This window comes from Anopheles gambiae, chromosome 2 (genome assembly GCF_943734735.2).
Source record: "Anopheles gambiae chromosome 2, idAnoGambNW_F1_1, whole genome shotgun sequence".
In the NCBI taxonomy this organism is placed as follows: domain Eukaryota; kingdom Metazoa; phylum Arthropoda; class Insecta; order Diptera; family Culicidae; genus Anopheles; species Anopheles gambiae.
This window is the reverse complement of record NC_064601.1, coordinates 64246183-64390361: the sequence shown is the minus strand read 5'-3', so window position 1 is coordinate 64390361 and position 144179 is coordinate 64246183. Positions and strand designations below refer to the sequence as shown.

Below are 144179 nucleotides of genomic sequence, written 5' to 3'. Positions count from 1 at the left end.
CAACGTTACCCCGTGTGAGTGGCCGCTAGCTAGGATCGTTGAAGTCCATCCGGGGTTGGATGGGGTAGTTCGTGTGGTTACACTTCGTACCTCACAAGGATTGTTTAGAAGACCAGTGTCGCGTATATGTTTGTTGCCATTTGAAAGATAGGAGAGGTGTAAAGAAATGTAAATTTTTTGGAAAATTTAGGTGGCCGTGATGTTTGGCGTCATATATTTTGAATTTTTGTTCACTGGATGACTGCAGGCAACTGACAGCTGTCAACGTAGCATGTGGCTTTTGACAGCTCCCGTTTCCGGCACCTCTCTCTGCTGGATCGTAAAACGAAGTGGTTTAGAAACACAACGTAGGGAAGAATTTTATGTGAAATACCGTTCGAATAAAGATGAGCCTTGAATTAAAACAGTATACATCTTCCTGGGCAACAGGGATTACATGGTACGCACGAGTGATGTCTAATTTCGAAAAATATGTACAGCCATTTAAATTTATTTATTTATTTATTTATTTATTTAATTAAATTGTCCGCCAAAGGCTTAACAATATGTTGCTTAAAAACTAAGGAGAGGAAGGAATGTACGGGTTAGCGAATTATGGAGTGGGAAGGGTGATAGTGTTGCGAAGGAGGGAGCGGAAACGGGAGGGTGGGATATGGTAGTCGAAGAGATTGGAGTGGTCATTGAAGGTGGCTAACGCTCGTAGGAGTGGGTCATTTTGGCCGTAACGGGTTCGGCAAAATTCAATGTAGAGGGGAGCTCTCGGGCGTAAGGGTCGAGACGGAACATAAAGGGGTATACGCGACAGGAGAGATGGGGAAACAAGGTCAGAGGAGAGAACAAAAATGGACTGGAAGATAGAATATCTGGCTTGGATAGGTTCCAGACTAAGCAGGCGACAACGGACATGATATGGAGGAATAGAAGACTGATTGGGAAGGAAGCGACGAATGGCAATACGGGTAAATTTGCGTTGGACTTTCTCTAGCCTAGCCATGGCAGTGATACCGGGTGGAGACCAAACGACTGCAGCGTATTCAAGAGTGGGACGGACCCAACAGCAGTATAAGGACTTAAGGCACATTGGATCTCTTATCTCGCATGCTAAACGAAGGATTAATCCAAGAGCTTTGTTGGCTTTTTTTAGGACGAATTCGACATGTACATTAAACAGTAATTTTTCGTCCAACCATACACCGAGATCTTTCAATGATGAGACGCGAACAAGTTGAGAGCCATAAATGTAGTAGTTCCAGAGAACTTTGTGGGATGAACGACCAAACGATATGACAGAGCATTTTTGAGGACATAAACGGAGACCATTGAGGCAACACCAATCAGAAAATTTGTCCAGCACATGCTGGAGGACATTACAGTCATGAGGTGAGGCAACAGGTAAAAAGATTTTTACATCATCGGCGTAGAGAAGACAGCTATTTTGAGGGAGCACAGATACACAGTCGTTGACAAACAGTATGAAAAGCAAAGGACTGAGCACACTTCCTTGAGGTACGCCAGAGAGACCTGCGAATGTTTCAGAGAAAGTATCGCAGACACGTACTTTGTAGGAACGGCCAGAAAGGTAAGATCTGAGCCAATCTAAAAGGTAACCTCCGAAGCCGAGTTTCTCAAGCTTAGCTAACAGGAGATTGATTGGTATGCTATCAAAAGCTGCTTTCATATCGGTATATATAGCGTCAATTTGGCTTGCGGATGAAAGAGCCGGATATATAACAGATAATAGACACATAAGGTTTGTAACGGTGGATCTTTTGGGCATAAAGCCATGCTGGAGAGGAGATATATAGCTGGAGACAATAGGAGACAGGTACGAATGAACAATCGAATCCATAATTTTGGACATTGAGCATAGTATAGCAATACCGCGGTAATTAGAACATAAAGAGCGATCGTTCTTTTTGTGAATGGGAATAAGAAATGCAGATTTCCATATTGTGGGAACGGAACCCTCTTGGATTGATCTGGAGTAAATACGGGACAGAAGGGGAGCAAGAGACGTTGCACATTGTTTTAATATGGAAGATGGAATACCGTCAGGACCAGGAGAGAACGAAGGCTTCAGTTTACTCATGGCGGCAAGGACACTTTGCGTGGTAATAGGCACATTGTTGCATGAGAAAACATCGGGAGGCGTTGTAGAAAGTCCTTCGGATACAGGGAAAATCTTGAATTCCCAATTCGATGAATTGGGATTCATCGTGGAATCTTGAACGTGTGGCACTGGGTATTTATCGGGCACAGTAATTGCATTCAAACGTCGATAGTCACCGCATGGCCTCCAATCTTGGTCCGATTTTGGAACCATGTGAAGTGGCGATGAAGCGGAAGAGGAAGACACACGGCAAATTCCTAATTCCAGCATGTGCTGGAATTCTACCTGTGCTATTTTCTGCTTCTGAGGATCTAAACGCCGTGGTTTTGAAAACGGCAAAGTGCCTTTTGTTTCTATATGATGAACAACTGTATGATGAACAGGGTTATTGTAATTTGGAGGTTCTGTCAATGAAGGATATTGTTTTATAATGTTACCAAATATGTTAGATTCTATTACAAATTGCTTTGGAGTGGGAGTATCTACGAAAGCCGAAGTCCAAGGCTTACTTGAAGTAGCTTTGTACCATATGTTGTGATGGCACTACCATTTGCTGCTTCTAGCACTTGTTGTTAGGGTTTTGCAACTCGCCCCACTAAATTGTTTGGAATGACGGACACGTCAGCTCCGGTATCTATCAATAATGTGTATTTACTTAAATCGTCATGAATAAAAAGATGAGGAGAGGAGCCTGATAATACTCTAGGGTAGTCCGTCAATACCGTCGAGTTTATTAGTTTTTTTATGTTGATGGATTCTGGGATGCCAATTGGTTATCTTTGAATTTACACGGTGGGATGCAATTGTTTGCCGCTGCTCCGTATCGGAAATGATACCAACAATTTTCATATTTTCTCGCGTTCGACGGTGTTCGCGATCGCACTCCTTCAAACTGCATCCACGCCTCACATTCGGAATCCTGATCCTCGACCGGCTACTGGTAGAAAGCGGAGGCGCGTAATCGAGGATTCGGCATCTCCTGGTGTAAACAGAATTGTAAACAGTCGCGGTAACATTCTTTGTGCCGCGTCTTCGCCAAACGCATACACCAATACCACGATTGACGTCCAGCCGGCACCTACACAACCGCATGAACTGGTGGGAACCGATCCGTTATCATCACCGCTTCAAGCTGTACCTCGTGAGCCATTCACAGATAGGATCTGGATCCGCCTATCCCGCTTATCAACGGTCGTCACTGTGGAACAAGTGGTCGCTTCTGTAAAGCGTCGCTTAGCCACCGATGAAGTTACAGCGTATTGCCTGCTGAGAAGAGGGGTTAGTGTGGACAGCATGAATTGGCTTTCATTCAAAGTGAGGGTCCCGGCTATCCTTCGAGATGCGGCACTCACACCATCCACCTGGCCCGTCGGTATCGGTGTACGTGAGTTTTTTCCATCCCGTCAACACGACCACCAAACCTCATCTCCTATAGCCACCCGAAACCGCTTTACAACATGCACACCAGCTACTAGTACTGAACACCGCTACACCACACGCACACCAACAACTCACCGTTTAGCAGCACGCACGTCGACTCCACCTGGTCCTGAAACAACATCATCACAACAGTGTCACCCCCCGGTGAATGATACCTTGGAAGCACCCAACTCAACACTTGTTTCTGGACCGCCCCAAAACCACCGCGCTTCATCTCCGCACCTGCACCAGTCTACAATCGATCGTTTTTTTCTCAACTAGACGAAGTACCACTCATTGCACGCAACAAACACGCCAAGCCTCATGCTCTGACAACGCAGCTCAATTGACTTACCGTATACCCGCTTTATCCAACCGCCACAATGACAACGCTACCGCTAAGTATTTAAGCTGCTATTATCAAAACGTTAGAGGTTTGCGTACTAAAACAAAAGAATTTCACCTAGCTGTATCGGAGGCTGACTCCGACCTCATCACCCTCACGGAATATTGGCTTGTTGACAACATTCCATCTGCTCTTCTCTTTGTTGGGTTCTCTATATTTCCAAATCACTCCACCGTAGTTACTTTCCGGCATTCGAGTGGCGTCCCTTAAATTTTCCGTCCTTGGCGTTGTCAATCTAGTTACTTTTTTGACAACCACCGACCAAGGTTTATCTTATTGTCACGGTGGGCGTCCAATACGCTCGAAGACGCGTCACACCAACCAAACTCTACCGGTGTGAAACCTAGCGAACTCTACATCCTTCTTCTTCTCCACAAAAAAATAGAGAAAGGAAGAAAGAAGAAAAAAAAAACTAGACATGGCAAAGGATATGCCATTAATTCATTAAAATTTTATTTGAGTTCTTTGCAAAAAAAAATGACGATTTTCTCTTCCGTTGTATTCTAATTATTACTGCTAAGGCCGTGTTTGAAATTGACACACACATACAATTATTCCTGCCGATATCTGAGAGGTAACTTCTTATTTCTTACTAGTCGCTTTACTGGATGCTTCAAAACATGATTAAATTTTTGTTCTCGCTTTGGTGCTAGGGGTTTTGGTTTGTCGGATGTCAATGGCTTTTCTGGGTTATTTTGTTGAGGTCTGGGAATTTTTGATGGCGGAATATCGTTTTCAAATTGGGATGGGAATTTCCGTAGATGTGTTATTGAACGTCGATACCGTGCACCTTCTTCATTAGCAACGATGGTATCGTTTCCCTTCTTTTCTAGCACAGTAAATTTTTGGAGTTTGAACTTAGGTTCAAGTTTCCCAGTTTCAAAATTACGTAACATAACGGAATCTCCTACGTTAATATTTGATGGTTTAGCGTGTCTGCGAACGTCTGCGTAGTGTTTCCCTTGCATCTTTTTGATTGCATCTTTATCTCTCACTTCTTCATCGCGGTGCCAATGTGGATCTGTTCTCAGAGATGGTAGGAGATCTTTGACCGGACGCCCGGTTAATAATTCCAACGGTGCTTTCTCAGTGACGGAATGCGGTGTAGTATTGTACATATACACATAATCCTCCACAGCTTTCCGCCAATCAGTTTCAGTGGCCTTTGCAATCCGCAAAACTCTTAAAATCCCCTGGTTTTGCCTCTCAACCAAACCATTCATTTGGGGCCAATAGGGGATAGTGCGTATGTGTTTCATGTTTTTGCTCTTACAGTAGTCGGCAAACTCCTCGCTCGCAAATGGTGGGCCATTGTCAGAGCGAATAGATTCGGGATAAGTCTGTTCGCGGAAAACCATTTCCAGAGCTTCGATTGTTTTGGTTGCGTTCGTATTTTTCATTTCTATTACTTTTATAAACCGACTGTAATAGTCAACTATGACAAGAAATGTGGCACATTCTTTGGCAGAGAAAAAGTCAATGCCAATTTCTTGCCATGCACGATCAGGCATCTCTTTACGTATCATCGGCTCCGGAGGATGTTCCTTTCTAACGGCCGTGCAGCCAACACACTCTTGGACTGCTTCTGTCACATCTCGGTCCATACATGGCCACCAAATCTTTTCTCTTAAGTTCCTTCGCATCGCAACAATTCCAGGATGTCCCCGATGCGCAATGGTTAATGCTCTCTTTCGCAACTTCAATGGTAGTACTATGCGATCTTCTCTCACTACAACGCCATCAATTACCGAAAGCTCCTTTTCAAATGCCTGGTATCTAAATAACTCCGGGGACCATTGTTTTGACTTTAATGCTTCAATTACAGCCGTAAGTGTTTCGTCATTGACAGTCTCCTTTTTTATTTCGTCCATTGTGATGGCCAAGTCTCCTGGATTTATTGCAAAGAGAAAATGTTCCGCATTTTCCTCAAATGGTTTACCTGGCTCAGATACTAGACGAGACAATGTGTCTGATATATTTGTTGACCCAGGAATGTATTTAATCTCAAAATCATATGGTTGCAAGCGGAGAGCCCAACCCTCTGCCCTTGAACAGGCTCGTCGTCCATCACGATGCTTACCCCCGTATATAAACTCTAGGGTTTTGTGATCCGTGAAGATTTTGAATTTAATTCCGAAGAGATATAAGTACCATTTTTCTACAGCCCACACAACTGCGAGTGCTTCGCGCTGTGTTTGCGGGTATACACGTTCAACTGGAGATAGGCCTTTGGAAGCGAAGCTTATAATTCTTGCCTTATTCGTATGCCGATCATTTTGGGTTAAAACCGCTCCAAGGCCAACAGGCGATGCATCCACGTATAAGGCTGTAGGGTCTTTAGGGTCAAAGAACCCCAGTTCTCTTACATTATTACACAGCTCGAGTCGTAAATCATTAAAAGCTCTCATCTGTTCTTCACCGAATACTGTTACTTCATCACGAATAAACTTTCTTAGCGGTTCTGTTCTAGATGATAAGTTTGGAACGAAGTGACCCACAAAGTTAAGAAGTCCTAGAAAACTACGTACTTCTCCTTTTGATGAGGGGGTACGAAAATTTTTAATCGCCTCCACTTTCTTTTCAGACGGACTGATACCTTGGGCGCTTACTTCGAATCCAAGTATTTCCAGTTTTTCCACTCCAAACACGCATTTACTCTTGTTTAACATGGCATTATTGTTTTCCAGTACTATGAGAACTTGCTGCAATCTCTTGTCATGTTCTTCTTTTGTGCGACCCGAAACAACGATATCGTCGATATAAACTATGACCCCTTCAATGGCATCAAGCATGTTTGCCATTATTCGCTGAAAAATTTCGGGGGCACAATTAATGCCAAACATAAGCCGCTTAAAGCGCATTAACCCCATGCTTGTCATAAATGTTGTGACACTCCTAGAGTCCGGATGAAGTTCGACATGATGGTATGCTGAAGTTATATCTATCCGTGAAAAGAATTTACATCCTCTGAGCTTATTCAAAAATGTATCAATGACAGGCAAAGGAAAATGTTCTCGTTGAATTGCCTCATTTGGGTGTTTCATGTTGATACATATTCTAATGTCATCCTTGCCTTTTGGGACTACCACCATAGGCGATATCCAATCAGCCGGCCCTTCAACTTTTTCTATCACATCACTCTGGAGCATTTCCTGTATCTTTTGGTCTACCTTTTGTTCCATTGCGGCTGGGATTCTTAAATACGCCAATTTCTTTGGTGGAATTGTCCGATCGATCGACAGTTTAACTTGTACTCCAGGAAATTTGGGAAATGGACAAGCTTCTTGTTCCAACCCATTTACATGAAGAACATCAAGTCCGATTTTTAACAGTTTTAGTTTCTCGGAAGTACGTTTACTGAGAAGGCACCTATGAGCATCGTTAATCACAAAAAATTCCTCATAACTCGTGGGTTTGGATGAATTTACTGATATCCATGCTTCAAAAATTGCTTTCACAGTCAACGGAATTCGGTTGGCATATGCGTAGAATTTACGATCGCACTAAAGTTTTTTTTTTAAATAAGTGTGCTTTCCCAGTAATCAATTTGTGCCAAACAGCTTCTGTCACAGTGTTAATAGAAGATCCTGAATCTATAACGAAATCAACTGGTATCTCATCGATACGACAAATTACTGAATTACTGTCTGAACCAACTGCTGCAACCTAATGTAAAAAAACGGGATTATATTTTTAAGTTTTATCAATATACAGTTCACAAAATATAATTAGAATTCAAGAGATAAACAAAATACCATGTACGATTACACCACCTTAGAGTTTTCATTCTTAGCTGGGCGATGCAGATCCTCTTCCTCCCATGATTGAGGTGCCCTTACTGAGTTTGCTTCACGCCCAAACCTACGACTAAAATCTCGGTTAAATTCACGTCTGGGTTCGCGTCCCGAAAATCGATTTGTCTGCTGAGCTTTTTTACTTGCGCACTTCCTAGCATAATGACCGCGTTCACCACAATTATTACATCGAGCATTTCTAGCAAAACATTCTTTTGAGTGCTCCGAATGACGAGATGAACCACAACGCTTACAGTTGCCATAGGACCTTTGACCTGATGAATATTCCCGACGAGGTGATTGACGCCTTTCATACGGATGATTTCGTTCATTTGGCCGGCTTGTATCTCGGCGGTTTGAATTAACCCTGTTAACGCTTGAATCATCCAGAAATGGTTTATGCTTCTCCCGTTGCTGCTGAAGAATCTCTCGGTTCATGGCGTATACCATGACCTCATCCAGACTCATCACATTTTCCAGTCCTTTGTCTCGTACCTTCTCGTCTCGAGCACCAATCGTGATTTGCTGGAGAAGTTCAGTCTCCTCACGCGTGGAAAATTCGCATCTAGCAGCTTGATCCCGGAGTCTAAGCATGAAGTTGTTAAAAGACTCATCAGGCATCTGTTTCAAGGAGCGAAATACTTCTAGGTCTACTCGCTCGTTCCTTTTTCCCATAAAGAAAGCTCTTAGTCGTTTGACAGCGTTGTCGTATTCCGGTACGTCTTGCGGTATCAATGGTACTTTAACAGGTGCCGGATTGACTTCTCCAGCAATTGGCCGTAAATTGTAAAAAATGCGTTGTAGTCCTCTGCCCCCCAAGGTTAGCATTGATATGAGTTTGTGGGATTGAGACTCAACATTTTCCATTTGCATCAACAGCTCGAAGGCGCGATGCCACTCTTCCCATTCACGACGTAAATCATTGGCATCCGCTTTATCGTTAAACGCACCCAAGGATACGTGGAATCGTTTATTGTCGTTCATCTAAAAGGGAGCAAAACAAACAAACATAAAAAAAAAGTTTTTTTTTTATTTTGTTTTGTTTTTTTTTACGTTATTTTTTTTTAAATCAGTAATCAAATATTTAACTAATCAATCAATTCCTAAATATTATTCCTTTTTTACTTTCCTCCGTTCCTTGGTCGTATTTTCCTTAACAGTATCTTTTTTTTTTTTCTAGGATTTATCTAGGTTTGCTTTCAGCACAGCGTTACAGCCAGATCTGTTCTCGCTTGCACAAGCAGCTCTGCGAAATTTTCGGTCTAGCTTTAAATACAGCGCTACAGCCGGGGACTGGACTCGCTTGTTAATGAACAGCTCTTCGGATTTATCCGGACTTGCTTTTGATACAGCGCTACAGACAGGTCTGGCCTCGCTTAGACAGACAGCTCTTCGGTATTTCCGGGCTAGCTTTGAAATACAGCGCTACAGTCGGGGACTGTGCTCACTTGCTCAAGAACAGCTCTTCGGATTTATCCGGACTTGCTTTTGATACAGCGCTACAGACAGGTCTGGCCTCGCTTAGACAGACAGCTCTTCGGTATTTCCGGGCTAGCTTTGAAATACAGCGCTACAGTCGGGGACTGTGCTCGCTTGCTCAAGAACAGCTCTTCGGATTTCTCCGGACTTGCTTTTGATACAGCGCTACAGACAGGTCTGGCCTCGCTTAGACAGACAGCTCTTCGGAATTTCCGGACTAGCTTTGCCAATAGTTAATACAAATCCTTCGGGTTAATAACAATATCACACCCATCACGATTATTATTCAGGACCGAAACAAATCCTCCGACCTCACTATCGCCAAGCAAACCAAGCAAACAAAAAAACGTGGTTATCCTAACCTCACATTTGTTTTCCATTGTTCTGTTACGTTCTTGAACTAAATCACAGGGAAAATTTACCCACACTTTCAGTATGTCTATTTATATGTTTTTAACCAAATGAATATGGCCATTGAAAATATAACCTATTAATAATTAATGTGTTCTTTTTTTTAAAAAAATGCACAGTAGTTTCTTACTTTACAGTGAGGTAATTCAACTATGCGTCACCATCACGTTGCACACCTCAATTTATCTCTTTTGATATTTTATCAATTTTCTTACTGGTTCTGTAACTGTTCATGGCTTCTCTATTTCTTCAATTACTATATAGTAAACTCACCATAAAGATCCTACCGGCTGCGCCAAAATTGTTGGGTTCTCTATATTTCCAAATCACTCCACCGTAGTTACTTTCCGGCATTCGAGTGGCGTCCCTTAAATTTTCCGTCCTTGGCGTTGTCAATCTAGTTACTTTTTTGACAACCACCGACCAAGGTTTATCTTATTGTCACGGTGGGCGTCCAATACGCTCGAAGACGCGTCACACCAACCAAACTCTACCGGTGTGAAACCTAGCGAACTCTACACTCTTCAACAACAACTTCTCTGTTTACCGCTGTGATCGCTCTCTCAGCGGCTCTAGCTCTCGCGGTGGTGGTGTTTTGCTAGCCGTTTCTAACGCATACGAGTCGATAGAATTACCTTCCCGTGATCGTTCTCTCGAGTATATTTGTGTGCGCGTCGCCTGCAATAACGCACATCTCTACGTCATGGTAGTATACATTCCACCGCAGCTTAGCTCCGAGATATCGACTCTTCGCTCTCTACATGATTGTATCAGCGGCTTCACTCTCACACTGAAGCCTTCGGATCTGCTGTTTGTTATTGGCGATTTCAATCAGCCCAGCATAAGCTGGTCCACAGCTGATCCTTCGTCCTCGCCAGCATACTCATCAATCACGCACTATGAACCAACTGCGCGCTCACTGGCCAACAACACCTTTGTGGAGGGATTTAAATTTAACGGATTAGTGCAACTTAATCACATCAATAATTCGCACGGACGCATGCTTGACCTGCTCTACGCTAACAATGCTGCAGCTAAATTGTGTTCGCCTGTCTTTCCAAGTGTTATTCCGCTTGTACACTGGTGGACATAAAAATAGGAACTTTTTTCTGTGACCGAAAAACATAGTTATTGTCGGAAATATTTGGTAGCCCTGAAAAGGACTGTTTAAGTGGTTGTTAAGAGGTGGTGTTGCGGTGTTTCACAGAGCGGAAACATATTCTAACGGTCAATGTGTTGACCGTTATTCGCTATCACTTCCTCACATCGTAGGGCCATATCGCCGATGAGGTTACGGCATTCGCTTCTGTCTATGCGTTTCCACATAGCCTTGCAGCGTCTCCATAGCGAATCGGCAGAACGTGCATGCTTGTTCTTAAGCTAACGCTTGATAGTTGACCACAGATTCTCAATCGGGTTGAGGTCTGGAGTCAACGCAGGCCACGGTAGAACTTGCACATCCTCGTTTGCCAAAAAACATTTAACTAATCGCGATGTGTGCTTTGAGTCGTTATCGTGCTGAAAGATGTAATGCTCTTCGTCTCCGAATTTTTGTCGAGCGTGTGGCAACCTCTTACGACGTAGTATGTTTCTATACCCTTCCGAGTTCAGTGTCCCTTTGATACGGAACAAAGGACCCGAGCCGTGCCAGGAGAAGCAACCCCACACCATTACGTGGCCGCCTCCGTGCTTTAGGGTTTTTATAGTATTTTTTGGATGATACGCCTGTGTAGGAAGGCGCCAGACGTATTTAGTGCCGTCCGAACCATCCAGATTGATTCTGGACTCATCCGGAAAAAATATTTTGCTCCACCAAAAGATGGATGCAGCTAAATGCTCTTCGGCAAACCGAATGCGCGCTTCTACGTGGTGCGGCATTAGCTTACGAACCTTTCGTGGTTTCCGGGCACAGAACCCAGCGGCGTGTAAACGGCGCGACACCGTTTTCGCCGAAACTTGCTATCTAAGCTCCTGCTTAATACGAGCGCAAGTTTTGAAAGGGTCCGCCCTGATTATCTCAACCATCTGCGCGTCAACGTCAGCCGTTGTTTTTCGCGGACGACCTGGGAATTTACCCGTAGCCTCGCTACGAATGGCGTTGTCCACAAACGTCCGCGAACGGCCGAACGTCTTGCAGATGGTTTTGATAGGCACGTTCTTACGATACAAACCCTGAATATGTTTCCGCTCCTCTGGAGTGCAGTGCTTTCCGCGACCCATGATGAACTGGTGGAATTTTCAAATCGCAAACTTTCACCTTTACCACTGAATGAAGAATGAAACGCAACACGGTTTGGATCTCTTTTTATACTACCGAAAAACGCTGCCGTTACTCAAAACTCAGATAAGTAGCGCACCACAAATGCGAGTATAAAAGGCAAACAAACAGCGATTGCAAATTCAGTACGCCTCGAACGTTAGGCGAAAGAACTCCGCAGGAGCCAAAGCCTCTCTAAACCATACTAACAACAACATACGCCTCGATCTGTTGGCGATAAGAGGCCAACGAACTCCGCAGGAGCCAAAGCCTCTCTTAACCATACTAACAACAACAACAACTGTTGGCGATGACACACCTATTGCACGCAAAAAAACACACAACAAATTTTTTTCTTATCTTTTTGTCCACCAGTGTACTGTAGGAGTCAGTATCGGACAGAATGATAGGACCCTAGTGTTTTCAACGCAGCATGCACCCGTTGGGACAGGTTTATGTGTGGTTTGTGTGTTTGTGTGTTTGTGTGTGTGTGTGTGTGCATGTGTGTGTGTGTGTGTGTGTGTGTGTGTGTGTGTATGTGTGAATGTGTATTGGTGTGTGTGTTTGTTTCACAAGTAGGTCGTTTCGGATAGTTTTGTTAGTAGTTTTTTGTGTTTTGGGTTAGGTTTTTGATGTAATAAGCAGGACCACTGCCCTCGCGATCAGTGTTTTTTCGATATAATAACAATTTTACGGTCTTCTTTCGCCGTGGTCTTCTGAAGACGTCCGGTTGACTTGCGCGTTTCGGTTGTCCAAGCTCGTTTGCCACAAAAGTGCGCGATCGTTCCATTACGAACTCGATCCTTTTGCGCCTCTTATGCCAGCAGCCGCCATTCGCCATCATATGGCGCTGATAATTGGTACAATGTTTACCTCGACCCATTGTTACTAACATTGCTTGTTTGGACCGTCAAGAACGGGCTGGTTAAAAACTTGGACACGGCTGATCCCGCGCTCTGCCTGCGTTCTACTTCTATACGCGATGAATTACATCGTTGTCGAGCAGCGAAAACATCGCATGGATAAAAACTATCAACGAGTACGCGAGTAAGCGTCTTCCCTTCAAAATCGAGAACAGAATACTGCCGCGCTCATGAAACAAAACGCCTATTGAAAAGAACAACTGCGCACCAGCTCAATGCACGCACCAAGTTTTCCATGCGCACACAACGTTCAACGCAGAGATGCACGAAGGCCTTTCAATGGCGTGCACTGGAGAAACACCTGTGAGGGAATGCCGAGTTCATTGCTATTGTGCGCGTGTCCATTTCGCACCGGTGTCGCATTCACATTCATGAAACAGCACACCTGCGTTTTCGTCCGAGGAACAAGTGCTGCTGTCGATGCAAACTTTAGCTTTTATCCAAGTGTGAACGCACGCTGTTTCACATGATAACACACATTATCAGAATAATTTCAACGCAGTATGACATCATGGCAAGCTACGTTTTTTAGACACAAACCCGCGCACTTGCAAATACACATTAAAAAGCACACTCTCTTTCTACTACTACACACACACACACATGCACACACACACACACACACACACACACACACACACACACACACATACACACACACACACACACACACACACACACACACATACCCACACACGAACACAAGTAACGTGGCAAAACAAGTGCACGGTGCGTTGAAAACATCAGGGTTCTATCTTAATGTCCGATACTGTACCATCCGGGGTTTGACTTCAATATACGTATTAACTCGTCGACCCGACGCAATTCGACGATTCGACAAAACTCGACGACAACCGCATTTTATCGTTATAACTTTGCTAAAGCTGACTATGTGAAACTGAACGACATGATATCAATGTTTAACAATAGCTTTCATTGTTCCAATTTTATTTCACTTGACGAAGCAGTATGTTCATTCTCGTCCTTCATGCTGCAAGCCTTTGTTGTATGCGTCCCAGTTCAGCGTCCTAAACCTAACCCCCCCTGGGCGGACCGCACACTCAAACGACTCAAACGTGTAAAAAGAGCTGCTTATCGTCACTACCAAACGCGCCGCTGCCAGATCTCGCTCGATCTACTTTGACACGCACTCTTTATACTGCAGCTATAACAGGTTTCGATATCGCAGATATTTGAGTAAAATTCAACGTAACCTCTGCAGGTGGCCTGACTCGTTTTGGCGCTTCTACAACAGCAAAACAAAATCCACGCATACACCGAAATCCATTACGTACAAAGGAGCAACAAGTGCCAACACTAATGAAATGTGCAATCTCTTCGCGGATCGCTTCGCAGATTGCTTTTCACCGGCCATGAATGACACCGATACCATTGATGCTACTCTCGTCAACACTCCGGCTGGCGCAATTAACATGAGCACTCCTTTCATCGACAGTGAGATCGTTTTATCTGCCCTAGCGCAACTAAAGCCTTCCTTCGCTCCTGGACCCGACGGAATTCCTTCTACCGTGCTGAAACGCTGTCAAACAGTAGCACCTATCCTTGCAAAATTGTTCAATGCATCGCTAGCCAATGGCTACTTTCCCAAAACATGGAGGAAATCTTGGATGGTTCCTATTTACAAAAAGGGCGACAGGACAGATGCCATCAACTACCTGGGTATTACATCTTTGTGTGCCATTGCCAAGGTGTTCGAACTAGTGATATACAAAAATCTGCTACATGCATGCCGCAGCTACCTAAGCCCGTATCAACATGGATTCGTGCCAAAAAAGTCGACTACCACGAACCTGGTTGAATTTGTAACCTATTGCACTAGTCAAATTGATGCTGGAGCTCAAGTCGATGCAATTTATACAGATCTGAAAGTAGCATTCGACTCTCTTCCGCACGCAATTCTTCTCGCTAAACTCGATAAGCTAGGAGTTCCCAGCCCGCTCGTACAGTGGCTTAAGTCTTACCTAATTAATCGCACATACATAGTGAAAATTGATAAGCACATGTCCAAAGAAATAGTCAGCAGCTCGGGTGTGCCACAAGGAAGCAATATTGGCCCGCTTCTCTTCATATTGTTTATCAACGATGTTACCCTCGCTTTACCTCCCGACAGTATCAGTCTGTTTGCCGACGACGCAAAAATTTTTGCGCCTATTCACAACACAGGTGATTGTACATTCCTGCATCGAAATTTTCTGTTCGTGGTGCAAGCGTAATGGACTGACTATCTGCATCGAGAAATGCTACTGTGTGTCTTTTAGTCGATGCAGGAGCTCAGTGACTGGGACCTACTTCATGGACGGCACTGCACTTAATCGACAGAATCATGCCAAAGACCTGGGCGTTCTGCTTGACTATAGTTTGAACTTTAAACAGCATATCGATGACGTTGTAGCCAGAGGAAATCAATTACTTGGCGTGGTTATCCGGACAACTAATGAATTCCGCAACCCCATGTGCATCAAAGCTGTGTACAACTGTATCGTTCGTTCGGTTCTGGAATATTCGTGCGTAGTCTGGAGCCCAACTACCGCTTTTTCAATTGCTCGACTTGAGGCGATTCAACGTAAGCTCACGAGATATGCCCTACGCCTACTTCCCTGGCAGGATCGCAATAATCTTCCTCCGTATGCTGCGCGGTGCCGTCTTCTAGGCCTTGAACCTCTTTCGGTTAGAAGACGCAATGCACAGTGCTCTTTCATCGCTGGATTGCTAAATGGCTCTATCGACTCATCGCCTTTGTTGCATCGAGTCGATATCTATGCACCATCCCGAACACTTAGGTCTAGAGAAACTCTACGGCTCGCTCAACCCCGTTCCAGTGCTGGTCGGTCAGACCCTATGTTCCGCATGTCGGCTGTCTTCAACACTGTCTCGGATTGCTTCGACTTCGACATCTCAACTCAGTGCTTCAAGGAACGTCTCCGGCTTTTGCCGTGGCCGCAGTGAATTGCGATGCAAATCTTGTTTTTGCTATGTATTTTTTTTATTGAATTGTTACATCTTAATTAGGCCATACGGCCCGTTGAAGATTAATAAATAATAATAATAATATTCCAAATCTGCTACGCACTCTACCACGCACAGCTTTGCGCATCGATTCTGAAAAATCACGAACGATTGCGGCGCGTTATATTCTGCACCGTTGCGTTTGTGCACTCACGGGTAGACATTACGCGCACGGTGGCTGTTTGGATAACCGTTGTTGCGAGAGCCTTTCTTCTAATGGTTTGAAAGCTGTTAGTGTGGATCTTTGAATGGACACTGGCACAAGCAATAGACACTGCACAAAAGTAGCTTGCCGAAGTCACGTGATAGTCAAACCATTCTAGTTTGCTATCTTTCGGCGTTTCGCACTAGTGCACTTGAATGTCACTGGAGTCAAACAAAAACGTAATGTATGTGCTCCGTTATACTCGACCGTTTTATCACTTGCGCACTGAAATTTCGCCGAACTCAGAACGTTTGTGTCGAGCTCCAGGCGATCACGTCGGGGTCACCAATGTACGATTCTGCGTATTTTATTTCTTTCAGTGGTGGAACAAGTGATGTGATGGGTCCGAGCGTTCTGCTTTGATCAAGTGTATTTTCCAGAGTCCTCTTACAAACTAAAATTCGTTTATATTTATACTGTTCGCGCTGAGGTGTCGAACTCGATTGAGTGTTTCATCGCGCAAATCAGGGATGTCAAACCCAAGATCACCACAGACCAACGTCAAAACAATAACAACTGGAGATTTCTACCCCAGCAAAACAATAACAGTTGGAGATCCCAACCACAGCAAAATAATAACAATTGGAGGTTACCACAAACACAAAACGGTAGACAGGGAGCCGGGTTCAACACCCGAAACAGGCAACCCGCCAGCCCAAATTTTTTAGGGCAACGCGAACCGCAAAGGGCAATCCTTTACACGCAAATGGAGACCCAGAACCCACAGGTGAACCAGCCCTCCACAAGCCATTACGGGCAACATACACAATAAATGTGCAAAAATCAAATTTTATTAGGACAAGATTAGGTCTAGCAGATTCAATATGCCACCTATTTGTAGATTCAGGTTCCGACATTTCTATCATCAAAGGCAACAAAGTAAGACATACACAAACTTATTAACCAAAAGATATAGTGGATATCATAAGCGTAGGAGAACTAACAATAACCACTCATGGGTCCACAATTACGGATGTAATCGTGGAGGGAAAGAAAATCCAACAATTATTTCACATCGTACCAGATAACTTCAAGATACCGGCAGATGGTATACTTGGTAGAGATTTTTTTATGAACCATCGATGTATAATAAATTATGATACTTGGATTTTCTCTGTAAAACACAATGGAGAATACTATCAATGGCAAAACACTCATACCTTCCAAATGTGAAGTAATTAGAAAACTTGGTAAGTTAAAAGAATTAGATACAGATGCGGTAGTATGCGCAGAGCAACTGCAAGAAGACGTTCTGGTAGGAAACTACATTGCAAATAAAAACTACCCATTTATTAAAATAATCAATACTTCCAATAAAGCTAAATTAGTTATCATTAGCCATATCAAAACAATACCTTTAAATGAATTTGAAATAGTAAAAACTAGCAATCATAAGGATGAAAATAGGTTAGCAATCAAAAAGAATTTAATCCGAAAGGAAAGCATTTCCGAAGATACAGATAAATTTTTTGAACAATTACTTTTAAGCTACAATGACATTTGTCATCTACCTAATGATCATTTAACTACAAATAATTTTTATGAACAAGATATAAAATTAGAAGATAAAAGACCCGTGTGCATACCAAATTACAAACAAAACCATTCCCAAGGACCAGAAATCAAAAAGCAAATTGAAAAAATGCTTCAAGATGATGTAATAGAACACTCGGTGTCATATTACAATTCACCCATCTTACTGGTTCCAAAAAAGTCCTCAGATGAGAAAAAATGGAGATTAGTAGCCAATTTTAGACAGCTTAACAAAAAGCTGCTCCCCGATAAATTTCCACTACCTAGAATAGACTCCATATTAGATCAGCTAGGGCGAGCAAATTTTTTTATCACATTAGATCTCATGTCAGGATTCCATCAAATACCACTGAAAGAATCGTCTAAAAAGTATACAGATTTTTCAAGCACGGATGGTCACTATCAATTTAAACGATTGCCTTTTGGATTGAACATTTCTCCAAATAGTTTTCAGCGAATGATGAATGCGCTTTTATATATGTCGATGATATTGTAGTAGTAGGAGCTTCAGAAAATCACCATCTAAAGAATTTAGAAAGGGTTTTTGAAAGACTAAGACACTACAATCTGAAACTAAACCCAGAAAAAAGAAGTTACTTATCTTGGACATAAGATAACCGACAAAGATGATTCGAAATACGACAGCATAAAAAATTACTCGATACCACAAAACGCAGTCGATGTGAGAAGATACGTAGCATTCTGCAATTATTACAGAAAGTTCATCCTAAACTTTGCTTTGAAAGCAAAACCGCTTAACAGCTTTTTAAAAAAAATACAAAATTTGAATGGACACAAGAGTGTCAAGAAGCATTCGAATATTTAAAAAAACACACTGATTAGTCCACAGATATTACAATATCCTGACTTCAGCAAGCAATTTATACTAACCACAGATGCTTCAACTATAGCATGCGGAGCAGTTTTAGCACAGCAACATGATGGTATAGATACGCCGATATGCTTCGCAAGTAGAACCTTCACGAAAGGGGAAGCGAATAAAGCGATCATCGAAAAGGAACTAGCCGCAATACATTGGGCTATAATGCATTTCAAGCATTACCTATACGGTACAAAGTTTACCGTCAAAACGGACCATAGACCACTGGTCTATCTGTTCGGAATGAAAAATCCTTCATCAAAGTTGACGATTTTACAGTTGAATTTGTAAAAGCGAAACAGAACGTTGTAGCAGACGCTTTATCGCGCATCAAGATCACCTCAGATGAAATTAAATCCATCAATGTGATTACGAGAAGCATGAGCAAACCTGTTATTTCCGATAATGTTTTAGGAAACACGTCAGAGTCTGATCAACTAAAAATGTTCCATGCCTTAGCATACGACGAAGTAAAAGACTTACCAAAACTAGAAGCATCAGTAAAGAGAAATGAAAACACTATCGAGTTGATAGGAAAAATCCTAAACAAAAGAAAGTCCAAGGAGCTCTTATCAGTAAGAGACATCCATCTGAATACAGATATAGGACTACAGGAGCAGTTATTAGTGAAGGATTTCCAGAAAAGGAAGGAAAAATCTGCCATAGTGCAATTTATGAAAAATATAGAAAAGAAGCTCGTAATGAAAAGCATTACCCAGCTAGTAGTCTCTGAAACAGACGAAATAATCAAGGAGGTAAATCCGAATGAATTCAAGCAAATCGCTAACAATCACCTGAAAAATATTAAGATCCTAATATATACTAAACCACAAACGATAAATGACGAAAAGACGATAAATGACATACTCGACAAAGTGCACAACACACCGATAGGAGGACACATTGGACAGTATAGAATGTATAAGAAAATCAGAAAGGAATATGTATGGAACAAAATGAAGAAATCAATCAAAGATTTTCTAGACAAATGTATAACCTGTAAACTAAATAAACATCTTATCAAGACTGTAGAACCTTTTGTTAAAACAGATACACCCAACATTCCATTCGAAGTAGTATCAATCGATACAGTAGGACCATTTCAAAAAACAAACAACAATAATAGATATGCGGTAACACTTCAATGTAATTTAACGAAACACGTTACAGTTATAGCAATTCCTAACAAAGAAGCAAATACGGTAGCTAGAGCAGTAATAGAAAAAAATTATGTTAATATATGGCACAAATATTAAAGAATTCAGAACCGATATGGGTATAGAGTACAAAAATGAAATATTTAAAAATATATCAGAAATTCTCCGAATAGAACACAAATTTTTAACGCCATATCATCCACAAACGATAGGAGCTTTAGAACGTAATCACAGATGTCCAAACGAATACCTTAGAATTTTTACAAACGAACACAATAGTGATGGGAAAAATGAAGTTTTTGTCGGAATCGATTCCGGCTAGCTCCGCAGTTTTCTGGAATCGATTCCGGCTAGTAGGTCCGGAATCAGTTTCCGGAATCGATTCCGGAATCGGCTCCGGAATCGGAATCGACTCCGGAATCGGCTCCAAAGATGATTCCGGAATCGGCTCCGGAATAGGAATCGGTTCCGGAATCGACTCCCGAATCGGCTCCGGAATCGGAATCGGTTCCGGAATCGAAGTCGGCTATCGAATCGGAAATGGCTCATAAATTAGAATCGGCTACCAAACGGAGTCAGTTTCGGCATCGCCATAAAAAAGGGGTTTGGGTCCAATCATACTACGTATTGATAACCGCAAAAATCCAAATTTACTTGTAAAAGATCCATTCGCATGGAGGTTCCCGGACTGATTTCGCTCCGGAGTCAACACCGGAATCGGCTCCGGAGCCAACTCCGGAATCGGCTCCGAAATCGGCTCCGGAATCGGTTCCGGAATCGGCTCCGGAATCGGCTCCGGAATTGGCTCCGGAATTGGCTCTGGAATCGGCTCCGGAATCGGCTCCGGAATCGACTCCGGAATCGGCTCCGGAATCGACTCCGGAATCGGCTCCGGAATCGGCTCCGGAATCGGAATCGATTCCAGCATCGGAATCGGCTCCGGAATTGATTCCCAACACGGAATCGGAATCGGGTAGGTCCGATTCCGAGCTCCCACCACTAGAACACAAAGATGACTGGGACGATTGGATAAATTATTATTCATTTGCATATAATACAACGCCTAATTTAGACCACGGTTACACACCATTTGAACTGGTTTTCGGAAGAAACGAGAAAATTTCGACAAATATAACGGAAAAATCTACACTATTGTATAATTACGATGATTACTCAAAATAATTTAAATACAGATTAAAACTAGCTCACGATAGGACTCGAAAACATATACACAAGAAAAACAACTGAAACTACAAGAAAAAATGAAACTACTGAAAGAGCAACAAAACATCAACCAAGTTAATTTTCAAATAGGAGATCAAATAGCATTGACAAATGAGAACAGAACAAAACTAGATCCTACCAATACACACAAAAACAACACCTGTCAATCCCCGTCAAACATTGCGAGGGTTGCGAAACATTTCATGTGCTCGAAATCTTATGGTATTTTATAAAATCGTTGATTTTTATTAAAGAGTTATATTTTGTGCGGTAGTATTTGGCGAAAAGATCACTATTAAATTTTTTGTGGATTTTTGAAAACTAAAATGAAAAATTCAGGTGTTTAGTATGCTACAAATCGCACTGTTATACCTGCTCTCGGGGTGCTATAATTATAACTGCTAAAACTAGCCCCCCGGCAAACAATGCGAGGGTTGGTGAGGTACCTCTCGCTCTAATTTCTCTAGTCTAGTCTAGTTGCCTCGCTTCCTCCTATAGCGATTCTGTCGAGCTGAGCTTTCACGTCCCTCCCCGTCAAACATTGCCAGGGTTGCGAAAGATTTCATGTGCTCGAAATCTTATGGTATTTTATAAAATCGTTGATTTTTATTCAAGAATTTTTATTTGTGCGGTAGTATTTGGCGAAAAGATCACTATTTAAATTTTTGTGGATTTTTTAAAATAAAATGTTAAAATTCAGGTGTTTAGTATGCTACAAATCGCACTGTTATAGCTGCTCTCGGGGTGCTATAATTATAACTGCTAAAACTAGGGGTGAAAAAACTACCAAGGCTCGCAAGCTCTTTAATGCGAGGGCTCTGGGGCGGTGAACTTGTATGGCGTGCGAGCCCTTGCGCGCCCTCGCAAATCGCTGTCAATTGCATGGCGGGCCGTCAAACATTGCGAGGGTTGCTAAACATTTCATGTGCTCGAATTCTTATGGTATTTTATAAAATCGTTGATTTTTATTCAAGAATTATATTTTGTGCGGTAGTATTTGGCGAAAAGATCACTATTAAAATTTTTGTGGATTTTTGAAAACTAAAATGTCAAAATTCAGGTGTTTAGTATGCTACAAATCGCACTGTCCCGCAGTGCAAGTGACAGCGATTTGCGAGGGCGCGCGAGGGCTCGCACGCCATACAAGTTCACTGCTCCAGAGCCCTCGCATTAAAGAGCTTGCGAGCCTTGGAAGTGTCATATGAGCGAGACAGCTGTATGTCAAGTGTATGGCTATCTCTTTCGGGCAAGAAAAAAGCTCCGAAATGCAACGGTGTTGGTGGACAAAATTTAAATGGCCAAAAATGTTGACCACACACACTCTCTCTCCCGGTGTCTTCCCCTGTCCTCTCTTCCTTCAGGCCCCTTCCTCTTATTTGTGCGCGCCGCTCGCTTGTGTGCGATAGCTCATCAGCTGATACTGGTATATGGTAGGGTTGTAGTTGTATCTCTGAATTGGCGATTGGTTCATATATATGTAGTGTATTTGGTTTTACCTGTGACCTTGACGATGCGAAAGCCGGTCAATTCTGGTGTTGAAGCAATATTTGTGCTATGCTGGTGGTTGCCGTTCCGTGCCGTTTCTGATGTGGCCATTTGATCGCCATGAGGATCAACGGTTATGAAGACAATTTCAAACGAGCGAAAGTGAAGGAATAATTCCGTACAGGAAATTTGATTTTTTTATCAAGTGTGATACTCCAATGTTGATCTCAACCCGATGTAAGCTGGTTTTAACGGCCATATGAGATAATGTACTCATGTGTTAAAAAAATGTCGCATTTTTTTCTTTGATGATTTTCCCGAAAATTGACCCATAATTCAATACGATTTGACTATTTTCATTGATTCCTCATACAACGCATGGAAAGAGGTAAACTGGCTTCGCCAATTCATTCATCTCCGCTCCCAACCATTTGTTATGGGATCTGCATGCTAAGGTTAGCGTAGTGTAACGCATGCTTTAGTTTATAGCAAACCCGAAGTTAGGGAGTGCCCGCGAGAGGCACTCAGTTAGGCTTTATAAGTAGTGGCAATGTGGTAACGAAGCTCTCTCTTTTGCTCGACACCGAAGCGATCGGTTCGACACACACACACACATCCTGTTATCTTAAGTGGTGATAATAAAAAGTACTTGTAACCCCTGTAAACGCACAAAACATGGCGATCCTGCCAGGAGCTGTTCGCTTGGATGGTTAATAAAGTACTGTGTGCCGGTAGCCGTTTACGTATAACACAATAATCAGTGCAACGTGGTGAAGTGAAAGTGTAAGTGCCGCAAAGTATTGGACAGTGTTAACAAAAGAGGATCGACGCAACAGCCAACAAAAACGAGGACGAAGAGAGACGAATAACCCTCAGAGCGACGCTCATCCCGATCGAAGTCCATGCGCACGCATACAACCACGTGCACACGCCACCTAACTGCAGAACGCGCTACACAAACGTACCGTCCATCGCACACGTCGTGAGCCGACTCGTGCACCGTTCTACCACACGCATCGTGAGACGACGTGTGACCGTTCTATCGCATGCATCGTGAGACGACGTGTGACCGTTCTATCGCACGCATCGTGAGACGACAGGCCGAAAAAACTGACCGAGAGGAAAGCTGCAGTTACAAAAAAAAAAAAAAAAACGCCGCAAAAAGACACCGTAAGCCGTCACGTGAAGACAATCCAAGCCGCCATCGCAGTGTCTATCTGAAGACATCTATATCCCGCCATCGCGCTGAGCAAAACCACGAGGTCTGAAGACACCTATATCCCGCCATCGCGCTGAGCAAAACCACGAGGTCCGAAGACACCTATATCCCGCCATCGCGCTGAGCAAAACCACGAGATCTGAAGACATCTATATCCCACCATCGCGCTGAGCAAAACTATGCGATCTGAAGACATCATACTAAGCTGCACACACTTAACCCTTCGAGAGCAAGGTACGTAACCACAATATTGCCACATATTTTTTTTTAAAGAGAGCTAGCAAGATAATTTAATTTTTTTTTTTTTGTTCAATTGTGTCAAATTGCGTTTATATTTATTATATTTATTTTAAACTGCGTAAACTCAAACCGCTAACAAATCGAGTAAAAAGTGTTAAACCAGTGCTAAGTGAGAAAAAAAAAAGCTAAAACTATGATCCCTATATTTTCTCATAATTAGTTATCGCGTTGTTGATTTTAAATAGTTATTCAATACATTCAAATCCGTCCTATATCTTAACCTGAAAGTGCGTTTATTACTAAATCTATTCTACGTAAATTATGCTGTCAAAGTGTTTGATTGTGTTGAAAGTTCGACGAATGCTATAAAGTCCTACAAGCTTGTGGGGTGATCGTCATTGGTTTCAGTCCGGTTTCTTGCTTTTGATCGTTTTCCTTTTTAACAATATTGGCATATTCCTGAATTTAAAACAATTTGAATAAACCTTAACCATTTAACAAAAGGATCTCGTCCTAAACCTTCATGAAAAGAACAACTCGCGCTACTCGTACACCTCGGCGCATCATTACTGCAGTTGGTAATATTGTAAGGCACAAAATGGCTCCCAAACTTGATATTCAATTGGCTCTGAAGTTGATTAAATCGTTTGATGGTACACCCACATTACTAAATGCATACATTGAAAGTATCGAATTGTTGCAAGATTACGCACAAGAAGTAGATGAAAAGGAAATCCTCAAGTTTGTGAGAACTACTTTAGTTGGTATTGCCCATGGAGTTATCGATACAGCAGAGACGCTAAAACAAGCTTTCGTTCTTCTACGAACACGTTTTAGTGTGCAACTAACACCATTAGCCGTGGAAAAAGAAATCCTGTCTCTAAGACAAGGTGCTAAATCGATTTCTGAATTTGGACTAGAATTGGAGAAAATGGCTGCTAAACTTGCTGCTGCTCACGTGTCTACTGGAACGTTTGAAACCGAATTTGCCGCGCATAATATAGTAAACCCTATAGTGATTCGTGCATTCATACAAGGTTTAAACAAAGCCAATACAAAATTCTTCCTTCAAGCTCGCAACCCCTCTACTCTAAATAAAGCCATATCTGATGCTTTGGAGTGCGAACCAGTTAAATCAGCTGGAGAGGATAGAGAAATGACACTTTGGTGTTCATATCCGCAGAACATGCGTCGATATAGCAGACGCCCTCATCACTCGTATTATCCTAGATCATTTTATAATCAACCTTACCGTGGATCCAATTCACAACGTTTTGGTAACAATTCCTCAAGTGAAAATCAATCAAGATTTACCAATAATAACAACAGAGGAACGTATAGAGGTAGACCTTATTCCAACAATCACTTTAGTCAGTTACCATCTAACAATAATTCCAATAGACGAAATAATACAACAACTCGAGTGCAATTGGCATCTAGTAATCCATTAGAATCAGTTAACGGTAACATCCCAGAATCTGATATTGAACATGAGGAAATAATTAATTTATTTCGCTAAGTTACATTTCAATAGCAGTGTTAAAGCAAAATTTTATTTATTTGGTGAATATCATGATCTTGTCCTTGATACAGGAGCCACCTGTTGTGTATTAAATCTTAATTACTTGCCTAAAAATGCAATTATCGATAAAACAATTGTGTTAAAAATGTATGGAATTAACGGTCCAGCAAAATCACTAGGATGTATTAACACCATCATTTCTACGGATTCAAATAGTTTTCATATAGTGTTTCATGTTGTGGATACATTGCCTTCTCATATCGTAGGATTAATAGGAGCTGATTTTCTTAAAAAACATAAGGCTATCCTAAACTTTGGAAATATGGATTTAATTTGTACTACCAATAATAATGCAGTAAACCTAATAATTCCGCCTAGAACAGAGATTGTTACATTTTTTTTGAAACAGCAGAAACCAATACTTGTGTTGTATTAAATCAAGTGCTTCAACCAAATGTGTATGTAGCAAATTCTATAGCCCATCCTAAAAATGGTAAACTTCCAATTCGGATAGCAAATTTCCAAAACAAAACCGTAACTTTAGCAAAGATACTTCCAATCATAAAACCTGCTACAGATTATAAAATATTAGAACTCAATACTCCTCGTCACGATAGTAATCACGCAAATCAACTATTAAAAGAACTCAATCTAACTCATTTATCGGAACCTGATAGATCTATTATTGGGAAAATTTGCATCAAATATAATGATGTATTCTGTCTACAAAACGATCAATTAAGCACTACTTCAATTTACGAAGCTTCCTTGAAAGTTAACAACAATACTATGCCAATATATTCCAAACCTTATAGACTACCCTACTCCCAAAAGGCAGAAGTAGAAAATCAAATTAACAAAATGTTGAAAAATAAAACTATAGAAGAAACACAATCGGAGTGGAATAGTCCAATCTTATTGGTCCCTAAAAAGAGTGCTGATGATACAAAGAAATGGAGACTCGTAATAGACTACCGAAAGGTAAATACGGTATTGCAAAACGACAAATTTCCTCTACCTAACATCGATGAAGTCATTGATACGTTGTCTGGATGCAAATATTTTTCGCATTTAGACTTATCCCAGGGATACTATCAATGTCCATTACGAAAAAAAGACAGGCCTATTACAGCTTTTACAACCCCTACCGGTCAATACCAAATGACTAAGCTACCGATGGGATTAAAAATAAGCCCATCTACGTTTTCAAGGATGATGACGGTAGCTATGTCAGGATTAAATACAGAACAATGTCTGATATATCTAGATGACATTATAGTATTTGGAAAAACAATAGAGGAACATAACAAACATTTAATGAATATATTTGAAAGATTAAGAAAGGTAAACCTAAAGCTGAATCCGGAAAAATGCCACTTCCTTAAAGAAGAGTTAATCTACCTAGGTCACTATATTTCCGCGGAAGGTATAAAACCAGATCCGAGCAAATTGGAATGCATCCAAAATTGGAAAGCCCCAACATCTGCTGATGAAACTAAGAGATTTGTAGCTTTTGCAAACTATTACAGAAAACATATTAAAAACTTTGCTACAATATGCATGCCACTAAATCGTTTGACAAGAAAAGGTGTTCCCTTTGAATGGACTCCTGATTGTCAATTTGCGTTTGAAAAATTGAAAGAATCATTTGTTAAACCACCGATTTTAGATTTTCCAGATTTTAGTTCAACAAATACTTTCAATTTGCACACTGATGCCTCCAACAGTGCCATAGGAGCAGTCCTTAGTAATCAAAATGGAAAACCAATATCATTTGCTAGTAGAGCATTAAACAAAGCCGAATTAAATTATGCAACAATTGAAAAAGAACTATTAGCAATAGTATGGTCAATTAAACATTACCGTCCCTACTTATTTGGAAGACATTTTAACATCTTCACAGATCATAAACCTTTAACGTATCTATTTACCATGAACGATCCTTCAAGCCGCCTAACTAAATTTCGTTTAGCGTTAGAAGAATATAACTTCACCGTCTGTTACAAAAAAGGAGCAGAAAATGTAATAGCGGACGCCTTATCCCGATTGCCAATTTCTGAATTGAGAGCCATGAGTGTGCGAGATGAAGTGCTAATATCTACGAGATCCAAAACTGAAAGCAACGATACTTGCGAAGACATTAATGAGTCAGCAATATCTAAAGTAACCCATGTTGAGCTTCAGTTAAATCCTAATACTAAAGATCTTATTGTTTCTAAACACAAAATAATATTACCACAATCCACCACTATCGTTCGCTTACGAGGAATGATAGTAAGGATAAAATCTTACATCAAATCGTTGAAAAGTAAGATATATTTGGTAATAAGAAAACGTGATGAACATACAACCAAATTCATGGAAAACTTAAAAACCCTCAATGAGAAGGGGATGCCAAAAATAATCATACTAAACGAAGACGTAAAAGTACTTGGAGAACGAGAAAAAGCAAAGAGATTGATTGTTATGAATGATTATCATACACTACCAACCGCAGGGCACGCAGGAATTCAAAGAACGATTAATACAATTAAGCAAAAATACACTTGGCCCGGAATCGATAAAGACGTTAGAGATATGATAGCAAAATGTAAGCACTGTCAGCTTTATAAATCAAATAAACCATTTAAAATTCCTCTCAAAATAACAGATACGGCAAATGAAGCAATGGAGAAGATTTTTATAGACCTTGTTGGTCCCCTAGTAAATTCTAACGGATTTGAATATATCTTAACTACGCAATGCGATCTAACTAAATTCATAACAGCCACGCCAATCACAAATAAACGAACAGATACAGTAGCACGAACTTTCGTAGAAAAAGTCATCCTAAAGTATGGAGTGCCAATAACCATTTGTACTGACAGGGGAACTGAATTTTATCAGGATTATTTAGCGAAAAATGTAAGGTATTGCAAATTCAGAAATTACAATCAACCGCTTACCATCACGAAACAGTTGGAGCGCTGGAAAATTCACATAAACAGCTAGGAAATTTCTTACGGATATATAGCGAAGAGAAAGCACTAGATTGGTTCCAATGGGTAAACTTTTACGAGTTTGCTTATAATAATACCGTGCATACCGCTACAGGATATACACCATTTTACCTAATGCATGGAAGACAGGCTAATGTACCAACCAACATAATAAATGAGAGCGCAAAGAAAGTGCGATACAATCTAGACGACTATGCGAATGTATTACAAATAAAATTGAGAATAGCCCATGCAGAAGTCAGGGAAAGGTTGATAAAAAATAAGCAAAAAAGCAAAATCCACTACGATGAAAAAACAAAAACGAAAATGTTCCAACCAGGCAATCAAGTACTAATCAGGGAAGAAAACAAAAAAAAATTAGAACCTCCATACACTGGTCCGTACACCGTAATCAAAGATGAAGGAGAAAACGTTAGGCTCGAAGATCATAATAAAAGCGAAGTAATACACAAGAATAGGCTCAAGAAATGGCATAACTAAAAAAAAAAAAAAAAAAAAAAAAAAAAAAAAAAAAAAAAAAAAAAAAAAATTGGGCGTGTTATGGGATCTGCATGCTAAGGTTAGCGTAGTGTAACGCATGCTTTAGTTTATAGCAAACCCGAAGTTAGGGAGTGCCCGCGAGAGGCACTCAGTTAGGCTTTATAAGTAGTGGCAATGTGGTAACGAAGCTCTCTCTTTTGCTCGACACCGAAGCGATCGGTTCGACACACACACACCCATCCTGTTATCTTAAGTGGTGATAATAAAAAGTACTTGTAACCCCTGTAAACGCACAAAACACATTCATCACCCGAACCACCCACAATCTCATCATTCCATCCACATGCAACGACATTTCCTTCTTCTTTAACAGCAAAGGTCTCAACCGAAGCTTCTACAGACTGCTGCTTTCCATCTTCCTGTTTCTTCTTCTTCTATTTGCCGTATCCATCTACCTGGTCATGCCAGCCAATGCAAGCTTTAGCGTCTGTTTTTAGTACCACACACCCGGCTGGCCAGTCCTTACTACGAGGGGACCGTCTATATGAGACTTGAACCTATGACGGACCTGATATTATCATCCTTTATGTATCCAGTGGCGGATCTAACGGTAGGCGGACTAGGCGGTCGCCTCCCAGCCAACAATTACCGAAGGCGCCCCGTGTAAAAAATTTTTACTTTAAGCTTTCCTTAAGTTTTTACACTAGCAGCAGCTAAAGTAAAAACTTTCAGCACGGCACAAACCGACGCACACATTCAAATGCTTGGATTGCTGGTCCTGCTTACGCATACATTTGTATTTATCCCTCCCCTTATATTTTCGGATTGCTGGTTGTAGCAGTGACGCTTTTTCTTTTTGCTTTATGCACACTTTCGCATGCTATTTATTGGTGTTACTCTTTCCACATGCGTTTTGGCACACTCACACTCTGTATACGGCAGGATGCTTCACCCCTTCCAAATGCTGCGGTTGCTTTCTGTTACCCTTCCTCTCGTTCTTCCTTCTACCCTCTGCGCTAGGATATCCTCGACTGGTGCTGCGCGTGTTCAGCCGGCGCCTGTCTGGAAATGACGTCACGGACTGGTGCTGCGCATGTTTAGCCGTATCCTAGGCGTCATTGAAGTGCGCTCTTCTACGAAAGAGCTGTAATGAAATCTGTTGATGAAAATTAACCAATAATTAATCCATGTTTTTTATAACAAACTAAACAATATTTTGCACATAAGATTGTAGAAACGCTTACCTTTATATTTTAAAACCGGACACCGTTTTCCTTCCATCGATCGTTTTGCGGGATGTTGGCAACCGTCGATTAACATGCACTGTAACCGTCGATTAACGTGCACTGTAACTTTTCAGACGACAAGTGTTAGTTGAATGTATCCATTGAAGCACACACGAGGATAAGAAACTTACCTTAGAAATTTACAAGGATAAATCATTCCATAATTGAAGAAGAAGGAACACGGCACAAAACGTAAACGAGCAAAGTACGGGGCACAAGAAATCACACATCACTCCAACACATCCTTCCACAGTGAAAGTTCTGGACAGACTGAGGATGCCTAACACCCGGATGAGCGCGATAGCAGAAAAATCATGGGAGATCGAGAGAGATGTGTAGTCTCGGTTCAGCGGAATACGCATGCAGATGCATGCGTGTGTGTCACTCGAAGGATATCGGTTTCCCCTTCTCCCGTTTTTCGTTCATAGGCCACACGATCGGCGTTGTGCCGTCCAAAATCTAGAGAAAGAAGACATGCTCTCTCGCGTTGGCACACAGGACAGTTTTCCAATAGCTTCGGTTTTGCTGGTTGGGCTGGTGCCCCGCCGATTAAGGGGCCCCGTAGATCGCCATTCTATAGTATGCCGTATGGACAGAGTGCTAGCGACAAGGGCCCCCGAGGCTGGCGAATCAATTTTAGAGCCTGTGACTGATGATCGGGGGCCTCAACTCGTCTTACCGCCTAGTGCCCCGATACCCTTAATCCGCCACTGTATGTATCCTTTATTTACAACCCTTAAATCTGAAATGCATCCAGTTCATTTTTCTTTCCGTGTCCGCATAAAAATAACACAAAATGTGCGACAAAACAACGCATAAACGTCGTTTAACAGCTCTTTGGTTTATTTCTTTTAAAACATGATTAAAGCTACCTACATAGGGAAGAAGAAGAAGAAAGCCACATACAAAAATACATGCGGGGGAGGAGGGGGAGGGAGTGGGAGAATGACCACTCTCGGTTCCGTGTCAAGATCCTCATTGAGGACATCACACGGTGATAGCGCCTTTTTCAACGGTGAGCCCTCAGGATCGGGCCGTGATCTGCGCACATCCTTTTGAACGTGTCACCAACTGATAATAAAACGTTAGAAACGGACTCTCTCACCCGCAGGTACCCATCTTCTACCATCTGCTACACATTATTTGACACACCATAAACAGCTTCCTTTAGTCTGTCCTTGCGAACGTCTAAGGGCTGGATCGTTCAGTACCAGGGGTATGACATGGCCTACCCATCGCGAGTATGGTGCGCTACAAGTTGGTGGATCTGGTACCAGCTTAATTCAATGTAATGATGGCAGCATCCTTGCTGTTGGGATTGTAAAACACAAGACGAGGCAAAACGACTTGCCCAATCGAAATGCAGTCCGCAAACATCCAGACAAAATCAACTAGTGAACGTGCATAGGAACCTTCTAACAAACTAAATATATGTCATCATGTTTATTCCCTCTTTAGAAATGCGTAGTGATTTATGAGAATATAAACTAGATTTATTTATCTTAAATGATGTGTAAAAGCCGCACATACAAGTTTAGGCCCTAAGTAGTCACACAAATGTAGGCTTGGTTTAAGCGTCTAGCAGGGAAATGTTATAGACTAGAGAAGGATTGAGTAGCAATTTAACCTGCGAGCGGGGGGTGGGTTCCATTTTTGGGGCCCCTCAAGACCACGGGGCAAAATTAGCGCTTATTCCGCCCCTTCACACACACGCGCATTTCAAAACACTTTACTTAAAAATAGGCATATCAATTTATGCCTTAAAGCGCACTTAAGATTAAACTTAACTCGTTTACATCAAGTTTTTTTTCCAATTAACACTATACCACTATTAATGTAATGTCGTGTAGATGTGCGGAAGTGGATTCACGATAACAATTTGCCACTGGAGATGAGTGTTTGTCGCCTTTCCGGGGTTATTCAGTGACATGTTGGTGCCACGATGAAATCGATACACCTGAGGGAATATAAAACATTTGTTTTAGAGAGAAGATAAAACAACATATCTAGATGTAGCGATAGTGCATCTAGTAGGAACTCACTCGTGGGGTTTTTTTCTCCTGCCAGGAAATTCGACCGCAATCAGTAGTGCGGTCGGTTCGGTCCTGATGCTGCTGCAGCTATTGTGAGGCAGAGGATAATGATCCGAAGGGTTGAATTCCTGCCCCGAACGTTATTAACGAGCGCGCTCGACACCGTCTCACGGCGCAATCGGGGCACCCGGTGCCGGCTGGGCTTCTAGCGTGATGTGCTGGTAGAGCCCGACTCGTCGCCGTACAGCTTCCGGAGGATGTTCTTAAATGGTTCCTCGTAAGCCCACGTTCCAGGATAGAGGAAAATTGGCTGCAAAAAAGGAATAAACACCATGATTAGCATCCTAGTCGGTAGTTTCGCCAAACAATCTTCTTCTTCTTTCGTGGCCCACTTACAACTTACCGAATCATATACAACGCAACGTACAATCGCAAACACCTGCGGCAGGCCCATATCGTTTCTTCATTATATCTGCAAATTAAAAGATTTGTCGATTTGTCTGTTCAAAAAGTGTTTCTTTATCATGATAATCGCTGGATAACACTTACCCGCTGTCTTGTGCTGTGTTGTTCACCACACCACTTTCCTACACCGGTACATGCACGTAACGCTTCCGACGGAGCCAGCATGCATTGGGCAGGACTTCTACTACTTACTTTTGCTAAAATGGCACTTACTTACGTTAAATTAAGAACTAAATAATTAAAAAACTTACCGCACTTGATCAGCCAACAACACTGTTTACGTTTTTTTTACACACACAACCTAACTTCTACAGTGACAGCAGCCGCAGAGCACCAACACAACGAAAGGTGTCAGGCAAGACGTCAGACGATCTTAGGCGAGGGGTAGGAAGGAGATCGGTGGTGACCCGCCATGCAATTGACAGCGATTTGCGAGGGCGCGCAAGGGCTCGCACGCCATACAAGTTCACCGCCCCAGAGCCCTCGCATTAAAGAGCTTGCGAGCCTTGGTAGTTTTTTCACCCCTAGTTTTAGCAGTTATAATTATAGCACCCCGAGAGCAGCTATAACAGTGCGATTTGTAGCATACTAAACACCTGAATTTTAACATTTTATTTTAAAAAATCCACAAAAATTTAAATAGTGATCTTTTCGCCAAATACTACCGCACAAATAAAAATTCTTGAATAAAAATCAACGATTTTATAAAATACCATAAGATTTCGAGCACATGAAATCTTTCGCAACCCTGGCAATGTTTGACGGGGAGGGACGTGAAAGCTCAGCTCGACAGAATCGCTATAGGAGGAAGCGAGGCAACTAGACTAGACTAGAGAAATTAGAGCGAGAGGTACCTCACCAACCCTCGCATTGTTTGCCGGGGTTATACCTGCTCTCGGGGTGCTATAATTATAACTGCTAAAACTAGGTGTGAAAAAACTACCAAGGCTCGCAAGCTCTTTAATGCGAGGGCTCTGGGGCGGTGAACTTGTATGGCGTGCGAGCCCTCGCGCGCCCTCGCAAATCGCTGTCACTTGCACTGCGGGATAGGATGGTTGAATATATTACCTAGTAGCTTGAATGCAGTTTCTCCGCGTCGATGTTTTAAATTTGTTTCGAAAAAGTTGTCCATTCCATTTACATTCCAAATATGTGAATCGTGATTGGCTCCTCCGAATTTGGCATTCACATACCGAATTTTCATAAGATGGTCGCAAATCTACCGGCACGAAGAGAAATTATATTGAAGTACACAACATAAGACAAAAAAACTGAAGGCTTTACTTACAATCATTGCGTTTAGGCTGTAATAGCCCTAAACCGGTGATATAATATAACCTAACCTTCCGGTTATAATGCTCATCGTAATCGCAGAGCAGCAGCCAAAATTTCATTTGGCTTAAGCCCCTTTCCCTTAACCGGTGGGAACTTGGGATCGATCTCCACAAGAATGTCAAGGAAAATTTCCTTCGACACACGAAATTTTTTCTTAAATCTGAAAAGAACAACCACACATGTTTAACACGGTTTGCACAAACGAGCCGCATGCTTAACTCACGCTTGGTTAGAAAGCTGTAACGGATCGAAAACACTTCGAAGCAGTCGGCGCTGTTTTGCCAGATGTACAGGATGTTTTAAAACATGTATAACATGTAAAACATGTATACAGGATGTGTTGACAAACATCAACGGTCCGTTCATCGTGATGCTAGTTTGAGCAACTAAACATAGAGGGCGCTGACTTCGTAGAGAGGATGCCATCGATGCCACGATCGTAGGGCGAAATATTTCAACATGACTCAGCCATATTTGCAACTGTTAGCACGAAGATTAACCGAAGAACCACCGAAGGGAAAGGGCATCGACCGTAGCGCCGAGCGGGAACGAGCGAAAGGGTACTTAAGGAACGACGGCTGAAGAAGCGCCCTTTTCTCGCGTACTAAAGTCCCGGAAGAAAGAGTATTTTTTTAACCCTTCCGTTTGAATAAAGTGTTAAAAGAACTTTTTGCGTTTACTATTCGCGGACTTTTCAAGTTGAGAAAATTCTGTTGCTCGAGGCAACATTTTAAAAAAATACTCGAGTGCAAGTGCCATTTCAGTGCTTCGTTAGCGTGCCGGAAAGTTCTTGAGGCAAGTCAGAACATTAAGAACCGTGCAAGTGAAGTTTTGTGAAATGGCGCCCAACGATATTCTATGCGTAATCTGCGCCGCGCAAGGCGAAGAAGATTGCGTACTTTGTGACGAGTGTCGTGAAGCCTATCATCCCAAGTGTGTTGGTGCGGACGATTCGGTTAGAAGTCGCGAGTGGTTCTGTCCGAAATGTGCCGCAAGATCCAGCCAGAAGGAGACAGGCTTGCCAACGACGTCATTCCCCAGCGGTGATAACCCGGGGAGCTCCACGCCCACGCATCAGAGGGATATGATGCAGGAAATCAGCCTGCTTTTCGACCAAATGAAGGCACGTATGGAGAAAAGCAGTGAGTCTCCTCAGACCCCGCAGGTCAGAACGCGTTGCTACGCTTGTGAGAAGACGGACGCAGGAAACAAGATACTGTGCAATCCTTGTGGTAGATGGTGCCACATCTCCTGTCTCTCCGAGGACGAGGCGGCATCGATCGCATCCTGGAAATGCGCCCTTTGCACCGTCGCTAGGATGAGGGCATCCACCAACGTTATGGATCGTCTAGTGGATCGGTTGGAAAGACTGGAGCAGAAAATGGTGGTTTCAGCCATGGACCCGCGTCCCTCTTATGGCATTCCGCCACCAAGTTCAACCGTCTTTGGACGTTCCGCTGAGACCAGCCAAGAGCTGTCCCAAAGCCAAGCCTCGGCGAGGCATACAGGTGCGTCCAAGTTGCCACCCTTTTCTGGCAATCCGGAGGAATGGGACATGTTCATCTCAGCGTATGAGGAAACCACCCGCCTTTGTGGATTCACAGACGGCGAGAACATCATTCGCCTCCAGCAGGCGTTGAAGGGTCAGGCGCTGAAGGCTGTGCAACTACGCCTTCGTAAGGCCGAAAACCTGGAGGAAGTTCTAGACACCTTACGCAGCAGTTACGGACGACCGGAACTGATCGTCAATACTCTGCTGGATCAAATAAAAAATGCACCGGTGCCGCGGATGGAAAAGTTGGACACCCTTGTGAGCTATGCCCTGATGGTAGAGGAGATCAGTGCGGCAGTGCGGACCGGAGGCTTAGAAAACCGATACGATGGTCCATTGCTAGAGGAACTTGTCGGACGGCTGCCTCCCATTATCGCATTCTTATGGGGAATGCAGCGTTTGGGAAAACCTCTAGCCAGCTTATCCGATTTTGGAACCTGGATGAAAAGTGCTAAAGAAGCTGCGCTTATAGCTTCTCCAGCAGCGGCGAAAACGGACGACAGACGGAGGGCGAGAAACATCAACGTGCATATCCCGGCTGAGCGGACTGCTCAACATGAACCAGATAAATGTGCATGTGATCATCGATGCAATCAATTGGAGTATTGCGAGGCCTTCCTGCAGCTGACTCCCAACGACCGATGGAAGCTTGTAAAGGGTGAACATCTGTGCAGCATATGCTTGAGGCGCCACCGGACCACCTGCCGAATCACGAGGTCTTGCAACAAGAACGGCTGCACGAAGAGACATCATCCTCTGTTACACTCACCACCCTCACCGGAAGGGCAAAACGGTACCAGGTATGAGTCTAATCTTTCCCATTCTACAGGAAGTGCTGACGAAGTGTTGTTGCGCTATATTCCTGTTGTACTACACGGGCCGAAACGAACGTTGAATACGGTAGCTCTACTCGATGAGGGGTCGTCCGTCACCTTGATGGAACACCGCTTACTAAAGGAGCTCGGACTAGAAGGAGAATCGAAACCCCTTTGCCTAAGCTGGACTGGGGGTCAAAACCGCGAAGAGAGCGATTCCGTAGAGACATCGATCATGATTTCCGGTACGCGTAAGGGAGACCGTCGCTTCGATATGCACGCCGTGCGGACGGTTCGCACCCTGGGTCTTCCACCACAGTCTGCTGATGGATGCGACATATCAGCACGTTATAAACACCTGCAGTCTCTGCCCCTACCATCATACGTATCTGCCGTCCCAAGACTACTCATCGGCATCGATAATTATAGCTTGTCTCGACCCCTGAAAACCGTTGAAGGAGAGGTAAACGAGCCAACGGCAACAAAAACTCGATTAGGCTGGGTAGTGTCCGGTTGTTTCGGCAAAGCAACTCATTCTGCGAAACAACAAGTTGTATCGATGCATAGACTTCATCCGTGTGATTGTCGGGACCTGGAAGCTAGGGTAGAAGCTGCAATCAAGGGAAGCTTTGCGTTAGAAGATGTTCACTCCAGCAACGCTTCGGCATTTATGTCCAAAGAAGATGAACGAGCCTTACTCCTACTACGCACGTATACAAAGCAGGTAGAGGGACGATACGAAACAGGGTTGTTATGGCGCTTCGATATGGTGAAGATGCCTAATAATAGAGGAATGGCTTTAAAAAGGCTGGATTGTCTAGAACGACGCATGACGCGTGAAGTCCAACTACGAACGACCTTAAACGAAAAGATCAAAGAGTATTTAGATAAAGGTTATGCGCGAAAACTGTCACTGGAAGAGAAACAAGCGATCGGTCCCAAAACGTGGTATCTTCCTATCTTTCCCGTGGTAAACCCTAACAAGCCGGGAAAGGTGAGGTTGGTTTGGGACGCTGCCGCCAAATTTCATGGGGTCTCTTTGAATTCGATGCTGCTATCAGGTCCAGATCTACTGTCCTCCCTTACATCAGTACTTCAAAGATTCCGAGAATATCGAGTGGCAGTGGCCGCTGATATACGAGAGATGTTCCACCAGGTCTTAGTAAAGGAAGACGACCAAAATAGCCAGAGATTCCTATGGCGTTGGAATAGAGAACAAACTGAACCTGATGAATATGTCATGCAAAGAATGACGTTTGGAGCGGCCTGCTCTCCCACCAGTGCGCAGTTTGTGAAAAACCTTAACGCAGACAAATATGCCACATCGCATCCTCGTGCAGTCGAATGTATAAAGAGAGACCACTACGTAGACGATATGCTCATTAGTACAGAGACGGTAATGGAAGCGAAAACCTTAGCATATGAAGTAACCAAAATACATGGCGAAGGTGGCTTCCTTCTCCATAACTGGCTGTCTAACTCTCCAGAGGTTTTCAATTATGCCACAGGAAGCACATCTACTCAAAAGGAGCTCAACATCAACGAACTATCTGCGACACAGAAAATATTAGGTATGTGGTGGGACATACAAACCGACTCATTCTGCTTCCGATCGCCTATGCTAAACTCCGAGCTTCTGCAAGGGAATATAGTCCCGACGAAACGTCAAGTCCTTCAGGTGTTAATGAGGATTTTTGATCCCTTAGGCCTCATTGCAGGACTATTACTATACTTGAAGGTTCTGCTCCAGGAGGTCTGGAGAAGTGGTACTGGATGGGATGAGCCAATCCCGTATGAGCTTAAAGAAAGATGGAATGAATGGCTAGCATGTCTCCCGCATCTAGAAACAATAACCATTCCTCGATGCTACCGTAAGTCTTTATCACTAGAGACCTCTAAACTTCAGCTTCACGTATTTGTAGACTCTGGAAAAGATGGTTTTGCCGCTGTGGCCTACTTTCGATTTTCAAGCAAGGATGATGTCGAGATAGCACTCATCGGCGGGAAAACCCGTGTAGCACCTTTGAAGTACTTGTCAGTCCCACGACTCGAGCTCCAAGCAGCCGTCTTAGGTACCAGACTGGCTAAGAGTATAACCAATGCACACCGAGAAAAAGTCATACAGCGTTTCTTTTGGTGCGACTCTAAAGATGTAATTTTATGGATTAATTCCGATCATCGAAGGTACAGTACATTCGTAGCACACAGGATTGGCGAAATATTAGAAAATACAGAGGCAAATGAATGGCATTGGATTTCTACCAAAAGCAACGTCGCCGACGAGGGTACCAAATGGTCGAAGCTGAGCCGACATCTCACGGCCAGCGAGTGGTTCAGTGGACCCCAATTCCTAAGTCGACCAGAATCAGAATGGCCAAAAGAAACTGTAGACGGTCTAGTGACAAATGAAGAGCTGCGAAAAACGATATGCGCTCATATAGTACGAGAACCTGTTTTTAAATTAGACCGTTTTTCAAGGTGGTTAAGGTTACAACGCTCGATTGGTTACGTTTGGCGCTTCATCAACAACTGCAGAATATCGAAGGCAGATAAAGCAAGACGAGAAGTGGGAGCACTAACAATGGGAGAGCTGCAACTGTCCGAGTTAAGCATAATACGCGAAGTACAGCAACAAGCTTTCCACGACGAATATAAAATGCTTCTACACTGCAGAGACCACCCCGATATTAAGCCTCGTTTACCTCCCTCCAGTAAATTATACAAAAGAAGCCCTTACATGGATCAAAATGGAATTTTGAGAGTGAGAGGTAGAATCGACGCTTGTGCCTTTATCAGCGAGGAGACGAAACGCCCTATCATCCTTCCTAAAAGCAACTACATCACCGATTTGATCGTCGATCGATATCATAGGAAGTACCGCCATATGAACCACCTCACTATAATGAATGAAGTACGTCAAATCTACGATATACCCGCTTTGAGAGCAGCGTGTCACCGAGTAAGAAATGGGTGTCAGTTTTGCCGTATAAAAGATGCTAGACCCAGAGAACCGATGATGGGAAATCTACCCGAATGTCGCCTCACACCATTTGCCCGTCCGTTTACGCATACCGGAATTGACTATTTTGGCCCATTCACCGTGGTAAATGGACGTAAAAGCGAAAAAAGATGGGGAGTGTTATTTACCTGTTTAACGATACGCGCAGTGCATATTGAAGTGGCCCACACATTATCAACAAGCTCTTGTATATTAGCACTGCGAAATTTTATAGCTCGCCGGGGCGTACCCAACGAAATCATATCCGATAGAGGAACCAATTTTGTAGGCGCGAGCCGCGAACTTCAGGAAGCCCTAAAAGAAATAGATGTTGATAAGATCGTCGATGGAATTAGCCTTACCAGCACCAAGTGGACGTTTAACCCTCCAGCGGCTCCGCATTTCGGAGGAGCATGGGAGCGGCTCGTTCGGTCGATAAAAAGAACGTTAACGAACATTCAGTTCACTAAGTATCCGACCGATGCCGTATTCAACAGTTGGTTGATCGAAGTTGAGTTTATCATAAATTCACGCCCATTGACTGATGTTCCGGTTGATCGCGAAGAAGACGCCCCTTTGACACCAAATCACTTTCTTGTGGGCTCATCATCCGGTGCCAAACCGATCACCACAGTGGACCCCTCGCCCGAAATGTTAAAAAACACTTGGAAAACATCACAAATATACGCTGACGTATTCTGGCGAAAGTGGTTGGCCAGCTACCTGCCCACTTTAACACGGCGCACAAAGTGGCACGCACCGGTGAAACCGATCGCAGAGGGTGACATCGCACTAATAATCGACGAGACTCTTCCCCGTGGATGCTGGCCGAAAGGACGCATTGTAAAGGTGATCGAATCAAATGACGGTCAAGTACGGCGGGTGCACGTGCAGACAGCATCCGGTAAAGTGCTCGAGCGCCCAGCTGTCAAAATAGCAGTTATCGACGTATCGGACAAATGAAGTGTTGTTTACAAACACTGGGGGGACTGTTGACAAACATCAACGGTCCGTTCATCGTGATGCTAGTTTGAGCAACTAAACATAGAGGGCGCTGACTTCGTAGAGAGGATGCCATCGATGCCACGATCGTAGGGCGAAATATTTCAACATGACTCAGCCATATTTGCAACTGTTAGCACGAAGATTAACCGAAGAACCACCGAAGGGAAAGGGCATCGACCGTAGCGCCGAGCGGGAACGAGCGAAAGGGTACTTAAGGAACGACGGCTGAAGAAGCGCCCTTTTCTCGCGTACTAAAGTCCCGGAAGAAAGAGTATTTTTTTAACCCTTCCGTTTGAATAAAGTGTTAAAAGAACTTTTTGCGTTTACTATTCGCGGACTTTTCAAGTTGAGAAAATTCTGTTGCTCGAGGCAACAGGATGTTTTAAAACATGCATCCAATGTATAAAACAAGGATTGTTGTTAGCTTGCGAAACGTATGTATCTTAATTAAACTTGTTTACGTTTTTTTATTTTGATTTTGAACATTTTGACACATCGACAAAGGCTTTAAGGCGCACACAGCTTTAACGAAAGAAAAAATTTTACGAAACTTGTCTGTCACAAGAACGGTTTCAAAATCCATACCTATTTTCCGTTTGTCTTGACACGCTTGTCTTGTGTCATTTCCGTTTGTGTTTAATAATCGGGCCTTATGTTGCACAAACCAGTACAAACCAGTAGTTCGGCTGAAGCGGCTCCTAATGAGATAGTGACGCAACCGGATCCACCTGCGGATCAGAACGTGGTCACATACTGTGGCAATGCTTTGTTAACAAATTCGATAGAAACACCATCTACTATCCTATTACCCACAGCTTTGGTGAAAATAGAGTTACCAGACGGATCGTTGCATTGGGCACGCGCTCTATTAGATGAAGGATCGCATATCAATCTGGTAACTGAACGTTTGTGTCAGCGATTGCAGGTCATTAAAAAGAGAGAGAACCATCCAATTGGTGGAGTTGGACAAAGCAAGCATGTATCATCGCACTCGACACAGCTTACCATAAAATCTCATTGCACTAGCTTCAAAGCAAATTGGAAATTTCATGTAATGCGTTACATTACTTGGAATTTACCTGCAGAGAAAGTGAACAAAACACGTTACTGTATTCCCGACACTTGTACTCTAGCAGATCCCAAATTCTACGAACCATCGTCCATCGATTTATTGATCGGCAGAGAGAGCTATGATGAGCTGATGCTAGAAGGTATTCTTAAACTGGTACCCGAGAAAGTAATGCTACAGAACACCGAGTTAGGTTGGATCGTTTCTGGAAGGGTTGAGCTCGAACGTCGTCCTACATCCTCTATAGTACAGGGTTTCGAATCATATAAGGGAATAGTTCAACCACTTAGGGGAATGTTGCAAATCGGTAGGGAAATGTTGCAAGCAAGCTGTGGATGTTTGCAATCACTTAGGGGAGTTTTGCAATCGATTAGGGGAATGTTGCAAGCGTACTGTGGAGCTGTCATCAGACTGTGGTTGCCGCTGTAAATACCTTAAAATATTTTCGTCAATCTTACTAACTTATCATGTTTAATTATGACTCCGCAGCAGGATTTATTTAGTTTATCATGCGTACAGCAGAATCCCACACGAAAACAACTCCAAACGATGTTTTTAAAAAAACATCATCAGTATCAATTCGGAGCTTTTTACACCGGCACCCACAGTCTGATGACAGCTCCACAGTACGCTTGCAACATTCCCCTAATCGATTGCAAAATTCCCCTAAGTGATTGCAAACATCCACAGCTTGCATGCAATATTCCCCTACCGATTTGCAACATTCCCCTAAGTGATTGAACTATTCCCTTATATGATTCGAAACCCTGTAAATTTGGTATGTATATTATAATGTACAAAATGAAACAATTGAAGACACGACTGTTCAGGTGAAGGTTATTCAACAATTAATATGTTTCTCTAATCTCATTGTGTACTGTGATCACATGATGTAATCACATGGTAAAAATATCTCCCTTTTTTAATTTCATTTTACGAAAAATGGAGCGAACCTTTCTGGCCGTTTAATATTCATTTTTGGTCGTACTGTTTCGATTTCTAGTTGTTGTCTTGATTCCTCACTCTGTTGTCCAACAGGACGATCAACGGAATTTGATGCTTGTTCTTGTTCTTCTGATGGAAGTGCTGGAATAGGTGCGATTGTTATTTCTTGTTTAGTTTCGAAATCTGCTGTTTTAAATTGTGGAATTGGTGGTGAATCAGGCGCAACTATTATCTCTTGTTCGTTGGTGGTCTCCAAATTTGCTATTGCCTGTTGAAGTGGTGTAACTATTGTTTCTTGTCCATTTGTGATCTCCACATTTACTATTTCCCGTTTTAGTACACACATATCAACCAAAATATTTAAAGGACTTTTCGATTTTTCGTCTGGTTGATCACACGTGTTACGGCAAGCGTAATGGTAACGTGTCACCCTTAGTACGCCTAGCGTAAGGTAGAGGGCGCTTTCCAGAAAATTGACTACGTGTAAAAAGAACTTAATCATAAATCTATTACGCAGTGCAAACTGCTGTAGATTGGTATCGTGCAGCTCGAATTCCCGCAAGTGCAGCTCGAATTCCCGAATTCTGCAGTATATAAGCGAGTGTTTTTCCTGAATAAATTTAGATAAATCGAGAGAAAAAAGTCTCAATGTGCCGCTTAATCGTGACGGTTGTTTTTGTTTTGTGATTATTGTAATTTACCCTTGCGTGATCAGTTTTGTAGTGTCTGCTGCGTGTGGTAATGTCCGTGCGTGGTAGCAAAAGAGATAGAGGCCGTAGCCGCTCTCGTACACCTCCTGACGTATGTCGTCACAAAACCTCTCGCTCACTCAGCGAAACTAACATGGATGGTAATGAAGAGAACATGGATAATGGTTTTATCGAAGTACGGGGGAAATAATCATCCAAGAAAATTTCTGCAGCAGATCTAAATTTTGCTGCTCCTGGCCCCTCAACAGCTGCTTCCACAGCACCTTCCTTATCTTCGGCCGTAAACCGGCACCCCACGTCCAAAGGACGGATTCCACCAATTGTGGTGAAATCAATACCCTTCTTCGTCCTCCGTCCTACGCTCCAAGCCGGAGGAGTAACCGTTGAATACCAGCTGAGTGGTTTGGGCACAAAGATCTTCGTACGCTCAGCGGAAGACCGAAAGAAAGTCATGAACTTTCTTGACCATCAGAAGGCGGAGTATTACACTCACGACCTCAAGGAAGAACGTCCTTTCAAGGTGATTATACGTGGACTACCACTTCTAGACACAAACGACCTTGTTGATGAACTCAAGGTGAAACACAAACTTGATGTTCTAGAAGTTCATCGAATCAAGCGTCGCAATGAAGAGAGCATCAGCTACCATCAGCAACTCTACTTAGCACATTTCAAGCGTGGTACGTGCTCCATGGCCAAACTCGAGGCCATTCGTGCCCTCCATTCGATCATCATCCGATGGGAGCCCTATCGCGGAGGACGCAAAGGCCCAACTCAGTGCCTACGCTGTCAGGGATTTGGCCATGGCACAAGAAACTGCCACATTCAACCTCGCTGTGCAGTATGTGCACAAATGCATCTCACTGATGAATGCAACTCCAGCAACGTTGGAGATCCTGCAGTAAAATGCATCAACTGTGGCAACAACCATAGTGCTAGAGACAAAGAATGCCCACAACGTGCTAAGTACATAGAAGTACGGAAGTGGGCTAGCGAACGCACCAAAAAGAGCCAACCCACGAGTCGTAAGAACCCTGCGCCCGCTCTAAACTCCTTAGAACTTTTCCCCCCAGGCCCCTCGAGCATGCCACCCTCTGCTCCGTGCAGTACCGCATGGTCCCGTAAAACTCTCAAGCCACCAATTCCTGCTGGCAATTGCGAATATAACCTTGCCCAGCGCCTGGCCAACGCCCAAGCCTCGTTCCCTGAGCCTGAGGCCTCCGATGAGCTTCATGATGCCACTACCCTCATGAAGATCTTTCGGGAAATGAGCTCAAAGCTCCGCCATTGCCGTACTAAGGCTGACCAAATCTCCGTACTTGGTGAACTCATCATTCAGTATGGATAAGCTCACTACCATGCTTTGGAACGCTAATTCGGTCAAACCTAAAGCTATCGTCCTTCAAGACTTTCTTCGTCAACACCATATTGATGTGGTTCTACTAGTGGAGACTCGTCTTAGTCCGCAGATGAGTTTCCACATCAATGGTTATATTGTTCATCGACTTGATCGAGTTACTGCGCACAGATCTAGAGGAGTGGCCATAGCGATCAAAGAGAATCTACAACATGTGCTGCTCCCACACTTCGCTACTAACATAATTGAAGCCATTGGCGTGCAATTTACATCAGCGGCTGACCACCTTGTACTACTAGCTGCCTACTGTCCCAGACAGTGTTCAACAGCCAACAATCTGGCGACTGTCTTTAACGAGGACCTGCGCAAAATAACACGGTCAAATCATCGAATTGTTATCGGTGCTGATTTCAATGCTCGTCACCAGATGTGGGGCAATCATCGTAACAACACCAACGGTGTCCATCTTGCAGAACACCTTCTAAATGGCAGCATCACCTTTGAGTTTCCTGACCAAGCAACTTTTATATCTCATAACGGCATTCCATCAACGCTGGACTTGTTTTGGACCAATACAACTATTAGTAAACCAGTAGCTACCGACGGTCTCAACTCCGATCATTTTCCAGTCATTACAGAAATCGAGCTTAATTCTCCACGTCTACCTCCCTCCACTCGACGGAACTATAAGCTCGTCAACTGGCATAGATACGGCCAAATAATCGATCTCCACATACTTCACACAGATATTGACACTGCAAATGATATTGATGTTGCCATTCACAACCTGGAAGATGCTATCCAAGTTGCTGAAGCTGAATGCGTCGCTTTGGTGACAACAAAGACTGCTGTGCTCACCCTGGATCCACTGACTAAGGGTCTAATCGCCGAGAGGAACATGCTGAGGCGTCAACATCAAAGAACTGGTAATCCCGCGCTGAAACAACGCTCGTCCATGTTGGGGAGACTTATTGCAGATCGCGTCGAAATGATTCGCAATATTAATTTTGCAAACATGGTCAAAAGATTGGACCCGAGAGCACATCCATTCTGGAAACTCGCCAAGATTCTGAGGAAGAAACCGAGACCTGTTCCTTCTCTCAAATTTAACGATGATGTTGTTATCACAGCCCCGGAAAAATCATCTGCACTTGCGTATCAGTTCGTCCAGGCCCATCAACTCGGATCCAGTATCAACAGTCCTAATGAAGCTGATGTAGCAGCCTCCTTACACCAACTTAATCACCAGCTTCCACCAACACCACCCGAAGCTCGTGTTTCGAGTGATGAGGTTAAAGGGGCCCTGACCACCTTGGCCAACATGAAAGCACCAGGCTTCGATGCGATACTCAATCTGCTGTTGAAACGATTGCCCTCTCGAGCACTTCAGCTACTCGCCAACATCTTCTCAAAGTGCTTTGAGTTAAGCTGCTTCCCGTCATGTTGGAAGTGTGCCAAGGTCATTCCCGTTCTCAAACCTGGGAAGGACCCGACACTTCCAGTAAGCTTCAGACCTATCAGCCTTCTTGCAGCGTTGGGCAAGCTATTTGAGAAGGTAATTTACTGGAGGTTGCGTGATGCTGTCTTTGAACTCAACATCTTGCCACCTGAACAATTTGGATTCCGCGCTGGACACTCGGCTACCCATCAGCTGCTGAGACTGCATAACACCATCCTGAACAACAAACGTCTTTCGAAGTCCACAGCCGTTGTCATGCTGGACTTTGAAAAGGCGTTCGACAACGTTTGGCATGATGGCCTGCTCTACAAGATGTCAATCAAGGGGCTACCTCATTTCTCATCAAAATGATTCGGAGTTATCTTCAGGATCGATCGTTCCGTGTCGCTTTAGGATCCACAATATCAGATAGTATCAGCATCTCGGTGGGAGTTCCCCAAGGTAGTATACTGGGACCACTTCTTTTCTGTATCTTCCTGGCTGACATACCTTCGCTACCACAAGGGTGTGAACTGTTCCTCTTTGCGGATGACACAGCTGTAGCCGTTAAGGGACGCAAACCTGATGAACTACGTTTTAGAGCTCAAAAATGTGTTGACATCATCGTTAAGTATGTACAAGATTGGAAACTTAAAATCAATCAGGATAAAACCCAGGCAATAATCTTTCCACACAGAATGCGTAGATCACTATTGAGCCCTTCTGGCAGACATAGAATCATTATTTTAGGCAGAACTATTAACTGGTCTCGTACTGCAACAAACCTTGGTGTTATCGTTGATCAAAAGATAAACTTTCGAGATCACATAAACCATTGTATCCATAAATGCCAGATATTAGTTAAAAGCTTATATTCCCTTATTAACAGGAGATCCAAATTGCATCAGGCCAACAAACTGGCACTCTACAAAACCATTATTTTACCTACAATAACTTACGGTATCCCGGTTTGGAGTAGCTGTGCTGTATCAAATCGGAAAAAAACTCCAGGGCAAGTTAAACAAAGTTCTGCGGATGATATTAGATGTAGAGTATAGAACGAGATCCAGACAAGTTTATGAAATGGCAAACACAATGCCTATTGACGACATAGCGTCACATGCTCTTGCAAAGCTCAGAAGCTCGAGCACTGCTGAATCACCGTTGTTGCGACAACTTTTGTCATCTTTGTGATAGTGAATTATGTATATAGAGAGGAAAAAAATAATTATTTAAATTTAAATTTTAACACCCAATTACCAAGTATATCAACCAATTACTTTTTCACCATTAGCGTTGTAAAGCGGAATCTCGCTGTGTCTCGCACAAACTACTGCTATAAAGTATTAACTAAACTCGGAACCTTTAATAAAATGACTTTCAATGAAATTTCAATGAATAAATTTAGTCAAGTTCCAGAGTTCAAAGCAACAACATCGTGTCTTCATCATTACCAAACTTCCTCTTCATCATTAACAACACGTTTTTGACGTTAGTTGGTTGATATGGCTTCGAATGAGTTTTCGACTTCCATGTATATTGGTTAATAAAATAGTGTAATTTACCTTTCCAATCCGCTCGATGACAACACCAGCTGCCCAACTCCATTTGTTTCTTGAATACACTTTCGCGTAGACATTTTCTCCCTTCCAAAAGCTTCGTCTTACTTGTTTGATTGAGACTTGATGTTCCTTTTTGGGTTCCAACAAAGTTAACATCGTTTTAATTTTCCTTCCAAATATGAGTTCAGCTGGCATTTTTCGGTTTAATGTTCTGCATGGTGTTGAACGGAAAACCTGAAGGAAAACCTGTAGAGTATTTTCATTAGTCCTCGTTTTAAAGTATCTACAAATCTCTCTGCCTGACAATTGGACTGTGGGTGGTATGGAGCTGATTTTAAACGATTAATTCCTTTTTCTTTGCAAAAATTATGGCATTGCGTGGATGTGAATTAACTTCCATTATCTGAAACAATTGTTGATGGATCCCATACCGCGCAATTAACTCTTCGAGGAATTCTATAGTGGATGATGTTGTTGCCGATGGCATAATCCTCACCTCTGGCCATTTCGAGTAAGCATTCACAACGATAAATAAGAATTTATCGAAAAATGGACCCGAAAAATCAATGTGAATTCTCTCCCACGACCTGGTTGTTTGTGGCCATGGCTGTGGTTGAAGTCGGCATGGTGATTTGGCTTGGCTCATGCAACTAACACAGTTCTTAAAGAAATTTACAATGTGCTTGTCTAATTTCGGCCAAAACACGTGACTTCTCGCTATTGACTTCATGCGGTCTATCCCGGGATGTCCACGATGCAGCTGTTTTAAAATGCGATTTCGGAATTCTTCAGGAATCATTATTCGATTAGCCATCATTAAACATCCTTTTACTGTTGAGATGACTTCTCGATGAGCAAAATATCCACGAACTTCTTCATTTACGATAGTTTCAGTTCATCTAGGCCATCCTTCTTCATACAATTTCTTAACATCCTGCAACACAGGACACCTTGATGTAGCATTTCGAATTATGTTGAATGTTATAGGTAACGTTTCAATAGCTTCACCCAATACTGCTGTGATGTTCTCTTCCGATTGTAATGAAGCTATAACAAACTCTTCATCTGTTTTGGAGTAATTGTTCATGAGCCGCGAGAGAACGTCCGCATATCCAAAATTAGTTGTAGATATGTATTCTATTTCAAAATCTTAGCATAATAATGCTAAAGCCCATCTTTGCAGACGATTAGTTGTGTGAAGTGGAATACCTTTCTTTGATCCAAAAATTCGTAGCAAAGGTTGATGATCTGTCTGGAGTGTAAATTTTCTTCCTAAAATCATCCGATGAAATTTCATCATCTCAAACACTATAGCTAAACCTTCTTTCTCGATCTGGCTATAATCGATTTCTGCTTTGGAAAGTGCACGTGATGCGTGTGCAATTACTTTAATTTTGCCCTCCGCAAAACGATGCATGACCACTGCGCCTATGCCATATTTTGATGCGTCCGCTGCTATGATGATTTCGTTCTCTGGATCGTAATGTGTTAAAAGCATCCAAGGGCCGTCTCCATTGATGCATGTTCTTTACAAACTTCGCGTAAAAGTTTACAGCACCAAGAAATGAACGAAGGCTTGTAACATCGGTAGGTGCAGGCATGTTTGTTATTGCTTCAATTTTGGAAGGATCTGGACAAATTCCGCTAACATCTACAATGTGTCCCAAATATTTTATTTGTTGTTGAAGCAAACTGCATTTTTCCTCCTTAAGGTGAAACCCGTAATCTTCCATACGCTTGAAAAGTGCTCTTAAAAATGTGTGATGATCTTGCTCTGTTTTGCTGAACACTATAATGTCGTCCAGAAAAGATTCAGTACCTTCAAGATTCAATATCATACCACTCATGAGCTGCTGGAATGCTCCAGGAGCAGATTTTACCCCTGGCGCTAATCTATTGAACCGGTAGAGACCCCTATGTGTGTTAATGGTTAGCAATTCTTTGGAGGGATCATCGACTTCGACTTGCAGATATGCATCTGAAAGGTCAATGATACTAAGAACCTTTGATCCATTTAGTTTTGCAAAAATCTCTTCCGGAACAGGTAATGGATAGTGATTTGATTCAAGAGCAGCGTTTAAACCTGTGGAATAGTCTGCTCATATACGCACTTTTCCATTCGGCTTTTTAACGATAGCTACAGCCCACGAAGAAAAATCGACAGGCGTGATAATGTTCTATTTTTCCAAACGATCGATCTCTTCGACTTTTGAAAATGCAGTAAATGGCACCGGACGCTTTGGTCTGAAAATTGGACGAGCATCCTGTTTCAGGAACAGCTTGACTTTTGTTTTCTTGCACAGACCAAGATGTTCATTGAAAACGTTTGGAAATTCCTCTTTGTATTGCAAAATTGGTGTTTGAAATGATTGAACACGATTGCAAATTGATGAGAGAGGCTGTGATTCTAAACCAAACAATTCGATCCAATCTAATCTGAACAAATTCAAATTGGAGTTTTCTGATACAAAGCATGATGCATTTTTCAAAACATATTTGAACTGAACAGTGCTAGTAAGTTCGCCTAATATGCTCAACATGTTTCCAGAAGCAGACCTTGCTGAATGATTAGTAGGTTTAAGTTCTGGTGATCCAAGTTTCAACCATGATTGTTTTGAAATTATGGTTATGTCCGATGCAGTGTCAAATTGCATACGAATGCTTTTGCCTAGTATGGTTACTTGTAAAAATTTCCTAAGTGATTTTCCATTTAGCTGTAGAACGGAAAATATTGCATTTCTCTTAGGATTCTTCACGAAGTCCTGCTTTTTTGCTTTTGGTGTAACACAATTGCAGTAACCTTCTTTATGGCCTACTTTGTGGCATGCTTTACAAAAATGCTTTTGAAACGGGCAATCTTTTGAAAACTGCATCCCACCGCATAACCAACATGGTGTTTTAGGAAGTTTTTGATAATCGCTTACCTTAGCCCGTGGATCAGATTGTTATGATAGAGGATGATTCTGTTTGATTGCACAGACTGATATATCTACCGATGTTTTCTTTTCCACAAGCGCAGTGTCGAGTCTCAAGTTTTGCATCCGTTCACATTCGTGTACTAATTTTTCTAGTGTTAAGTCAACTCCTTCTTCATCCAGTTTTGCCAGTAGTCTCGTTCTAAAATCAGCTACCTTTGGTGAACGTAATCCAATGACGAAAATTAACTATTTGAATTGATCTGCTGTTAGGCGATTCACTTCGAAATCTTCGCATAGTTTGTTCTTCTTGGCCTGCTCAATGAGCACGTCTCGTAGACATGGCCAGGTCGCCAATTCGTTTCCAGGAAACACGGTCCTGGGCTGCAGTCCTCCAACCACGGTTGCATCCGATTTCCGACAGGTGCGACTCCACCTGATCCAGCCAGCGAGCTCGCTGTGCTCCTCTACGCCTCGTGCCGAACGGGTCGCTGACGAGCACCTTCCTGGTGGGGCATGAGTCCGGCATCCTCATCACGTGCCCCAGCCAGCGTATCCTTCCGGCTTTGATGACCGTCAGGATGTCTGCACCGCCAAACAGCTCAGCTAGCTCGTGGTTCATCCTCCTTCTCCACACGCCGTGCTCGCACACACCGCCAAAGATAGTCCTTAGCACTCGCCGTTCGAAAATGGCGAGTGCATTGGCGTCCTCCGTCAGTAAAGTCCAGGACTCGTACCCGTAGAGGACCACCGGACGTATCAGTGTGCGATATATCGCGCATTTCGTGTGTTGCTGGAGTCTTCTGGATCGCAGGAGTTTGTGGAGCCCGTAGTAGGCACGATTTCCCTGAACAATGCGCCTTCGGATTTCGCTGCTTACGTTGTTGTCCGAAGTTACGATCGTGCCAAGGTAGCAGAACTCCTCTACCACCTCGAGATCGTCGCCGTCAACTGATACTCTGCTTCCGAGTCGGGCTCTATCACGGTCAGAGCCCCCGGCAAGCAGGTACTTTGTCTTCGTCGCATTGATCCTCAATCCAATCCTAGCGGCTTCGCGTTTCAGTCGGGTGTACGCCTCGCACACCGCCGCAGATGTTCGCCCGATGATGTCGATGTCATCCGCGAAGCCAAGGAATTGGAGAGTTCGGGTGAGTTTGTTCACTCTTGCCCCATAAGAAATGAAGTCTTCCTCAGCACACATTGATGTTTCGAAGCACTTATAACGTTTGCTGAACAATGATGATCTTATGCCAAACAACGTTTTCAATTTTTTAACTGTATCTTCGAATGAAAACTCTCGTGGGTGCTTCGGTAGAATGAAATGTTGATATTTATCGTGTTATAAGTCTGACACTGAGTTTTCTCAGCAACAGTCTCACTTCGGCAGCATCTTCAAGATTTTCACCGTCACGCAAGAAACTGTCCTCGTATTTTGAATACCACCGATCGAAAGTTAAACCATTTTCAGGACCGAATGAAAATTCCGAAATACTATTTGCGAGCGCTTCGGGTACAACCTCCACTGGTACGGTAGCTTGGTTCAAAGAACTACGCTGCATGTATGAAACCATTTCCATTAGAAACTGCTTGAATGTTTCATCTTGAGGGGTACACCGGTAGACAAAAAGATAGGAAAAAAAATTGTTGTGTGTTTTTTTGCGTGCAATAGGTGTGTCATCGCCAACAGTTGTTGTTGTTGTTAGTATGGTTTAGAGAGGCTTTGGCTCCTGCGGAGTTCGTTGGCCTCTTATCGCCAACAGATCGAGGCGTATGTTGTTGTTAGTATGGTTTAGAGAGGCTTTGGCTCCTGCGGAGTTCTTTCGCCTAACGTTCGAGGCGTACTGAATTTGCAATCGCTGTTTGTTTGCCTTTTATACTCGCATTTGTGGTGCGCTACTTATCTGAGTTTTGAGTAACGGCAGCGTTTTTCGGTAGTATAAAAAGAGATCCAAACCGTGTTGCGCTTCATTCTTCATTCAGTGGTAAAGGTGAAAGTTTGCGATTTGAAAATTCCACCAGTTTATCATGGGTCGCGGAAAGCACTGCACTCCAGAGGAGCGAAAACATATTCAGGGTTTGTATCGTGAGAACGTGCCTATCAAAACCATCTGCAAGGCGTTCGGCCGTTCGCGGACGTTTGTGGACAACGCCATTCGTAGCGAGGCTACGGGTAAATCCACAGGTCGTCCGCGAAAAACAACGGCTGACGTTGACGCGCAGATGGTTGAGATAATCAGGGCGGACCCTTTCAAAACTTGCGCTCGTATTAAGCAGGAGCTTAGATAGCAAGTTTCGGCGAAAACGGTGTCGCGCCGTTTGCACGCCGGTGGGTTCTGTGCCCGGAAACCACGAAAGGTTCGTAAGCTAATGCCGCACCACGTAGAAGCGCGCATTCGGTTTGCCGAAGAGCATTTAGCTGCATCCATCTTTTGGTGGAGCAAAATATTTTTTTCGGATGAGTCCAGAATCAATCTGGATGGTTCGGACGGCACTAAATACGTCTGGCGCCTTCCTAAACAGGCGTATCATCCAAAAAATACTATAAAAACCCTAAGTCACGGAGGCGGCCACGTAATGGTGTGGGGTTGCTTCTCCTGGCACGGCCCGGGTCCTTTGTTCCGTATCAAAGGGACACTGAACTCGGAAGGGTATAGAAACATACTACGTCGTAAGAGGTTGCCACACGCCCGACAAAAATTCGGAGACGAAGAGCATTACATCTTTCAGCACGATAACGACTCTAAGCACACATCGCGAACAGTTAAATGTTATTTGGCAAACCAGGATGTGCAAGTTCTACCGTGGCCTGGGTTGAGTCCAGACCTCAACCCGATTGAAAATCTGTGGTCAACTCTCAAGCATCAGCTTAAGAACCAGCCTGCACGTTCAGCCGATGATCTATAGACACGCAAGGTTATGTGGAAACGCATACCCAGAAGCGAATGCCGTAACCTCATCGGCGATATGGCCAAACGCTGTGAGGAAGTGATAGCGAATAACGGTCACCACATTGACCGTTAGAATGTGTTTTCGCTCTGTGGAACACCGCAACACCACCTCCCAACAACCACTTAAACAGTCCTTTTCAGGGCTACCAAATATTTCTGACAAGAACTATGTCTTGCGGACACAGAAAAAGTTCCTATTTTTATGTCCATCAGTGTACCTTTCGGGTCGACCCGAACGACTCCGGGTCGCTTACGGATGGCTCCGACCCGATAGGTTCGGGTCGACCCGCCCATCACTAATACAGACGCTTAGTGCGTTACGCTTGCACCAGGAGACAAATTCAGGTCATTGAGGTCCTCGGGCTCAAGGATTTCACGATTGATTTTAGCATCATCTGTGTAGAGTAGGCAACTATTATCCGGGAGTGCCGTGCACAAGTCGTTTATGTAGAGCAGAAACAACAGAGTCCCCAGGTTGCTGCCCTGGGGTACGCCGGAAGAGGCACCGATAGATCTAGATTGGTGGGAGCCCATTCTAACTGCATATGAACGACCACATAAATACGATTTCATCCACTTTACCAGGGGTGGTGATAATCCAAGTCTATCAAGTTTTGCCAGAAGAATGTTGTGGGACACACTGTCAAAAGCCGCCTTAATGTCCGTGTAAATGGCATCAAACTGCATACCATCATCAATGGACTTATAACAGCCGCTAACGAATTGCATCAGATTTGTCGTAGTTGATCTCTTAGGCATGAATCCATGTTGGTTGGTGCTGATGTATTTGCCGGCAGATGCTATTAATGGTTCATAGATGAGGAGCTCGAACACTTTGGCGCAGGCAGCTAAAGAGGTAATACCTGGATAGTTCACTGCTTCGTTTTTTCTGCCCTTTTTGTGGATGGGTGTTAGCCATGAGACCTTCCACAGTGATGAAAAGGTTCCTGTGCGCAGAGATTCGTTAAAAATCTTAGTTGAAACCGGAGCTACCGATACGGCACAACGCTTGAGAATTGTCACTGGGATACCATCTGGCCCCTCGGAGTATGACGACTTGAGACGCTCGATTTTTTGGGTAACCAGGGTCTCGGTGACGATAGGTAGTGTGACATGAATTGCATCTGCCGGAGTGTTCACGAGTGCGGAAGCAACAGCCTCCGGATGTGTGATGTTAGAGATGAAGCTATCCTCGAAACGCGTGGCGAACAGTTCGCAAATATCTAATGGCGAGTGTGCACAATTATCCTTATACCGAATAGTCCCGGGGAGGCCAGTTGACTTGCGCATGTTGTCGGCAAAGCTCCAAAAACGGCGAGGGTACTTTCGCAAGCTTCGTTCAGTGTGGCGTATATATCGGCGATAGCAGACTCTATTATAACGTCGATAAAGTGCATGAACACCATTGTAGTAAAGCCGACACGGTGTGGACCGACTAGCGCGCAAATAGTCATAAGCGGCTCGCTTTGCTTTTTTTAGGGCATGCAATGTGCGGTCACCCCACGGCGGTCCGCGATGGGGCTTTTTAATAGGAGCATATTCACGCAATGCGCCCCGCATAAACTCTGAGAAATCGTTCGTGGTATGGTCAATGGATGTAAAGTTTGAGCATTCAAAGGATTGGTTGAAAGAGCAGATCAGTCGCTTGAGTTTAGTATGGTCAGCACGTGCGTAATTGAGCTTTATTTCCATAACAGTGGTAGCGTGATTCCCCGACAGACAAAGAGAGCGAAATTTACAGGCGAGGGGCATGTAGAAACAGGGGGAAGGGGTTTGGTCGATTTTGTATTGGCCGTCATAGTCGAACGGAAGCGATTTTTTTCCGAATTGAGAGTGAGCGCGCGCAGCGCTCTCTCGCATGCCTTCAAATTACACGGGGCGCTCTCGCGATACAAAACAGCTGATCAGCTGATACCCCTCCCTCCCGTTTTTTTCCTCTCGCGCTGCGCTGGATGCGCGGATCAGCTGTTCTTGCTCTTTCGCGTTTCTTTCGGTTTGCGCTGCGCTGTTGCCACACTTTGCGCGTTGCGCTGGACACCCCCTCCCCCTCGTTTCTTTCGTTGCCCGTTGTGCGCTGTGCGCTTTCGTTCACTTTGATTTGCAGCGTAATAAAATCGCATGCATCGAAATAAAACTTATACACATCAAACTCGTTTGATATTTTAACACTTTATTGAAACTTAAGGCACAGTTCCACACATCGCTAACCACAATCTTGCCACAAAACCACACATATTTTTTATTATAAATAATTTAAAAAAAATCGTCACTTCAAGCACCCGCCTTACTGCCTGTATGTTGTGTATGTTGAATACTGTAAAAAAAGCATTGAAATAAAGCAGCATAATTTACATATTCATGTTGAATTATGAAAGATTAACGCTGCTTTATTTCAATGCGCACAACACTTCAAACACTTGAAAATACGACCGAGGCCGTAATAATGTGAATTGAAAAAAATAACACTTCAACACTTCATTTCAAATTACATCGAGCGCCTGGGACTTAGGCTAAAACGCGCGCGGCCTCACACTGCGAAGGCTTGAACTGTACTGACGATTTTGTGTGGTAGCAAGAAAGGGAACGCACGAGGAACACTCGCTGCACTAGTGCGAGCGAGATACCGACACCAGCAAGCCGCTGCGAGAAAACCAAACTGAGCGCGCTGGCTGAAAGTGAACGCACACATTCACACATGTGTGATTGTGTGAGTGCGAAAACTGTGTAGAAAGCAAAACACGCTCTCGCCGCCGCGTAATTCCGCGTATTTCCAACCGTCTCCCCCTGCTTCTTCATGCCCCTCGCCTGAAAGACGCATACTTTTACATTCTCATTGCTAGTAGGGTCATAGACGATGCTGTGATTTCCAAATCAAATTCGAGCGGTGGGTGATAGCAGTCTATTCTAAGGCTGCAAATGACAGCGCGTAAGATCAATTTAGCAGATTTATAACACCACATTGAAGAGTTTAATCGTTTTTTGGGCTTTTATACATATAAATCAAGCCATTTCTTCAATATAAAAGGTAAAATTATTTAAAGTTATTTTACAAACAATTATTATAACAATTCATACTAAATTAAAAGATTTTGTAGTTTTATACCACACAAGGCCAATATTGATATTGTTGATGTTGTTCCTTTGTCCATACTGTCTGTGTTTATGTCGCTGCTGTCACACCACAATCGCGCGCAAATGAACAAAATCTAAACATACGTTATTGCGATAATCTAGTGGTTTCTAGCCGTGATTTTATCAAAAACAGGATGGACCAATCATTCTCGAAGCGTATTCGGCTCAACTCATATTTGTATCGTACCCGTAACCGTATAGTGGAGCAAGACCAGCTAGAAGAAAATAATACCAGTGAAAGAGAAAATGGTATGATGAAAATCATGAAGTTTGCTTGTACTTTTTATTAAACATGGTTTATTTTGCTTTACAGATAATGCACATACGCCAGATGTTGGTGCTACATCTTCACACGACATTTTTCTTGTGGAACATGATTATGTTGAAGATGATCATGAAACTACTGCATACGCTGAGGAAGAAGAGGCTGTAATCGATTATCTCGAAAGCCTGACGAGGAACAAGAAACATCAAACGAACCATTCTCCCTAAAAGAAGCTTTGCAAACGTGAGCGGTGTCTACAAATCAAACATATGATTCCATCGAACAAGTCATGGGTATAATCGGTAAAGTAAGTTCTTGCAAATTGCCAAAAGATGCTAGAACTTTGCTAAAAATCAACTGCAATCGTTCTTCGGAAATTATTACCGTGCAAGGTGGACAGTATTGGTATCGTGGGATTCAAAATTGCTTCACCAACGAGTTAAGGTAATATTTCTGGATGTAAACAAATTCATTCTCATGTATAAGTATTACATATCGTTATGTTTTCTAATTTGTAGCGATGTAAACTTTGAAGCTGATAAAACAATTTTACTGAACGGATGTCAATAGACGGATTGCCGATTGCCAAAAGCAACAATCTACAATTTTGGCCTATTCTATTTAACATTCATGGAATGCCGGAAATACCAGTCATGCCAATTTCAATCTATTGTGGAGCAACAAAACCAACCAGCATAGAACAATTTCTCCGACCTTTTGTAGATGAGGTTAATTTTCTCACAAAAAATGGTGTGGTTGTAAAAAACAAGAAGTTTAACATCAAATTACGTGCTATTCTCCGCCGATTCTCCTGCAAGAGCTTTTATAAAAGGTAACTATTCAAATAAAATAATATTTAAAAATCATTAGGGTAACAAATTTTGTATAACCATTTTTCTTTTTCAAAAGGTGTTGCTTATTTCAACTCGTTAGATGGCTGCTTAAAGTGCACTTCGAAAGGAAAAGGAAGGGATCAATGGAAGAAACGCATACTCGGACACCGCTGGCCCAGATAGAACACATGAAGGTTTCAAAAACCGAGCTTACGGTGATCATCACTAACTAGATTCACCTCTTTTGGATTTAGATGAGTTTGACATCATCATACAAATTATTGTGGCAGATTCTCTGCATTTGATAGATTTAGGTATAACAAAAAGAATGCTGATGGCCTGGATGTTTGGTATGTTTGGTGTAAGAAAAAAATTAACACCTACACAAATCAACTTTATTACAGCTAAGTTACTTAACATCAAACTTCCTGCTGAGATCCATAGAAAATTTCGTCCACTTTTTGACATCAAACATTGGAAAGGATCAGAGTTTGCTTCATTTTTGTTTTATGGTTCATTTGTCGTTCTTAAGGACTCAATTCCTGAAGAACAATATAATCACTTCATGCTGTTTTTTTGCAGCATTACATTGCTGTCTACAGAAGTTTACAAAGAGCATTGGCCATTAGCAAATAAGTTACTTCAGTTTTTTGTAAAACTGTACAGTACACTATATGGAATATATATCAAGTAACGTACATAATCTCTTACATATTTTCAAAGAAGCAGAAAACTTTGGCCCCATTAACACAATCTCCTCATATGATTTTGAAAATGAGCTTCAACATTTAAAAAAATCATTACGAAGCGGGGGCAAATGCTTGGAACAAGCTATAAATAGAATAACAGAAAGCGAAGCATATCATACACAAGATACAAATCAACAAATTACTCTTCCTTCTATTCATCTTCGTGGAGAAACAGTTACTCTTCATATTCGTAAAGCTTTTTGTTTAAAAAATGATCAACGCAACGAATGGTTTTTGACAAAATCAGGATATGTTTGTCAATTCGGTATAGCAATCATGCAAGACGGAGTAATAGAAATATCAGCAAAAAGATCATTTACTCGTCTAGTAGTTTCAGTTATCCTTACAAGTACTAATGATTTAGAAGAAAGTTTTTTTAGACTAGGAATCAGCGATATAAAATGTAAATTAGTTGCGGCACCTCTTGCTCAAGAAGATGCATTCGATTTCGTTCCTTTAATTCACACATTAGTAATATGAAATAAGTAATAAATATTTGTTGAACGTACATTTTATTTCGTTTTTTATATCATAAAAGATAATAACATTTCTTTGAATTCTTTAATATTTCTATAATAGGAACATGATACGCAACTGGGTAAAAGCTTTAATTTTACAAAAAGCCATTAATTCTGCTATCTGCTTGAAGCTAAACTGAGGATTACAGTAGTACTTAAACATAAATTAAACTAAACTTTGCGTCTATGAGGTACAGTTTTAACTTTTCCCACCATGTTAAGTCTTTGTTTTGAATGTTTAAACTTATTTTGGAAAAATGTTTTGATTCTTTGGTCCGTGGGTGAAACTCCATGACATGTTCCTATAAATTTAAAAATCTGAATAACCCTTTCATAATTTGAAAAACAAACTTTATCTGGTCCTAATCCTGTCCAGTTGGCTTGTGTTACAAAATCCTTTTTGAATATAATGTCCATGATATCATGGAGTCTAGCTTCTGAACTGTCGGTCGGCAGCTTTGTATCTAAAAATTCCATAAATTTTTTTTTTGAACTCTGGTTCCCCCAATCTTTCCTCCAGTCCATCTAGTTCTTCCCTGGTCCCCAACGTTTCCCATTCAAACGACGATTCCGCAACAAATCCTGGCCGTGGAATCAATTTGTCGGATAAAATATCCAACTGTGCTCGTATTAATTTCTGCTGCTTCTCCATATCCAGCATTTTCTTATGATACATGTCTGCCTGTCTTTGTTGCACCCTCTGCATGGTGTCTAATTTTTCTAGTATGGCATCTAATCCCACGTTCTGTCCACTAGAAAAATCCGTTTGCGTTGCCATTGAAGCAGTAGATGAAAGGGCTGGAAATAAACGTTCATATAGTATTTTACAGCAAATAATATACTATTAAAAAAATTAAGACATACGTTTAGGTTTTCGTTGACAAGCACCCGAAGTTGATGCAGTTGTTTCCATAAACGAGAAGTGATCCATAGAAGAACGAACTACCATCGATGTGGACGGTACATTGTCTACCATTGCATTATTCGTACGAGAAACCGGCTTGCGTTTATCGCTTGATACAGTTTCTAGAAATATTTGTTAACTATAGTTCTTGTTATAACACTCTAAAACACTTTCTCACGTTTTGACGATGAAGCATTCTCGCGAGCCATGTTTTGACTTCCAGTATGGATAGACACTGACGATAACGATGAAAGCTCATTCAATAATTGCGGATGAAGCATTGTGGTAGGTATGGTGTTGTTTATTGAATCTGAAAATGTATGCAATTTCATGTTAATGATTATGATTTTTAACAAAACATATTTAATAAAAACTTACTATTATTGTTTAACGGGAGCAATTTGTATTCTCCATTTTTAATCGACCCAAGTAGCTTGGGTCGTTTGGCGCTAAGGATAAACAAAAAAAAAGATGAAGGTGTGAAAAAAGTCACATCTTTCATTGCACGGTAAAACACACCTGTCCATGTTGGAAGTATCACGTTTATAAAGCGTTGTGAGCTGAACCAGATAATCGGGACACCGTGGCTCCGGCTGTACACGCATGAACAGGTTCCCTCACGCTTGTTCCATGCAGGAGTTCTAAACAATTGGAATTGCCTCAGCACACAAGCACAAACACAGAAAAAGTTCTAAATAAACCAACACCGGCCTTACAAACAAAAGGAGCGTGTGTGCAGCGCAGATGAGATGAAGAGGAGTAGAAGAAGTAAACACAACCGAACCGAACCAAAGAATAGCCGAACTGTGCGAAGGCGAAAAGCGAAGTAAACAAAATGAGCTCGAGAGGAACAACCGGGACAACCTAGGAGAAAGAAGAAGAAAGAGGGTGAGGGGAAAAAGATCGGTGGAAAGAGGGGGGAGAAAAAAGAGTCCGCCAATTTTTTTGCACTGTGGTAGGCCACTCAGTAATTTTTGGACATTGCATTACACCGTCAATAAAAAATATAAACAACTTGAATGACATCTGGCCATATCTGTCAAAATCGGTCTAACCATATCGTTAAAAAGTCGGACTATCGGCAGTCCGACGCGAAGACGAAAAGTTTTACCGAAAGACGTCTTTTGGCTGTCATATGCAGCCTGGGTTGGCAGCAGCGGGTGCTCGCTGACGCGTATGAGCGAAGAAGTTGTTGCGCTTGACCAATTTCCGTATGCAAGGTCTAAAATGCGCCCCATAGAGTTAGTGTTTGTTTATTTATTTGTTTATTTGTAAATGTTAAGTGATTGGCCATAATTGGCCTTATCACTGATCTTATAAACTAAACTTATAATAACATAAAGCATCACGGTACAATGTAACATCAGCACAAAATAAATAACACAGAGTATCACAGCAAGAAAAATAGGTTAAATTAGGGAATTCCAGTCAAGAGAGTCATAATGTGCATTAAATCTGATAGCCATCGCAGTCAAAGGTTCATTATCGCTATATGCACGTCTAGTTTGGTCAACTCTTAGTAGCCTAAAGTTTCTTAAAATACGAGCAGGTACGTGGAAATTAACTCTAGCTAAAAGGTCCGGTGAATCTATCTCTCCTAGGATGATTTTTTTCATGAGCAATATTTGCGCCGTTTCGCGACGAGTAGCGAGAGATTCGAGTCCAAAAATTAAACACCGGGCATGATAACTAGGTCTCGCTGCTACGTTACGCCAGGGTGTGAACCGTAAGACCAAACGGGTGAATTTTTTCTGCACTGACTCAATCTTATTCGACCATAACGACGACGATGGGCACCAAACTACTGAGGAGTATTCTAAGATGGATCTGACTAGTGATTTGTAGAGTGCGACAAGACAATGTGGGTCGGAGAATTCTCTCGACTGCCTGCGTATAAATCCTAGCATTCTGTTCGCTCTATCAATAATTTCGTTATGATGCACATGAAAGTCAAGTTTACGGTCAAGAGTAACTCCTAAGTCTTTTACTGCACTGTGTCGTTGTAATTGTGTACCGGAGATGCAGTAGTTAAACACTATTGGACAATTAGAACGGTGAAACGACATGGACAAACATTTATCAACAGAAATTTGTAGGTCGTTGTTCAGACACCAGTCGGAAAAAGAGTCGATCGATGCTTGCAGGACATAACAATCACCAAAACACCTCACAGGAAAAAAAAGTCTAAGATCGTCCGCATACAATAAACATTCAGATTCCCTTACTACAGTAGTAACGTCATTGAAAAATAGAGAAAACAGCAAGGGTCCAAGGTTACTACCCTGTGGCACGCCTGAACAACTCACGAATTCCCTAGATGTCATACAATCAACTTTGACGCGATATCGACGATTGGTGAGGTAAGATTCGAACCACTCCACTAAAGAGGCAGAGAATCCAAGACGAGCAAGCTTCGCCAACAACAAGCGATGATTCACCCGATCAAAGGCAGCCTTAAGGTCGCTATAGATGACATCCATCTGGGCTCCCGAAGCGAATGCAGCATGGCAGTGAGATACAAACTCCACCAAATTGGTGGTCACACTGCGGCGAGGGAAGAACCCGTGTTGGCGTGTTGATATCAGCGAGCGGCAACAGTTCAAGAGCGAGTTCTGGACGACGACTTCAAAAACCTTAGCACCTGCAGGCAAAGTAGTAATGCCACGGTAGTTTTCCACTAAGCTCTTATCCCCCTTTTTATGCACAGGAAACATGTAGGACGATTTCCATGCTGCTGGAAACATACGCTGATTGAGCGAGAGTGTGAAGATACGAGCCAGAGGTCCGGCCAAAACTTCGCTGCATTTGGCCAGAACTGCGGTTGGAATACCATCAGGTCCAGGGTTGTAGGATGGTTTGACCTGCTTGAGCGCCTTTAGCACAGAATCTCTGGAGATGTTTATGTCACGCACATTAACATCGACAGCGTCGGAGGGCACGTTGTTGAGAGCAGCATCCAATGAGAAGCCAGGAGCTTCAGTGGCAAACGAACTCATGAAACGATCAGCAAATAAATTGCAGGTTTCCTCTTTGGTACACGAAGTTGTTCCATTAAAGGAAACTATAGCTGGCAGGGAGCTGTTTTTCCGTTTTGTGTCGACATACCAAAATTTTTTCGGTTTTCTTCTTAAGCTGAACTGTATACGGATCAAAAAACGAGAGTGAAGTTGTCTATTATAGCTTCGATATACATTGTGTGCAGCGATGAACCGCAATCTCGATTGTTGTGTTCCACTGTTTTGATAAAACCGATAGCAGGAAGATTTGTTTCGTTTTAAGCGGCGTAATTGAGCATTACCCCACGGTGGACCCTGTCGTGGACGTTTTATAGGGCAACAGGCAGATAAATGTTCCGCAAATTTCCGATTGAACATATCGAGTGCATGGTTTACGTCCGGGTTTCCATCAAGGAATGACCAGTCAGAAGATTGCAGTAGATCATTAAGAATCGAAAAGTTAGTGCGACTGTAGTCGAGCATGCCTAATTCTTGATGTGATGTTGTATGATGTTCTGCTTTGGCTAAGCCGTTCGGTTGTTATTAAGTTGGTGAAGCGCATTCTGGTGCAGTCCATCGACGAATTGGGCGCTACGAACTGAACTAGTATGAGGTTCAAAAAACACAAAAGGGTTTTCATGATTCAATTGCGCCGGCGATCCAGGAAAGAGCGGGTTGGTTAAAGTCTCCCACGAGCACGAATCTGTCGTTTGGACCTAGTGTGTCGCAAATGCTGTTAACGGTGTCCAGTAATGCATTTATTTTTCCTTCGTCCGTGCTGTGGTTGGGAGGAAGGTAGGCAGCAGCAATGTATAATCGGTACGTCGGGAGCTGAATGCAGATGCAAGCGAATTCAAGTGTTTGCGCAATCACTGGAAGCGCATGAGAGCGGAGAGCGGAACTCACCGAAATTGGTACTCCAACGCCTCGAGATAGAGAGCTGCTTGCGGCATTTCTATCGCATCGATAGATACAATACGCATCGCCAAATAGGAGAGCTGTGGGAAGGCTGGGCTCGAGCCAAGTCTCAGTGAGTACCACATCATCCCACCACGCAAACAATGAGACCCCAAATTTTGAGTGATTCAGGCCCAGGGGTATGAGCAAGCTTGAGGAAGCAAGGAGAAACGCGCTGCGATGAGAGTTCGCATTCTGTTTTACACGCGCGCTTCACTAACACCAATACAAATACCGTGCTTTGACGAGCCGTCTGTGAATGTGTGTGTCTTCTTTCAGCGAGCTCACCAACTTGGATCTGCTCGTCACATCGTGTTGTCTCGCACTACACTACCCTTTCAACAATCTCAGAGAGAGTTTGTATGGAAACCGCCACAGCTTCTTCTCTGCTTCAACTTTGCTTGTTGGTATAAGCAGAACTCAGAGAAGAAGCTTTAAATGAACCGGCGCTCAGTGACGTCACGGATCGGATCGAATCCTGTCCGGAGAATGATTGTTCCAAATCGCTCAAGCCATCACCACACCCGCTGTCAAAATTAAATTAAAACGAAACTCTTTTGTTTACTTTTTATTCAAAGATAGCCGCGTCGCTTTTCGTGCGCTTATAAAACCCAGTTTTTGTGTAGATTTCTGTGTACAAGCTTGATTTCCTTGCTACCTATCCGTGTTACCTGTAAGTATGGAGATAAATATTAAAAATAAGACATTTTAAAGACATGCAAAACTCATATACTTACTTTTACAGCTGTGATTGTGGGTGGTTGTTGTGTGCAATTCGATCGGGAGTTGCTAATTTTGTTCACCTGTAAAACCTGTAAGTTGGATGAAATCAAATTGTATGTTTTTCAACTATTACTTTACATTGAAACTAAATGAAAAACTAAAAATAACATAATTGCAGGTTACCATGAGCGGTTCGAATGTGGGAGCTACTAGCTGTGGATGCGGGCAAGAATGCAATTGCACAAGCATTGCTAACGAAAATGCCAAACAATTACATACTTTAAAAAATTTGATACTAGATGCAAATATGAAATTAGACGAGCTTATGGAAATGCAACTAAATCAACAAATCCAGCCTCGGTCAATTATTGAAAATGTGGTGCCGGAAGAAGTAATTGAAGAAGCTTTCGCGTTAATTTCATCCAAAGTAGATTTGGACAAGCTCGAGCAGGATTTGGTGGTGACAGAGCATTTCCGATCGATTAAATCAGGTCTCATGAAAAGGATCAAGTCGGTAGGGATTAAAGCAAGGCTGCATGACGCTCTGTTTCTAGTTTTTAATAGAATTTTTGTATCTGAGTGCTCTTGGAGCGGAATCGGTCGCAGCGGACCTAAAATTGAATTTAGGAAATATGTACATGTTTTAAAGCTATTTAAGGAAATTTTAGGGAGCAGAGATTATTCGGAAGTAGAGAAATTTTTCAGTACAAAGTTACGAAATGCAGGAATAGCAGCAAAAAGGACCGGAGTGGTCAAAAGTGTTAGCCGAGGGCAATACTCGAAAAAAAAGAAATGTAATATTCAAAAGAATTATATATTAAATAGTACTTAATGTAGTTGTGGGCAAAAAGTATGTTGAAATTAATTTTGATGGTGTAGATAAAGAATTTGTGAAATGTTAACTATTTTAAGTAATACTTAAGTTGTGCACTGGCTGTGCATTCTTTAATTCACAGTTGCGAACAGTTAAGTTTGGTGTTGCAAGTGAATAGCGAATAATGTTATGAATGTGAAGACAAGTAGAATAATAAATGAATTATGAAACGTTCGATGGTTGTGTTATTATTTTTTCTTAATAATATTTAGTTATTTGAAATATTTTAAACATACTTTGAGTTGATTATAGCGATTAATAAGTGTTATATACGATTTTATATGGACATGTTAGTTAAGTGACATTTTACAAACATTTTTAATGAAATTGCTAGTAATGCGACAAAAGCGACTGGCCAATTTATATTATCATGTTTTGTGAAAAGATATTACCTAATAGATAATTACTCCTTCGAGGTTTTGCCTTCTGTAAGAGAGTCTATTAAAGCATATCCAGCTTCATAGTTTTAATTGATTAATGTCATCTACTTGGATAGTCTGGCCACGGATTGCTAGACCTCTTACTTCTACAGGAATCCAGCCATACATGACATATACTGCAACCTGAAAATACATAAAACATATTTGCATTAGAGTGTGTTTCGAATCGTGGTCTCCAAAGTGTACTTGCCTGACGATGTAATTGTTTATGTGGTATACGTTCGAGAACATCATGAAATAGAAAGCACTAGCAAAAAAACCCTCCCATTGTGGTGCACTGGACCATCATGTTCGTTAGGCCCAACAATTCGGTTATTTTAGTGCTTGTTTTCGTGGCAGTTGCGTGATGGCGTGTTTCTATAGTTGTGTACGATATTGACAAAGTGAGCCGCATTCACAGCACGAAGCACCGTTCGATTTGACGCAAATACCCTACTGGGAGAAAAGTGACGAACCGGGTTAAATATCAGTCAATTAAATCACAAGATTTACTCACCTGGTAGATATCCTTAATCAACGGTAAAAGCATCCGGGTGCACACCGGGCATGAGAGAAGGAACTATAAATTTTCCCCGCCAGAATAAAGTCAGTCTTCGCGGTAAAGTTGATGTCTGGTTACCTAAAAAAGTAAAATAAAAAATAAACTAAATTAAACACGAACATTTGCCGTGCGATTTCTTAAATGTTAAGAATTAAGTCATGTTTAAAACTTATGAATGTCACATCAATTTGTTCCACGCAAGTCCTTTGACTTTAATTATAAACATTAACTTACAGTACTCGTTATCGATCCATCTTTCCTCTACTGTCGTTATACTTCATGTTAAAAAAGTTTCCTGGAACATAAAAATGAACCCCACGAGCATATTTAAACTGTTTAATAATAATTCCCTTTCTTATAAATAAAATGTCTCTTGCACCTTGTTTAATGTTAATGTATCCCTGTGTTAATTTATTTTATCCCGCCAGGCATTGAAACATCCCAATTACTTTCCTTTACAATCCCCTTTCCGATTTGCCATGTGCCACCATCCGCCCGAGTAGTTGCAAACTAGTCCGTGTATCGTAGCTTGGCTGGCACATGTTAACACTCTGCACGACAAGGACGTGTCGGAATAGGAGTTGAATGGGAGAGCCTCTATTATCCCTCAAAGGGGCTTCGGATCCCATCCCTTTGCAGAGCATGTTAGTGTATTAGTTTGTTAGTCGAAATGGGTAGAATCCAAATAGACAAAAAAAAAATTAAACAATTAAAGAATTAAAACAACCATCACTCATATCCTACCATAAAAATCCTGCTTCCATGATCACGAGGACACAGTAGCTCTTAATTAGAGATCTCAACACCTCACTAGTACAAGACTTGCGGAAACGCGGGCATTACAGTGCATGGGGCCCCGCATCGCAAACATAAAGCTATGTACCAACAATCGTCATTGGCTCCCCATAAAAAATCTGCTATTCTAATACTATCTAATATACTACTTAACCTAACCGTGTTAATATACTAATCTAGCCAAACCATGTTATTAAAAAAAACCTTAACAAATGACCATTGTGAGCTTTATAATGCACAAAGCGGTAAAAGTGGTCGGCCCACGTTAAATCGGGCAACAAAGATCCAGTATAGTGATTGAAACACATCGTATGCGATCATATAAATTAAAAAAGGAATAGAACTTAAAATATAGGCAATAATAAATTAATAAAAATGTTAATCAGAAAACAGGACAGTTAGTGACGGGTTACATGAAATATGTTAATTGATACAGTTAGTTTATTGAAAAGTATGAAGAAGGGGAGTTAAGGAGATTAGACTGGAAGATAGTTGCGGATCAGGATGTTTAAAGGAAGTAGAGGGTAGGCGAAGTGCAACAAATTTGCACTTGATCGCATAATGTGGTATTTCCACCGACCTGGACGGACCATTTTCATCTATCTTATAGATGTGTAGGTCGGTAGACGATAACTGATCACCGTCTACCGACGCACTAAACTGTTCCGTCCAGGTTTCATACTGGATTCCAATTACGGTGTACAACAGCGAAGAAATCCTCTTCGCTTCTAAAAATTTTATAATGCCATTTTCGGTGGTTAAAAACCATTGATCCTTAAAGTTTGGCAGTAGGACAAAATCGGCGGTTACGTGTATACCGGCACCATTGACCTTCAACCGGGGGTATGTTTGAGTAACACGATTGGTAGCCACTTGCACTGATGCAATTTCTTGCATACGGCCGGCTACCTGTGTTACTACATGCGTGCCCGATCTCACATATCGGCGTACAATTTGAAGAAAATTCTCATACCGATATGCGGAATATTCAGGAACCGCTCCAAACATGTTAACGTCTCCTGACACGTGCAGGAGATTGTGGACGTTGCTGGTCATATGGGCTCGACCATAATACTGCGGAAAGTTCTTTACAAAGTTGTATAAGAACTTTTCCGCAAGAGGCCAAAGATGCTTGTGTGCCGTTGAATTAAAAATCGTCACACTGCAAAAGTAGCACAAGAAGTGATTGAATGCATCAAAAGACATAAAATCCTTCAAGACCGCAATACTAATATGAAGAAGGAAGGACCGAAATTCGGTGGCCTTCCAAAAATGGCGAAAGCGGAAGGATCGCATAGGGCGATTCACTTCCGAAGGAAGCCGTGTCTTTATCAAAAAAGTATTCACGGCTTCCTTTTGTCGGGGTGACCACTTGTCAAAATTTTCAAAAATTCCCTCGTATAACCCTAGAACAAGCTTTAGGGTCACCGCGCGATCAAACTGATGGAGACCTTCGTAGGGAACACCGTCGATCATATTAAAATTTTTGAGCTTTTCTAATGGTGATCGCCATGGTTTGTGGTGGTCTTTGTCTACTCGTTGTTTAAAGCCGTCGTCCGTACGCAGTTCGGCGTCCACGGATTCAAAAATCATTTTGTGCTCCGAGTTGAGGTGTACCCCTACACAGGTACACTTTAAGCACCCATGCGCTGCATTAAAGTAAACTGTACCTGGAAAGAAACAAAACATAAAATAAAAAAATATTCTTAATTTTCATAACAATAGTACTTTGCATACCTTTAGCAAATGCCCGCGCTGGAGAATCGGCGACAAATGCGCTTGGTAATAAGCGTACCACTTTGTCACCGAACCGCAAGCCTGTTTCTTGGAGTCTATTAAAGTCCTCCACTAGTGGGCCCAAGAACTCTTCCACCAGCCCCGGTTTAGTTTGTCCGCAAAAAAGCCCGACAAGCATTACCGGAGCCTCAGGCAAACTTTCCACCCATATTAGAATTGGCCACAATTGCTTAGTGGAACTCTTAAATAGGGGAAGCCCGTCGATCGACATTTGTATTTTTAAAGTGTCGTGTTCGGGAATGGTATTTCTGTAAGAAAGGAAAAAAAATAAATTAGGAACACTATGCAACCCAATAAATAAAAATTTATAAGCACTTACCTAAAATAGTTGCGTAGGACCGTCTCAATCCCCTGGTACCAAAATTCACCGCCCGAGATCGTTTGTACTTCCAAACCGACCTCGGTGGGGGTTTTGAGGAATGTCCGCGCATCTTTTGGAACGTCTAAATGATACTAATTCCGCAAGACCGCCAAAAGTAAATTGAGCGTCGTTCGCGGCACGTTTTTAACAATAGCCCATGTTCTCAGGCCTTCAATGGGTGATAATTTACCCATGAAGGCCCAGGCTTCCTCCCAACACGCCGTAATATCTTCATCATCACTGCCGCGATCGGTATCCCCGTGATCACTATCTGAATCTAAAAATATAGCTGGAAAAGGGTTAGTACGATCTAACTCACCGTCACCTTCAAGTAAATCGTTGTTAGTTGGATAGATGTTAGGCAAGTTGAAACCATCACCAGAAGTACTGCTACTATATACATTGTTTTCACCTGAAAAGGCAAGACAAAAACACAACGTAATTAGTTTTGTGTGATGTTTACAGTCCTGGAAATAGTTAAGAACAACTATTATAATTCCCCCTTTTTCAGTAGTAAAAGAAAACATACTTAACAAAAACTGACTCTATTGAACCTATAGCTGATTTACCCATCTTTTACCTTTAACGAACTTGATGATTAACACGAAGAACAAATAAAGCTATTATGGTATTGCGGGCAATACAGCCTTTTTCAACCGTTCCTACTGAATAAAAAAAGCATACCCTAAGGTATTTGAGATGAACTATGCTCAGCATGTTCTTCTATAAATAATTCTCACCAATACAAAAAAATTGTTTACTATCCATCTGATCCCAAATACAGCCCCCAAACAGTGAGTGGCCAAACAGCGGGTATATCAACTAACATAGCAAATAAATGGGCTAACGTAGCCCAAATTCATTTCGCTAGATACGAGGCAGTCTGCTCGTGCCGATCGCTTACTCGACAATGCATATGCTATACTTGTTTGGCACGTGGCGAAGCCGCCAAGTGCATCACTTCATAACTCCAACGCTGCTGGTATCAAGAACGCGCACCTAAGGCAAGTTGGAGAAAACCGACAATCGATCCGAGCCAGACGCTGTCCGGCAGGCCCGGCATGATACGAAAAGGGCTCTACACATGGCAAGGATGGCGAGACTTCGGCAACGGCATCGCCAGAACCGTCAGGAAAAGCGGAAGAGATTGACGGAGCAGACACTGACAGCGGAGAGTCTGGGCATCCTTAGTTGGATATCCCTTCCCATATCGTGTACGGCGGTTTGTCCGTAGAAGAGGAAATGGCAGCTACACATGCGAAAGCGGGCTCCCGCTAGTCAATTTTTTAAAGAGTCAAAAGGATACGCTCCAACGGGCTCGAACAATTTTTCTCTCTAGACCCATCGAGGGGCTTAGAAAAAAGCACAGGAAGAGAATCAGGAAAAAATAAAAATTTGAAGTAACAAACAACCTTTTTGTAAAACAAAGATACACCTGCCTTGACCGCACCGTTCACTACACCGTACATCTCACACTTTGCTGGTGCTAGCCAAAAATTGTTAGATTTCCCAGCTCTATCAGATGCAATGGACTTAGCAGTAACAGTCTACAATTGTACATCTACAATTTGTAAAATTCAATCTTTTCGGTGCCCCAAGAACGGACGGGATTTGGCTTATTACTACTGAAGCGACCCTTTTTGTTTCTTGTCGCTTCCAATGACATAATACCACCGACGACACGTGCTTCGCGTGCTGTCCAAAGGCGAACCTAGAACCCGCAGCCAACTATATACGGTCAACATAGTTACCTCATAGGGTTCAACGCACACCTAAAAACACCAATGACCGAACTGACAGAACGGCACCGACAGTGGAACGATCGATCACATGATGCCTTTTTCCGCCAAATGATCCGCCCGAGCTTCGAACCCCCACCAACCCAATTTTCTGACGACGATGTACACCTCATGGCACAACCCGAACTAGAACCCGCCACACCACCTCGTCTTATTAGCTCATAATAAAAGGGCGATCGAGAGTTCGATCGTGGCTATACTTCGCTTAAATTTCAGAGCTCACTTTCCTTCGAAGTTCCTGTGCTCGAAAGAATTCCCGCCCGCTACACAACGCTGAAGTGCTGCGGGATACATTTAGTGCTCGTAATTACCGAGGCATGCTGCGGTTGCGCTAAGGGTTTCGCGCTGCTATTGTATGGCCCACTTCTCATGCGGTCGAAACGTTCAACCACCGCCAATCTGGTTGAGTATGTCTGCCTCTGCCACAGGACCAGATCGACGCGGTGTATCAAAGCTGCTTTTAACATCGTTACGTAAGTCTTGCTGCTTAACAAGCTTTACGTGCTCGGACTATCCGGGCAGCTGTTGGCTTGGTTCCATTCCAATCTTGCCATATATCATCGCGTTTAAAGGAGATGCTTCTCTATACGCGGACGAAGAAAAGCTATTCCTTCCAATCCGCGACCAAACAGATCAACTCCGGCCACAGGTCGCACTAAGCGCTTGCCGTTCCTAATGCTTTTGGAATGGTCTTGAGAAGTGCGTCGAGAAGTGTGTTTTTGTTTCGTTTGCGAGAAAGCGATGCCTCTTAGTGTATGATTACGCGTCACGTAATGCTCCTTCATGAAAAGTTTATCTTCTACCACATTGCCAGCTTCTATCATATCAGCATATCTTCTATCATCAGCCAGAGAACATTGACGCTAAACCAATTGATCGGCTTACTAAAACAAATAGCACGCGTAATCGCGGACTGATTTCCTCCGCTCACACAATTTCATTTCATGTTTCCACAAAAATATTCCTCCCATGCTCCAAATATGAATATTTCATAACACAAGCCCACTGATGACATGCTTGCGCTAGAAGCTTGTACACTAACAAACTGCTCTTCCTAACGCCGATTCAAACGGCAGTATGTGGCCTCCAAGTTGTATCGTAGCATTAAGCACAACCTAAAATACATAACAAATACTATATTCGTTTAATTAACTTACCATTTGAGGTAGATGGCATTGGAATAATTTCGGTCGATGTATAAGATTTGGGTTGTGTCCATTCTGCCTCCGTTTGGCGCTCGTACTTCTCCAGATAACGCTTGCGTTTTCGCGAAATATTTGTATCCTGACTCAAAGACATGATGAAAGTTGAAAGTTATATAAATTGCTCAAATTTAAAGACAGAACGTTAGATATAATGCTGAAAATGCGAAAAAAGCACTGCACACAAAATCACTACACAACGCTGCACAATTTGACAATTGTTTACACAATTTTTTGTTCACCATCACACATTCACTTGACATGTCAAAAAATTGCAAGCCCCAAAGCGGGGATCAAAAAGGGGGGTCGGAGGGGAGAGAAGGTGATGAGATCGAATTGGTACGAAATGACCGTTGCAAAACCGCACGTTCGGAACGCTAAGTCCCAGAAGAGGGAGATCGAACTACGAATGTGACAGAGAGCGCATGAGAAAATGAGAGAATTTGAGTGCCATTGTCAGGAGGGTACAGCATCGAACCATCGCTCCGTATGTCCCCCCTCCTACGCGTGCATAACCACCAGTACAGCGCGACGCTTTGCCGGAGATGGTTGTGCGCGTTTTGTTCTAAGTCCCGCGCGCAGTGTTTGTGCGTTGGTGCGCATTTCGTCTAAGTCTCGTGCGCCGGTGTGTTTTGGTGAAGTGTGCAGTGAATAAACAGTGTCCACGCACATGCAGTGCGTGGATCGACAGGTAAGAATTTGCTGAACAGAGTCAACGCAGATTGTCGACAAGTTTCCCGCAGCCTGGCTCGACCCGGTATGACGTCATTCGTGAGTATGAAGGATTCCAAATGTGTACTTTAGTGTGTACTTTATGTTTCAATAAAGTGTTTAATGTAATAAAAAATGACCGTGTTTGTGTTTAGTTTTAGAATAAGTGCATGAAAGAAAGCGAAAACAACAAGCTTTTGATGTGTTGGTAGCATGGCTCGAAAGAACACAAACACACCGTGCTGCAGAGCGCACCGTGCGTTGCGGGTGGGGTGGGGGAGGGCTCGCGTGAGTGGGTAACTCATTCGTCGAAGAGACACTGGCTGGTATTATTGAATCCGTTCGTAGCGGGAACGTACGGCGCTCACATGAAATTCTAGGGATGGCAACTCATTTCTTGAGCCCGCTCCTACAACGCCGCGGTGAATAACTGTAGCAACCATCTAGTACGTTAGGAAAATGAGTGTCGGGACGTACGCCGCCGCTACGAACGGATTCAATAATACCATCCACTGTATTTCGACAGCGTCACTCAAATCACTCAAAAAATACACTCATTTTGCCGGACGGGATGAGTTACCCACTCACGCGAGCCCTCCCCCACCCCACCCGTAACGCACGGTGCGCTCTGCAGTTCTCAATGTGTTTGTGTTCTTTTGAGCCATGCTACGAACACATGTAAAGATAGTTGTTTCTTTCGTTTCTCGTTTTCTTTCATGAATAGACACGATCGCAAATGCGCACTTATTCTAAAAGCAAACACAAACACGGTCATTTTTGGTTACATTAAACACTTTATTGAAACTTAATGAGACCCCAAATTTTGAGTGATTCAGGCCGAGGGGTATGAGGAAGCTTGAGGAAGCACGGAGAAACGCGCTGCGATGAGAGTTCGCATTCTGTTTTACACACGCGCTTCACTAACACCAATACAAATACCGTGCTTTGACGAGCCGTCTTTGAATGTGTGTGTCTTCTTTCAGCGAGCTCAACAACTTGGATCTGCTCGTCACATCGTGTTGTCTCGCTTACACTACAGCATCGAACCATCGCTCCGTATGTCCCCCACTCCTACGCGTACAAAACAACCAGTACAGCGCGACGCTTTGCCGGAGATGGTTGTGCGCGTTGCGTTCTAAGTCCCGCGCGCAGTGTTTGTGCGTTGGTGCGCATTTCGTCTAAGTCTCGTGCGCCGGTGTGTTTTGATGAAGTGTGAAGTAAAAAACAGTGTGTACAGACGCATATGCAGTGCGGGCATCGACAGGTAAGGATCCATTTATTCACAGATATGTGTTTGCTGGATGGAGGTCGTACTTAGCAGGACGACGACTTGATGTGTGTTTTTGTTAGGTTCTAAATGTGTGACGAAAGTTTACATTAAGTTTCAATAAAGTGTTTAATGTAACCAAAAATGACCGTGTTTGTGTTTGCTTTTATAATAAGTGCGTATTTGCGATCGTGTCTATTCATGAAAGAAAACGAGTAACGAAAGAAACAACTATCTTTACATGTGTTCGTAGCATGGCTCGAAAGAACACAAACACATTGAGAACAACAGAGCGCACCGTGCGTTACGGGTGGGGTGGGGGAGGGCTCGCGTGAGTGGGTAACTCATTGGTCGAAGGGACACTGTCGGCCAGAGCATGGATTCCACGCAAACAATGAGACCCCAAATTTTGAGTGATTCATGCCGAGGGGTATGAGGAAGCTTGAGGAAGCACGGAGAAGCGCGCTGCGATGAGAGTTCGCATTCTGTTTTACACGCGCGCTTCACTAACACCAATACAAATACCGTGCTTTGACGAGCCGTCTGTGAATGTGTGTGTGTCTTCTTTCAGCGAGCTCAACTTGGAGCTGCTCGTCACATCGTGTTGTCTCGCTTACACTACAGCATCGAACCATCGCTCCGTATGTCCCCCCCTCCTACGCGTGCAAAACCACCAGTACAGCGCGACGCTTTGCCGGAGATGGTTGTGCGTGTTTTGTTCAAAGTCCCGCGCGCAGTGTTTGTGCATTGATGCGTATTTCGTTATAAGTCTCGTGCGCCGGTGTGTTTTGGTGAAGTGTGCAGTGAATAAACAGTGTGCACAGACGCACATGCAGTGCGTGGATCCACAGGTAAGAATTTGCTGAACAGAGTCAACGCAGATTGTCGACAAGTTTCCCGCAGCCTGGCTCGACCCGGTATGACGTCATTGGATTCTAAATGTGTACTTTAGTGTGTACTTTATGTTTCAATAAAGTGTTTAATGTAATAAAAAATGACAGTGTTTGTGTTTAGTTATAGAATAAGTGCATGAAAGAAAACGAAAAACGAAAGAAACAACTATCTTTACATGTGTTGGTAGCATGGCTCGAAAGAACACAAACACATTGAGAACTGCAGAGCGCACCGTGCGTTACGGGTGGGGAGGGGGAGGGCTCGCGCGAGGGTGTAACTCATTCGTCGAAGAGACACTGTATTTCGACAGCGTCACTCAAATCACTCAAAAAATACACTCATTTTGCCGGACGGGTTACGTTCGACGAAATCCGTTTCGGCGCTCAGTACAAAATGAATTATGTTCATTTAAACATACATTTATACCCTCCAGATTCAAGTGTTCACATACAAAATACAGCATGTCTTTGCTTACCCATATGTGTCACTTCTTTGTTTATATACAGCACTTGAAATCTTGCCGGAGCTTCTATTAACCCTGTCACTGGCAACCAAAAAAACATCATATTTCAGACAACTGGGCTACCCGGGTAGCCAGCGACTATGAAGGCTTATCATTTTTGAATGCGTTATGGAATATCGATGCAATATTCTGAAGATAATTTAAAAGACTTATACAGTTTCTAAAACTGTGTATAGATTGGTTCAACTCGCTATCGTTTTTAAGTTATAACTTTTCAAAGTTGACAGGATTTTTTGGAGTATGATGTTAATTTGGTTGCAAATGGCAGGGTTAATGTTACGCCATGTTGACAGACTTTCGTTTATTTTTACAACTTGTGGAACAGAAACACAAAGTATATTGTTTGTTTTAAAATGTTGTTCTTTTATAACAGTATAAACGTAGAAGCTGAGGCAAAGCAGGAATTGAAAAGACATCGTAGGAATCTTCGATATAATACCGATCCTCTTGCTTTAACGGATACAGCGTACGTAAATAAATTGATAACTGTTTTGCTAACGTTATCATCTGATTGTCGTTATCTTCGTTGGCAATTACATTACAGATTTGTTAACAACTTTAGGATATCGAAATCTATTTTCATGGATTTGCTTGATGGTATTGATTCTTCGGTAGACACTCGCAGAGCGCATGGAATATCAAAAAAAGAGAAGTTGACGGCATGTATAATATTCTTCGCATCTGGGAGATATCAGCATGGCGTAGGAAAAGATTTCCATGTCGCAATGGCTCCGACAACTTTTAGTAAAGTTTTGAGAAGAACTTTACGACCACTCCACTCATTAGTTGGGGATTGGATAAATTTGCGAATGACTCAATCAGAAAGACAGGAAGCTAAAGAATATTTCTTCTTGAAAAGCGGTATTGAGAACGTCGTGATGTGCGTAGATGGAACGCACGTTAAAATTAAAAAACCGCAAGAACGTCCGCTTACTTTCCTGAATAGGAAATCATTTTACAGCATTAACACATTGATTGTAAGTATTGAATTGAAAAGCTTGTACATGTAACATGCTTTTCAGTAATGGATTTCTGGATTCGTACTCACGGTTCAAAGCCGGTTGGAGTCGTGCAGAGCCTCCCAAAGTCGCTAATTGGCAGCGTAAGCCCTCGGAATTGTCTGAGCCGCTGGAGCCGTTTGCAACAGTTTAGAACTAGTCGGCAGCCGGAGCTGGCTCCTGTCGACTTCAGCGGCTTCAGCGGCTTCAGCGGCTGCTTTTTCGATCACTCCAACGGCTGTGGAGGGCTCCGAACGACTCCGGGGTGTCATTCGTTAGCGAATCTGGATTTTTGTTGAATTAACCGATCACTAATGCATTAAAGCTTAATAATATTCATTATTGTTATTTAAGGTGTGTGACCATAAAACACGCATACGAGCCGTTGATGCACGATTTGCTGGATCACATCACTATGCGCACATATGGCGAGTGAGCATTGTGCGCAAATATTTCCAACGATTGCACAGAAGCGGGCAAAGGGATAAGATTTTGGGTAATAATTACATTCATGCTGTTAAATCACTGCATCGTTTTGAGACATTTTATTATTTAAAGGGGATGCTGGGTATCCATCAGAACCGTGGCTAGTAAGACCGCACAGAGACCCAGACGAAGGATCCGCCGAGGCAGAATTTAACAAAAAATACTCTTCTGGTCGGATGATTGTAGAACAGACAATAGGCGTTTGGAAATCCCGGTTTCGATGTCTCGCTGGGACAGACAGAGCACTAAACTACGATCCTAAAAGAAGTGGTCTAATTATTAACACATGTTGTGCGTTGCATAACATCTGTATTGAAAATAATATAGAGTGGCAACAAACTTTCACAGATTTATTAGAAGACATTTGACAAAAATAAATGCTATTTTATGCGCAAAAAGTAAAATTTGGTGAAATTCAGTATGGTTTGAATAAATTGAAACATCAAATGCGATTCATTTGTTTTGAGAATTCTGAGCATATTTTTTAATTCATAAAATCGGGTAACCATGAAACTTTTAAGCATTTTAGTAATTAATGCCTGGGCTGATTTGCGTTACTAATTTGCTCTAATTTAGCATATTTTAACTCTAGCTCCTTTTTCGGCAATTTCCTTCCTCAGTTGAAAATCCTGCATTGCCAATTCATGTTGCATTTCCATTGCCTTTTGTTTTAGTTCAAATTTCCTTTTAGCATGTTCTTTTTCAGTTTCTAACCTAGCTTTGTTTGTTTCTTGTTTTTCGATTTTAACGTTGAGTATTTTTTGTTGTATCACATTGAATTTACGCAACTCCAACAAGTTTTGCTCCGCCAATGTGGGTCTCTTTCGCCTGCTGTTACGAGCTGGTTCTGTAGTAACAGAAACCTCTTCGATTTCAACCTCTTGGTCAATTATTTGGGCAGAAGTTGGTTGATGTTCGCTGTCCCGATTACATGCTCCGGATGTAATGAGCTCTGTTACTTCCGGGTTGATATTCAAACATTCATTTTCGATTGAATCTCCACTTTCTACTAGACCCATTGATGGTACGTCAGGTGTTCCCACCACTGAACGTTGCATATCGAGCACTTCAATAACTTTCTGCTCCAGGGCATTAAAATTGCGCAAGGAGCACGGTCCCCCTCCGGTCGATCTGTATTCCGCATTATTAAATGAAAGCTTCTTTTTTAAAGCAGATTTATAATCCGCCCAAACCTAAAATAGTAAAACGCGTTTATGTTTTGCAATATAAAAAGCACTTATCAAATAGAGGTAATTTACCTTTTTCCATCCCGATATATCTTTGATAGGGGGTCCCAATTCGTTGAGTTTTACCGTCACTTCCTGCCAAAATTTACAAGATCCTTTGATACGATCACCGGCTACACCTTCATTACCTTCAATCATGGCAATAAGTACCTCAAACTGTCGTTTGGTTGTAGTTTTGCGCTTGTCCTTAAATCAGTGAATAATAATATATAAACCCGTATGTTGACCATATACAATGACATGTTTTAGATTACTTACAGGCATTTTTATCAATTTTTGCACGGTCTTTCGTTTTACTTCACACCAAACAAACAAAAAACGGGTGATCGAATGGTGTGGTTTTCATTCTTTGGAAATTTTGATTACTATTGTTTCACGTTTTCGCGCGTGTCCGCGAACAGTGACACACAAAAACAACAAACCTGTTTTTTTCTGCAACTAATTTGTTTCATATAGTGGATAATGTTATGAATGTAGATAGAGAAATAAGAGTTTTTTTTTATAGTATAAAAAATGAAGATTAGAAAAATGCAGGAGTCATAGAATTAAGTGGATTAACATTTAAATTTTAAATAAAAAGTAACAGTAAAAACAACGGTTATGTTTTCTTGTTCGGCACTGTATGAGCGAGAAGGCACTAAAAATTGACAGATAACATTCGTTTCCCCGTCGATTCGTGAGGGAACGGTCAGAACCTCGCCGCATGCGGTTTTGCCGCCAAATCCCATACAAAAGCTTGCGGCAAAATCGCATGCGAAGAGGTTCTGACCGTTCCCTGAAATGAAATATTTGCTTAACCTTTTTCTGTACCGATGCTAATAAATGGGCAACAATCGGCAATTGATTTTTATGCTTTTTAAAAGTTTTTACAGTATATGTGGTGCTCTAGGTGAAGTACTGTAAATTCTCGTAATGTAAAATAATAATAATGCGTAATACTGGTAGGTGTTCAATCAATATAACACCCCACGTGGAGGTACCATTCGCGATCTGCGCCGGCTGTCCTGGAAATCTGCTTTTAGTTCAGTTCCTGTTGGAACATGACTCCGTGGCTCGCTTGCCACCGTGTGTTTGTCTAGCACGTGTACATAGCTTAAGATTATTTAAATACATAATATTTTTTTTTCTTTTGGCTCAACAACCGTTGTTGGTCAAGGCCTGTCTGTACCACGAGACCGGCTTACATAAAAAATAAAAAAAATATATTGAAATATACAGGCGGTCCCCGAGATACACGGTACCTCTTATACGCGGATTCGGAGATACGCGGTTTTCCAAATTTGACAGTTCTTGTCACAGCTATTGTGAAATACCAAATAATTTCCGTATTGATCGAATGTGAAATACCATTTCAAAAGGTTTTAACCTGTTCAATTCAGTAGAAACATATCAAATAATGAATTTGGTTGTTAAAATCATCCTCTACTTGCAAAATTGCACGAAAATTAGATATATTTTGGCTGGAAATCACGAGATTCGACTTACGCGGAAATTCGAGACACGCGGTATTTTGCGGCCGTTTTCGGTCCCCATTAACCGTGTATGTCGGGGACCGCCTGTATATATATATATATATATATATATATATATATATATATATATATATATATATATATATATATATATATATATATATATATATATATGTATATATATATACATATATACAGTATCGGACATTAAGATAGGACCCTGGTTTTTTGAACGCACCGAGCACTTGTTTTACCACGTTACTTGTGTTTGTGTGTGTGTGTGTATGTGTGTGTATGTGTTTGTGTGTGTGTGTGTGTGTGTGTGTGTGTGTGTGTGTGTGTGTGTGTGTGTGTGTGTGTGTGTGTGTGTGTGTGTGTGTGTGTGTGTGTGTGTGTGTGTGTGTGTGTGTGTGTGTGTGTGTGTGTGTGTGCGTGAGTGTGTGTGTTTGTGTGTGAGTGTGTGTATGTGTGTGTGTGTGAGTGTGTGTAGTAGAAAGAGAGTGTGCTTTTTAATGTGTATTTGCAAGTGCGCGGGTTTGTGTCTGAAAAACGTAGCTTGCCATTATGTCATATTGCGTTGAAAGTATTCTGATAATGTGTGTTATCATGTGAAACAGCGTGCGTTTGCACTTGGATAAAAGCTAAAGTTTGCATCGACAGCAGCGCTTGTTCCTCGGACGAAAACGCCGGTGTGCTGATTGATGAATGTGCATGTGCAGCGATGCAAAATGGACACGCGCACAATAGCAATGAACTCGGCATTCCCTCACAGGTGTTTCTCCAGTGCACGCGATTGAAAGGTCTGCGTGCATCTCTGCGTTGAACGTTGTGTGCGCATGGAAAACTTGGTGCGTGCATTGAGCTGGTGCGCAGGTGTTCTTTTCAATGGGCGTTTTGTTTCATGAGCGCGGCAGTATTCTGTTCTCGATTTTGAAGGGAAGACGCTTACTCGCGTACCCGTTGATAGTTTTATCCATGCGATGTTTTCGCTGCTCGACAACGATGTAATTCATCGCGTATAGAAGTAGAACGCAGGCAGAGCACGGGATCAGCCGCGTCCAAGTTTTTAACCAGCGCGTTCTTGACGGTCCAAGCAAGCAATGTTAGTAACAATGGGTCGAGGTAAACATTGTACCGATTATCAGCGCCATATGATAAAACGAATGGCGGCTGCTGGCATTAAGCGCAAAACGATCGAGTTCGTAATGGAACGATCGCGCACTTTTGTGGCATACGCGCTTCGGACAACCGAAACGCGCAAGTCCGAAAGACCGGACGTTCTAAGAAGACCACGGCGAAAGAAGACCGTAAAATTAGGCCCGATTATTAAACACAAATTGTAAAGATAAGTTGTCAAAATCAGAAGATTTGTATTATGACATCCGTTTGTGTTGTGTGTTGGAAAAAAAATTGACGAAACTCAAACTCACAAGCATACTGCCAAGATATGTATTATGAAACACAAACGGAAATCCAAATTTGTCAAACTACAAAAAGCTGACTTTGTCACGGAAAGGCGCCAATCTCAGATTGTTTGACCGACAAAACACAACAACAGAGTTGTTGCTGTTGCTTTCACGACAAAATATAAGTATTTTATTTCAGAAATAATCAAATTTTATCATTTTAAACAAAAATATGTGTACTGCCATATCCATACAAATGGCGATAAGCTGGAGATACTGGTAACGTGCTGCTGTTTTAGGTTAAGTAGCTGCTGTTATTTCCTTCCTCTGTTGTTCTTCGATGGTAGTCGAAAGATGAAGGGCTCACGCACCCGGTTTGCGTTCAACAGTATTGGATTCCAGCAACTTCTTCAGTGAGTTGCTGCTTCAACAACCAACAGCATAGGCACATGTAATTATCACATCTAATACTGCATACACTTTTAGTAAAAACAAATACTCGGAGGGCTCAAATCTCCGCAAGAATTCCAAGGAAAATTTCCTTCGACACACGAATTTTTTTCTTAAATCTGAAATTAACAACCACGAAATGAAACATGTATAACACGGTTTGCACAAATGATCCGTATGCTTAACTCACACTTGGTTATAAATCTGTAACGGGTCGAAAACACTTCGAAGCAGTCGGCGCTGTTTTGCCAGATCTACCGTTGTTTCTTCTTCTCTGCTGCTATCACTCACGATGTGGGATAAAATCATTTCGATGTTTTAAACAAGGATTGTTAGCTTGATAAACGATCGTGTCTTAAATAAACTTGTTTACGTTTTTTTTTATTTTGATTTTGAACATTTTGACTCATCGACACAGCTTTAACGAAAGAAAAATTTTAACGAAACTTGTCTGTCACAAGAACGGTTTCAAAATGCATACCTAGTTTCCGTTTGTGTTGACGCACTTGTCTTGTGACATTTCCGTTTGTGTTTAATAATCGGGCCTATTATTAATATATCAAAAACACACTGATCGCGAGGGTGGAGGTCCTGCTTACAGGGTTTTCCATTCCAATTAACAACTGTCCACAGTCAACTAGCAATCCTCGATTTGAACAACACGATTGTCTACCACTTACAAACAAGTCAAGCCGTTTTTGGTACACTGTCCATTTCAATTTCACAATTGTCGTCTTCGAAAACACATGTCAGATGCGGCACGGGATGTTTTGATTTTGGCTGGAACGTGTATCACTTGAAGTTGGGAAAGCTGAGCAACATGGACATGTTAGACAGTTTTATCTATACTTTAATTTTTCAATACAATGCAGAAATTTGTACATCAATCGGTGCTTTTACTGGTATCAAATGTAAAAAAAATATTAGAACGTCCCAAAATATCTTAAAAACTGTAACGCTCAAAGAATAACTAAAACCATATGATAAAACTCCTTAGCATGTCCATATTGCTCAACTTTCCCAAATTCTCATATTCAATCAAGACCTGTTTATAGCATGGTTCAATTCTTACAGACAAGTGATACACGTTCCAGCCAAAACCAAAACAACCCGTGCCGCATCTGACGTGTGTTTTCGAAGACGACAATTGTGAAATTGAAATGGACAGTGTACCAAAAACGGCTTGACTTGTTTGTAAGTGGTAGACAATCGTGTTGTTCAAATCGAGGATTGCTAGTTGACTGTGGACAATTGTTAATTGGAATGGAAAACCCTGTATTACATCAAAAACCTAACCCAAAACACAAAAAAACTACTAACAAATCTATCCAAAACGACATACTTGTGAAACAAACACACACACCAATACAAATTCAAACATACATATACACACACACACACACACACACACACACACACACACACATACACACATGCACACACACAAACACAAACACACAAACCACACATAAACCTGTCCCAACGGGTGCATGCTGCGTTGAAAACACTAGGGTCCTATCATTCTGTCCTATACTATATATATATATATATATATATATATATATATATATATATATATATATATATATATATCATAACAATATATATAAATAATATATGTATATATGTATATTTGTATATATATGTATGTATATATATATATATATATATATATATATATATATATATATATATATATATATATATATATATATATATATATATATATATATATATATATATATATATATATATATATATATATATATATATATATATATATATATATATATATATATATATATATATATATATATATATATATATATATATATATATATATATATATATATAAGTAATATATATGTGTATAATATTTATTTATTTATTTCTTATTATTATAAATATTAGAAACATCATAAATGATATCATTAAAATTCCTGAATTCAGCATTATGATACTTTGGAATCGCGAAAGATTACCAATTCGACACAAATCCGCAGCCCAAAACCTCGGGGATTTCATCCCATACAATCGGGAACGAACGTAACCGTCAAAGAGTTCATTTTATTAAAAAACTGGCCAGATTAAAAAAAAACTGGTAAAATGAACATCATTTAAAGGGCCGTGAGTGCCTTTTACACTGAGCGCCGAAGCGGATTTCGTCGAACGTAATCCATGCTCTGGCCGTGTATTTCGACAGCGTCACTCAAATCACTAAAAAATAACACTCATTTTGCCGGACGGGCAGTCCACGCAAACAATGAGACCCCAAATTTTGAGTGATTCAGGCCGAGGGGTATGAGGAAGCTTGAGGAAGCACTGAGAAGCGCGCTGCGATGAGAGTTCGCATTCTGTTTTACACGCGCGCTTCACTAACACCAATACAAATACCGTGCTTTGACGAGCCGTCTGTGAATGTGTGTGTGTCTTCTTTCAGCGAGCTCAACTTGGAGCTGCTCGTCACATCGTGTTGTCTCGCTTACACTACAGCATCGAACCATCGCTCCGTATGTCCCCCCTCCTACGCGTGCAAAACCACCAGTACAGCGCGACGCTTTGCCGGAGATGGTTGTGCGTGTTTTGTTCAAAGTCCCGCGCGCAGTGTTTGTGCATTGATGCGCATTTCGTTATAAGTCTCGTGCGCCGGTGTGTTTTGGTGAAGTGTGCAGTAAATAAACAGTGTGCACAGACGCACATGCAGTGCGTGGATCCACAGGTAAGAATTTGCTGAACAGAGTCAACGCAGATTGTCGACAAGTTTCCCGCAGCCTGGCTCGACCCGGTATGACGTCATTGGATTCTAAATGTGTACTTTAGTGTGTACTTTATGTTTCAATAAAGTGTTTAATGTAATAAAAAATGACAGTGTTTGTGTTTAGTTTTAGAATAAGTGCATGAAAGAAAACGAAAAACGAAAGAAACAACTATCTTTACATGTGTTGGTAGCATGGCTCGAAAGAACACAAACACATTGAGAACTGCAGAGCGCACCGTGCGTTACGGGTGGGGAGGGGGAGGGCTCGCGCGAGGGTGTAACTCATTCGTCGAAGAGACACTTTATTTCGACAGCGTCACTCAAATCACTCAAAAAATACACTCATTTTGCCGGACGGGGGGTGTCTCATCGACGAATGAGTTACACCCGTCCGGCAAAATGAGTGTATTTTTTGAGTGATTTGAGTGACGCTGTCGAAATACAGTGTCTCTTCGACGAATGAGTTACACCCTCGCGCGAGCCCTCCCCCTCCCCACCCGTAACGCACGGTGCGCTCTGCAGTTCTCAATGTGTTTGTGTTCTTTCGAGCCATGCTACCAACACATCAAAAGCTTCTTGTTTTTCGCTTTCTTTCATGCACTTATTCTAAAACTAAACACAAACACTGTCATTTTTTATTACATTAAACACTTTATTGAAACATAAAGTACACACTAAAGTACACATTTAGAATCCTTCATACTCACGAATGACGTCATACCGAGTCGAGCCAGGCTGCGGGAAACTTGTCGACAATCTGCGTTGACTCTGTTCAGCAAATTCTTACCTGTCTATCCACGCACTGCATGTGCGTCTGTGCACACTGTTTATTCACTTCACACTTTATCAAAACACACCGGCGCACGAGACATTGAACGAAATGCACCAACGCACAAACACTGCGCGCGGGACTTTGAACAAAACACGCACAACCATCTCCGGCAAAGCGTCGCGCTGTACTGGTGGTGTTGTACGCGTAGGAGGGGGGGACATACGGAGCGATGGTTCGATGCTGTAGTGTAAGCGAGACAACACGATGTGACGAGCAGATCCAAGTTGGTGAGCTCGCTGAAAGAAGACACACACACATTCACAGACGGCTCGTCAAAGCACGGTATTTGTATTGGTGTTAGTGAAGCGCGCATGTAAAACAGAATGCGAACTCTCATCGCAGCTCGTTTCTCCTTGCTTCCTCAAGCTTCCTCATACCCCTCGGCCTGAATCACTCAAAATTTGGGGTCTCATTGTTTGCGTGGCACACTCACCCCGTCCGGCAAAATGAGTGTATTTTTTGAGTGATTTGAGTGACGCTGTCGAAATACAGTGTCCCCGTCCGGCAAAATGAGTGTATTTTTTGAGTGATTTGAGTGACGCTGTCGAAATACAGTCCCGTCCGGCAAAATGAGTGTATTTTTTGAGTGATTTGAGTGACGCTGTCGAAATACAGTGTCCCTTCGACCAATGAGTTACACACTCACGCGACATCATGTCGTCGTCCTGCTAAGTACGACCTCCATCCAGCAAACACATATCTGTGAATAAATGGATCCTTACCTGTCGATGCCCGCACTGCATATGCGTCTGTACACACTGTTTTTTTACTTCACACTTCACCAAAACACACCAGCGCACGAGACTTTGACGAAATGCGCACCAACGCACAAACACTGCGCGCGGGACTTAGAACGAAACGCGCACAACCATTTCCGACAAAGCGTCGCGCTGTACTGGTGGTTTTGTACGCGTAGGAGGGGGGGACATACGGAGCGATGGTTCGATGCTGTAGTGTAAGCGAGACAACACGATGTGACGAGCAGCTCCAAGTTGAGCTCGCTGAAAGAAGACACACACACATTCACAGACGGCTCGTCAAAGCACGGTATTTGTATTGGTGTTAGTGAAGCGCGCGTGTAAAACAGAATGCGAACTCTCATCGCAGCGCGTTTCTCCTTGCTTCCTCAAGCTTCCTCATACCCCTCGGCCTGAATCACTCAAAATTTGGGGTCTCATTGTTTGCGTGGAGTGTCCCCGTCCGGCAAAATGAGTGTATTTTTTGAGTGATTTGAGTGACGCTGTCGAAATACAGTGTCCCTTCGACCAATGAGTTACCCACTCACGCGAGCCCTCCCCCACCCCACCCGCAACGCACGGTGCGCTCTGCAGTTCTCAATGTGTTTGTGTTCTTTCGAGCCATGCTACGACAAACACTGCGCACGGGACTTAGAACAAAACGCGCACAACCATCTCCGTCAAAGCGTCGCGCTGTAATGGTGGTTTTGTACGCGTAGGAGGGGGGACATACGGAGCGATGGTTCGATGCTGTAGTGTAAGCGAGACAACACGATATGACGAGCAGATCCAAGTTGGTGAGCTCGCTGAAAGAAGACACACACACATTCACAGACGGCTCGTCAAAGCACGGTATTTGTATTGGTGTTAGTGAAGCGCGCGTGTAAAACAGAATGCGAACTCTCATCGCAGCGCGTTTATCCTTGCTTCCTCAAGCTTCCTCATACCCCTCGGCCTGAATCACTCAAAATTTGGGGTCTCATTGTTTGCGTGGTAGCAATAGACGATGCGCAATCTCAGATTGCGCATATATTTATCTGTCAAACGGGTCGGTTTGATATATTTATCGGTCAAAAAAAATGTATATATCTCGGACATATAATCTTGAAAATTTATGCGCAATCTTGGCGCAATCTGAAAATGTATGGAAATGACGTTTATAGCTCAGGGATGGCTACGCGAAATGACTTATGATTTGATAAAACGAATATATGCGCAATCTGAGATTGCGCATCGTGTTTTAATACGGTGATGGTGAACAAAAAATTGTGTAAACAATTGTCAAATTGTGCAGCGTCGTTTAGTGATTTTGTGTACAATGCTTTTTTAGCATTTTTAGCATTATCTCTAACGTTCTGTTTTTAAATTTGAGCAATTTATATAACTTCCAACTTTCATCATGTTGAAGGAGGAAATTAAAGGTATCTCCGATAACCTTCGCCGGATGACAATTCCCAGCAAATTTGTGGAGAAACATGGCCATGCTAACAGTAACCATTTTTATGCTGACGGATCCTCATCAGAGCAGGGCATTGGATTTGGTGTATACAACACGTGCTCCGAAGCATTCTTTAAATTACGCCAACCATGCTCAGTATATGTAGCGGAGCTCGCCGCAATCTTTTATGCCTTATTATTGATAAGTGCATGCCCTGCGGATCAATATGTATTTTTTTCAGACAGCTTAAGCGCTATTGAAGCATTAAAATCCGTAAAGGCTGTTAAGAGCCCAGACCATTTTGTGAAAGAAATTGTAAAGGTTTTAAGCCCACTGTTTGAAAAGTCGTTTCGTATATCGTTAGTATGGTTGCCTGCTCATTGTGGTATACCAGGAAATGAACAGGCAGACCATTTGGCCAAAAGGGGAGCTGCAGAAGGGTCTTTCTTTGATAGGCCTATCCTTCTTCATGAGGTCTTGCAGGCCTCACAGGAGTTTTGCATGGCACGTTGGCAAAATCTGTGGGACTCGGATGAACTCGGAAGGTTTCTGTATACAATCACTCCTCGTGTAAGCTTGAAGCCTTGGTTCCATAACACCCCTGGCGATCGTGCGTTCATTCGAATGATGTCTAGACTTAGGTCTAATCATTTCGCATTGGGTGCACATCTCCAGCGTATAGGACTGGTCGACTCCAAGGTATGTGTCGACTCCAAGGTCGAAAAACTGGGAAAATGTACTGATATTCCGATTCGGGATATATGAGCAGCATCGGACTGGAAATTCCTAAAGGCCATATTCGATTTCTGTAGGCATGTGTAAAATGAACGAGAATCGCACCGTTCGAACAGTTCGGTAAAGTGCACGAACGAACGAGGTTCTTAACAAAAAGAACGACCAGGACTTTTGGAAGAAACTGACTACACTGAACGCGTTCGAACGTTCCGTTCAGTGTTCGACGGCACACATAAATGTGGCAATAAAACGTGCAAAATCATATTGCTTTCTCGCTCATTCTCGCACCGTGCGAACGGGTCGTCAGAGATCAAAATGTACCCTGTTGGTGTTGAAATCGTACCCATACAACTCAATTCCTCGAACGCCGTCGAATTTGTCCAGCAGTGTTCGATACGTGTGCTGTTGGTGTGGAAATCGTATCTATACGACTGAATTCATCGAACGCGTTCGAACGGGTGTTCGATCTGTGTTCTGTTGGTGTGTAAATCGTACCTACACAACTGAATTCATCGAACGCGTTCGATCTGATCCGTTAGTGTTCGATCTGTGTTCTGTTGGTATGGAAATTATACCTATACAATTCAATAGATCGAGCCCGTTCAAACGGATTAGTCATTGTTTGGCTCATCATGTTGATCCATATTTAAATAATTTTGTTTTTTAGAATCCTTGAGTGTGTATAAGGCATGGGGTACAATATATGCAGGAGACATTTTTGCTCGTATTAGTTTTTTACATGCTAGTTTTTGGTCGGTTTTGCGATGGATTGTGTTGACCAGACAGCCGAGTGTTTAATGTTTTTAAATTATTGGTTTCAACCGCAGAATGAGTACTTCTTTGGCTACAGTATGCGTCTATGGTGGGTAAATGAAAAAGATAACGAGCGTTCTTTGTGAATAAAAACCTCATGAAACAAAGAACGAAAGAATCGTCGTTCGCGTTCGGTTCTTTTTGGTGAGCGAACTAGTTCGTTCGCGTTCGGTGAAAAGAATCGTTTTGCCCATGCCTATTGGAGCCCTTTCCGTTTGAAGGTCGTAGGCTGAAATTTCAGCCTGTCAGCTGTTTGCATTATATAGCAGTTTTCGAGCAGCTATCTGAGGGAGTATAATATACAGGTGGGCTTATCCCAAAGTGTATGAATTTAGAAGACTGATTTTTATCGCTTCTGCTTCTGAATGAAGATTTTAAGAATGTTTTGAGTATTCGTCAAGCCTCCAGAAAACTCGTTGGAGCAAAAGTTTTCACTCGTTCTGTCAAAAAGTGATATTCAAATTTGATTATAAAAAAATGCTATGAGACCACCTGGACTACATACACTTTGATTCTAGATTCCACCACGTGATCTGTTTAATTTAAAGTGTACTCGAATCTAATTCTAGCTTTGAGGCTAGAATAATCTAGACTGAAAATTGCAGACTAGTTTTTTGTGTGGTTTTGTATGGATTGTTTACATGATTTCAGCCTCCAACTGTCAAACTCCGTACAAAAAACTAACTAGAATCGTGAGGGCCCCCATTGTTGGCAACAGCAATCTTGCATCCTATCTGATTTCCTCTTGTTTGTTACATGTTGTACATCGCTTGTATGTTTGGATGGATTTATCGAAATGCCTGGATTCCAAACGATACAGACCCCCGCAATGCAATTGGAATATTGAACTGGAATAGACAACCTCGAAACCCGAATGATGTAGACCTTCGCCACGCTTATAGGACCAAAAATCATGGACTGGATTGATCAAAACCAAACCGTCCGGGATAAGGTGCCCTTCCATGGCTCAGAGAAGGAAATGTCTCCCTGCCAATATGGATTGTAGCGCCATGAACTACCTTTTTATTTTCTACTCTTAAGCAATACGGCCTTTTTGGACCGTTACTCCTGAATAAAAAAAAAAACTTTCATCATGTCTTCGAGCCAGAATACAAATATTTCGCGAAAACGCAAGCGTTATTTGGAGAAATACGAGCGCCAAACGGAGGCAGAATGGACACAACCCAAACCTTATACATCGACCGAAATTATTCCATTGCCATCTACCTCAAATGGTAAGTTAATTAAACGAATTTGTTATGTATTTTAGGTTGTGCTTAATGCTACGATACAACTTGAAGGCCACACACTGCCGTTTGAATCGGCGTTAGGAAGAGCAGTTTGTTAGTGTACAAGCTTCTAGCGCAAGCATGTCATTGGCGTGCTTGTGTTATGAAATATTCATATTTGGAGCATGGGAGGAATATTTTTGTGGAAACATGAAATTAAATTGTGTGAGCGGAGGAAATCAGTCCGCGATTTCGCGTGCTATTTGTTTTGGTAAGCCGTTCAATTGGTTTAGCGTCAATGTTCTCTGGCTGGCTGTAGAAGATAAACTTTTCATGAAGGAGCATTGATATAGTCATACGCGTAGTCATACATAAAGAGGCACCGCTTTCTCGCAAACGAAACAAAAACACACTTCTCGACGCACTTCTCAAGACCATTCTAAAAGCATTAGGAACGGCAAGCGCTTAGTGAGACCTGTGGCCGGAGTTGATCTGTCTGGTCGCGGATTGGAAGGAATAGCTTTTCATCGTCCGCGTATAGAGAAGCATCTCCTTTAAACAAGATCATATATGGCAAGATTGGAATGGAACCAAGCCAACAGCTGCCCGGATAGTCCGAGCGCGTAAAGCTTCCCGCTACGCAAAGCGACGGAGGGCGTTATGGCGTTCTGAGAATTTTATCATGCCTTCCTTTTCTCTCCAACGGCAAATTTGTCAAGCAGCTCGTCGAGCTGCCCGTCGCTGGCTCCGCCTCATACCCCTCGCCTGAGCGCGCTGTCGAAGGTTTGGATGTGTTGGTGCGTCAGACGGCCAATCGCTGTCAGCCGTCGTCCGTGCTTTTTCCCTCCATAGCGCCATCTCTTTCTCGCGTGTGGTCAATGCTCGCGAGCTGTTGTGGCGCCTTAAAATGCCGTTAACAAACATTGCGGCGATGAAGTTGCATTTTCACAAATCAAACCACAAAATCGCAATGAGTTCAAACACTGCAATATAAAAATGACTAAGGAATCGCTAGTTTACGCTGGAGGGTTTGCTGTGCAACGCGCTGAACTCTAATTCGCATTGACACGTTCAGCCCGGCGCTGATTTTCATCACCTTTCCGTTCTGCCGGCATCTAGAACGCAAGCTGATTGTGAAACCGGCATCCTGGAAAGTTCACTGGCAGTCCCTGGGGCCTGCCATCGATCTGAACGTGTTAAGGATTAAACATAACTTTGTTACACTAAGCTTTTGCTTTCGTATGTTGTAGATTACACAGATATGCTGAGCTGTCTGCGCATCGGTGTGAGCCTGCGTGTGTGTGCACAACTGTCGCCAAATGTGTTTTCTTCCGGAATGTTATGATCCATCGGTCAAAGAAAGGAAGGTGTTCATATAAGGCGGAAAGACGAATTGAGGCCCCTGTCAATGGTAACTGATGACCGGGAGGAGGGGGTACTGAGACACAGCTGTTGGGAGATTGAACAGTATACTTAAATTGCCGGCGGATGGGGGGGAGGGAGGGTGGCCATGGAACCCCTACGATCATTGATCACAGGCCCTAAAATTGTAGTTGCCATGGGGGGATGGGAGGTGCAAATGGTTCTCCAGCCACGGGGCCCTAACGACCATCTTTCCGGGGGCCTTTGTCGTTAATACTCTGTCCACTTGTACACATACGGCATACTACAGCCTAGAGATCATCGGCGACCGCCTAGTCCACCTACTGTTAGGTCCGCCGCTATCTGCAGCGTATGCATCGGGCAAGAGACAGTGTGGCAGTATGCAAGTTGCCCGCTGGATAGGAGCGGGCCCGCGGCACCGCCATCATTCCGCACATCTGCATGCCTGTCGTGGGTTCTAATCGCGTATGAACCATCCGCCGTAACAAGAACTGGATATCCGGCTACGTGATACTCAAGTCCTGAAAAGGCCGGCATGACCGCGTTGGCTATTACGCCAATAATAATAATAATAATAATAAGAACAACTTTCCATAGCAGTCCACACTCGGGGAAGGTTTTTTTTTACTTTGGTGCTGCCGGGCTACCGCTGTGGCGCGACAAATGCACGGAATGCACTCGACCAAAACATGAACCTACCGATCCGAACCCACTCCAAGGCATTGCAGGTCAATCGGCGTCATAATAACTACTCCAAACCAACAAGCCACCAGAGTCTGGAGGGACAGGTGCAGCACCATACGCGCAACGTAATAAACAAATCCGGAATCCTCTTTTGTATGGATTCAATTCAAAATTTGTTTCCATTTGCGTCCGCTAGCTGAATTAGAAATGAATGTGCAACAAATCAAATGCACATTTGCTTAAATCATGTGTCTTTTTAATACCCCCAACAGCACAGCCGATGGCAAAGATGCCAATGCCAATGGTTGTGTTATCTCTCAGGTAGCGAGATCGAAAATGCATGGACTTTGTAGCCGCAGCGGATGAAAATGTACGCATCAGAATCAAATAGTTTTGGGGTTTAAAAACGCACGCACACATACAAACACGCGCGCAAACTCACACACACACACACACACACACACACACACACACACACACACACACACACACACACACACACACACACACACACACACACACACACACACACACACACACACACACACACACACGCACACACACACACACACACACACACACACACACACACACACACACACACACACACACACACGCACACACACACACGCACACACACACACACGTGCGCGCGCACACACACGCGATAAGGCACCTACGAACGCGCGCACGCGAGAACGCACCTACGAAAGCGCGCATGCAAGCACTCACCCCCCATCAAACCCCCCCTCCCCTTCCGCTATCATCAGCTATCATATAGCGCAGCAGTGTCAAACTCATCTCATCAGAGGGCCGCTAGTACAAATTTTCAGTGATTCGCGGGCCGCAAAGTTGAAAATGGAAAATATACCCCAATGTTTATGTAAAATACTTTTTTACATTTTTATTCTTAAACAAATTGTCTTTTTGTACTCCTCGCTTCTTATCTGGAATCGTTTGTTATGTACAAATTCGCGATGTTATTTTTATATGTGCTCTTTTTTATATGAGAAAATTTTTTAATGTACTTTCAATGTTATTATTAAAATAGAACATTTTTCATTACTCGCGTTCTCTTACGGCTGTTCTGCTAGAAAATATCTGTCAAACACACTTTTTCACTGAAGTAGGAGAAGTCTAGCAGCCTGTAGTGAATCTTTTTCAAACAATCCGAGCTATCCATCACTGGATGAATAACAAAAATATTTTCTTGCAATTTTTTTACAGATCAAGAGAAAAATTGTAATAACACGTGTTTAAACATTATTTTTCGCTAATTTCCAAGTTCCAAGTGTTCTGGTGATATATTCATTTCTTATAACAAGAACCCGTATTTTACGAATATCTTTTTTTTAAATTACGATAATTTTATCTCACGAAGAGTCGTGGTGTGTGATCCCATACAGATCGGCAATCCTATTTTTGACACTTAAAGGGAGATGATTCGCGAATTGAGGAATCGAGGACTGTGTGAGCTAATCTATTAATAAGCTTTGTATTGCAAGGCTTAGGCATTTCGATTATTTTTATCCTTAATCTAAATCCTTTAGGCTTTTGGTTTTGATTTTTGGGGAGGTTGGAAATTACATTAATTCGTCTTGCAGAATGTTGGGTACAAATAATTCCAACTTGGCTACAATCATTTTTATTAACATTTATGGTGGCATGATTATGACAAAAAACAGAAGAGGCTCCAATCGAATATCAATGATGTAACATTCTAAGGTCGGAAAAAATCGGATTCGGATGAATCCTTTACTCGGCAGTCGAGGGCATGAAGATTGTCAATTTCGGCGGGACAACCGATGATTCCAACGGTTCCGAATGGCTCTAAATGGCTCTATTGGCTTCGGACGGCACCGAACGGAACTGTTGGTTTGATTTGGCCGGATTCGAAGTCAGAATAGCTATGATCGGAAATGGTTTTGAGCCGTGGATGCGATTCCGACAATCAATCACTAGTTGTTGAAAAATTTTCTAGTGTGTGTATCAAGTTATTTTCATTCCTTTTTCGTTTGTAGACAGTTGAGGCAATTTTTTTTCCATACAGAATGTGTAATCGAGTGTGCACAAAATTATGCTAATATTCAGAATTTAATCGAAACATAATACGACTGAGCTTGCATTCGATTCAATGATTCTTAAGGGTCTCGATTGATATGTACCTTTGTGTAGAATAAGTTTATGAGATGTTATGGGTACATTCATGTTAGCTTCGAAAAATATACCAACAGAAGGATTGTTCTTCTCTTGAAAATTTAATACACTTTGACAAATAGTAATAACAGATTTATGGTTTGCAGTGCTTTTAGCAATTCTCAAAATACTCTCGCGGGCCGCATTCAGAATCGACGCGGGCCGCATGCGGCCCGTAGGCCGCCAGTTTGACATACCTGATATAGCGCATCATCATCCAAAGCGCCGGGCGAGGTGGGGGATCGCGACATGATAGAGTGAATGGTCACTTTCCCCGCGCTGTGTGTGTGTATCGAGACCCGAAAACTCGAGACATATTTCGGCACATTAAAAAAAATATTTTATTGCCACTATACACTGTGCTACATGATGCTTAGAAGGTCGCAGCAGCGGCACGAAATAAAATAAACCATCAATACACCGATAACACTTTGAATCCCAATCCAGCTTCTCCCGCATCGTCTCAAGGTCACACACAAATTAATAAATGCTAACACCCACCAATAACAATACACAACCGCAATGCACATATGAGTATCAACGCATACACCGCAACAGCCAATCAGCTGGCGGCGGAAGGCACGGGCAGAAGCGCAAGTAAGGCAAGGCAGGGTGAGGGAGGGAGAAGTAGCGGACGAAAAAATGGGCGCCAATATTTTTAAATTTTTTTACCGTTTTTTTTTGCTCCGCCGCCATAAATAGTTCGTCCATTTCGCCAGCAGATGGCGCTAAACTTGCTCGACCCAGCGCAGGAATCGCTGAAGTCCAGCGCGGGAGACCAGCCAAAATCTGCGCTGGCCAGCGCAGATTTTGGTACATTTCCTGCGCTGGAAACTGCTCGAATTTGCGCTGCGGGTTGTTAAGCAGCAAGACTTACGTAACGATGTTAAAAGCAGCTGTTCAATCTCACTATTTCGGATAATTTATTTTCCGCGTTTCGGTGTAACTTTCAAACTTTTAATATTTACCAGCAGTTATTCGTTGTGCAGCAAAATTGAAAGAGAGAGTTTATTCGCGACATTCACTGTTATTTATAAACTACTCGATCGAGCCGAACACTCGAAATTGAACGAAGAATGTTCGTGTTTCGTTAAGCACGATATGAAGTGACAGGGCTGTGCCTGAACAGCAGCTTTGATACACCGCGTCGATCTGGTCCTGTGGCAGAGGCAGACATACTCAACCAGATTGGCGGTGGTTGAACGTTTCGACCGCATGAGAAGTGGCCCATACAATAGCAGCGCGAAACCCTTAACGCAACCGCAGCATGCCTCGGTAATTACGAGCACTAAATGTATACTAAATATACTAAATGTATGTAAGTGTATAAGCACTTCAGCGTAGTGTAGCGGGCGGGAATTGTTTCTAGCACAGGAACTTCGAATGAAAGTGAGCTCTGAAATTTAAGCGAAGTATAGCCACGATCGAACTCTCGATCGCGCTTTTATTATGTGCTAATTATTTGTGACACGGACGAGGGGGTGTGGCTGGTTTTGGTTCGGGTTGTCCCATGAGGTGTACATCGTCGTCAGCAAATTGGGTTGGTGGGGGTTCGAAGCTCGGGCGGATCATTCGGTGGGGAAGGCATCAAGTGATCGATCGTTCCACTGTCGGTGCCGTTCTGTCAGTTCGGTCATTGGTGGTCGGCCTGGTTTTAGGTGTGCGTTGAACCCCACGCTATGAGGTAACTATGTTGACCGTATATAGTTGGCTGCGGGTTCTAGGTTCGCCTTTGGACAGCACGCAAAGCACGTGTCGTCGGTCGTATTATGTCATTGGAAGCGACAAGAAACAAAAAGGGTCGCTTCAGTAGTAATAAGCCAAATCCCATCCGTTCCTGGGGCACCGAATGGATTGAATTTTACAAATTGTAGATGGACTGTTACTGCTAAGTCCATTGCATCTGAAAGAGCTGGGAAATCTAACAATTTTTGGCTAGCACCAGCAAAGTGTGAGATGTACGGTGTAGTGAACGGTGAGGTCAAGGCAGGTGTATCTTTGATTTACAAAAAGCTTGTTTGTTACTTCAAATTTTTATTTTTTCCTGATTCTCTTCCTGTCCGTTTTCCTAAGCCCCTCGAAGGGTCTAGAGAGAAAAATTGTTCGAGCCCGTTGGATCGTATCCTTTTGACTCCTTAAAAATTGACTAGCGGGAGGCCGCATTTGCATGTGTAGCTGCCATTTCCACTTCTACGGACAAACCGCCGTACACGATATGGGAAGGGATATCCAACTAAGGATGCCCAGACTCCCCGCTGTCAGTGTCTGCTCCGTCAATCTCTTCCGCTTTTCCTGACGGTTCTGGCGATGCCGTTGCCGAAGTCTCGCCATCCTTGCGCGTATAGTCTCATCGCTGTCCGCGGTGATGATGACGGCGACGTAGGCCGTTTGCTACGCCGTACTTCCGTGTAGAGCCCTTTTCGCATCATGCCGCGAAAATCATGCCCTTTTCGCTGCCGGACAGCGTCTGGGTCGGACCGATTGTCGGATTTCTCCAACTTGGCTTAGGTGCGCGTTCTTGATGCCAGCAGCGTTGGAGTTATGAAGTGATGCACTTGGCGGCTTCGCCACGTGCCAAACAAGTACAGCATATGCATTGTCGAGTAAGCGATTGGCACGAGTAGACTGCCTCGTATCTAGCGAAATGAATTTCGGCTACGTTTGCCCATTTATTTGCTATGTTAGTTGATATACCCGCTGTTTGGCCACTCACAGTTTGGGGGCTGTATTTGGGATCAGATGGATAGTAAACAATTTTTTTTTGTATTGGTGAGAATTATTTATAGAAGAACATGCTGAGCATAGTTCATCTCAAATACCTTAGGGTATGCTTTTTTTTATTCAGTAGGAACGGTTGAAAAAGGCCGTATTGCCCGCAATACCATAATAGCTTTATTTGTTCTTCGTGTTAATCATTAAGTTCGTTAAAGGTAAAAGATGGGTAAATCAGCTATAGGTTCAATAGAGTCAGCTTTTTTTGTTAAGTATGTTGGTGATGTTTTCTTTTACTACTGAAAAAGAGGGAATTATAATAGTTGTTCTTAAATATTTCCAGGACTGTAAACATCACACAAAACTAATTACGTTGTGTTTTTGTCTTGCCTTTTCAGGTGAAAACAATGTATATAGTAGCAGTACTTCTGGTGATGGTTTCAACTTGCCTAACATCTATCCAACTAACAACGATTTACTTGAAGGTGACGGTGAGTTAGATAGTAGGGGAAGGTAGGTAAAGACGGACACTGCGGGTAAGATGGACACTTCTCATAAATGCATCAAAATGGTAATTTTCGAAAAAATCAACAATGCAGCAACCTGACTTAAAGTTAATCAACACATTTGAGAACATTTTTGGCATAATATATGCAAACATTTAAAATCCACGAAAAAAATAAATTTTCAATCGTGTGCACCCTTGTGGATCTAATTTGACTACTGCAGATCTTAAGCTCTACAACTTGTATTGTTTATATTTCCAGAAGTTTTATTTCATGAATGAGTTGTCGTGATCATTAATGAAAAAACTGACGAAAGAACGAGAATGAAATCAATACAAAATATTGTTTTCTGGTGGTTTAAACATCCTGACACCAAAGCGGGAAAGACGGACACTATGTTGTAGGGAAAGATGGACACCAAATTTACTGATTTATTTTACTTCTTTTATCAATTGGTGATGAATAGATTTCTTCAAATACCTTAAATAAGGGCATTCCGAAGCTTTAAATCAATCAGCAACTAGAGAAAGTATTGAAATAAGCGAGAAATGAAACACCGGTCAAAATAGTAGCCATTCGTTATGCTATTACTCGCTCGACGCTGATGAGGCGCTTCACGAAATTAAATATCTTGTCACGACTTGGACAACTTTAAGCAATAAAAAGATGAGGCATTAATACGACATTTTTCAGGAATAGATGAGAAATTCTATGGGATTACCAATATCAAATGTTGAATTTTGACATGGTGGAAAATGGATTAAATTATTAACAAGTCCATCATAAAATACTGGTTAATAGTCCCTCAACAAATACAATAATTGGTTTATAAATGTACCAGGACGTGGAAAGCGATAGAATTTGTTAAAATACTGTAAAACTCTTCACTTTCCAACGTTTTCTACAGGTGTCCATCTTACTCTTCATGGTGTCCATCTTTCCCATATCAGGTGTCCGTCTTACCCGAACATTTCAAAACCGCACGAAAAAAATCATATATTTCATTCTTGAAAAAAACGTAAAAATCGATGGAAACTTAAAAGATTCAACACATTTTCTGATGGAACATGAGTGTAAGATAATATATGCACATTTTCATGGTCGTTGCACTAATATATCTCAAGATTTTTACCATTTCCCTTAACGTGTCCATCTTTACCTAACCTTCCCCTACTAACCCTTTTCCAGCTATTTTTTCATATTCAGATAGTGATCACGGGGATACCGATCGCGACAGTGATGATGAAGATATTACGGCGTGTTGGGAGGAAGCCTGGGCCTTCATGGGTAAATTATCACCCATTGAAGGCCTGAGAACATGGGCTATTGTTAAAAACGTGCCGCGAACGACGCTCAATTTACTTTTGGCGGTCTTGCGGAATTAGTATCATTTAGACGTTCCAAAAGATGCGCGGACATTCCTCAAAACCCCCACCGAGGTCGGTTTGGAAGTACAAATGATCTCGGGCGGCGAATTTTGGTACCAGGGCATTGAGACGGTCCTTCGCAACTATTTTAGGTAAGTGCTTATAGCAATAAATTATAAATATTTATTTATTGGATTGCATAGTGTTCCTAATTTTTTTCCTTTCTTACAGAAATACCATTCCCGAACACGACACTTTAAAAATACAAATGTCGATCGACGGACTTCCCCTATTTAAGAGTTCCACTAAGCAATTGTGGCCAATTCTAATATGGGTGGAAAGTTTGCCTGAGGCTCCGGTAATGCTTGTCGGGCTTTTTTGCGGACAAACTAAACCGGGGCTGGTGGAAGAGTTCTTAGGCCCACTAGTGGAGGACTTTAATAGACTCCAAGAAACAGGCTTGCGGTTCGGCAACAAAGTGCTACGCTTATTACCAAGCGCATTTGTCGCCGATTCTCCAGCGCGGGCATTTGCTAAAGGTATGCAAAGTACTATTGTTATGAAAATTGAGAATATTTTTTTATTTTCTGTTTTGTTTCTTTCCAAGTACAGTTTACTTTAATGCAGCACATGGGTGCTTAAAGTGTACCTGTGTGGGGGTACACCTCAACTCGGAGCACAAAATGATTTTTGAATCCGTGGACGCCGAACTGCGTACGGACGTCGGCTTTAAACGACGAGTAGACAAAGACCACCACAAACCATGGCGATCACCATTAGAAAAGCTCAAAAAAATTAATATGATCGACGGTGTTCCCTACGAAGGTCTCCATCAGTTTGATCGCGCGGTGACCCTAAAGCTTGTTCTAGGGTTATACGAGGGAATTTTTGAAAATTTTGACAAGTGGTCACCCCGACAAAAGGAAGCCGTGAATACTTTTTTGATAAAGACACGGCTTCCTTCGGAAGTGAATCGCCCGCTATCGCCATTTTTGGAAGGCCACCGAATTTCGGTCCTTCCTTCTTCATATTAGTATTGCGGTCTTGAAGGATTTTATGTCTTCTGATGCATTCAATCACTTCTTGTGCTACTTTTGCAGTGTGACGATTTTTAATTCAACGGCACACAAGCATCTTTGGTCTCTTGCGGAAAAGTTCTTATACAACTTTGTAAAGAACTTTCCGCAGTATTATGGTCGAGCCCATATGACCAGCAACGTCCACAATCTCCTGCACGTGTCAGGAGACGTTAACATGTTTGGAGCGGTTCCTGAATATTCCGCATATCGGTATGAGAATTATCTTCAAATTGTACGCCGATATGTGAGATCGGGCACGCATGTAGTAACACAGGTAGCCGGCCGTATGCAAGAAATTGCATCAGTACAAGTGGCTACCAATCGTGTTACTCAAACATACCCCCGGTTGAAGGGCAATGGTGCCGGTATACACGTAACCGCCGATTTTGTCCTACTGCCAAACTTTAAGGATCAATGGTTTTTAACCACCGAAAATGGCATTATAAAATTTTTAGAAGCGACGAGGATTTCTTCGCTGTTGTACACCGTAATTGGAATCCAGTATGAAACCTGGACGGAACAGTTTATTGCATCGATAGACGGTGAACAGTTATCGTCTACTGACCTACATATCTATAAGATAGATGAAAATGGTCCGTCCAGGTCGGTGGAAATACCACATTATGCGATCAAGTGCAAATTTGTTGCACTTCGCCTACCCTCTACTTCCTTTAAACATCCTGATCCGCAACTATCTTCCAGTCTAATCTCCTTAACTCCCCTTCTCCATACTTTTCAATAAACTAACTATATCAACTAACATATTTCATGTAACCCGTCACTAACTGTCCCCTTTTCTGATTAACATTTTTATTAATTTATTATTGCTTATATTTTAAGTTCTATTCCTTTTTTTATTTACATAACTGCTGTCTGAATCGAATTCTTAACAACATACCTATTAACTAAACTTATAAAATATTTGCTCGGAGGATGGATCGGAAGGATGGTAAGGAGAGGTGATGGTCAAACAGGTGTGCGTAGGAAATGAAACAATCTCACAGCACGTAATAAAGGGTCATTTAAACCAACTGAAGTGCGTCGATTTGGAACAAATAAAGGAGCACGAGGGCGTAAGGAACGAATTGGAACATAGAAATGCAGGGATGAAAGAATGATATGTGAATCCACAGCATTAGATATGAGCGAGGCAACAAACATTATTTGGGAAATGTGACGGCGTTTCTCCAATGAGTCCAGACCCAACAGCTGGCATCTTTGCTCATAGTCCGGTAGGGTATCTGACGTGAAGCCGGGCATTTTGCTGACAATATACTGAGTAAATGATCTCTGCACTCTTTCTATGCGGTCAATCGATGTAAATGAGGTGGGACACCAAACAACAACACAGTATTCCAAAATCGGTCTTACTAACGAACAATATAACGCTTTTAAACACAGAGGGTCGGTTATGCGGATTGAAAAACGTTTTATCATACCGATTGTTTTACGAGCCTTATTAACAGTAACGTCAATGTGATCGAGGAATGATAACCTGCTATCGAAAGTTACACCAAGATCTTTTACCGAGAGTACACGATTTATTGCTATACCCTCAAAGTTATAAGCAGTCGTAACGGGATACCGTGAACGACTGAAGGACATGACATGACATTTTTCGGGGCATAGAACTAGCTGGTTCGATGAGCACCATGATGCAAATCGGTTGAGGGTGTTTTGGAGCGATATGCAGTCACCAACAGACGATATAGATTTAAAAATCTTTAGGTCATCTGCATAACAAAGAAAACAATCGTGTGGAATGACTGAGTTAACATCATTAATAAATAAAACGAACAATAAAGGACTCAACACGCTACCTTGAGGCACTCCCGATTTGGATGAAAAGGATTTGGAAAAACAGGAGTTTTGTTTAACACGAAAAGAGCGATTGCTGAGAAACGAATCAAGCCAACGAATGTGTGAGTCAATGAAACCCATTTTGGATAGCTTCGCAAGAAGGATAGGGTGAGGAATACGGTCAAAGGCTGCTTTAAAGTCAGTATAAATGATATCAACCTGAGAACAGCTGTCTAAACTGGAGGTGATAACGGAAGTCAAGGAAATAAGGTTTGTCAAGGTAGAACGTTTAGGAAAGAAACCGTGTTGCTGAGATATAATGCAGTTTCTTGCAATAAAGAGGATATGTGAGTGGACTATAGATTCAAATATTTTGGAGCTTGCACAGAGGATGCTTATTCCACGATAATTGGTAGCGTTTGCACGATTACCTTTCTTAGGGATAGGAGTAATATGAGCTAATTTCCATGTGTCCGGGAATGAACATGATTTAATGGATATACGGTACAGTTTTAATAGGAGAGAACCGAGCAAAGCATTGCATTTCTTATGTTCTTTTCTAAGTTATATGATCGCATACGATGTGTTTCCATCACTATACTGGATCTTTGTTGCCCAATTTAACGTGGGCCGACCACTTTGAACGCTTTGTGCATTATAAAGCTCACAATGGTCATTTGTTAAGGTTTTTTTAATAACACGGTTAGGCTAGATTAGTACTATATATTAACACGGTTAGGTTAAGTAGTATATTAGATAGTATTAGAATAGCAGATTTTTTATGGGGAGACAATGACCATTGTTGGTACATAGCTTTATGTTTGCCATGCGGGGCCCCATGCACTGTAATGCCCGCGTTTCCGCAAGTCTTGTACTAGTGAGCCGTTGAGATCTCTAATTAAGAGCTACTGTGTTCTCGTGATCATGGAAGCAGGGGTTTTATGGTACAGTATCGGACAGAATGATAGGACCCTAGTTTTTTCAACGCACCGTACACTTGTTTTGCCACGTTACTTGTGTTGGTGTGTGTGTGTGTGTGTGTGTGTGTGTGTGTGTGTGTGTGTGTGTGTGTGTGTGTGTGTGTGTGTGTGTGTGTGTGTGTGTGTGTGTGTGTGTGTGTGTGTGTGTGTGTGTGTGTGTGTGTGTGTGTGTGTGTGTGTGTGTGCGAGTGTGTGTGTGTGTGTGTGTGTGTGTGTGTGCGAGTGCGCGGGTTTTTGTCTGAAGAAACGTAGCTTGACATGGTTTCATATTGCATTGAAAGCATTCTGTTTATGTGTGTTATCATGTGAAACAGCGTGCGTTCACACTTGGATAAAAGCTAAAGTTTGCATCGACAGCAGCGCTTGTTCCCCGGACGAGAACGCAGGTGTGCTGTTTCATGAATGTGAATACGACACCGGTGCGAAATGAAAACGCGCACAATAGCAATGAACTCGGCATTCCCTCACAGGTGTTTCTCCAGTGCACGCCATTGAAAGGCATGCGTGCATCTTTGCGTTGAACGTTGTGTGCGCATGGGAAACTTTGTGTGTGCATTGAGCAAGCGCGCAGGTGTTCTTTTCAATGGGCGTTTTGTTTCATGAGCGCGGCAGTATTCTGTTCTGGTTTTGAATGGGTACATGCTCACTCGCTTACTCATTGATTGTTTTTATCCATACGCTTTTTTGCTGCTCGACAACGATGTGATTCATCGCGTATAAAAGCAGAACGCAGGCAGTGCACGGCATCAGTCGTGTCCAAGTTTTTAACCAGTGTGTTCTTGACGGTCTAAGCAAGCAATTTTTATTACAATGGGTCGAGGTAAACATTGTACCGATTATCAGCGCCATATCATTAAGCGAATGGCGGCTGCTGGCATTAAGCGCAGAACGATCGAGTTCGTGATGGAACGATCGCGCACTTTTGTGGCGAACGCGCTTCGGACAACCGAAACGCGCAAGTCACCCGGACGTCCTCGGAAGACCACGGCGGAGGAAGACCGTAAGATTGTTAACATATCGAAGAAACATCCGTTTAGCTCGGCACCAGAGATCCGAGGCAGACTGAAATTGGCGGTGACGCCGAGAACAGTTCAGCGAAGATTGGTCAGTGCCGGGCTACTCGCGCGAGTGCCAGTCAAAGTGCCCAATTTAACACCTGCGCATAAAAACGCACGGGTGTTATTTGCAATTGAGCACATGTTCTTCGATGAAGAGGATTGGCGCAGGGTTTTGTGGTCAGACGAGTCAAAATTCAATCGACAGGGGTCGGATGGACGTAGGTTGGTTCGGCGCCCTGTTAATTGTGCTCTTGATCCGAAGTACTGCTTCAAAACTTTCAAGCATGGCGGTGGTAGTCTCATGGTGTGGGGATGCTTCTCCTACTATGGGATGGGTCCGTTGGTTCGAATCCACGGTAATTTAAATCGGTTTGGGTATCGAGATATTCTTGATACTCATTTGCTATCACACGCTAGGAAAAACCTTCCTCGGTCTTGGATGTTTATGCAAGACAACGATTCTAAGCATACTTCCGGGACTGTCCAAACTTGGCTTGCTGACAACAATGTCAAAACAATGAAGTGGCCAGCCCTTAGCCCGGATCTCAATCCCATTGAGAACCTCTGGGCAATTTTCAAGAAGAGGCTGGGTAAAAACATACCGGAAGATCTGGATCATCTCTTCGATCACATGCAAGAGGTGTGGAGCAAAATTCCACCTGAAACGATCCAGAATCTGGTGATGTCGATGCGTCAACGCATGATTAATGTCATCGTGGGCGACGGCAATAAGATCAAAAACTGAGCTTATTGCATTTTTGAATAGGGATCACTGCTCGCGAGGGTGGTGGTCCTGCAAATTACAACAAAAACCTAACCCAAAACACAAAAAAACTACTGACAAATCTATCCGAAACGACCTACTTGTGAAACAAACACACACATCAATACACATTCAAACATACATACACACACACACACACACACACATGCACACACACACACACATACACACACACACACAAACACAAACACATACAAACCACACATAAACTTGACCCAACGGGTGCATAGTGCGTTAAAAAACCAATGCCCTATCTTTCTGTCCGATACTGTAGGATATGGGTGATGGTTATTTTAATTCTTTAATTGTTTAATTTTTTTGTCTCTTTGGATTGTACCCATTTTGACTAACAGACTAATACACTAACATCATCATTTTTTATGTTCCAGGAAACTTTTTTGACATGAAGTATAACGACAGTAGAGGAAGGATGGATTGATAACAAGTAATGTAAGTTAATGTTTATAATTAACGGTGGTTCGTGCTGTGAATGCGGGTCACTTTGTGAATATGGTACACAACGGCATCGACTACGGTGATATGCAGCTGATATGCGAAGCGTGTCACCTGATGCTGGCGCTGGGCATGACACGGAAGGAAATGGTACAGGAGTTCGACGTGTGGAACAAGGGCGTATTGGATTCGTTCCTGATCGAGATCCCGCACGATTTTCTCAACCAACGCGACGTTGAGGGATAGATTCTTTAGCTTATTCGTGACTTGGCCACAAGGATACGGGCAAATTGTCGGCGATTGCCGCCCTGCGCCATGCCGTTCCGGCGATGTTAATTGATGGAGCGGTCTTCTCCCGCTGCTTATCTGCTCTTAAGGATGAGCATGCTCAGGGCAACAATCAACCGGCCGGGCCCAGCACGAAATGTACCGCGCAAGGCTTCATATTGCTGCGCCAAGCGGCCAACGACTTAAAGTAGGACGTGAACTACGGTGGCATTGCGCTGATGGCATAGCGGTTACATAATCGCGGGATCTCTTTTAAGGAGTTCATCGACCTTAATCCCCGCTCCGTCAATGTTTGGCGACCCACTACTACAGCATCCCATGCACCTTCTGCGCCTGTTACCCGTGAATCGGATCATCATTCATCGCCACCTTCTATCAACCACACGACACAACTGCGAAACGCTGATTTCACTATTTCGCCCGATCATGGTCCTATGAGTTTGCCTTATACGCAGTACTTTCAGCAAGCGTAAACCGGCTGATCCGGCTGAAGATTTTCATGAACTACCGACTTTACCCGAATTGATGGAAGCTAACCCTGCATCTAATACACACAATCCGTCTGACTCTCTTCCGCCGTTAATAACTTGCAGCGAGAGCACTCCCGGCGCATCTCGCTCTCTCATTCCTTCGATAGATCGACTAAACATCTACTATCAAAACGTAAGAGGATTGCGCACAAAACTAGACGAGTTACGCCTCTCTCTATCTGAGCTTGATATGGATGTGTTGGTGTTAACTGAAACATGGCTCGATGGCTCAATTCCGTCCTCTCTTATCTCGGAGGATGCGTATGTCATCTATCGCTGCGACCGAAATTCTCTCAACAGTAACCGTTGCCGTGGTGGTGGTGTACTCATTGCCTGTTCTTCCGTGCTGAACACGTCAACTTTATCACTGCCGTTCGACTCGCTGGAGTCTGTTTGGACAATTGTTAAGCTTCAAAACCTTGCAATCTATATCGGCGCCGTTTACATCCCACCCGATTTGCGTTCTTCCAAAGTAGTCCTTGACGTTTTACATGAGAGTGTTAGTTTCGTTGCTGGCAAACTTAAACCAAATGATCTTATGGTGTTACTTGGTGATTTTAATTCACCATCACTCTCCTGGCAACCGTCGGCATCGTGCGTTAATCACTTCATTCCTACTGGTGTATCTCGTGAAAATGTTTCTCTGCTTGATGGAATGTCGGTAAACGGTTTGCTGCAATTATCCGGCATAAAAAATATACGCGGAAGACAATTAGATCTTCTATTTGCCAATGCTGCCTTCTTGGAGTGCTGCTCCCCCGTCATAGCTTCACCTGTTCCACTCGTTGCGCTAGACAATCATCATCCTGCTCTTGAGACAAGCGTGCTCCTTACGCACTCTCGCCCTGCATCCTCCCAACGAATACCTACGGCTCGTATGTTCAATTTTAGGAAATTGGACTACCAAAAGCTTCATCGTATATTAGCCGATACCGATTGGTCCTTTATTGATGCTGACTGTGACATAAATCAAGCTGTAGCAGCGTTTACTAATGTAATCACTTCCGCCTTCCCTTCCTGCTGTCCTCTCCTTAAACCCGCTCCTAATCCTAAGTGGTCGAACAGAGCTTTACGTCTATTAAAATCGGACAAAAACCGCGCTCAACGCGCCTACCGTTTAAATAATACTTTACACAATCTTTGTGTATATAAATATGCGGCTAAGGCTTATCGTCTTCTTAATCGCCATCTGTATCGTCGCTACGTTAGGCGTCTTCAAATGCGCTTCACTATTGATCCTGGGTCATTCTTTCGTTTTGCGAACTCTCGGCGAGGCTCTGCTAGCCTTCCATCCACCCTGTTTCTTGATCTGTCCTCTGCTACGTCCAATCCTGATATATGTAACCTGTTTGCCAAACATTTCTCTAGTGTATTTGTCGATCCTAGTACTTTTAAGGTTCCTTTGGACGTAGGCTTGTCTTACACGCCCTCTGATGTGATATCATGTAATTCAGTCGTTGTAAGTGAAAGCCTAGTAAAATCCGCTTTATCCAAACTTAAAACTTCGTTTTCACCAGGCCCCGATGGCATCCCTGCCTGTGTTTTGAAAAAATGTGGCAATACCCTCACTCCTATTCTCACTCGTCTTTTTTCTCGCTCGCTTAGTGTAGGGATTTTTCCTAGTCAATGGAAACTAGCTTGGCTTGTTCCCATTTATAAGAAAGGTGACCGCACACTAGCATCAAACTACAGAGGCATTTCTATTATTTGTGCGTGTTCTAAAATCCTCGAGTCAATTGTCCATTTATCTGTAATGCCTTGTGTAAAAAATTATATTTCTGCGGAACAACACGGCTTTATGCCCAATCGCTCAGTGTCCACCAACCTAATGTGTTTTTTGTCTTCTCTATATCACTATCTGTCTAGTGGTAAGCAAGTAGACACTATCTATACCGATTTCAAAGCGGCATTTGACAGTATACCTCTATCATTACTTGTTGCTAAGCTTCGAAAACTAGGTTTCGGTGGCTCTATATTGCCGTGGTTCAACTCCTATCTTGAGAATCGTTCATATGCAGTTAAAATCTGTGGCTCTTTCTCTGAATGTTTTCTTAGTTCTTCGGGTGTCCCTCAAGGTAGTGTCCTTAGTCCCTTACTGTTCATTCTCTTCCTCAATGACTGTACTTCGATCCTTCCTCCTAACGGCTTCTTGCTATATGCGGATGACGTTAAAATTTTTCTTCCTGTATCTTCTACAGCTGATTGTCTAGTCCTTCAATCCTGGCTCTGTAAATTCTCTACATGGTGTGCTTCTAACGGTTTAGTCCTGTGTCCTGAAAAATGTTCTGTCTTGTCTTTCTTCCGATCTTCTACAAGTATAACTCATGCTTATAGTGTCTGTGATGCCCCTATTCCCCGTGCGTCCTTGTCTAAGGATCTTGGCGTCTTCTTTGACCCGAGTCTTTCTTTCAAGGAGCACACGGACTATGTCATCAACAAGGCCAACAAAAGTCTTGGTTATATTTGTCGCATGTCCACTGAAATTCGTGATCCTTTTTGTCTTAAGTCCCTTTATTGTTGTTGGGTCCGTTCCGTACTGGAATATGCCTGTGTCATCTGGTCTCCTGTTCAACTATCTCTGCTCCAAAGGATTGAGAGGATCCAGAGACGTTTTACAAGGATCGTATTTCGTAGGTCGCTGGGTCATCACTCTATTCCGCTTCCTTCGTATGACGATAGATGCACTCTATTAGGCCTTGCCAAGTTGGAGCACCGCCTCTCGGTCGCTCAGGCTTCTTTCGTCGCTGGCATATTGCTCAATACGATTGATACTCCTTCACTTCTGTCGCGCTTACATTTGTATGCACCTTGTCGCACCTTACGTTATCGTTTTCGTCTCCAGTTACCTATATGTCGTACACGTTTTGCTCGCAATGAGCCTTTTGTAAGAGCTATGTCGTCTTTTAATAGTACTTCTGATCTGTTCGATTTCAACATATCCTATCCTGTCTACCGATCCCGTCTTCGCTCCTTTTCCGTACCATAAACTCCTTCCAACTCCTTCGTGAATAATTGTATACTATAGTCAGTAAGCACTATTGCTGTAACCCAACGTGGCCGAGCAATTAATAAAATAAAAATAAATAAATAAATAAATAATGTTTAGCAGTATCATCAGCAACGTGTTCCTCGGCAACATTCGGCATGCGTTAGTGCACAATCCGCATCTTACTATCCATCTTATGATGCGTTTTCCTCTGAAGCTGTGAAACGGTTGCCAAATGGACTGGAATATTTTATAGTACTGGAGTATTTGGCCGTAAACGTACTAGTAAATTGAATTATTAAAAAAAACACCAAAACAGTACACTGTTGCCTTGAGTCGAGTACAAGCACCGATTTGAAAAAAATGCGCCTTAAGAGCCTTATTGTCATGTGGAGCAGGACGACCACGACGAACGGCTTTGCTTGCTTGCACTTAAACATACACACCTTTGGGTAAGTACACTTTGGGGACCTTTATTCCTAGCACACAAGTGTTTATTTAAAACTATTTAATATACTTTCAGGTTGTATGAGTCCTGTATAGTCTGATTTGTGTAAAAGTAAATAGTCGAGCTAGCTGTAGTCACACGTCCTCACTAGTGATTCTTAGATTAAAAGCGGTTGATGAAGCTCTTATACACCTCGAAATTGATTAACGCATGATACAAAAGTAAGCAAGTAAGTATACGACAAATGTACAAGTGACCATTTATGTTCTATATTAGTTATTCATAAATTATGTGATTTATCGTAATACCTTGACATCAATCCAATTACGACAGGTCCTTGGCTTACAGAGCATTAATATGTGCCATTGGATGTCCTTGGTTGGGATCTTCGTAGGCTAGAAACCCGCTATTGTTGACAGCATAGGGCGGTAGTGATTCCGAGCCAATCCAACGGAATATATGCTTATGGTAGGACTACGCTTACATTCATACATTAGATTAATATGTATCTGAGTCAGTAATTATCATATCTTTCGGGTTCTTTCTCTTCAACTCTTTATAAGCGATTTGTTTTATAATTTCATTCGTTGGTTTATTATTTCCATTGTTATAAGTTCACAGCCACAATGCCACATAGTCTTCTAGCATATAAAAAACTGATTTAAAGTATTTAATTTAGTTATTTCTTAGGACCTCCTTTGCTCTTTCGTGTGAATGAGCCACGAGAAACGCTTTTTATTACGCCTGATACATTGGCACTGTTTTTTGCATTTTGTAGTTTTTTTTGAAAAAAAATTTCAAGTAACGCAAAATCAAATTTTCGGCTACCTACATTTCCTACATCTGCAAATAAGCGCAATAAATTTACATCTTTTCGGAAGGCTACTTTTGGTCCATTACTTCCTCTTCCGCTCCAGCTACATTCAACCAAAAATAATCGATTGAAAATAAGATATAAGGCCTCGTGAAGTCGCGCTTTTGTTTCTGTTGCCTTCATTTTGGCCCGCAATTTACGCTTCACTTCCTCAAACTGATCCTCTGAACCTAGATTCTGCTCAAAATCACCTAACTCCTGTTTCGATGCAATCAACGCAATAATTCCCTCATTTTCTTGCGTATGTGGTGTAATTGCGGGCGTTTCTTAAGGAACAGGATTTTGCTCGTGTTGACTCTGCCACTTAATAATCTCGTCGTTTTGCATTTTAACGTCAACAACGATTTGGCTCAGGGTATAAATCTGTTTGCTGTTTTGCAGGGCAATCTCTGCGCATTTGCATTGATTTCCTGCAGCCCCGCAACAGCAGACAGAAGAAGCTTCGGTGGGCTGACGATTCATTTTTCATCTGCAATTATGAATGTTTATGTTACTTTTATTGTTTGTGTATAGTTTTGATAATAAATAGTAGGCATGGGCAAAACGATTGTTTTCACCGAACGCGAACGAACTAGTTCGCTCACCAAAAAGAACCGAACGCGAACGACGGTTCTTTCGTTCTTTGTTTCATGAGGTTTTTATTCACAAAGAACGCTCGTTATCTTTTTCATTTACCCACCATAGACGCATACTGTAGCCAAAGAAGTACTCATTCTGCGGTTGAAACCAATAATTTAAAAACATTAAACACTCGGCTGTCTGGTCAACACAATCCATCGCAAAACCGACCAAAAACTAGCATGTAAAAAACTAATACGAGCAAAAATGTCTCCTGCATATATTGTACCCCATGCCTTATACACACTTAAGGATTCTATTTAAAAAAACTACTTAAATATGGATCAACATGATGAGCGCAATCAATTCAGTTCAGTTCATTCGCGAACAATGACTAATCCGTTTGAACGGGCTCGATCTATTGAATTGTATAGGTATAATTTCCATACCAACAGAACACAGATCGAACACAAATGAGCCAGTTCGAACGCGTTCGATGAATTCAGTTGTGTAGGTACGATTTATACACCAACAGAACACAGATCGAACACCAGTTCGAACGCGTTCGATGAATTCAGTTGTGTAGGTACGATTTACATACCAACAGAACACAGATAGAACACTAACGGATCAGATCGAACGCGTTCGATGAATTCAGTTGTGTAGGTACGATTTACAAACCAACAGAACACAGATCGAACACCCGTTCGAACGCGTTCGATGAATTCAGTCGTATAGATACGATTTCCACACCAACAGCACACGTATCGAACACTGCTGGACAAATTCGACGGCGTTCGAGGAATTGAGTTGTATGGGTACGATTTCAACACCAACAGGGTACATTTTGATCTCTGACGACCCGTTCGCACGGTGCGAGAAAGAGCAAGAAAGCAATATGATTTTGCACGTTTCATTACCACATTTATGTGTGCCGTCGAACACTGAACGGAACGTTCGAACGCGTTCGGTGTAGTCAGTTTCTTCCAAAAGTCCTGGTCGTTCTTTTTGTTAAGAACCTCGTTCGTTCGTGCACTTTACCGAACTGTTCGAACGGTGCGATTCTCGTTCATTTTACACAAGCCTAATAAAAAGGTTTGGTTAGGTTAGGTTGTTGCAGAACGGGTTTTAACGCAGCGATGTTGTTGATATATCAGCCGATTTATTCAACAGAAGGAGGAACAACGATATGACGCCAACGCACAATAGCTTTTCAATAAAATGTACACACACGAATTTCTTTGAATTTTTCATTTTGACAGCATCCATATGAGAGGTTTATAATGCCGGGATTTGGGGATTGAAGCAGACCGAAATGTACCGCAGAGCCGCTGTAAAGCAATGCGCGTGACGTCACGCATCGTTGCTCATTTCGCCTTGTTCTCTGAGTGACAGCCATACCATCAAGGCCAGATCAAGGCGAGAACAAGGCGAACGGTTTCCATACAGATTCTCTCTGAGATTGTTGAGAGGGAATGATACCCCAAATTTTGAGTGATTTAGGCCGAGGGGTATGAGGAAGCTTGAGGAAGCAAGGAGAAACGCGCTGCGATGAGAGTTCGCATTCTGTTTTAAGGCCGGGCTACATTGATCGTACTCCCAAGTGTAATTTCGATTTTCACTAGCGCATCTGGCGGCGGCTGGTGGAAGCTTTTTTTGGTCGTCGAGGGAATGGTCGTGCCGGATCTCAAATTTAAGTTGTTTTTCCATCGTTTTTTGCCATGAAAATGGATGCAATGCTTATAGAACACCTCTCATATGCAATGCTTTGGATGTGTTGGTAGCATGATTGGAAAGAACACAACACATTGAGAACTGCAGAGCGCACCGTGCGTTCCGGGTGGGAAGGCGAAGGGCTCGCGCGAGGGTGTAACTCATTCCTCTAAGAGTAACTGCTAACGGGGGACGGTACTCAAATCACTGTATTGACATTCAAACTCACTCACATTCAAACATAAAGTACACTTTCACAACACATTTATAATCTATCATACTCACGAATGGCGTCATACTGCAAAGTACCTGGTCGAGCCAGGCTCCGGGAAACTTGTCGACAATCTGCGTTGCCTCTGTTCAGCAAATTCTTACCTGTCGATCCACGCACTGCATGTGCGTCTGTACACACTGTTTGTTCACTTCACACTTTACCAAAACACTGCGTGCGGGTCTTATAACAAAACACGCACAACCATCTCCGGCAAAGCGTCACGCTGTACTGGTGGTTTTGTACGCGTAGGAGGGGGGACATACGGAGCGATGGTTCGATGCTGTAGTGTAAGCGAAACAACACGATGTGACGAGCAGCTCCAAGTTGTTGAGCTCGCTGAAAGAAGACACACACATTCACAGACGGCTCGTCAAAGCACGGTATTTGTATTGGTGTTAGTGAAGCGCGCGTGTAAAACAGAATGCGAACTCTCATCGCAGCACGTTTCTCCTTGCTTCCTCAAGCTTTCTCATACCCCTCGGCCTGAATCACTCAAAATTTGAAGTCTCATTGTTTGCGTGGGTTACTATTGGAGGAATGAGTTACACCTGTAGGGAACTGCTCGATAGCAGGAAACAGAAAGTTAGGAAACTGCTCGACAGTAGCACGAACAGCCCAACTCGTGGGTATAAACGGAGCGCATAAGGAACGGTCCTTATGTAGCTCGTTAGGACAACAGGAATAAAAATGCTCTCTCTTACAGGGTTTCACACTTTATCTCAAGACCGCGGGACCCCTTCCCGAATCTGTCCCGAGTCTGTCAAAGCCAAAGTTAAGACTGCGGTATGATGCTTGAAAACGTTGATGATACCTGAATTCATCGGATTCAATACTGAATCTGCGGCACATTTCTCGAAACACACTGGTCCGCGCCGAGGACATGCGGTCGAATATTTTTTTACACGGATGACCTTTGTGTACATCAGTGTACTGAAAACAGTGAATTATTTTTTCGTGTTTTTACCAGAAAAGATTATTTAAACAGTTCAAACTACTTTCTTAACACTTGTAAATATTTTAATTAAACACATATGCATTCACTCATTTTATTAAATTGTCTTTTTTGGTAAAAAAACGAAAAGGATAATTGAGTGTTTCTAATAGACTGATGTACACAAAGGTTATCCGTGTAAAAAAAATATTCGACCGCATGTCCTCGGCGCGGACCAGTGTGTTTCGAGAAATGTGCCGCAGATTCAGCATTGCATCCGATGAATTCAGGTATCATCAACGTTTTCAAGCATCATACCGCAGTCTTGGCTTTGGCTAAGACAGATTCGGGAAGGGGTCCCGCGGTCTTGAGATAAAGTGTGAAACCCTGTATAATCTGAACTCCAACCGAAAAAGTCGTTTCCGTCAATCCAAATTCCACACGTGCTATCAGTCCGTTTTCGTATAACCTCCAAAGTGACCCCCAAAGTGGTGACCCCGACAGTTTAAATTGATACGCAAAAACCTCGTTTTTAACCTCTCCGCGAACGTTTGTACAATAAAAGTGCTCGCGACCGCTGTACGAGATGAATCCCTAAGGAAGTGCCCCCATCGCACCGAAGACGACTCCCCACGCGCCACCGGCACATATCAAAGCGGAGCACGAGGAAAGGCATGTGGTTTCAAAAATAAGTTTTCCTGATTTCGATGTGGATGATGTGGACACCTGGTTCCTCTGCCTGGAAGCGGCTTTCAACGTCAACGACGTAAAATCGGACAAGCAGAAATTCAATACGGTCATCGTGGTGCTCGGCAACCGAGCCAAATACGTTTACACTGCCATTGCAAAGTGTAACAAAAGGGAGAATAACGATCGTTACAACACGATGAAAAACGCCGTACTGGAGTATTTTCAACCCTCGGAAAATCAGCGGCTAACCAACCTCCTTTCCGGTGTTTCGCTGGGCGACCACAAGCCCAGCATGCTGCTCTCCGAGATGCGAAGACTGGGCGGAGAAGGATGCTCCGACAGCGTCCTTCTTAACATCTGGCTTCGTGCACTACCCAACACAGTGCGGTCCATCGTTTCCGCCTTGCCCACCGCTACACTCGACGAGCAGGCGATCGTGGCTGACAAAATCATGGAGGAGCCACGCACGGAGATTGCACCTGTACGAAGAGAGGCCTCCCACACGCATCACACACCGAGAACATCATCGGATATCGCAGCACTCGAAGAACGGATCGAGCAACTCTCCCGGAGACTGGACGAAGTTCTCTCGGTCGATCGACGCGCAGCTCATCACACATCCCGTTCCCGCTACACATCAAGGTCAAGGGACAGGAGAGGACAACGACCTACGCACTCATCACGTGATCATCGGAAGCCGTCCTCGCCACGCAGATGGATTTGCTGGTATCACTACTGGCACGGAGCGAAAGCGGAGAAATGCGAGAAGGAGAAGGAAGGTCGACAGCACCATCCAGTGCGTCAGGAACAAACCGTAAGTAGTGCCACCCGTAAACGCGTAACATTTTCTTTCGAGACACTATGTGTAAAGTTTCACAAGGATCCGCGTACGGCCGTGTTGAGGTCATCCACCCCGTACACTCACACTTCTGTCGATCTACTGTCCAGCATAGCCGACCTTAAAGTGAGCCTGCGTAGCGAGCTGTCACAACAGATCACAGATAATAAGCGCGAGCTCCTGAAAATGCTTAAGGACGAGATCCGTTCTTGTCTGTTTTCGTCGAACATTGCCACTGAATTGCCGTCACAACAACCCATTCATCGCAAACCAGCATCATCGAATCCAGGATTGTTTACTTCAGGGGTCAACAATATTACATCGTCACAACAGTTTCCATCCTTGGCCGCTTCATTTAGTGTAAGTGTGAGCCGACCGTCGTCCAACACTACCATGCCACCACCTATTAAGCCGCTATCACCACTACTTAGAGGATCCGGATCGCCCCTTGACTCGAATTCATTGGATATCATTCCACACACTGACATGCGAACATGTGTCTATTCTTTGCACGTTTTGCCCATCGGTCACCACTGAGCAAATCTCACACATGGTGCAAGTACGTCTAGCACTCGACAAGCGGGATGTGTTCGTTCACCGTCTGACGAAATTTGGCGCCAGTACACTCTCATTCGTCTCATTTAAGGTGGGCATACCAGTCACTCTACGCAGCAAGGCTCTCTCACCTGAGACATGGCCCTCCGCTCTAACGTACCGTGAGTTCTGTGACTACCGGACCAATAATATTAACACTAATGCTCTCGCAGCCGCCGATACAAATTCGATGCTTCAACCTACACTCGATCACCCTGTCACTCTCACTACAGACACTTATCGTAATCCTCTCCCACGGTTTGGATTGAGCACTCCGATACCAACTGCCAATACAGATCCGCCCGCGCAGCCTGTTGCGACTTCATATGACCACCACAGATGCAGCTTTGTTTACAACCGAACCACAACAGGACCTTAATGAGCAAATGCTTGTCACTACCACACCTAGCAGGTCGCCTCCGGAATGCTTAGCCGCGCCTAAAAAAAGACCGAAGCGAAACGCTAAACGGACTGATGAATCTGCTGACGCTGGCCCGTCGGATGAATAGCAATCTTGCCCTGCATCCGGCGATGCACCTCGCTCAGCTCATCCCAGTCTCTCTATCTACTACCAAAATGTACGTGGTCTACGAACGAAAACTACAAATCTTCGCCTGGCGCTATCAGAATCAAAATATGATTTTATCATTCTCACCGAGACTTGGCTTACTCAGTCCATACCTTCTTCGCTCCTCACTGACGATCATTATCATATCTACAGGTGCGATAGGAATCTTTCCAACAGTGCCCTCTCACGCGGTGGGGGTGTTTGAATTGCATGTTCCTCTTCAATACCGACATGTGAAATCGCATCGCCTAATACCATACTGGAACAACTTTGGATCAAAACATTGCTGCCTGGTGTCTCTGTTTACATCGGCGTTGTTTACATTCCGCCTAGTCATGCGAATGACCCCGCAGTGATGAACGCTTTACATGATAGTGTACGTGAAATTTCAAGCCGCATTAAAGAGAGCGATTTATTATACGTCTTCGGAGACTTCAATAAACCTGATATCAGATGGGAGCTGACTAATACATCTGTTGCATTAGCAACGTCCGGTGATATATATATATATATATATATATATATATATATATATATATATATATATATATATATATATATATATATATATATATATATATATATATATATATATATATATATATATATATATATATATAAACATATATATATATATATATATATATATATATATATATATATATATATATATATATATATATATATATATGTATATATATATATATATATATTTTTTTTTTTTTCCCCGAAATGATTCACTCACGGCGTTAGTTAGGTTCTCTTAACTTCACTTTATTGAATTCTATTAACGCAGTACGTAACGGTGGTACTGTAAATTTACTATAACAAAGTGGTTAAAAAAATTCCACTGCTTCTGGTTCCGCGGTGATGACGAGAAAAGAGAAAGTGCTTTCCCAAATTTCCCTTTTATGGCTTTTCCACCATTGCAAATTCGCGGGCTTGCGATTTGCTCGATCCTCATCGTTAGTCGAGCAGTCCCACAGTCGAGCAGTAACGTGGGTCAAATGTCACTGCTTGACACTTGCGCTGACATTCGATGTTTTCCTGTGTTAAACAATAACATTCTCCCGCCCAGTCAATTGCCCGGAAGCTCTTGACTCTTCAGTTCGTTATTGTTGTTGTGTCGTGACCATGTGTTTTCGCTTACCATTTCGTGGGTTATTCTTAGTGCTGTCGACTGTTGGTCTCCGGCGCGTAAGTATTATTTTCCTGTTGTACATCCAACACGGCTATCTTCGTGGCCGGCCGTTCGTAGATTCCGGTGCTTGTAGCTACGGTTGCGCGCCGGACTTGCCCGTCCCTCGACTGGATGACCGCCACTACCCGTCCCTTGGGCCAAGTGTTTCGGGGAAGGTTTGGATCCACGATCACTACAATGTCGCCCTCCTTAATCGGACGAACCGGATGATGCCACTTAACTCTGCGCGTTAAGGTCGGTAAGTAGTATGCTACCCACTTCTTCCAGAAGAGATTAGCCATAACCTCTGATACCTTCCATGTGGTTTTTAGGGTAGCGATGTCGTCACTGAATACTGCTTTCGGTGCCTCTCCGTTAGCTGTCCCTAGCAGAAAGTGGTTCGGGGTTAAAGGAAGCTCGGATTCGCTGTCAAGTGGTACCTGTGTAAGAGGGCGAGAATTAAGCATCGCTTCGATCTCCGTTAATGCAGTCGTTAACACTTCGTCGGTTGGTAGCCGAGACATCCGTATTTCGCTCATCGCCTTCTTGACGGATCGCACTAGTCGTTCCCAGCAGCCTCCAAAGTGTGGTCCACCAGGTGGGATAAATTTCCACGCGAGACGCGGTGTTGTAAACTCCTCCGCTAAACGCTGTTTGTCTATCGCTTCCCAGGCCTCAGCAAGCTCTCGCGATGCACCGACGAAGTTCGTACCGTTGTCGTTGATGAATTCCAAAGATTGCCCACGCCTAGCGATGAAACGACGTATAGCTAAGATGCATGATGATGTGGTCAGGGAGTGCACAGCCTCTAGATGGATGCCCCTGGTGGTGAGACAGGTGAAGAGAACGCCCCAACGTTTTTCGACTCGTCGACCAACTGCTACGGGAACCGGGCCAAAATAGTCGACGCCCGTGAATGAGAACGGCTTCTGATAAGCAGAAAGACGCTCGGAGGGAAGGTTCCCCATCTCTGGAGGCTCTGGCTTGGCATCACGGTTTTTGCAGTGCTGACATGTCCTACGGATACGATTGAATTCGGCTTGCAGTCTCGGTATGTATAGCTTGCTTCGTATCGCATTTATTGCCGCGTGATGGTTTATATGCTGGAACCTACGATGAAAATCTGCTAAAATTAGTGCTGTCACCTGGTGTTGTCGTGGCAGGATCACGGGCCGCTTGGTAGATTCGCTAATCCAAGGACAATTGGTCAGGCGTCCGCGCATTCTCAGTACTCCGTTGTCATCGACCTCGGGGGACAGCTTTGCAAGTATGCTCGTCTTCGGCAACACGGATTTCCATGTGCAACGTTGTTCGCTTGCGTCACGTGCGTCGGTTAATCGTCGTATCTCCTGTGAAAAGGCATCCCTCTGTGCCAAGCGAAGAATGGCATATTCTGCTTTTTCAAGCTCGCCTTGTGTTAGCGGTCCTGTTGTTCTAGCCGTTCTCTTAGAAACGATAAAGGAGACAAATCGTAAGACGTACACTACTGACCTTAACAAGCGATTCCAGGATGAAAACGCTCGAGCTGAATCCATGGCTTCGTGTTTGTGTTATGATGCATCATGTGTAGCCGTAACTCTTCCTTCGTGTCGGTGGGATATTGTTCGGGAACTGGCCACTCACACTCGGGCTTCCACAAGAAGTCCGGTCCGCGGAACCAGCGACTATCGGGATCTGCAGTTGGTACCTTCTGCCACTTCGTTCCATCATCAGCTACGTTTAACTTTGTTGATAGCCAGCGCCACTCATGCACAGAAGTCGTCTCCAGGAGTTCGCCTACTCGGAAAGCAACAAACTGACTAAATCGGCGATGATCAGACCGCATCCAGCATATCACGTCACGTGAATCGGTCCAGTAGAAAATGCGTTCGATGGCTATTCGGTGTTGGGCGATAATCGCTGCAGCAAAGCGGGCTCCGATGACTGCGGCCTGCAGTTCTAGGCGCGGGATGGATACAAACTTAATCGGAGCTACGCGACTTTTGGCACCCACCAGAGAGCATTCGATAATACCCCCATTGTTGAAACGGAAAAACACCACTGCAGCCATCCCGTTCTCGCTGGCATCGCAGAATACATGAAGCTGTATTTTTGCATTTACCGAAGTGAACTGACGATAGCACCTAGGAACACGTACTTGTGAAATAGTCGGCAATACCGCAACCCAAACGCTCCATTTTTCGGCTAGTCGAACGGACAACACATCATCCCATCCAAGGCCAGCACGCCAAATTTCCTGCATAAGAATTTTTACGTACATGAGAAAATTCGCGATGATTCCCATTGGATCGTAAATCGCCATCACTGTTCGCAGAACGTCGCGTTTTGTTGGCATCCGTCCTCCAGATAGCAGCTGTATGTCGTGTTTGGGGGATAGCTTGAAAGTAAATGTGTCGGTTAACGTATCCCACCACATACCCAAAACCTTTTCGGTGCGATCATCGGAGCACATGTTTATCTTGTCTTCGGGTGATGCCGTTGTAGGTGAGATGTCACACGATGTGAGTTAGACAGCCAGTTTCGGATTTCGAAACCACCTTCAGCATGGATGTGCCGGACTTGTTCAGCTAACGTGATGATTTCTTCGTCAGTTTCAGCGCTGGCCAAAAGATCGTCTACATAATGTTCTTCCTTTATGCATTTTACAGCCCGTGAATATTTGTCAGCAAAACGGTCTGCGTTCAAATTTTTAATGAACTGTGCGGTACTCGGCGAACATGCAGCACCGAAAGTCATAACACCAACTGCATAGACATCCGGTTCGCTACCTGTAAAGTCGTTCTCGTTCCATAAAATCATCTGGGATCGTTGATCATCTGGTTTCATACGGACTTGGAAAAACATTTCCTTGATATCCCCAACTATGGCCACACGATGCTCACGGAATTTATATAATACGGATAGAAGCCCTGCCAACAGATCTGGTCCATTTAGTAAATATGTGTTGAGGCTAACACCCTGAACCTTCGCCGCTGCGTCGAAAACTACTCGCACCTTGCCTGGTTTGTTCGCATTGAAAACCGGAAATATGGGCAGAAACCAATCTCGGGGGCCTTTCATCGACAGTTCTTCAGGCGATAATCGTCGTATATAACCCTGCCTTTCATAGTCCCTCATTTTCTCAATGACTGCCTTAGCTAATACAGAATCTTTCGACATTTTTTTTTGCAGGCATTTGTATCTTCTCATAGCCATGTCACGAGAGCATGGCAACTTAACATCGTCAAAACGCCACAGCACTCTGGATTCATAATGCTTTCCGTTGAATTTCGATTCTGCGTTGAGAATCCCCAACGCTCGCTTATCATCCTTTGAACGAAGTGTTTCCAACGGTTTGACGATACCGAGCGATTCGAGCGTAAAAAAGTTTTTTACCGCTGCGTCCAGATTGGCTTCTGCATCTGCGCCGCAGTTGCATATGTGGATGGTATGTATTGCTTGTATGTTAACACTGTTGGAGTTCTTATTACGTGGGCCATATACGATCCATCCCAATGACGTCTTTGCCGCAACGGGCTCATATTTCCCACCTTCCGCGTAACGAGTCGGTCGAACCAAATGATGGTTGTCGATACCAATGAGCAATCGAGGCCTAGCGTTTTCGTACGCATGAATTGGCAAACCCTGTAGATGCGCGTACTGTTTAGTCAGTTGTGTCACTGCCAGAGTCTGGGCTGGTAGAGAAAGGCTTTGCACCGTGTGCACCTTTGGGATAATATGTACACTGCTGTTTTGCCCGACTCCTGAAATCTCCAAAAGTGACACGCGAATTGAACCCGTTTCGTCACTTCAGGCACAGAGGATGGGGCTGTCCTTCCAGACCGAGCTCCTCAATTAGGCTATGCTCGATGAAGGTACCGGTAGATCCACTGTCAAAAAAGGCAAAGGTCGTGATGGCCTTGTCTCGCCCGTAAACTATTACAGGAATGTATTTTAAAAATACATCACCGGTAACCTCAGAATGCGCGTTCAGTGATGCTGTGGCAACCGCGTACTCGTTTGGTTATGAATGGCGCTCGGGATTGTGTAATAGTTCGTGGTGCAGATACTCGCAAGCCTTTTTCCCTTTGCAGCCGTAGGTGTGTATTTTCAGACACTTCCGACAAGCATTCAGTCTGCGTATAGTTGCCCATCGATCATTCACATTTAGTCTGTTGAACTGCTCACACTGCGACAGGTCAACACAAGTGGCCTCACACAGTAGACAAATTAGTCAGCCAAGCAGTAAATTCAGCCAAGATCAGCTGCTCTTCAAACTCCAGCTCTCGTCTCTCAAGCTCCAGCTTTCGTCGAGTCAAATTTCGCATCCGAAGTTCGAAGGCGGCAACAGCTTCGCTCGACTCCGCAAGCTTGTCCGCCATCGTCCTCCCGGGTGTGCAAACCGGATGGCGTCGGCTGATGAACGTTCGGAATGGCTGCCCCACATGCGCCGACCGCCGTCCGCAGTACGGTTCCCGCAGAAGCGCCGTCCTGCGCTTGCGGTCGTAGTTCCATGTCCTCGATGGCCGCTCCAGATGCACCGTCCGCCGCCCGCGGCACGGTTCCTGCAGAAACGCCTCCCTGCGATGGCGCTGGTTGTTGCACGTCCGCAGTGGTCGGTAGGTGCGCTAACCGTGGCACGGTTTCCGAGGATGAGCGATGTAAAGGCCCCAGGTCTGCCACAGTAGAGTTTGCAAGCGGTGTGTACCGCGATGCAGGGGCTTCGCGAACCTCCGAAGTCAACCGTTGCTGCGGTTCCCTCAGCAACAATCCTGCACCTAATGGTGCGTTCGGGGTCGATGACCTTGCGCGGTCAACGATCTCCAAAGACGAGTTAACCGTCCAATCTTGTCCAGTCGGCGCGAACGATCGGAAGTGAAGTGAATCCGCGGCCGGTGCGAGTGGCCTATGATCCAGTGCTCCCGTTTCAGGTTGCTGAGACTCGTTCGTTTGTGCTACCGCTGGAGGTGCTTTCGATTCGTGCTCGTGTTCCATAGTGAGAAATTGCGTATGTTGGTGTAATGTGTAACGTACACCTCAACTATTCTCTTGCCGTCCGACGTATCGTCTGTTGGTCGCGTTCCTAGGTGTTTCGCGGCCTCAACTGTCTTGCGACACGGTTCACTCACGCACTCGCGTAAACGCGTAAAATTTCCAAACGTGGAATTTTTTTAAAATGTTGCGTTAGCAACGTCCGGTGATATTTATATATATATATATATATATATATATATATATATATATATATATATATATATATATATATATATATATATATATATATATTTTTTCCCGAAATGATTCACTCGCGGCGTTAGTTAGGTTCTCTTAACTTCACTTTATTGAATTCTATTAACGCAGTACGTAACGGTGGTACTGTAAATTTACTATAACAAAGTGGTTAAAAAAATTCCACTGCTTCTGGTTCCGCGGTGATGACGAGAAAAGAGAAAGTGCTTTCCCAAATTTCCCTTTTATGGCTTTTCCACCATTGCAAATTCGCGGGCTTGCGATTTGCTCGATCCTCATCGTTAGTCGAGCAGTCCCACAGTCGAGCAGTAACGTGGGTCAAATTTCACTGCTTGACACTTGCGCTGACATTCGATGTTTTCCTGTGTTAAACAATAACAACATCAGAAGCCACCGATTGCTCTCCATGTTATTCTGTCGTGCATTATGCACCTTTATGCAATTCAGTGGCTAATACCGATTTCGTTGATGGGTTGCATAGTAGCGGTTTATTTCAGTTGAGTGGTATTGCAAATCAATCTGGGCGTCAATTGGATCTGGTCTTCGCAAACCTAGCCGCAACCAATATTTTGTGCGACTCAATCACACCTCTGTTCTCTGTGAATGGTACTTCGGCTCTAGAGAACTCCCTCCCATACGTAACACACTGTAGTATTCCACTTCTCAGTGAGGACTTTCATCATCCTTCATTGGATATGATGTTTTATTATCCCGTACAACTATCCCACACCATCAAAAGTCACACTCGCAGTACAGTCAATAGAAATTTCTTCAAAACGAATGTGGAACGTATGAATGCTCTTATTGTGTCGTTTGACCGCAATTTTGACTGCTTCAACTTTGCCACTATCGACGAAGCCACCGATTTCTTTAGCGTTTTTATGCGCTCAGCGATTAATTCCTGGGTTCCTGTTGCTTAACGAAAGTCTGGCCCCCATTGGTCTATGCATCTTTAAGACGGTTGAAAAAAATAAAATCAAAAGCCTACGCGGATTACAGTAGAACGAGATCATCGCTGCATAGCAGAATTTTTTTCGATGCACTGAACAATTATCGTCGACATAATCGTGTGCTCTACCGCTCCTTCATTCGCCGTACTGAAAGGCAGCTGTTTTCTAAGCCGACACGGTTCTGGTGCTTCTGGAACAAACGGCGCAATATAAGAAGTATCCCTCCGTCAATGAGCTACAATGGCCAAACTAGTATCGATACATCCGATATTTGCAACACTTTCGCCAATCGTTTCGCTGATGCATTCACCCTTCCTGTTCACAATCCTAAAACACTAGCAGAGGCCACCCGCAATACTCCATCGGATGCTATCGATTTTATTATATCCACAATTGACGAAGCATTAATTGCGCGCACACTCAACGATATAAAACCATCTACATCATCTGGACCTGACAATATTCCCGCATACATTTTGAAGCACTGCCGTCAATCACTCGCACCCATTCTTGCCAAAATATTTAATGATTCCCTTATGCGTGGCACGTATCCTGCGTCCTGGAAACACGCGCGAATAGTTCCTTTCCATAAAGGCAGTCGACTTCATGCTAGTAATTATCGTGGCATTGTATCCCTATGCGCTTGTGCAAAGGTGTTTGAGCTCATTCTATACAATCCGCTACTCACAGCAGTTCAAAACTATATGAGCCCTAGTCAGCATGGATTTCTCCCAAGGAGATCTTCCACCACAAATCTTGCTGAATTTGTTGGCTACTGCTTCGACAACATGGATCGTGGTACTCAAGTTGATGCAGTATATATCGACTTCAGGGCTGCGTTCGATAGTATTTCTCATGATATTCTACTCTCGAAGCTAAAAAAAACTCGGGTTCCTCGACTGGCACATCACCTGGCTGCGTTCATATTTAACTGGTCGTTCGTACTACATAAGCATAGGATCTCATCGTTCTCACTCCTTCACCAGCTCCTCCGGAGTGCCTCAAGGGAGTAACATGGGACCGCTACTCTTCCTCATCTTTATAAATGATCTATCTTTCGTTTTACCGCCAGGCCAACACCTAATGTACGCCGACGATGTAAAAATATTCGCTCCAGTTAGAAACGACAGTGACTGTGTACGCCTTCAAACGATCCTTGAGAATCTGGAAGCAGAAACGCCCTCCAAGTGTGTGCTGATAAATGCCAGTGTATATCATTCAGCAGAGCCCGTCACGTCATCACGTTTACATACACTATGCTCAACACGGCTTTGGCTTTGGTATACGTGATCTGGGGGTGCTACTCGATCAGAAGATGTCATTTCGCCCTCACATTGATAGCGTTGTTGCGAAGGGAAATCAGCTACTTGGTTTAATTACGCGGACCTGTAGCGAGTTTACCGATCCCATGTGCGTCAAGTCGATCTTCTGTGCCATCGTAAGGTCGTGCCTGGTGCACTGCTCCGATCTGCTGCCCGCTTGGCGTTGGTGACATCAATCGCCTCGAAGCCATTCAACGGAGACTCACCAGGTACGCGGTTCGACTCCTACCATGGCAATCCCACCACGCTCGGCCCACCTACCGTCAGCGGTGTCTGCTTCTCGGACTTGAAGCACTCTGCTCTCGACGTAAAAACGCCCAATGCCTTTTCATATTCCGGCTCCTTAACGGAGAGATCGATTCCCCGGCATTACTAGCCAGCATCAATTTTTTCGCTCCCTGTCGGGTTCTTAGATCCGATTTCCATCCCCGTGAACCGCGTACCCGCAACAACCATAGCCAGGGACACCCCATTATACGTATGTCCCTCGAGTTCAATGAAGTATTTGTTCGATTTTAGTATGTCTACATCTACGTTCAAGGAGAAATTGCGTCTACGTCACATTTAATGTTAGCTTATAACTAGAGGTCTAGTTATATGTTATAAATGATCATTGTTATACATATCTTGATTTAATTATAAGGTTGCCAATTAGACACGATGGTCCGTCAGTTGTGTGTATGAAATAAAATAAATAAATAAATAAACCGAAAAAACCGCTCAACACAAATAATTGTAACACATTTATTATTAAGAAGAAAGGTCACACTAACCACTCCCCCGGTAACACTCCAAAGCACACTCCCGGTAACACTCTAAAGCAAACTCACGGTAACACTCCGAATCATACACTCCCCGAAGCGCCCGTACATATTCAACGAATTCACTTAGTGGACAATAGTTCGTACAATCGATACTTGATCGATACAGGCGCCGAAATATCGGTTATTCCCCCTACTATGCGTGAACGGTTACACGCAAGCAAACGCACACTATTCGCCGCGAATAACACTACGATAGCAACTTTCGGCACAAAACGTTTAACTGTTGACCTTGGGTTACCACGAAAGTTCACGTGGGAGTTTGTAATCGCCGATGTGGGCAGCCCAATCATCGGTGCAGATTTTCTCGGCCATTTTGATTTGCTCGTCGACATGAAAAGAAAGAGATTAGTAGACAATAGAACGAAAAGCGAGATTCTCAACATAAATGCAGCTGATACACCTACCATTAAAGCTTTCTCGACCCAAAATCCATTCGTCCCAATATTGCATGAGTACAGCGATATCACCAAGCTAATCCAGTTGAAAAAACCTTGCCACAAGGTCGAGCATCATATTTTAACAACGGGCCCACCAGTATTCAGTCGCCCGCGCAGGTTGCCTTTTGACAAATTGAAGGAGGCTAAGGCTGAGTTTCATTTCCTCGTGAAGCAGGGTATCTGTCGACCGTCAAAAAGCAACTGGGTAAGCCCGTTGCATATGGTTAAAAAATCAGATGGCACTTGGAGACCGTGTGGAGACTACCGAAGTCTTAACGCCGTTACAATTCCCGATCGCTATCCCGTCCCGAACATACAGGACGTGAGTAACATACTCAGCGGTGCTCACATTTTTACGTGTATCGATCTCCAGAGAGCGTACCACCAAATACCTGTAGCGAGAGATGACATACCGAAGACGGCCATAACGACCCCGTTCGGCCTGTATGAGTTTATGTTCATGACCTTTGGGTTAAGGAACGCAGGACAAACGCTTCAACGCCACCTTCATGCGATTTTTGGAGACTTAGACTTTGTTTTCCCATACATTGACGACATATGTATCGCATCGAAAAATGCCGAAATACACAAAGCTCACCTGTGAACTGTTTTCCAACGCTTACGCGACAATGGCTTAGCGATCAACGCAGAAAAATGCCAAATTGGACAATCTTGTGTGAATTTCCTAGGGCATTGCATAACTGCCGAAGGCATAAGTCAAAAAAAAAAAAGTTTAAACCATAATCGATTTCCCTAAGCCAACGATAGCTAAACAGCTTAAACGATTTCTCGGCGCGATTAACTTTTATCGCCGTTTCATGGCACACGCCGCACACAAACAAAACGTTTTGCAAAAATTGATAAAGGGAAACAAGAAGAACGATACAACAAAGCTAGTCTGGAATGATGAAGCTGACGCAGCCTTTACGAAATTCAAAGAAGATCTGGCAAACGTCGCAATCCTTGCGCATCCTTCACCGCACGCAAAGCTCGCTCTAAATGTAGACGCATCGAATCATGCTATCGGCGGCGTACTACAACAGATTGGCAAAGAGGGCCCAGAGCCTCTAGCATTTTTCTCCAAATGACTTTCTCCTTGTCTACAGAAAGCCAGTACGTACGACAGAGAATTGTATGCCATATACGAATCCATACGCTACTTTAAAGATTTGCTAGAGGCACGAGAATTTTGTGTATACACTGACCACAAACCACTAGTAACCGCGATTCAACAATGCCCGGAAAGAGCCAATCCTACACAACAGCGCCGACTCTGTTTCATCAGCGAGTTTACCACAGACATTCGTCACGTTTCTGGTGAACAAAACAAAATCGAAGACATGCTTAGTCGGGTTGACGCGATTAACACTGATACGATCGATTACGAACACATGGCAAAGCTTTCGTTACGCACTGGGTAGCGAGATTCGGCGTGCCTTCTGAAGTCACAACCGATCAAGGCTGGCAATTCGAGTCGGATTTATTCAAACGAATTTTTGAAACGTTAGGAATAGATCACTTGCGTACAACACCATATCATCCGCAAGCTAATGAGCAAATAGAAAGAGAGCACCGACAACTGAAATCCGCAATAATGTGCCACAACCGTAAACGATGGATCGACGCACTGCCTATCGTTCTACTAGGCTTACGGTCATCTCTTAAAAAAGATATCGGCTCAACCGTGGCAGAGCTAACGTACGGAACAACGTTGCGTGTACCCGGCGAGTTCTTTGACACAAGCAAAACTGTAGCCAAAGTCACTCCTGAATACGTCGAAAGCCTGAAGCAAATCATGAGTCAGATTAAAGCAACCCAAACGCAGCACCACAACAAAGCCCAACCATATGTACAACCACAGCTCCAATCCTGCACGCATGTGTGGCTCGTGTAGATTCCGTGTGCCCATCACTAACACCTCCGTACGACGGACCGTTTAAAATCGTGCGTAAAAAACTAAAAACTTTCGTCATTAGTGTTAGAGGACGGAACGTCGAAGTGTCGATCGATCGCGTAAAAGCCGCACACATAGACACACCGGATAAACCAACTGCGCTAGAAGATCCTCTCTCAGAATGTACTGCGACAGTCCCAGCCGAAAAACCGTACACCACTCGATTCGGCCGAACTATAAATAAACCGCAAATTTTTTCCTAAAGGGGGGAGTGATGTAGGGAACTGCTCGATAGCAGGAAACAGCCCGCTGCGCAAAGCGACGGAAGAAATCAAGGCGTTCCCGCTGCGCAAATTCGAGCAGTTTCCTGCGCAGGAAATGTACCAAAGCCTGCGCTGGTCAGCACAGATTTTGGCTGATCTCCCGCGCGGGACTTCAGCGATTCCTGCGCAGGCCTGCGCAGGTTTAGCGCCATCTGTTGGCGAAATGGACAAACTATTTATGGCGGCGGAGCAAAAAAAAACGGTCAAAAAATTCAAAAATGTTGACGCCCATTTTCTCGTCCACTTCTTCTCCCTCCCTCACCCTGCCTTGCCTTATTTGAGCTTCTGCCCGTGCCTTGGGTGTTCTGCCTCGTGCCGCCAGCTGATTGCGTGTTGTGGTGTATGCGTTGATGCTTATATGTGCATTGCGGTTGTGTAGTGTTATTGGTGGGTGTTAGCATTTATTAATTTGTGTGTGGCCTTGAGACGCTGTGGGAGAAGCTGGATTGGGATTCAAAGTGTTATCGGTGTATTGATGGTTTATTTTATTTTGTGCCGCTGCTGATGAGACCATTCGATGCCCGTGCCAATCGAGGGTGACGAAGCCTATTTAAAAGAAGCGTAAGAGAACATCTAACACTAATCTAATATTTTTTAGTTTGAACATGTTTGATGCTTCAACGACCTTCTAAGCATCATGTAGCGCAATGTATAGTGGCAATAAAATATGTTTTTTAAATGTGCCGAAATAAGGTTGGAGTTTTTGGGTGTCGACACGCACACACACAGCGCGGGGAAAGTGACCATTCACTCTATCATGTCGCGATCCCCCACCCCGTCCGGCGCTTTGGTTGAGGATGCGCTACAAGATAGCTGATGATAGCGGAAGGGGAGGGGGGTTTGGGGAGGGGGGGTGCGTGCTTGCGTGCGCGCTTTCGTAGGTGCGTTCTCGCGTGCGCGCGTTCGTAGGTGCCTTATCGCGTGCGCGCGCGCGTGTTTGTGTGTTTGTGAGTGTGCGTGTGTTTGGAAACCCCAAAACTATTTTTTTCTGATGCGTACATTTTCATCCGCTGCGGCTACAAAGTCCATGCATTTTCGATCTCGCTACCTGAGAGACAACACAACCATTGGCATTGGCATCTTTGCCAATGACGCAAGTGGAAACAACATTTTGAATTGAATCCATACAAAAGAGGATTCTGGATTTGTTTATTATGGTGCGCGTATTATTTGCAGCACCAAATGTCCGTCCAGAATCTAGTGGCTTGTTGGTTTGGAGTAGTTATCATGACGCCGATTGACCGGCATTGCCTTGGAATGGGTTCGGATCGGTAGGTTCATGTTTTGGTCGAGTGCATTCCGTGCATTTGTCGCGCCACAGCAGTAGACCCGGCAACACCAAAGTCAAAACAAAAACCTTCCCCGAGTGTGGACTGCTATGCTAAGTTCTTCTTATTATTATAATTATTATTATTGGCGTAATGGCCTACGCGATCATGCCGGCCTTTTCAGGACTTGAGTACCACGTAGCCGGATAGTCACCTCTTGCTACGGCGGACGGTTCATACGCGGTTAGAACCCACGACGGGCATGCAGATGTGCGGAATGATGTCGGTGCCGCGGGACCGCTCCTATCCAGCGTGCAACTTGCATACTGCCACACTGTCTCCTGCTCGATGCATACGCTGCAGGCAGGGGGAAGGATGCACCTCCACGATAAAAAAACACGGCCATGAACCAGCGGCGGACCTAACGATAAGCGGACTAGGCGGTCGCCGAAGATCTCTAGTCTGTAGTATGTCGTATGTCTACAAGGGGACAGATTATTAGCGACAAGGGCCCCCGGAAAGATGGTCTTTAGGGCTCCGTGGCTGGAGAACCATATACACCTCCCCTCCCCCCATGGCGACTACAATTTTAGGGCCTGTGATCGATGATCGTAGGGGTCCCATGGCCACCCCCCTTTCCGCCGGCAATTTAAGTATACTGTTCAATCTCCCAACAGCTGTGTCTCAGTACCCCCACCTCCCTGTCATCAGTTACCATTGACAGGGGCCTCAATTCGTCTTTCCGCCTTTCATGAACACCTTCCTTTCTTTGGCCGATGGATCATACCATTTCGGAAAAAACACATTGGGCGAAAGTGTTGCACACACACGCACGCTCATACCCTTGCGCAGACGGCACAGCATATCTGTGTAATCTAGAACATACGAAAGCAAAAGCTTAGTGTAACAAAGTTATGTTTAATGCTTAACACGTTCAGATCGATGGCAGGCCCCACTGCCTGCCAGTGAACTTTCCAGCCTGCGTTCTAGGTGCTGGTGGAAAGGAAAGTTGATGAAAATCAGGGCCGGGATGAACGTGTTAATGCGAATTAGGATTCAGCGCGTTTCACAGCAAACCCTCCAGCGTTAGCTAGCGATTCCTTAGTCATTTTTATATTGCCACAATTGAACTTATTGCGCTTTTTTTGTTTGATTTGAGAAAATTCAAATGCATCGCAGCAATGTGTGTAAACGGTTTTTTAAGCGCCACAGCAACTCATGAGCATTGTCCACACGCGAGAAAGAGATAGCGCTATGGAGGGAAAAAGCACGGACGACGGCCGACAGCGATTGGCCGTCTGACGCACCAACACATTCAAACCTTCGACAGCGCGCTCAGGCGAGGGGTACGAGGCGGAGCCAGGGACGGGTAACTCGACGAGCTGCTTGACAAATTTGCCGTTGGAGGGAAAAAGATGGCATGGTAAAATTCTCCGAACGCCTTGATTTCTTCCGTCGCTTTGCGCAGCGGGATGTGGTTTGTCGACACGGTTACTTGTAAAAATGGTGCTTCAAACACCGTTTACATAGGTTATTATTCCGCACGCAGACCCGTCCCTCTGCGGGGGAGTATCCTCGAGAGTATCCTCCTCGCACGTGATGCACGCTCCGCTTGAGGAGGCCTCAGATGTATGCACGTTCATATACGCTGTAGTGGTAGGTAAATTCAACAAAAATCCGGAATCGCCTCCAAATGACTCCGCCAAAATTGGAAGCGGTTCCGGAAGGTAGGTGCACTCCGACTCCGACCTCGGAGCCGTCTGGAGCCGTCTGGAGCCAACCGGAGCCGTGCGGAGCCGCTAGTCGGCACCCGGAGCCGGTCCGAGCCGTCGGAACCGATGGAGCCGTGCGGAGCTGTGGGAGCCGTTGTAGCCGTATATAGGAAAAAAATATTAATCAAACTATTATTGATCTTTTTGTTCATAAAAGATGGACGGATGATTGATAGTTATATTCTTTGTCTTGTCCATGTGCCATCATGTCATTCGGTAAAAAACAAGTGCGGCCTAAACCATACACGTTAGTCGATGTAAAGAACCGTGCAAAACTGCCATAATTACACTCGTCTGCCTCGTTGCTTCGTATTTTATCAAACCCACATCCTGTCTATTGCCCACCTCCTGTCTATAGTTCTATTGCAACCGCTCTCGGCTTCTATTACGGCCTCCACCCGTCTCCGGAACCAGGAACAAGCCCTGGCGACAGTTTCGCGGGGTAGGACCGCCATCAGCTCCGCCTTGGTGTTGCTGGAGGTTCTGTTGGTGTCCCATTCCACACCAAGCCCCACACGAAATAATCCATTGGATTAAGATCCGGGGAGCTGGGAGGCCACACATTCGGCGCGGTGAAGTCGTTTAGAGAAAAACCACAGCGTGCCAGCAGCAAGTTGAGCAGCTTCTTGGCGTTCCCCAACCGACGCTCGCGGCCCTTCTCTGTCAACAACTGACCTCTTTGGTGCTTATAAGAGAAGTACCGGAGGTAGTCATTCAGGGCCATTTTCATCGTGGATGGTGCCACCCCCATCTCACGTGCCAACGACCGAGTTCCAATCCCCGGATTTTCTATCACGCGCGCCTGGAGGTCAGCCAGGAAAGTGTCGATCCGCACGCAATCCCGCCGCTGTGAATGTTGTTTTCGTGCTGCCACCGCTTCGTCGTCGTCGCTGTTTTCTCCCAGCTCACTCCGGATCGCCTTCACCGTGTTCAGCGAACACTGCGCGCACTGCATGATGTCGCGGTTGTCGCGTCCGGCGCGGATCATCATGATGCATGTGATCCGCTTCCACAATGTACTCTTTTTTGGCATTTTTTATCACGGGATGTTTTCGCTGCTTGTTCCGTATACTTTTAGCTGTCGAATGACGTATTGCTTGTTTTCCTATGCCAACTCGATCACGAGTTATAAACAAAAATGTAACTGTCAAAATTATCCCGAACGCCATGTATATGGAGCAAACAATTATGTTTGACTTTATTGTTGAAAAAAAATAAAAACAGAGCAATAAATGAAGAACTCTCGTTTTTTACGCGTGAGCTGTTTTTTTAAATAAAATTATCGCTGATATCGGGAAATTAAAGCGCTTCAGAATACTTCCGACTATTACAACGACTCCGACGGCTCCAACTTGTTCCGTCGGCTTCGACGGCACCGACGGCCCCAACGGCTCCGGATGGCTCCGTCAGCTCCAACCACTACGACGGCTCCGACGGCTCCGGATGGCTCCGTCAGCTCCAACCGGCTCCGTCGGCTCCAACTGCTACGACGGCTCCGACCGGCTCCAGCTGCCGACTAGCGGCTCCGGACGGCTCCGACGGCTCAGGGCGGAATCGACGGTTTGAATTATTCGGAATCGGAGCCGGAGTAGCAATGTTCGGAAGCGATTCCGAGCCGTGGGTGCGATTCCGGTGACCCATCACTAATACGCATATGCATGTTAACACAACTATTCGGTTCAGTTCGGTAAACGTCGGGAGGAAGCCAGAACGCAAAGGCGTAGAGTTTTTCCTGTGGATGTTCGCATTGAACTCGTATGAACCTACCGAACTCGTAGCACCCACGGGTCAGAGTTGCATATGCTTTGCTGAAACCACTGAATCAAAAATACAACCCGGAGCGCTCCGGGTCGCATGTGGAAGGCTCCGACCCGATAGGTTCTGGTCGACCCACCCATCACTAGCTTTTACAGCTTTACATATCAGTTGAAACAATCCACCAAGTTATTCAAAAGTTATTTGTTTTTTGTTATTTATTAATTAAAATTCAACGGACCGCAAGTGGCCCACTTTAAGCGAATTCGCTTACATTCATTACATGAAAGTCACGATTCGGTCATCGATTTGTCACGTTTAGCCTTAAGTAAAATAATTAACACGTAGAAGGTCACAAGGCACGAATACAATTTAACAACGCAGTGCGCGACATGTCAGGTTGATGACGAACACACATGACATTAAACTTACGGCACATACGAATAAACGGATCAGAGGAGCCAAAGCGAGTACGGCGATCCTTCACGTCGAGTAGCGATCTATTGGGTGTACAACTTAAAAACCGGATTTTTTTTGCGAAATTTTATGCTTTATTGTGGAAAAATCTTGCAATATATTTTATTCAAAGTATTGCCGGTCAGAAGCTATAACATTTTCTCATCTTTCAGGCAATTTATTAATTCCATCCCAAAAAAAAAATGCGCCGGCTTAAAAACGAATCTATCGCATTTCGGATGCCTTGTTCTGAAGCGAAGAGTATTCCGGTGAGGGCGTTTTGCATCGAGCGAAATAAATGAAAGTCAGACGGAGCAAGGTCCGGACATAAGGCGGGTGGGTCAAAACTTCCCATCCACTATTATCCATAGTTTTTCACAGGTCTTGCAACATGCGGCCGAGCGTTGTTGTGATGGATAAATTATGGCCTCGTGTCTGGTCGCATATTCCCGGCGTTTTTCGCAATGGCACGCTTCAAACGTATTAATTGTGTTCGGTACAGGTAACCTGTGATTGACCCGATTTCAACAACTCATAATGTAACGGCCCCTTCTGATCCCACCAAATACATAGCATACCTTGGCGCCATGGATATTTGGCTTCGTCGTTGGTTTGGTTGGCCGGGCTTCACGTATGACTTTTTGTGCTTGGGATTGTCATAAAGGATTCATTTTTCATCCCCAGTCACGATCCGATGCAAAAATGATTTATTCTTATGGCGCTTAAGCAGCATTTCAGACATACAGAAGCGCCGTTCAACGTCTCAAGGCTTTAACTCATAGGGGACTAATTTACCTTGCTTCTGAATGTATCTGGTTGCTTTCAAACGTTTCGAAATGGCTTGCTGAGTCACTCCCAATGATTTACCAAGTTCGTCTTATATTTGACACGAATCCTCATCGAGAAGCGTCTCCAATTCTTCGTCTTCAAACTTTTTTGGTTGTCTTGGGCATTCTTTGTCTTTGATGTCGCCACTTTTGAAGCGTTCAAACCATACAAAACACTGAGTTTTCGCTAAAGCATCGTCGCCATAAACTTCTACAAGCAAACGATAACTTTCCGTAGCAATTTTCTTTGCAAAACAATGACCCAACAGAACCTCCCGTAAATGCTGTCTTTTTCTCCAATTTTCAAAGTTATTCATCGTGAAAAATAATAATGATGCACACAACACAAAATTGTTTTGTTGACTGATTTTGATAGCTGTCAAATGTACCTTTAAAATGACATATATATAAAGTTCGAGCTTTCACCATATTTGTTACTACGGACATCTAGCGTCAAATTCCGGTTATTACGTTGTATACCCAATAGCTCGGAGGGATCTCGGCGTGACATATAAGTTGAGCTTCGAAAGAAGCGAAAAACAAACAGCCTCTGAGTATTGCAGTTCCGTTGCTTCAATGTCTAGATGCCAAGCAACGCACGGCGTCCCTCTTAGTCCAGTTGGACACTCCAGAAGCGCAAAGCGAACCGCGTGAATTTGCGCTGGATAGACTCTAAATACTACCGAAGCGATTCCAGCACTGACCGCACCAAATCGCAGGTGTGTCTTGATGCAGACCGGGTCAGTGATGACACGTGCAATTTTTTTAGTAAGCCTATCAATTGGTTTCCCTTAGCGACAACGTGCTCTAGCTGGTCGTGGAAGCTCAACTTTTCGTCAAGGAGCACTCCTAGATCCCTGACACAGCTTTTGCGCCCAATGGTAAATCCATTAAACGCATAATCATACACTAAGGGGCACCGCTTTCTCGCAAACGTAACGACAACACACTTCTCGACGCACAATTCTACCATTCAAAGGAAGGCACTTAGAGTGACTTGAAGGCGGAGTTGGTCTGACCGGTCACGGATAGGCAGAAACAGTTTCACGTCGTCCGCATACAGTAGGTGACTGTCAGGAGGGGGCAACCGAGTTACGTCATTCAGGAAAATGACGAACAGCAGCGGTCCAAGGCTACTCCCCTGCAGCACTCCCGAAGAAGCATCGATACGGCGCGACACATGGGGTCCCATCTTCACCCAGTATGTGCGACCGGCAAGATAGGAACGCATCTAGGTCAGCAGCTGCACGGGCAGGTCAAGCGTTTGGAGCTTTGCAAGCAGCAAGGCGTGCGGAACGCTGTCGAAGGCCACCTTGATGTCCGTGTAGACTGCGTCGATCTGCGAGCCAGATTGGTGGTGATTGAACGCTGAGGGACAAATCCATGTTGAGATGCGCTAATGCAGTTTGAGGCAGCTGCGAGGAGTGGTTCGTACACCAGGAGCTCGAAAACCTTAGCGCAGGCACAGAGCGATGTAATGCCACGGTAATTACATACATTTGATTTCTCCCCCTTTTTGAACACTGGAACTAGCCACGAAGTTTTCCAGCAGGCAGGATAGATACCCGGATAGATGTTCTATTATATGATTCGAAACCCAGTAAAACTCATACTTGGTCCCATAACCCGTGTTATTAGAGTATCCAAGGCGAGATCGATTCCGGACGAGCCCGGATAAAAGACGTTTGACTGTATTTACTTAGAGAAGCTGTCATAAACTAAATTCACAAACGTTATTCATCGATTTTTGGCATAATAAATATATTCTCAAAACAGCATTTGTTTTTCGTTTCTAATTGAATATGTATATTTGTGTCAACATCGGATGAACATATTCAGAATTATGAATTATGTACGCAATGTCACCTTTACATTCAAGTTCCCTTAACTTAATTACAAATTTTAATTGCATATCCACCGCTTTTACTGATGTCTCGTTACACATGTAGCATCCTATATTTTATTAATGCTAAAGATCATCTGATGACATAAATGAATTTTCCGACTTAGATTCTTCTAATCTACGAATTTGCTGACGTAGATACATTATTCTGAAATGAAAAGATATTGTTTTATATTAGTTATACATGTGAAAAGTGAAAATGTGAAAACAGTTATGTGAAAAGAAAACTAAACTAAATAATAATGCATAAATAATGTTGATGTTTAAACAAATAGGTCTTATTTTATGAGAAATGGGTTATAAGGATCGCACCGAACTGCTAGTGAGTATCGTTTATTTATTTACGATTTTGGTTCAAGTCAAATCCAATAGAGGTGAACATATAGTTTCCTCCATTGTTTTACAAATTTCAATAGCCGGCATCGCTAAAGAAGTGGGTAAAAAATAACAGTCGTTAAAAAGTGCTTGGCGTTAGCATCACGAACGCACTGAATCCATTTGCCAATTTTAACGACCAGTCGTTTTAGGCTAGGCTAGGCTAGGCCAAGCGAAAAGCGCAAGCGATACAACCCTACTCGCTAATTTCCGATAAATACCTTCTAAACCTTCGCCGGCCATTGCAAGCTTATAAGCAGTGCATTTCTTCTTATAGCTCAACAACCGTTGCCGATCAAGGCTTGTCTGTACCACTAATGGTGTTGGCTTTGAGTGACTTATGGATTACCCCCCCCCCCCCCCCCCCCCCTAGCAGAAAAATCAGTCCTACGTATGGCGGCACGGTTCATTCGGGGCTTGAACCCATGACGGACATGTTGTTAAGTCGTACGAGTTGACGACTGTACCACGAGACCGGTTTCATTTTAGCAGTGCATTAAGCAGTAATTAAATGCTTTTGATACAATTCTATGACAAAAATCATATTGATCCCCTAAACATTGCGAGGGTTTCAAATATTATCTTCTACAATTCTGCAATAATCTGTATGTTTTGTTAATAAATTTAATGTTGTTCAATTTATTATTCGTAGATATGATAACTCAATATATTATTTTGGATTCTTTAAAAAGATTTATTAATTTCAAGTTGTAAGTAAGCTATATTTCAGGCTGTTAAAAATATTCACGAGGTGCTATAATAAAACTGTAAATATTATAAACAAAAAACTGCTTACAGGGTTTTCGAGGATTATATAGACATGTTCAGCGAGTTGTAGTTTTGATCAGGCATATACCTGTCGGCGAGATGTAGTATTTTTTGGACGTAGAAGTTGACATGTTCGGCGATCCTGTAGTGCTATCATTTTCCCCCCATTGGACTGCAGCCACCTTGCAAATCCACCTTGAATCATCAGGTAAACAAACAGTTTCCGGTAGATTCCACCACCTGATCGCAGGCTAGTTTTGTGTGTGGATTTGTATGGAGTGTTCACATGATTTCAGCCTCCAACTGTCAAACTCTAAAAAAGCTGACTAGAATCGTGTAGTGATGGGTAATCCGGAGCGGAGTCATGGATCAACTCCGACTCCGGTGCGCATAATATGACTCCGGCTCCGGATCATAACTGAATCCGGCTCCGGATCATAACTGAATTCGACTCCGGATCAGTCCGGATCAGTCCGGATCAGTCCGGATCACTCCGGATCACTCCGGATCACTCCGGATCACTCCGGATCACTCCGGATCACTCCGGATCACTCCGGATCACTCCGGATCACTCCGGATCAGTTTTCGTATATTCGATGTACGACTTGAAAGTCAATGAACTCATCAAGAATTGTCTAAACGATAATTCCGGAGTGATCCGGAGTGATCCGGAGTGATCCGGAGTGATCCGAGGTGATCCGGAGTGATCCGGAGTGATCCGGAGTAATCCGGACTGATCCGGACTGATCCGGACTGATCCGGACTGATCCGGACTGATCCGGACTGATCCGGACTGATCCGGACTCGGAGTCGATGAGTCCGAGGGTTTTCGCGAACGCACCCCCCCCCCCCCCCCCCCGCTAAACAGTCCGGAGCAACTCCGAGTCCGACTCCGAGGGGTGCCGGAGTTGGATCAATCCGACTCCGGAAAAAAATTGTATTTACCCATCACTAGAATCGTGAAGGGCCCCAATATCAGAATGTTCTGCACGAATCGTATCAAATAAATGACAAAGTGTATCAAAGTACTAAATTGAATTAAAAATACCAAGTAATCAGTTGCTCTGCAATGGGATGGGATCCGAAGTCCCTCGAGGGATAAAACAGGCTCTCCCATCCGACTCCTATTCCGACACGTCCTCGTCGTGCAGAGTGGTAACATGTGCCTCCATATTAGAGGCAAATTCTTTAATATTGAGCCGCTATAATGACGAGCTATACGAGATGCACGGCGACCTCACTGTCGTATAGTGTATAAAGCTCGCCAGGCTCCGGTGGGCTGCACATTTTATACGAATGGAAACGGACCAGCCCGTAAAGTCTTTTTAGGCCGTCCACAAGGACAGAGGAGGCGTGGTAGGCCCAAATTGAGGTGGCAAGATGGCGTGGAGGCGTCCGTCGTTAAGGCCGGGAAAACGGACTGGCAGACGAAGGCGCGAGACCGTGAGCGGTTTCGGACACTCCTGAGGCAGGCCAAGACCGCAAAGCGGTTGTAGCGCCGGATAAGTAAGTAATCAGTTCCAGTTGCGTAACTGGGAAACAGACTGTATAATGCAGATTTGTTAAATTGTTTAGTGTATTCGTCAAGTTACCAGAAAGCCTCTTCAAACAAAAGTTTGCACCAGTCCTGTCAAAAAGTGACACAGTTTGTTGCCACTTGTTTCTGTTGGAAGGAGAAAGATTAACCAATAAGGACATGTAATATCAAACAATTTGTTAATAATACTGATCTGAATCAGGATCAAAATCCATCAATGAACGGTTTGTTACAAAGATGGATATTTGCACAATTTCAAATGTTTTTTCTAACTATTGATGATATTTTGTATTCTCAGCTTTGCGGCCCGAAAATCACTGAAAATTTCTATTTCTAATTTCTAATTTCACTGGCCCCCTGATGAAATGAGTTTGACACACAGCTGAGCTAGAAAATTCATTTTAGGCTCAATGTAAAGTGTACCCGTAGGATCTGGATAACCAAAGCCAAATGAATAACCTAATAAAATATATGTTACGGGTATATATTTTTCATGGATCGATTCCTATTGTGCCAAACAGTTTAAATAATTAATAATTGAATATTAATATTAACGCTTAAGTTAAAAGTATCCCTTGCTGGAAAATATCTAACAGTTTTGCATCGGGTTTACGACATAAACTGAAAATCTATCCGGGAATAGAATAGGACAAAGACATTCCTGGGTCAGGGACTCTGAACAAGAAAAACATAAAACCATGACAAAACCTAAGGCAATATAGCAACAGGGGTAACGACACGAAAAATAAAACAAAATCATGAAATTTTATCGGACATAGACACCTTCTTTTGGCATAAATAAAGAATATTATCGTGAAATGTTGTGGATTTTTTTAAATACTTAAGTGATAGGTGGTTTATATTTTATGAGCACATGGTGACACAAAAAAAGTTTAATGAAGTTAGATTAATTAGAATTTGGCGCTTCCACCTAAACCGATATGACCCTGCCGAAGTTTTAAATCGGTCCGGACATCCATGCCTGATTGGTTAGCAAATAGTCTAGCAGAAGGTATAATCAGTAGTTGACTCATGATAATGAATCATGTGGATGAGAGACTTGATCCCATATTTTATGTGAACATGTCATGATGGTGCAGTATCGATAACTAATTAGTAGTATCGATTGTAAAAGTCCAGAACAGTTTTATTAAACATCAAACACTAAGCGTTTGTAAACATGGTCAATGATAGCAGAATATTCAAACACACTGAGAATAAAACTGGACCACGATTGCTAATGGTGTAGAAACAGTCACATTTATCGATATTGTAAATAAGACAAAAAGAGGTTGGAAACGGGCTACGAATTTGATAGAAACCTGTACCATAGTAACACGGCCATATAAAGTAATTGTAAAAGGAAATTATAAGATAACATGATTGCTTATCTACATGTTTGGATGAAACCCTTTGAATGTGCCCTGTATACCAATCACAATTTAAAACATTAGTTACTGTTATATCCATTATTGTTGATTTAAGTGAAGATTATAGCGGCTTAGATTACAGCATATTATATTTAGGACCTGATCAAATAGAATTTGATAACCTACTTTTACAGATATTCCCCGATATACGCTATTACAGGGTTTTCAATGATTTACCCTGCTAGCAAAGAGAATGTAAAAGTGTGCGTCTTTCAGGAGAGGGGCATGTAGAAACAGGGGGAGACGGTAGGAAATACGCGGAATTACACGGCGACGAGAGCCTGTTTTGCTTTCTACACAGTTTTTGCACTCACACAATCACACAAGTGTGAATGTGTGCGTTCATTTTCGGCCAGCGCGCTCAGTTTGGTTTTCTCGCAGTGGCATGCTGATGTCGGTGGCTCACACTAGTGCAGCGAGTGTTCCTCGTGCGTTCCCTTTCTTGCTACCACACAAAATCGTCAGTACAGTTCAAGTCTTCGCAGTGTGAAGCCGCGTGCATTTTAGCCTAAGTCCCGGGCGCCCGATGTAATCTGAAGTGAAGTGTTGAAGTGTTATTTATTTAAATTCACATTATTACGGCTTCGGCCGTATTTTCAAGTGATGAAGTGTTGTGCGCATTGAAATAAAGTTGCGATAAACTTTCATAATTCAACATGAATATGTAAATTACGCTGCTTTATTTCAATGCTTTTTTTACAGTATCCAACATAAACAACGGGATACAGGCAGTAAGGCGGGTGCTTGAAGTGCAAAGTATGACGTTTTTTTTATTATTTTATACAAAATATATGTGTGGTTTTGTGGCGAGATCGTGGTTAGCTATGTGTGGAACTGTGCCTTTAGTTGCAATAATGTGTGAAAATATCAACAGAGTTTGCTGTGTTTAAGTTTTATTTCAATGCATGCGTTTTTATTACGCACTAAATCAAAGTGAATGAAAGCGCACAGCGCGCAACGAAATAAACGAGGGTGAGGGGGTGTCCAGCGCAACACGTAAAGTGCGGCAACAGCGCAGCGCACACCGAAAGAATCGCGCGCGAGGGGATGTTCAGCGCAGCGCGCTAAGTGCGTCAACAGCGCAGCGCAAACCAAAAGAAACGCGAGAGGGGGAACAGCTGATCCGCACATCCAGTGCGAGAGGAAAGAAACGGGAAGGAGGGGGTTATCAGCTGTTTGTATCGCGAGAGCGCCCCGTGTAATTTGATGGCAAGCGAGAGAGCGCTGTGCGCGCTTACTCTCAATTCGGAAAAAACCACTGCCATTCGACTATGGCGGACAATACGAAGTCGACCGAGCCCTTCCTCTGTTTCTACATGCCAACCCGACAGGCAAAGAGAGCGAAATTTACAGGCGAGGGGCCCCGACAGACAAAGAGAGCGAAATTTACAGGCGAGGGGCATATAGAAACAGGGGGAAGGGGTTCGGTCGATTTTGTATTGGCCGCCATAGTCGAGCCGAAGCGATTTTTTTCCGAATTGAGAGTGAGCGCGCGCAGCGCTCTCTCGCTTGCCTTCAAATTACACGGGGCGCTCTCGCGATACAAAACAGCTGATCAGCTAATACCCCCTCCCTCCCGTTTTTTTCCTCTCGCGCTGCGCTGGATGCGCGGATCAGCTGTTCTTGCTCTCTCGCGTTTCTTTCGGTTTGCGCTGCGCTGTTGCCACACTTGCGCGCTGCGCTTAACACCCCCTCCCGCGCGTTCTTTTCGGTTTGCGCTGCGCTGTTGCCACACTTTGCGCGTAGCGCTGGACACCCCCTCCCCCTCGTTTCTTTCGTTGCGCGTTGTGCACTGTGCGCTTTCGTTCACTTTGATTTGCAGCGGAATAAAATCGCATGCATCAAAATAAAACTTAAACACATCAAACTCGTTTGATATTTTAACACTTTATTGAAACTTAAGGCACAGTTCCACACATCGCTAACCACAATCTTGCCACAAAACCACACATATTTTTTATTATAAATAATTAAAAAAAATCGTCACTTCAAGCACCCGCCTTACTGCCTGTATGCTGTGTTAAGAGGCGAAAGAACTCCGCAGGAGCCAAAGCCTCTCTAAACCATACTAACAACAACAACATGCATGTTGTGTATGTTGAATACTGTAAAAAAAGCATAGAAATAACGCAGCATAATTTACATATTCATGTTGAATTATGAAAGATTAACGCTGCTTTATTTCAATGCGCACAACACTTCAACACTTGAAAATACGACCGAGGCCGTAATAATGTGAATTGAAAAAAATAACACTTCAACACTTCACTTCAAATTACATCGAGCGCCCGGGACTTAGGCTAAAGGCTAAAACGCGCGCGGCCTCACACTGCGAAGGCTTGAACTGTACTGACGATTTTGTGTGGTAGCAAGGAAGGGAACGCACGAGGAACACTCGCTGCACTAGTGCGAGCGAGACACCGACACCAGCAAGCCGCTGCGAGAAAACCAAACTGAGCGCGCAGGCTGAAAGTGAACGCACACATTCACATATGTGTGATTGTGTGAGTGCAAAAACTGTGTAGAAAGCAAAACACGCTCCCGCCTCCGAGCAATTCCGCATATTTCCAGCCGTCTCCCCCTGCTTCTACATGCCCCTCGCATGAAAGACGCACACTTTTACAATCTCTTTGCTAGTAGGGAATCACCTGTAAATTTCGCTTTCTTTGCCTGTCGGGTACTGACATGTTCAGCGCGCTATTGAATCATTCGAGCATATAATTGACATGTTCGGCACGCTATTGACATGTTCGGATGAATGTGTTGACATGTTCTTAGGCTAAAAACGCATAGTATGTTGTGATAAATTTAAGATAAGTTTAAATCAAGATCAAACAAAAGTTATTTTAAATATATCATTTCAAAGTTTAAATTTCGTCAAATTGACGGGTTCCGTAAATCTAGCGTTAAAAAGCACAAAAAGAAAAATTATAGGAGGGATAAAAATACACTATTTTATCAAAATACACAATATAACAAACAAAAAACGGTATGAAAAAAGAGAAAGAACAAAAAAAATATCTCTTCCCGCAAAGGAAGAACATGTAAAGAAAACAACATTTATTTCCTCAAAATAAATAGTAAAAACACAAACCAAACAAAACAGAATAAGTAAATAGATGAAACTGAAACACGCCAGGCCTAGCTGTTTTTTTGCCAAAAGCAAAACTCAGTTAAGTAACACATCATCATCATCATCATCAACACATCAAACAACTTCTTCTTGTGCTTCTTTGTTAAGCTCTAGCATCGTCCTCCTATGATGTGATTGTCATCGTAATCAAAGGCTTGGTTATATGCTAGAGTAAGCTTGTATTTGACAGCCTGTAGCATATCTGCTATACAGAACATATTATAATACACACTATCAGCTATAGACACATTGTAACACAAACTTTAGAAGCCAAACCACACTGTTGTAACACATTCATGACACATTCAGTAAATCAGATCATACCATACACACCCGGAAGTGCTCAGACCACACCGTTCATATAAAAAACAATTGTGACACACTTATCAAAACCAACTGAAACGTACAACATAACAG

The 144179-nt window shown here is 43.2% G+C and overlaps 2 protein-coding genes, 5 long non-coding RNA genes and 4 pseudogenes across 9 annotated transcripts; 7 read left to right on the top strand and 4 right to left on the bottom strand.

The window, feature by feature from the left end:
- Nucleotides 1–29616: 29616 nt before the first annotated feature.
- Nucleotides 29617–30627, bottom strand: LOC133391341 (uncharacterized). The gene is made up of 3 exons (XR_009764851.1): nucleotides 30188–30627; nucleotides 30015–30122; nucleotides 29617–29926 (listed from the first exon to the last, which is right to left on the bottom strand). It is a non-coding gene; the product is annotated as an uncharacterized LOC133391341 (long non-coding RNA).
- Nucleotides 30628–31527: 900 nt separating this feature from the next.
- On the bottom strand, nucleotides 31528–32954 carry LOC133391340 (uncharacterized). The gene is made up of 4 exons (XR_009764850.1): nucleotides 32639–32954; nucleotides 32493–32561; nucleotides 32099–32399; nucleotides 31528–32013 (listed from the first exon to the last, which is right to left on the bottom strand). It is a non-coding gene; the product is annotated as an uncharacterized LOC133391340 (long non-coding RNA).
- Nucleotides 32955–57099: 24145 nt separating this feature from the next.
- LOC133392216 (uncharacterized) lies at nucleotides 57100–58692 on the top strand (annotated as a pseudogene).
- Nucleotides 58693–64093: 5401 nt separating this feature from the next.
- On the bottom strand, nucleotides 64094–69364 carry LOC133392213 (uncharacterized). The gene is made up of 5 exons (XM_061651754.1): nucleotides 69047–69364; nucleotides 66091–68975; nucleotides 65547–66029; nucleotides 64295–64369; nucleotides 64094–64228 (listed from the first exon to the last, which is right to left on the bottom strand). Exon 2 carries the CDS (start codon nucleotides 68617–68619, stop codon nucleotides 67372–67374), a length of 1248 nt encoding a protein of 415 aa, XP_061507738.1. The 5' UTR covers nucleotides 68620–68975; nucleotides 69047–69364; the 3' UTR covers nucleotides 64094–64228; nucleotides 64295–64369; nucleotides 65547–66029; nucleotides 66091–67371.
- Nucleotides 64112–64815, top strand: LOC133392217 (uncharacterized). Of its 2 annotated transcripts, none has more exons than XR_009765544.1 (3): nucleotides 64112–64230; nucleotides 64303–64371; nucleotides 64459–64815. It is a non-coding gene; the product is annotated as an uncharacterized LOC133392217 (long non-coding RNA). The 2 variants fall into 2 exon arrangements; XR_009765543.1 differs by having other exon boundaries at nucleotides 64303–64393.
- A 6467-nt stretch (nucleotides 69365–75831) lies between the features above and the next one.
- On the top strand, nucleotides 75832–77366 carry LOC133392215 (putative nuclease HARBI1). 2 transcript variants are annotated; one of them, XM_061651763.1, is made up of 4 exons: nucleotides 75832–75950; nucleotides 76029–76461; nucleotides 76837–76978; nucleotides 77041–77366. In XM_061651763.1, the coding sequence occupies exons 1-4, from the start codon at nucleotides 75838–75840 to the stop codon at nucleotides 77334–77336; spliced, it is 984 nt and encodes a 327-aa protein (XP_061507747.1). In that variant the 5' UTR covers nucleotides 75832–75837; the 3' UTR covers nucleotides 77337–77366. The 2 variants fall into 2 exon arrangements, with proteins under 2 accessions (XP_061507747.1, XP_061507746.1); XM_061651762.1 differs by having other exon boundaries at nucleotides 75838–76461.
- Nucleotides 77367–79982: 2616 nt separating this feature from the next.
- On the bottom strand, nucleotides 79983–83066 carry LOC133391907 (uncharacterized). Its single transcript, XR_009765344.1, has 2 exons — nucleotides 81734–83066; nucleotides 79983–81662 (listed from the first exon to the last, which is right to left on the bottom strand). It is a non-coding gene; the product is annotated as an uncharacterized LOC133391907 (long non-coding RNA).
- A 13238-nt stretch (nucleotides 83067–96304) lies between these two features.
- Nucleotides 96305–99604, top strand: LOC133395102 (uncharacterized; annotated as a pseudogene).
- A 12-nt stretch (nucleotides 99605–99616) lies between these two features.
- Nucleotides 99617–100813, top strand: LOC133395101 (uncharacterized; annotated as a pseudogene).
- Nucleotides 100814–104088: 3275 nt separating this feature from the next.
- LOC1273684 (6-phosphogluconate dehydrogenase, decarboxylating) lies at nucleotides 104089–105819 on the top strand (annotated as a pseudogene).
- An 11666-nt stretch (nucleotides 105820–117485) lies between these two features.
- On the top strand, nucleotides 117486–121611 carry LOC133392211 (uncharacterized). Its single transcript, XR_009765539.1, has 4 exons — nucleotides 117486–117818; nucleotides 117892–118157; nucleotides 118232–118610; nucleotides 120731–121611. It is a non-coding gene; the product is annotated as an uncharacterized LOC133392211 (long non-coding RNA).
- The last annotated feature ends 22568 nt before the right edge of the window (nucleotides 121612–144179 follow it).

Coding starts and splice junctions, on each gene's coding strand:
- LOC133392215 (XM_061651762.1), top strand. CDS start 75,838: ATGTTGTTCTTTTATAACAGTATAAACGTAGAAGCTGAGGCAAAGCAG. Junction 76,462..76,836: donor ACAGCATTAACACATTGATT/GTAAGTATTGAA, acceptor TTGTTATTTAAG/GTGTGTGACCATAAAACACG. Junction 76,979..77,040: donor GCAAAGGGATAAGATTTTGG/GTAATAATTACA, acceptor TATTATTTAAAG/GGGATGCTGGGTATCCATCA.
- LOC133392213 (XM_061651754.1), bottom strand. CDS start 68,619: ATGTTTTGTTTCTTTCCAGGTACAGTTTACTTTAATGCAGCGCATGGG.